Genomic DNA, 144,179 nt, shown 5'->3' on the forward strand with positions numbered 1-144,179 from the left:
AGTTGTTTGAAGAGATTTGTGTTTAGATTGTTATTGTGTCAAAGAATGTTATTGTATCAATAAAATATGCCTTGTTTTAGAAAGAATACTGCCTGTGTCAATCATTTATCAGAAGGTTGTATATGCGACCTCCAAGTATTTTCTTAGCTACCTTGGAGAGCCATACATAATGAAAACAAATTGGTTATAACAAGTAAAAAGATTATCCATTTTGGGAGGTATGCAAATTATCTTGTTAAGGTCACGAGGCATAGATTCTTATTCTATACAGGGATCCATTAAAGTCAATAGGTCAACTGGATTAATTTGCACTATTAGAGCTATGGACTGTCTCTGACCTGACACATTCTCCAAAGTAGATAACTGTCCAACAGGGTCTGTCTTTCTCTGATTCTTTTTATTTTTCATTTCTGTCTTTAACTCCTAAATCAAATACCAAGTTAAGTGAAAATATTAGAAAAAAATACCTCCAGTGTTTCCTTTTCATATATTTACTATTGTAAGAACATGGCTTTCTAGTCTCTCGTAGTCAGGCCTCCTCCTTCTTAATTCCTAAGGCCGTATGGATAGCAATAAGAATACATAACATTGACTTATTAGATTCTGATTCAGGGTATGGCTTGTTATTACAGACATCTCAGGATGGTTTACTAGATATTTTTCTTGGGATCCATTTTCTCACACATCATAGGTTAAAATATTTAATTATTCCCATAAAACAGAAAAGTCAAAATAGTATAAAACCATATCATAATTTTTGTGAAAAGTAGCAAACATACAATAATGGAACAGATCAGGGTGCTCTTAACAACAATTGCAATTCAAATATACTTTTAATGCTGGAAGCACTCCATTCAGTCACATATGAAGATCACTGGATTCACTCAGTCCTTAAGTTCTATACAAAGTTGTTAGAGTATTACTGCTTAAAGATCAATAGATACCCATCCATTTTCTAAAACACTATTCGTATTACCTATTCTTACCATATATTTGCTTTAAATACATTGTGATGTGTTGGTCAGCCTTTCTAAATGTTTCCTTAAATTTTATAAAAACCATATACAATTTACTAACCATCTTTTCAACTCAGAATCAGAAACAAGTGATCAATCATTTGTTTACCTTTGAAATGAAGACTGTTCAGCATTTTCATGAGTACAAAGAATACTCGTTTTTTAAATCCACTGTCTCCCCCTACAAAATGTACAAATTAGTGACCTGAAATTTGATTCCTCCTATTTTTCCTTCATAATCACCGACTCATATACATTTAACTACCTTTTCTAAGTTGACGATTTCCCATATTTTGCTGGCCAGCATCTATTTGGTCTCATGCCTTTCAACATGTTTGACATCTTTCTTTATCGGTTCACAATCAACATTTGAATGCCAACTGCATTTCTCCAGCTCTGTCAAAAATTCCATTTTCCTACCTATTATCAAGTGCAAAATAGTGGTGTCACAATAAATATTCCTTTCTGTTACTCTAGACCAGGACTGGGCAAAATACAGCCCGGGAACCAGATCTGGCCTGCCAAGCCACTAGATCCGGCCCGGGGACCACCCTGCCGGAATCCTCAGGCACACACAGCTGCCGCGTTTAACACAGAGGCTGCATTGCTCTGCTCTGCAGGGAGGGGGAGGCTTCGTGCGATATCCCTGCCCCCAGCCCAATCCCTAGCTCCTATTGGACAGAAACAACCAGCCAATACAAACTGACTTCAGCCAATCTCTCAGCTCTTATTGGCAGCTGGAGTTGAGAGCCACGTGGATGGAGCAGCCTGTATTTTCAAGCAGGCTAGGGCTACCAGCCAGGAGACACTTAGGTAAACTCCCAGCCAACGCCTGCCTCTGGCACCCCAACTCCCTCCCCCAGATCACCATCCAAACTCTCTGCATCTCCTTCCCCAGGTGCCAACTCCCTCCCAGACCCTGTACCCCCTCCCACTCTCTTCCCACAGGCAAGAATCCTCTCCTGTACCTACACTCCGTCCCTGACCCAGGTCACTACCCCCTCCTTCACCCAAACACCCTCTGAGATCTTATGCTGTCTCCTGTACCCCAGTCCCTTACCCCGTGCGCCCTTCTGCACCCAGCCTCCAACCTAGATCCTCTATAGAAAAGTGAGGCCCTGGACCACTTACCAAAATCTTGGAGTGGCCCCCCACCAAAAATTATTGCCCACCTCTGCTCTAGACAATTGCCATATCCTGTTAATTCTTCCTTTACCAAACCTCTAAAACCTATTCCTTCCTCTTCACTCCGTCTGCTAAGGTATCCTTTCATGCTTTGGTTACCTCTCACTTTTCATCCTGAAAGGTACATGTTTATGAATTCTTGTTCCTCACAACATTTCTTTAATGCATTTCCAAACTATTGCTGCAACTAAGGGTGTGTCTAGACTACAGAGTTTTGTCGACAGAAGTGGACTTTTGTCGACAAAACTATACCTGCGTCTACACTACCGCTGAGTTCTGTCGACATAACGTCGCCAGAACTCAGCAGTTTTGTCGATGCTGGTAAACCTCATTTTACGAGGCATAACGCCTTCTGTTGACAGAGTTCTGTTGACAGAAGGTGTTATTGCATGTAGGGTTGTGTGAGGGGGGGTGCACTCACCACCGTAACCCCCTGCCGTCTGTCCTCCGGAATTGGCTCCCTTGGCAGGTAGGGTGCCTTCTCTGGGGTGGTGTCTCCCCTCTTTACTCCCGGCTGCGGCGTCCTCTTCGCCACACTGCCCTCCGGCAGTGCCCAAGTCTGTCTCTGAGCCCCCCTTCCGGGGGTCGATGTTCCTTCATCGGGCCTTCTTTCAAGCCCTGCAGTCTGGGGATTTGCTGGCCAGAGCTCCCCTAGCCCTGCCCGGCCTCCCCCAGCCCTGCCCTAGCTCCAGGGAGCCTCCTCCTCCCTCAGCAGCCAGGTTCTCACTGCTTCCCTTCACAGCAGCAGCCCATCCTCTATTATAGCGCCCAGCTGGGCCCTAATGGGCTAGTACAGCCTCAGCTGGGCTAAACTCCCCGGCCCTGGTTCAGGCCGGGGTCTGCCCTTAAAGGGCCAGTGCAGGGCGAGCACCCTGTCACAGGTTGTGTCTAGACTACAGGGTTTTGTCGACAAAGCAGCTTGCTTTGTCAACAGAACTGAATGTAGTCTAGACGCTCTTTGTCAACAGAAGCTTTGTCGACAGTATCTGTCGACAAAACTTCTGTCAACAAAACCCTGTAGTCTAGACGTACCCTAAAACGGTCCTACCTTCCACTTTGATCATGCCAATCCCTTTTTCAGATCCTTTCAAGGGGCTCCCTACTGCTTTCAGCATCATATTTAAATTTCTCATCTTCAAGGTTTAGTACAGCTCTGTTCTTGCCTGCATGTTTGGTCTCTTATCTCCCTAGTCCGATTCCCATTACTTCTGCTCATTCCAACCCACCTTCCTGAATGTCCTCTTTTGTATCTTTCTTCCATCTTATCTTCCCCCTTCCCAGCCAGATTATAACTCCCTCTCTCCCTCTTTTCTTCACCCAATGCCTTTCCTCTTTTCATTTTAATTTCTCTTTAAAACCCAATTTAGGTGTTCATGGTGCTTTTCCATGATAACCTAACAAATGCCCACCATTATATCCTATATGGTATTATCTGTATCTAATCTAAGATAGAGACCCTGCTAAATTTACTACTGTCAGTTGCAAATACACTGAAATCTATGGGACTAATCACAGCAGAAAGCATTTTCTCATTAGTGATTAAGTGTATCGCGTAGTCCTTATGCCTTGATCTTGCACTGGACTCCATCTTACAGTGTCTCACACATCCACAGCTCATTGCAAGATTGGACACTGAGGCTGTAAGATCCTGGGGGCTGAAACTATGTTGGCTATATGGCACTGAGAGTACTATGACCAGTCAATAAAAAATAAATCAAGATCACAGACATGCTACTACCTTTATTTTTTAACTAAAAATGGTACAATTATTTCACTTAAGTTTCTTCCATTTTGAAAGATTCTGCCAGTTTGAGAGATATTGAAATGGAGAGTACTGCTGGAACCCAAAATACCTTTTCAAACCAGAAACACTGTGTGATGATTGTGCATCATTCTCACAATCTCTCTGCCTTCCTTCCACTGGCTCTTGGAATGGCAAACGGTAGGGAATAGAGAATAATTAAGAGGATGAATAGTGCATATTTTGCTATGAATATTCAGTATAATGTTTGTAATAGTGTCTAAGTTGTGATTTTTACAACGCAACTGTAATTTTGCAGTAACTTGCATTCTTATTCTGACATTCTTAAATTTAAAAACAATTATTATTTAAAAAAATTACTTTCTATAAAAACTGTCAGTAGAAACTGAGACAGTTTAATAATAAATTTCCATTGTTGTCAGACATTCTTTCTGGTTTATGCACAAAGACTCAAATAGATATTACTCATACAAACTGATTAGTAAAATATACACTTGTTTTTAACTAAACAAATGCATTTGGTTATTTTGCCAAACTTACTTATAGGAGGAAAAAAATCACTGAGACCACAATCAACTTTTCATGGGTTAAATATTCATAAAAGTCCTCTTCCTATTCCTTACTATTGACTCACACTTTACTGTATCCCCAAGGGACTGCAAATTTTAAAAACAAGGAATGAGTAATCAGGAAAAAGATGTTTCCCCTCTTTGAAGTATTCACTAAAGCATTCCTCTTTTTAAGGATCCAGTAAGTAATGCTTGCCTAGCTTGTGATCTAGCTTGTACTATAACATCTTCTATAGCAATTTTATCGACAATGTTCACATAACCCAAATATGGTGTAATAGTCCTGCAAGCATGCACACACATTTAAAATGTAGACAACCTCCTGTAAGCCTCTCTGAGTGTGACTAGAGAGTGGTAATTCTAATTCTCATTGGTTTGAGAATAGTTGACATAGAAGGCTAGAGAGATCTTTCAGATTATCAAGACGTACCATAAAGTTCGTCAATAACCACAAAAGGGACATTTTTAAATTTATTTAAGACATCTTTGAAATTAATTCTTTCAAAAAATTATGAAAAGAAAGTTGTACGACTCACTTGAGAAGTGACTCACTTGTTTGACTGCCATTTTGAATTTTTTGCTGTGGAAAGGAGAAAAAAAGGAATACAAATGTGTCCCGCAAACTAGATTCATTCATTTAGCAACATGTAAAGGAGCCTTCTGCACAGTGAGCATTCTAAAGGGCTGACTGCTACTGTAAACCACCAATCTCAGTTTACTTTAGCACAAAATAATTTGTCTTCTGACATAGGAGTTCTACAATAACATCAAGGCAAAACCATTGGGTATGATTATCAAGTAATAAATTTATTGGGTATTATGGAATTTCTACTATGCCAATGGAGCATAATTAGTAAGTCATGGACAGTTTATGATATTTCTTAACTCTTTCTATCTGTTATAACTTAAATATCAGATCTCAAAAAATTATAATATTGCTGGAAAATTGGTAAGCATAAAGCAAATCTCCACTTACTCCCTTGTACAAAACTATTAGCTTTTCTGCAAACAATCTAGCTTTGTTCATATGAATTTTAAATTGATCATATCATCCAATAAACCACATGAACCATAAATGGCTTTAAACTCCAAAATACTTTAAGAGTTTTTATTGACCCGTATGTCAATACTAAACTGGTTAGCTGGGAAGTTCATAATCACCAAATGTAATATTCACAATTCAGGATACTGGTAGGTTGAATAGTCAGTCAAGATATATATAAATATTTCCTACTGTCATGGTAAAAGAGAATACAGAATTGAAAAAAATCAATTGTAAGTACTGAAAGTATTGGTAAATTTTTGTTACATACAACATTCTTTAGTTTTACTGTATTTGGTATTTATTCTATTTGAATTCTTCATTGTAAAATGAAAATTCAGAAGACAATACAATGCCAAACCCAAAATAACCATATTTACTAGTAACAAAGTAGTTACTATATTTAATCATTGCCTTCCACTTTCTATTCAAATCTGTCTCTATTAACAAATCTCGCACACATGTGTATTACAGAAGCATTCAGAAGGTTGAGATCATACAACCAAAACTGATGAATACCAATAAAGTGTAGGCAACCAGAAAACAGGGCTAAAACATAGCCACACCTGACAGCATCCAGTAACATCTCTCAAGAGACTGTGAAAAGGACCATGCTATTTACTGGTCAATGGTGTCTTGTAGGGAGATGAAAACTTCAAATCTGAAACCAGGAAACATAGTAAAACCAGCAAGGCGTCCAGTGGCACCAAAGAGATTAATGACATAATTGTTAGTCTTTCGGGTGCCACTGGACTCCCTGTTGGTTTTGGAGAAACAGACTAACACAGCTATCTCTGAAAAGTGTTTGATGACAATAGTGTTTCTATGAAGTCAAGATGCAATGGATTCTATCAAGCACTGCAGAATATATGTGCTTTTTTCTCTATTGTCACAAAAGGTGTTATTGAGATTATTACTTTTTAGATGGAGGATATGTCCTTTCAGTTGGGTAGACCTGGGGTTGTGAAATTGTGGAAAAATCATTTGTTATGATAATAGCACCCACTGTAAAAAGAGTCTTTTGCTTCCTTGAACATTTTAATGACAATTCTTCTCCAAAATACAGCCCAATTCCTAGATGGTTTCCTTGCAGACAAAAATTCAGATTCCATCCCATCCTATTGAAAACAGGCTCCATGAGTGTCCAGAACATTTCAGTAGCATGAGGCCTAAACAGATCTAGGGAAAGACTCCTTGTCCAGGCATTCTGGAGTATGTCCCAGCAGAATCCCCATTTGCATTTTCTCTTATGCTTTTTTCCTGGATAATCTTGCCCAAAGGCAAACCTGACCCATCCTAGTCTGATATCAACTTTCTGTTCTAATAAAACAGTATAAAGCTAACATTAAGCATGGATTTATGACACCTTCGTCCAGTAGGCTCTCCTCATCCTCTGCATGGGCTCCAAACCCTAATGGGTTTCTACAACATTTGACATTGGAGGCAAAGCAGAGCTGGAACACAAGGTACCTCTTTTGAGAAATATCTCTAACAATACAACTCTGATGCCAAAGTTGCAAATAAAAGGGGTGTCAGGTGGGAAGAGCCAGTTCGTAAGCAGTCCTTCCTTCAAAAAAGGAGCAAAGTGGAAGAGAAAAATCTGTTCCCTAGTTCACTCTCCATAAAGACATTACTTCATGAAGTTGGCTACCTGTCTGTATGTACAGGAGGAGGATCTCAAAGCCAGTCATGGGCAGTTCCATAGATGGGTGGCCACTGCAACTGTGGGAAGGCTGGAAGAAGCCCTGAAGAAACCTTCCCCTTTCCTGGTAGTGGCTTGTGGAGAGGGACTTGGAGGAGCAGCCGGGGAGAAGAAAAGGAGAGCGGGGGCACTGAAGGACACCACGGCCTCCTCATTGCTCCCTAACGGGTGGCCATGGGGGAGGGCGGCTATCAGCAGGAAGAACCTACCACCTCCATTTCCTTGAGAGGAGTCCTGCGGTGGATGGGGCTCGGAGGAAGCCATGGCCACCCCCTCGGGTTCCTCGGTGGCCACTTTCCCTCACGGAGGTGGCAGGCCCCCTCCCAGCTACCCCTAACCCCCAAGTGCCGCCCGGTCAGCCCCACAGCCAGCCCCCTCAGGCTGCGCCGGGCTCCCCTCAGGTCCGACACCCCCATTTTTGGCGGTGGAAAGAGTTGGAAGCGCACCCGCCAGGGGCGGCACGTCGGAGGGGGCCCGGAGACGCGTGTCGAGGGCAGCCCCCCCCCCCCTCTCAAGCTGGCGGGGAGCGGCACGAGGAGGCGGCGGGGGGGGGGGGAGCTCGCTCGCTCGCCCAAGCCACTGAGCGCGGCGCCCTGCTCCAGCGCGGCTGGCTGGTTACGCCAGCCAGCCCCGCCGCCCGCCCGCTGCCTCCCTCTCTCTCTCCTCGCCTCTGATTCTGCGCACAGCCGGCCCGGCGCCTGTCATTCCGCACCGCACAGTTTACTCCACGGCGAGCGGGGGAGACCGAGGCAGCCAGGTCCCGCCGCCCAGCATGGCTTCGGGGGACCTTTACGAGGTAGGGGGGCCGCCGGGGCGAGCGGCACGCCGCAGCCGGGCGAGGGCCGGGGGCCAGGGGAGGCAGCCGCGGGGGGCTTGTTTGGGAGACGCTTAGCGGAGCCTGCTTAGTTCCTGGAGAGGGGAGGAAATCGCCGAGGCGAGGGCTAGGGTGGGGGGAGCCGGGCTGGGGAGGAGAGGGGGCGCCGGGGGGAGCGCCCCCCTGCCTCCCCCCTTCGGTCTCTGCCTCCCCCTACTTTCCGTGGGGCCGGCGCTCAGCAGGCCTTGCAGGAGGGAGAAGGAGGAAGGAGTGAGCGCGAGCCGGAGTTAGCGGTAGGATGGGAGGCGTGAGGCGCCCGGAGAGTGGAGAAAGTCCAGGTAAAGTCATCGGCGGGGCTGGACGTGCTGAATCTGCAGATTTGGGGCGGGAGGGGAGGGGAGAGCAGGGGGGGGGGGGAGGCAATGCGCCGCGGCGCTGCTGGGGAGGAGGGCGCAGGGATGGAGGCGGCTCCGCGCCTGGCCGTGCAAAGTGCAGGAGCAGGCGCCCGCTTGCTTCACCTTGCGCCTGGGGGTGGAGGTGGGAGGGGAGGGGAGATCAGAGGCTTCGCCGGGAGGGGATCGGGGCAGTGTCTGTGTGGGGGGGGGGAGGAGGTGGCTGTCAAAGTTTGGCAGGTCCCTGGGGGCTGCGGGGACCTCTGTGGCCAAGGGAGGAAGGGGAAAAGCTGGCGCTCGTTGCATCCTGCCCGGTTCCGTGCTTTCCCCCCCAGCCCCCATGTGTGCCATCCACAAGTCTGGCTGCTCCTTGCTGCGCCAAAAAAGGCACAAATTCCGATCTCCGACTGCACAACCACATCTGGCAGTCGTCTCGGCTCGCTGGATCCAGCCACGTTTTGGCCCTGGGCGCACCCCTTTTTAAACGTCTAAAGCAAGAACAAGGCTAATCCTCCTGCTGGTCCACAAGAGAATTTGGAGCCAAGAACTGCAAATACCTGGTCCAGCAAATGCATTCACCTGGATTTTGACAGAATTTGGGGTTTGAACCAAATTTTACCATCATTGAAATTAAAAAAAAAAATCATATCTATTCCTATGACTGAGACTGGGCCAGGATTCATCAAAGACCACCATCTTTTCTCAGTGGGATTGGAATAAGTTGACTTCTTGTTTACACTGTACAATTTGAGACTTGCAACCAAAAATTGTCATGTTCCAGTTCCATCCAAGTGCCAAGGTTTTAGCAGCACTCATGTACAATGATGCACCTGGGTCTGGTGCCACAGGAGTAGTGAGGCATGGTCTATTTTGATCATAGAATTTGGGCACTTGCATCTAAAACTCACAGGGTCTGTGATCAACTTTTCTCACAGGATCTGTGATCCGCTAGACTTTGTTTCCTTGACATAAATAGAACTTAGCCTCTCATACCTGAGATTTAATGCTCAGAGACATGTACTGATCTAAATTAATAGTCAACTTGTTTTCCTCCATTTCTTAATAGACTTTGTAGTGTAGGGTTTGTAATTAGTTATTATGGTATTGCCTCAACTTTATCTGTGCTCTGTCTTTTGTCATCTATAAAAGATCTATCAAGGATGACTTTGGCCCATAACTCTCAGTCAATTAAAGGTTTCGTTCAGCTCTTCTTTTATTGCCTATTTGTAACTTCTGGGGATCACGGAGAAGTTTTAAATAGCTTTGCATCCCAGAGACATTTCATTACAGGTCTAGATTGGTTCTGAAAGGAAACAAGCACGTACCTTAAATGACACGTACTGGCTGTGTCATTACAGCTCCTATTTATTAATAAAAATCTATATTCTGAATGAGTAGGTGGCCTATAGGAATGGGGAAAGGGTTCTATATTTAATATCATGTATTGTGTAGAAATTCTGCAATTAACAATGCGACATGAAAATGATATGTGAAATCCAGAGTTGTAATCTAAGAAGCACACTGAATCATGGTCATTTTAAAGGCACTAGTCTAGTCTGTTGATTGTACCATGAATTGCACCTAGGCAGTGTAGTATATGATATAGTTTGCAGCCTGTGGATCATTCTTTATTGTTCCTTTTGGACTGTTTTTGCTTATCAGTATGCTTATCTATAATAGAGAAGAGATGTGTCCATTAGATCAGGTAAGTGAAAGAATGGATCTCCGCCTCTACTTTGTTGATATGTCTAGAACATGACCTTCTAGAATGGTACATAGTATTAGATTATGGTGTTTGTGTCAAGCTGCTGGGAAAAGCAGGTACAGTGCTAAGTTAGCAATTCAATCCATGTGGTGTAAAAACCTTTTCACTGTGAAGCTACTTCTGACTGGGGCCAGAGAGAACTCCTGGAAAACTGAATAGTTTATATTCTGACATGCTACAAGTAGGCAGCTGGTAGGCTTTGGTTAAATGACTGCTAAACCTCCAAACACAAGCGCACACAACCCCCCTCCCACATCTAACAATCTCTTGGGGTTTCCTGGAGTCGTTAGGAAGAAACTTCTAACAGTTGGGTAGATAGTGATGTCAATTACCAGTTCGGTAGCATAGGAGAAGATGTTATCACTGTGAACATGTGGTGTATTTGGAGTCAATACCTCATTTTTGATGGTATGTGGCAGTGTTTTGTTGCATTTTTGGCCAAGTAAAATTTTTTTATGGCACAAGGCATGTTAAATAGCTTAGAATTGTCACTTTTAACAGGTTGCTCTTCTGAGTGATTTAGGGCTTAAAGCACTCCACATAACATTTTTATCGTAGATACACCTTATCAATCTATTAGGTATGTACAGGACTGCCTGAATAATAGCTCAGTCCTTCAAAGAATTTTATGGCAGTTTTGTGAATCAAGCAAGTGCAGTTATCTCTATAATAGTAAGCAATTGTTATGGATAAAAATTATTTTAGTACAGCTGATTAAAGTTAGAGTAGTCATAACTAAAAAGAGTATATTGCATTATTACCCTCTAACCCACATCCTTCCATGTCTACATCATGTAACATATGAGAAACATAATTCAGTGCAAAACCTTACATTTTGAAAACACGATATGTGATGTTTTATATATATTTAAAATAAAACAGTTCATCCATTTTGTATTATTAAATTATTTTAAAGATAGATTTTTTTCAACACAATGTTGACTTCAAGATAAATAAGTGAATCTGTGGAAGTTAAAGGAAATTTAAGATTACAGCCAAAACATCTACAGTAAATTACGTTGTCCTGCTGTCCTTTTCATTGTCAAATGATTTCTATGGGTTGGATTCTCTAGTCCAGTACCCTCAGAACCTGACCAGTGTAGAACCAGAGAATTTGCCGAACCACAGAAGGTCAATATTATCTAGCATCATTACCAATATTTCCACTGTTTTCTTGGCTTTTAGAAGACATTTAGGGGTAAATTAAAGCTAAATAACAGCACAGAATATCGAGAGCCAGGACTGGTGGCTGTAAACAAACTTTATGGGACTGCCGGAAACTTGGCTACACACATGCTAAGTGGACGTCTGGCTAACTAAAATCGTGCTGAACCACAAATGTTGCGGGATCAGAGAGCACCAGCTAGAGAGGTTTGACATGTAGTCACCTGTGTTTGAAATATGTTGTAATTATGTAGGATTACAAATTGGTTTTCATTTACTCTACAAAATGAGGATCATGCCTAGAGATTTCTATGCTTAATGATAATAGGGTTCTAGGTGTGTGTATCTTAGAACCAAGACGTGTTCATTTAAGGATATCTTGCATGAGATATTATTAGAAAGTAGGTGCTAATTTTGAGGACAACAAAAGCAAATATTCCTTTTTGTGTAGAAATTGAACTTTTCATTTAAGAAATTTTAGATTAAATTGAACTTTGGAGAGGCACTCAGATATGATGATGATGAGCATAGTATAAAGCAGAGAATAGAATAGAATAGAATAGAATAGAATAGAATAGAATAGAATAGAATAGAATATTAAGCACAGCTACGCATTTGCAGGTTGAACAAAAGGCCAGTTTTGGTTTGCTTGTTTTGACATGCTTATGACTCTGAGCTTCTCCAGATGGGTAAGAAGATTCTTTATGTCTATATTTTCTCAGGAGATGTAATTTTTTTAATATTTAAGAAATATGTAGCACAATGTTTAGAAAAATAAAATTTAAATAAAAGTTTAGCAACCGAATACCAACTATAGTGCTTTCTAGCTTAGACAATTTATTGAAAGTATTGATGCAATGTCCTTATTAATCTCAGTAACAAAGAGATTAGGTAAAATAATAAGAATAAATTTCAACATTTCTCACTGGTGGTCATTAATTTTGCTGTTATTTCCTTGGTATATCCTTTTGTATTCTCCATCTTGAGTTCAGTTCCAACACTTAAGACCCTTTCTTAACAAAATTAGATCATCTAAGAAGGCTATTGCACTGGTATTAATTATGAGGTTTACTTCAAACCACTGCATACAAATTTTTTTCTGGTAAAGAAAATGCAACTTAGTCCAATAAAACATGAGTGCTGGCTTATGACGACGAATATCTGATATCATTTATCAATAACACGCAGACGCTTTTGAAGCTCAATAGGACGTATTTGTTTTGAAGTGCATTTTTTATTTTGAGCTGATATTTTCTATATTATTCTTATTGTTTATAATAAACCCATATAATCAGAGCTTTTGGAACAATGAGATTCAAACTAAAACATTTTCTCAGTTTTTTTAAAACTACTGGAAAGCCTATTTATGGTAGCTTATTAAACAATTTAAAGATCTAATGAACTAGCAGCTAAGGTTCTTGAAAGGAATGTAGCAGGTAGAGATCTCTGGACCACAGTAATTTAATCGTTATTTAAAACTATTAGCCACTAATGGACATTTTTCAATGAAGTGTTGCTTTACTTGAAAGGTGACTTTTTAAAAAACGGAACTGTCTTAATCAAGAGAAACAGTGCCTGCATGTATTCATGTTTACCTACATCAGTAACAAAAATAAGATTTAATTACATTTTATTCCTGTTAATACAGCTTTGTGAGAGTGAGCTGTAGTCTATTCCTACTCACATCATCAACAGGATTGCTAATTAAGCTCCAAGTTGCAGTGTCAAATTCTTCTGTCAATTATACTTGTGCTCACTGCATAGCTATTGGCGAGGGCAGAATCTGAAAACAGTGGTGCTACACAGTTGTAAAAGAGGGCATAATTTGGCCCACAGAATTCTTGTAACCTGCATGGATGTGTAAATCATAAAGAATGCAACATGAATTTCACATTTCTGTTTAAGTTTACAGAACAAAGGTTTAGAAATTGTCTTTTGGCTCATAAACTGAGCTAAGGGGATTACCAGTCTTGAAGGCATCATAAAGATGGAAGCATACAGTGGGTAAGGAATGGTGTCCCTAGCCTCTGTTTGTCAGAGGGTGGAGATGGATGGCAGGAGGGAGATCACTTGATCATTACCTGTTCGATTCCCTCCCTCTGGGACACCTGGCATTGGCCACTGTCGGCAGACAGGGTACTGGGCTGGATAGACCTTTGGTCTGACCCAGTATGGCCATTCTTAAGTTCTTATGTTAATGCTCTTTTCATGGAGCCACTTTTCCATATAGTGCCACACTATAAACTGCTCTTATCTTATGGAAAATTTTTGGGGATTCGATTTTAAAACAATTTCATTCCCTCATCATTCATTACAGAGGTAACTTTCTTGAAGACCGAATATTTGTTTAAGAAGTAAATATGCTTCTTTCCAAACCAAAGTCACCCTCTTTATTGACATAATAATTGGCAGTTGTAGGAGTAGGCATGACATCACAATTGATGACTTCAAGTGGAACATAAGGAGCACATGATTTTCTGCCCTCATTCCAACAACATTTTCATTATTTATAAAAATATAATATATTTAGGCTGATTCTCAGCAGATGTAAACTGGTATACTTCTCTTGACTCTAATATTGATTGCAATAGGAATAAGCCTATTTATACTAGCTGATGATTTGGCCTCATTAATTTCAAGCAAAACTATTTCTAAAGAGAATGCATTATCAAGTCTCTATGTAAAATCAGTTATGTGACCATAAACTTCTGTTTCATTGTGTCACTGAAGGATTATCACATCCATTAGTATTTGGAAAACTTAACTTTTACTTAATTTAAGATAATTTGTACAAACATTACTGTAGTTCAGTTGGCAAAAGTCTCACTGGTGGGGTGAAGCTATCTGGGTACAAATCCACACTAAATTTGATCTTGTACCTAATGGTGAAAGTGTTATGTAGTTTAGAGTGCGAAATGTGCTGGATGAGAAATTAAATTTATTATGTATCAACCTTTCAATAAGAAATTAAATTGAGGTTCCTCTATTCATGGCTTGTATTTCTGAATATTAAGGAAAAAGTTTCAAAATACTCTTAGAAAAGGATAGGGGATAATTCTGGCAATGCTCCCTCTGTTAAGGCATACCTGCAGCTGTGTCACGATAGCATTGTAATGTACATGCATCCTAGATTAACAAAGGTTTTTTTCCACCAGTGTAATTAATCCATCTCTTCAAGAGGAGGTAGCTATGGACCTAACCACATCTATGCTAGGCACTAGGCCAACCTATCTATAGTACAGTACTCAGGCTACAATTTTGTTCACAACCCTGACTGATGTAGTTGGTTCGATCTAATTTTTAAGTGTAGACCAGGCCTTAGTACAAGACTCTGATGTCAAAGCTATATGAAACGTTACTATGCACACAGTGGCTATCACGTTTACCTATGTTGTCACTGTTACCAGTATTCAAATTCCTCATTGCATTGGAAATTGCTTTTGGATATTTTAAGTATGTAAGCTATTGTAAACCAAATGATTTTCTATCATGTGTTTTATGATCATCTTGATGAAGTTCTTTCATTCACAGCATGATATAGTTCCTCTAAATGTAGGTTAGCTCAGGAATGTGTATGTGATAAACTGGTTCCTGATTGGATAAACGATTGAAAATGAACTTTCTATGATATAGTTAAACCACCATTAAATATACAAGATTAAGTATATTTCTCAAAAGAAATTAAAGTGAGCGTCTTTCCCTTCTTTGTCTAGAGCCATATAGAATCACATCATAACTTTTCTGATAGCATTTGGTAAACTACAAAAATGTAAAAATATAAAATGTATTTCCGTTAGATTTGTATTTTATTCAAAATTATCATGTAATAATGTAATTCTTTGTACTTTGGAAGTTAAAATATATTTAGAACACACCTAATACAAATAATTGTGACATTCAAACGTGAGCTGATATTGAGGAAAATTTGCTATTTTTTTCATCAAAGGCGTAATTGTAATGGCTAACTATTCAGTGAATAATGTTTCTTTGTCCATTCATTTGACTTTTAGCAGTGTTGCACTTTCTTGGCTTTTGTGTATTTTCATCAGCATAGATTATTTGTTGTTACCTCATTTATATATCTTGGCAAAAAATTTCATAATATATTTTATGACATAAACATCTTGGTGTTGTCAACAAACTGGATTAAAGAGTTAACTATTCTTTTTATATAAGTGAGTGGAATTATGTAGAGTTTGTATCAAACCATTTAAACATATGTAATATTTACAGGGGTAGAAATTATCATGAGTTTATGAGCCTCAACATGTTATACATAAAGGATAATAAGATTATTCTTCTGTTCCTAGTGAAAGAAAACTGGTCTTTTGCTTTGTTTAAACAGTGCTACAGGAGCTTTGTTTATTCCAAAGTCCTTATCCTGGAGATTGCTGGTGTTATACAGCAATGGAGGAAGTATGGTGTGTCTATTTTCTTTTCTCACACACCAATTGTAATATTGTCATAGATAGATACATGTAGAATTCAGTCTTCTGTAGTTATCAGTTATAATTTAAAAAGTGATCTGCATATTGCTGCATATTTATGGTTTCTCATATCTTTCTTGATATTGTTTAGGTTGAAACAGATGGACATTGTAAGATCCAGTGATTCTTGCTTTAATTTATCAACGTAGGGGAAATAGATCACATACTAGAGTGCATCCTGATATTACCTATTACCTAGCATGATAGACAATCATGGCAATGGAAACAGTGCTGAAAAAATACCTGCCAAAATATCTTTTTCTTTGCAAACTGCTGTTGCGTCACTTGGGATAGGATTTTTGCTGTACCTCTTGGAGGTGCAGCACAAAACTTGCAGCTCAGATGGAGTGGGGACTAAACTGGCTTTAAGCCACCTTTGTATGCAACTGATGCTGGGTTGTTCCAGAGGCTGGCACAACTTAGGTAGCCCATCCCCAAGTGCCTACGGTTGGCAGTATCACCCAGAATCTCCACATGCTGTGGTGCGTGCAAACATGTTACGCTTAATAAATAGGCCCTCGTTATTATTTTGAAATAACTTCCCTTATTTCAAAATAATCCACACTGCCAAGCCCGTTATTTCGAAATAAGGGGCTGGTTATTTCAAAATAAATACTCCTGCTTTCCACAAGGAATAACACTTATTTCAAAATAGTTATTTGGGGCTTTTTTATTTTGAAATAATTTCCTAGTATAGACATGCCCCAGTAGTGATAAACTTGACTAACCACCTCAATTCTGGCTGAAAATCCTTGCAAAAGAAATGATAAATTAAAAGGCATTTTAGTGGTATGTGTAGAATGAATTAACCTGTAAAATCAGTGTTGTTGTAAAAATATAGTAATGAAAAAAGGTGTTTCTAATAGCCTAAAATAGCATTCTCCTGTTTTATAATTTTGCTTTTAACAGAGAAATCATTTCAAGATCTGTGCTGGGAGAATTTATTCCAGGGTTTGAGGTGCATCTTCAGAAATACCCACACACTATAGAATTTTATGTTTTCTTCCTCAATGTGAAAATGCCTCATTTGAATACACTACCACTTGCACACAACCATTAACTTTTGTTTTAGTAACATTTCAACAAAACCTTATTAAATGGCTAAATCCTTTTTCCTTATTACCCTTCATCCAAATACTGATTATTAGTATATTTTAATGTAAACAGCTATCTCTTGTTCAGCAAAACTGGTCCACTTTCAATGAGGCCAGAATTCATTTTTTACAGTATCACATTCTCATTCATTGTGATGTTATGAGCTATGCTCGGACATCAAGGAGACTAACAGGCTAAAAGAGAGCTTCTGTTCACATAGCTTACTAGTCACCCAGGATAGGAGAAGAAGGACAAAAAAAGAACTTTACTGTATGATAAAGTTTGATGAAAGATTACCTTTTTTTTTCCATGTGGTTGGGATATGTCAATGGATTTTCCCCTAAAATGTGTGCTTAGAATTTCCTCAAACTACTAACAGAATGTCTTAGATTATTAAAGCCTCATTAATTTATAGGCTGTATTAACAAGAATGAAAATCATTACATTTAACAAAATAATATACTGAATGAATTCCTCCTTCAGAAACCTCATTGTGATAGGATCGGAGGCGTTTCAGAGTCAGAAGTGTGGCAAGAAAGGTAGAGCATATCCTGACTACTATTGTTGAGAAATTCCTGCTGAGTGTAGTTCATGGAGGAACAAAGTACACAAATGGAGTTTTTGCTAGAATCAAGAATGACTTCTGGAACATTTGGAGAGGGAGTTGAGGCAGGTGAGCTCAGAAAATTCTCTCATGATGAGCATGAATAGAGAGAAAACATTGAAAGTCAACAGGAGCATGAATGGAGGAGACTTTGGTGTTCATGAATCATCAGAAGATTTTATGTGATGAGAAGTGACTTATTTGAGGGTTTCCGATATAACAACTTCTCAGTTGCCAAAAATTGCAGGTATTATTATGGCAGCTCTATATGAATGTGAGGATGGATACTTTAGAAGAACTCCAGTAATCAAGCATATATTTCATTATGCACCATAAGATAGAAAAGGAATATATCACAAATAATGTAATCAGAATGACAGGAATTACACAGGAATTATAAAACAAAGATGCTTCCATGTACTGATGTCCCCACACAAATACAAGAAGAATGTAAAATTAATTAGAAGTAATACTTAATTACGGAGAGGATGACAAAGAGGACATAACTGAAACTTTGTGGTTGATTAAAGTAACTGAAAACTGGAGCATAACAATCTCAGTTGAGACATCATCATTTACTCCCATTTTGGAATGTTACGTGCACTCTGTGTAGAAAAGGAAAAGGCAGGAATATAGGAAGCACAATATTTACCAAGTCAGATACACTTACGTGGTAAAAATGGTAGAGTAATACTTAGAGATGCAGGAAGAAAGAGCCAAAAGAAAATTCAGTGGGCATTTGCTGCAGATCCTCAGGACTGGAGAAGTTCAAGAATGAACAAATTTTGGCACAAATTTCCATGAACTTAGTACTTCAGAATACTTTTCACTGGAAACAAGTTAATTACCCAGATAGCTACTGCGTAGCCAGTATGACTAAATATGCATCAACATTCTAGACAGCACTGTGTTCCCAGAAGTCAAAAAGTAGAGATTTTAACCCTATAAACCTAGATCCACCTGGTGAGTACAAAAGAACAGGAACTTTTTGAGACCAGAAGGATAACAGCAGCATGTGAAGTGAGGTGCATGCTTATTGCACACAGCATTGACCATAACAGCTGTGTTCCCTCTACATCCAGTCAAAGCACTGCTACAGTTCAATCAGCACTCCCCACCAGTTCTAAGTGCACAATCACAGTGGGCAAAACTACCTATCTTGGGAGACCATCTTGGTTACAACAGTGCTGCATCCCTTTGAGATGGAGGGCCACTCCTGTGGCCCTGTCATTAGCCTAAGGTTGTCGATTGCTGATTTACGTTATTTTTACTTACATTAGGAGTATTCTCTCCTGTTTTACACTCAGAGAATATACTGTCTTCCCATCCAAATGACAAAGGAATGGTTCTGGCACACTTTTTTGAATACTGTTGGGCACTTCAAATCAGGGCATGGTTGTAGAATTCATGGGTCTCCCACGCAGAAGGAGTCGCAGGGTTAAAACAATACCAGCATAGCAGCAGAGGCCTGTGTAACTTGCTTAAGAACAGGTGCTTTCCACCAAGTTTCTCCTCTTATCAGGTTTTCAGAATTTACTCCAGACCTTGTTGAACCCATTAGTGGTCTGTTAGTTATTTGGGGGCACCAAGGGAATAAATAATGCTTTCAGATTTAATACCAGGGTTACTGCTTTGTGACCTGACAGCAGCAGGAGGGGCAGTAGAAAAATCTACCCTCCCATGTTTCCAGTAAAGAATGTTCTGATGTCACTGCAAGAAGACTCAGTCTCCTCCCTGCCTATTATTCTCCTGCCTCATCCTCTCCAGCAAAAAATTACTCTGGGTGCCTTTCCCATGCACTGGCATGCACTTTCATCAGATGACAGATTAAAGTAGGAGTACTGAGGTGGATTTGCCATCTCTCCCTACTGACCAAGGCTCTATACAAACAACATGATGCACCACATTTGTCAAGTGGATCAGGACAATAGAAGCTGCAAGTTAAAAAGGCAACGTTTTTTCTTTCACGTGTAACAGACATGAATTATTGTTCTTACCCACCTTTTGCTTGAACATCAGTAGGACACACTTAGGTCAGTAAATATCACAGTTCACCATGTGGATTGAGTCAGTCCTGGTTCACAGTCTTGTATGAACTATGGATTTTGCTGCCCCTTCAAGAAATTGTTAGCAGAACCCGAGGAAGACAGTCTCTCCTGGATGAGTAACTTGTCTGCCTTTTCCCAGCTTTGTCACAAGCAAAATTCTTTTTCCCCATCAATATTCTCTGACCCTGAAACAACAAACTGGCTGTCTGACACCAAGGATAAGTATTTACAGTGCCTGTCAATGCTAGTACAGCTCTCACTGTTAGATATGGTATCAAATATTGCAGTATATATGTAGTTACCAGTTGCTGACAAGCCAGTGAGTGCTGTGTTTTAAATTCTTCCACACCTGTGCCACTGTTGTAGCTCTGATGTATCTATTCTATCAAATGTCAGTGACACCCTGCCATTTTTAGTACTCAACAACTTTTTTTTGCTTGTGAACTGGACTTCTTTTTGTACATTTTAACTGTGCAAATTTTCTCCAGAGGCTGTCAACAACTTATGTGTAGTACACAGAGAAGAGGGGCATTGCATAATGAACAATAAACATGCTTATGCTACCCAACTGCTTTTTTAATTAACTATACATCCCCTGTCCTTCAACGTTAGAGTGTTCATACACCAATTTCTTCAGTCCATTTCAGGATTTGTGAATAAATCACAGTCTAGAAGTTAAGTAGAAAATTTTCTGTTGCTGCTTCCATTCTCATGCTACAACCATAATTCCTTCAGTAGCAGGTATCACTTTTGTCTTAACATTATTACAGTTTCTGGTGACATTTCAGATTCCCAAGTTAAACTGATTTCTTGTGTAGCTCATTCATTATCGGACTGCATCTCTCTAGGCAAACAACCACCATCCTCCCCCCAAGTGTGGCTCCTGCTGTCCCCGGCAGATGGCCATTCCAAAATCTTACAACATCTCTGCTATTCATGGGCTGAAATAGGATAGGAGTTGATCTGAGGTAATCTTAACCAGCATGTGCACCAGCATATCACACCTGAAAGTTTAAGACCTAAGGTTGTTTAAGACCTACAGCCAGAACTGTAAGGATTTGTTGAATATATATTTGAACACATGGACCCTTAAATATAGTGGCATTTGATTAAGGAGATGTCCACCAGATTTGTAATTCTTGTAATATTTCCAGGATTAAGTGCTTATTTGATTAATAAGCCTCACATCTAACAGAAGAACTAATAGTAAGGCCTAACTTTTAATTTCCTCTCCAATGGATTCTTCTGTACTGGAATAGTAATGTAGCTTTGCTTTGCGTGGCCAAATACAATCTAATTTACTAAAACAGACATGGGTGGCTTCCAGAATTTCTATATTACTTTTACTTCCTTGGTGACAGCTGTTCAACTAGAACGGTGGCTTCTCACTGTTGTGTCTGAAAGATCACACTCTGTGAATTAATGGTGCTAAAACTGGGGATAACTGAAGCTGCAGCTCATTTAAGGAAGAACATTAGTTTTAAAGAGCATAATACATTCTATATATAATAGAACCTCAGAGTTATAAATTGACTGGTCAACAACACAACTCATTTGGAACCAGAAGTACACAACCAGGCAAGAGTGGGGACCGAAAAAAACAAGTGGACTCCAGCCCCAGTCTCGGTCCCACGGGCTGCAACCCTATTGCCTCTCTCCCACTGTCCCTCTTGCCATTAGACTCCCAGGCTCTCTGAGCATCTGTGGTCATGCCGGACGAGGTATTTTGCTAGACCAGGAGAGTGCTGTTTGTTGGAGGTACAACATGTACTTTGTAACACTTGAAAACTGAGAAATATGCATATGAAATATAGTAGGGTTTTATAAAATAATATGCTAACAGGCAGCTTGAAGGGCCAGGCATCCTAATGGTTAGAGCTCGTGGCTCTCATTTCCCCTGCTTGGTTGAGGAGCCTCAGTCTTTAAGGAAGAGAGGGGAGGGGCATATGTGGATCCAGACTTTCTCTATCCAGCATGTCCCAGCCCAGGGCCCTGTGTATGTCTGCCCCTGAATAGAGGTGCAGAGCAGGTCATTCCTATCAGAGATTCAAATTCACTGCCCTGGAATACTTCCTACCAGACTGTTCAGTTGGAGGTATGATCCCTGTAGTGTAATTTACTGAGTGGTCTACTTCCTGTAGGGTCCCTTCTTGGTCTTGGGTGGCATTTCACCATAGTCTCAGCCTCTTCAAGCAGGAGAGCTGCATGTTGTTGGGGGCGAACTCCACAGTGTCTGTGGAGTTCACTTATTTAACTCAGGTGCTGAAGGCTCCTAAGTTTCCTTCACAGTCTCCCTTGTCTGGGGAGACAGGGCTTACTCCCTGTTGGCTGCTTAGGCTGGCAGGCTAGCACTCCTTCCCCTCAAGTGTGGGGGGGAAGTGGCTAGCTCCTGCCTCTTCACCAGTGAGCCCCAAACTGAGTCTGTCTCTTCCTTGCTCCTCACCTCCAGGTTGGTATAGGCTGCACATATAGTGGGGTGGGGCTAGCTGGGCCAAAAGGCTCTCTAACCTCTGTTGTGCTGACAGTTGTCCTGCTTCATCACACACATCTACTAATATCGAAAGGTGAAAAGCATGGTAAATATAGCACATAAAAGGCTTATACCTAAATATTGTAAAATTTCCATTAGAAAAATCTTCAACTGAACATTGTTGACCTTACGTTCCAAAGTGCTGGTGGGATTTGGTTTTGCATAGTTATGAACTTAGCACAGTTTAAATGATGCATCAAAAGCTAATAATGGTGTAATGTCAATGCTTTTTGACTTCTACTAAGACATCATCCACAGCCTTCGGCACAGATGATTAGGGAAAGATCTGATATAAAAGATTCTAGTTTTCTTAGGGGAATATTTCATTTACATATATTAAAAACAAACTGCTAGTGCTATAGTCTGATCTTTTCTTTTTTCTCTTTACGAGTCCCTGGTAAAGGGGTTTTCAGACAGAGAGCAAAAACAACATAGGACCACCCCAGGTCCCGACCAAGAGAAAACTTCCCAATCTGTACACGCCCCAAAAGGCAGTGGGGACTGTTAGCTGATCTATTCAAGAAAGAGAGTGGCTACTTGCAATAAAATGTACGTGTAAATAAAAGACTGTAGCAGGGAATGGAGAATTATGCTGGGGGAGTGAACAAGGGAAAAAGTGTTTGGTAACAGACTCCCCTTTTCCTTCTATCTCACAGTCCCTTGTGCTGCTGATTTTCTCTTCATCTAAGTGTACCCTCCTCAAGGAAGTAGTAACCCTCCAATACAGCACAAAGATTGGAGATAGGTGGATCAGAACCAACTTCCTAACTGCAGGGACAGGCAGTTGATTGCTTCATATTCTTGATCACCAGAGCAGACATAAGGGGGGGGGGGGTACTCCTTCCAAGTTAACAAAATCCCTTCCTCCTGCTTTTGGCCAGAAATCTTAAACCCAGTGACTTTTCATTTAGTGAGTTCTAAAATAGCTTGGTCAGCTCAGGACACTTCCCTGTCTGTTTGAATGTCAGAAGGCAACTTATACTCCCATTGTGGGTCACACTGAAAATTTGATACTCCATACCCACCTGCAACATCATCTCTTTGAGTGCAGTTGCCATATTTTGCAGTTAGCTATGGGAGAGTCACACACTTTTTCCAGGAGACAGGGATAAAGTGGACTACTGTATGAAGATTAAGTCATTGGCAATCTGGATATGTCTTTGGGCTTGTCTATACTTACTGGAATAACAACACTCCACTGCTGCTCAATCTTGTGGGGTTCAATTTAGTGGGTCTAGAAAAGACCCACTAACTCAAATGCTGAGGGCATCCCCATCAACTGCAGTACTTCTTGCAGTAGCGAGGAGTATGGGAAGTTGGTGGAGGATTTCTCCCATTGACCTCTCGCTGTGGGGCTGCCCCAGAAAATCAGTGTCATAGATGGAATTGCATATCTTACAGTCGATTTTTTCCACTAGTGTACACCTGGTTCTTGTTGCTGTAGACCCAGGGAAACCTGTAACAGTCAAGCCGGGAAGCTCTTGTGCCAGCAATTGTTAGTCCGTCTACATTAGATCTATGACCAACAAATGTTGTTCCTTTTTTACATTATTGAAAGTACCAAAGTTGTATTCCTTTATTTTATGCGGTATCCTATGTCATTCTGTCTTTGGAATGTCAATTGGACTAAACAGGTGTTTTGTTTGCAGATCAATGACAGGACATAGTCTTTGGTTTTAGAGTGTATTTGACAATAAATATTGATGTTTTAACCAATTAGACAAAAATATATATACTACTAGAAGTTTTACCCAGTGTTGCTAGAATCCTTAATTAAAATAAGTTTTGTTTTTCTTCATTTAAATTATTGTTCTGGGGTAGGACTGGGGATGTGGGGTTCAGTATGCAGACTGCCCTGGGGAAAGAGGACTACCTCAGCCTTTTCTCACCACTGCAGCTGCAGAGGGCACAGGGAAGGGTGTGTGTCCCCCAGCTGGGGGACAGAGACTCACAGACACACATAAACACAGCTGACCCTTTCTCCATCCCAACCTTCCCTGCTTGCCCAATGGAAAAATAACTGTCCTGGTCCTTATCCCTGGTCCCTTGCTGCCCCCCATGTGAGCATGCTGCCTCCTAACTCACTCCTACCAGACCCCTCCCTTTCCATTTTATGAGAAACGATCAAATTGCAGGCACATCCCATTATCCTGGCATGACCAAACCCTGATCTTGCTTTAAGGTATGATAAGAGGAAGCTGCATAGCAAATATGGTGGTCCTAGGTCTTAAACAAACAGATTCATGGACAAACAGACGCATTTTTCTAAAATATATAGTAAGACAAAAAGACATTCTCTCACAATGGTGACTCAGAAAAAATGGCTGAAATTGGAATGTTTTGGTATTGACTCATGTTTTAAGTATAGCTAACATTAAAATTACATACCCTCTGTGATGTTTACAGAACACTTGTTTTAGTCAGTACAGGTATATGCGCTGTGGACATTCCCCTCAATCCTTAATTTTAGACTTGGCTTGAAGACATCAAGTCTGTAAGTAGTCATTCAAACAATTAATGTGCAACAACCTAGGGCATGCTTTTAAGGACATTAAAATAGTATCAGTAAAGCTGGCTACATTATTTGCAGCTTCCAGAAACTATAAAATTCCTAGAAAATATTAGGAAACTTTTTAAAGTACAGGTTGGACCTCCCTGGTTCAGCACTCTCGGAATCTGGCCATTCCCATATCAGGGATTTTGACAGACCAGAGGAAGTCATTTCAGGCCCCCCTGACACCAGCCCCCTCTAGCACTGGCCCAGTTGCTGGTCTCTCAGCAGGCTCCCCTCGGTCATCCTACTAGGCAGCTCTACTACCATGCACTGTCCTGCCAGCCTGCAGAGCTCCCATGCCCTCACTCTCCACCAGAATTCTCTGGTCCTGAAACATCCTTCTGGACCATGGATGTTGCCAGATCAGAGAATACTGGTTAAGAGAGTTTCAACCTGGATTATAAAACTGTTTCTCAGATAGCTAAATGTCCATTTCAAGTCCCTTCTTGGCACTTAGTTTGACAGCTACTCCTCTGAGGGGTTGCTTTAAGTAGTGAACAAAAGTATTTTATCAGTCACAGAATCATAGAGCTGGAAAAGACCTCAGAAGGTCATCAAGTCCAGCCCCCTGCTCTAGGCAGGACCAATCCCAACTAAATCAATCCAGCCAGGGCTTTGTCAAGCCGAGACTTAAACACCTCTAGGGATGGAGACTCCACTACTTCCCTAGGTAACCCATTCCAGTGCTTTACCACTCTCCTAGTGAAATAGTTTTTCCTAATATCCAACCTGGACCTCTCCCACCGCAACTTGAGACCATTGCTCCTTGTTCTATCATCTGTCACCACTGAGAACAGCCTTTCTCCATCCTCTTTGGAAGCTCCCTTCAGGAAGTTGAAGGCTGCTATCAAATCCCCCCCTCACTCTTCGCTTCTTCAGACTAAACTGACCCAACTCTCTCAGCCGCTTCTTACAGGTCATATGCTCCAGCCCCATAATCATTTTGGTTACCCTCCGCTGGACCCTCTCCAATGCGTCCACATCTTTTTTGTAGTGTGGGGCCCAGAACTGGACACAATACTCCAGATGTGGCCTCATCAGAGCCGAATAAAGGGGAATAATGACATCTCTGGATCTGCTGGCAATGCTCCTCTTAATGCAACCCAATATGCCATTAGCCTTCTTGGCTACAAGGGCACACTGTTGACTCATATCCAGCTTCTCATCCACTGTAACCGCCAGGTCCTTTTCTGCAGAACTACTACTTAGCTGGTTGGTCCCTAGCTTGTAACAATGCTTGGGATTCTTCCATCTCAAAAGCAGGACTCTGCACTTGTCCTTGTTGAACCTTATCAGATTTCTTGTGGCCCAATCTTCTAATCTGTCTGGATCACTCTGGACCCTATCTCTGCCCTCAACCGTATCTATCTTTCCCCCTAGCTTAGTGTCATCTGCAAACTTGCTGAGGGTGCAATCCATCCCCTCATCCAAGTCATTAATAAAGATATTGAAAAAAAACAGCCCTAAAACCAAACCTTGGGGCACTCCACTAGAAACCGACCACCATCTTGACATTGAGCCGTTGATCACTACCTGCTGGGCCCGGCCTTCTTGCCAGCTTTCTATCCATCTTACCGTCCATTTATCCAATCCATATTCCCTTAAACTTGCTGGCAAGAATATTGTAGGAGTCATATTAAGCTGGCCAGAATGAGTGAACAAATTTACCAACAAGGTAAGGCTAACTGAGTTGTTTTGCCCAGTGGTGTTCGCTGATCTCTGAAATGCAGAGACCTGGCTTGTTTCAGTGAAAACTCACTAATGGTGAATTTCAGTGGAAAAAATTCTAAATTTTGATTTCTTAGTTTATAATCTACCCTAGGAGTTAAACACTATTTCCAAAAGTGCCTTTCTGTGTTTGCAGGTGGTACAGTCTCACCAAGCCATCTTTTAAAAGTGGCTATGATAAACCTCTCTGATGCAGGGAGAAAAAATCTTCCTTTGTTTAGCCTAAAACTCAGGCTACGTCTAGACTACTGGTTTCTTTTGGAAGAAGCTTTTTTCGGAAGAGATCTTCCAAAAAAACTTCTACCGAAAGAGAGCATCCTCACTGCAAAAGTGCATCAAAAAAGCTCCCTTTTTTGAAAGAGAGCGTCCAGACTGAATGGATGCTCTCCCCCATGTAGAGAAAGGACTATGCAGCACTTTAAAGACTAACAAGATGGTTTATTAGCTTTCGATAAACCATCTTGTTAGTCTTCAAAGTACTGCATGCATAGTCCTTTCTTTTGTTTCAGCAAGATCAGACTAACACAACCACATCTCTATTACTCTCCCATGTAAGCGGTGATTGCTATGGACAGAATGGCCACTGGGGCACCTGTGCTTTTTTCCTCTTTCCTCTTCTTCTGAAAGAACTCCCTCTACCCTATCCACTCACGTCTTTTTGTGGAAGAGCTCTTTCGCAAAAAGGCTTCTTTCTTGAAGAATTAGGTTTACCAATGCCGGAAAAACTTCTCTGTCCTTTTCATTGTCTTGCAGAAGAACGCAATTGCAATGTGGACGTTCCTCAAGTTTTGTCGGAAAAATGGCAGTTTTTCTGACAAAATTCTGTAGTGTAGACATAGCCTTAGAGGGAACTTGTTTGTGCCTTGTGAAATGTTAGGGGTCAGTCCTAACTATTTTAAGGTATATTGGGGGAGGATAATGATTTTGAAAGTGCTGTAAAGGTGTAAACATAACTCAGATCAAGCTCTGTCAAAGAGTTCTGCACATGTATGGAAATCTGATAAAAACAGGCATATAAAATGCAAAACACATTTATTGCCTTCCCTGCATTTTGATCATTATATTATCTGTATCCTTTTAAAACTAGGGCATGTTGAAATAGTCTTTACAAGTGCCTGTATTCTGAACTGATGTGTTCAGTTGCTGTTCCTGAATATACCACGTTTTACAAGAATTTTAACACATAGAAGACTATTGATTTTTAAAAAGGCAAATTATTAAACCATTACAGAATGTGATACTCAGATACATGGCTTGTTTTTTTAATGACTCAGACATCTATAATGCAGTCCATGTAAATACATTCAAAGAAACATTTAACACTTGGATTTTTACACACAAATGAGGAAGGTATGGATGGTCATCCCCCTTTAGAGAGAAGGGTTAGATTTCTGCAGATGTAAAGTGGTGTATGTGTGTAGAATGTGGGCAAGTCTACAGGTATATTCAATGATCCACTATAGCAGGGATTCTCAACCTTTTTCCTTTCTGAGCCCCTTCCCCCAAACGTGCTATAAAATCTCCATGGTCCAGGTATGCCACAACAACTGTTTTTCTGCATATGAAAGCCAGAGCTGGCATTAGGAAGAGCAAAGAGAGCAATTGTCTGGTGCCCCACACCAGAGGTAACACCGAGAAGTTATGTTGCTCAGGCTTCAGCCCTCAGCCTAGATGGTGTAACTCAGGGCACTGGGCTCCAGTCATGTGTGGTAGGGCTGCAGATTTTTGCCCTGGGTCTTAGGAAGTTTAATAGCAGCGATCTTTGGTGGACCCCTTGCAGTTTGGAGAACCACTGCAATATGAGATATGGGATAGCTATTCCTTTTACTAATAGGACTGAATACATGGCTCTAGATGCAATTTAGAGCCAACTGGGTTTTCACAGCTGCAACACAATGGTGGTAGAAAAATTAGTAATAAACATCATCCTTTCAGGATGGATGAAAATCAGTGATTTCAAGCTAAATTCAACGGGTTTTTTTATTTTTTTTAAATTTAAATACAAGCACGTGGGTTTTTAAAGATAAACGTTTAAAATTAAATCCAAACTTATGACAACATATGTTAGGGCTTAAACTCACTTACAATCTTTTACTCACTTACATTACATTAAATAATACTAAGTGGTACATTTTCTGCCAAGTTTTAAAGAACATCAAACCACCACATTATGGGAAGTCACTGACTAAGCTTCTGGAGCCAGAGTTTGTTGAAGTGCTAACCCAGCTTTCAACAGTAATAGCCTCTTCTGTAGGTGCAAAGAGAATATTTTTCTTCATTTCTGTTTATTCAGTTGGTGTAGTTCGATGACTAGTTCATTCAAAGTTAAGAAACCAGTAGTAGCTGAAATAGCAAGGAAAACTTGCTGACTTTTTCCAAAATCTAAAAGGACATAGGGTATGTCTACGCTAGCTCGTTAGTTAGCTAGGTAGGTAAATGAGGGCAACCGGGGTTGCAAATGAAGCCCGGGATTTAAATATCCCAGGCACCACCATTTTTAAATCCCCCTTAGTCCAAATTCCGTGCCCGCAGCTACACACGGCACGGAGTAGATAGTTCGAATTAGGATCTCTAATTCGAACTACTATTACTCCTCGTGGAACGAGGTGTACTGGTAGTTTGAATTAGAGATCCTAATTCAAACTACCTACTCCGTGCCTCGTGTAGCCACGGGCACGGAGTTCGGACTAAGGGGGATTTAAAAATGGTGGCGCCTGGGAACATGCAAATGAAGCCCGGGATATTTAAATCCCGGGCTTCATTTGCAACCCCGGTTGCCCTCATTTGCCTACCTACCTCAAACTAACAAGCTAGTGTAGACATATTCTTAGTGACCAGAAATAATGTTGCAAATGTTGTGCTGCTCCAATTGGCCATGGCAGGGTGGGGAGTTGGAGCAGCTTCCCTGACCATTCCCCCTTTAATTGGTTAACCCGTTACATATGTTTAAGCAGTTAATCAGGATTTTACATCCCTAACACTAACTGCAGCTAATACTTCCTTTACTTAATACACCAGTTAGTTTTAAATGAAAAACATGTTTTGATATACTTCCTGATAAGAAAAAAGTTTACTTATCCAGCATTTTTAAGATAGTGTCAGTTAACTAATAAAAAAATAATTTTAAAATGTTCTGTATGCATTATTTATTGAATTTGCATTTCCATCCAAATAGAGTTTGACTGAATTCACAAGTAAAAAGCTAATAATTTAGTAGGTAAGAGATTTAGCCTCACAATTTTCTAACATAATAAAAAATGTGAAAATTTAGAGTATGAATAAATGTAAATTAAGCTATATAATTGCTTAAATAAATGTGTACTATATAGGATGCACTGACAATTAATAGACAGAAGTAACTAAATTGAATGAAAAGGTTACATTTAGTTGTAAGTCAATATGTTTTAATAGCCACCCAGCCAGAGAATCAACCTTCAGAAAAAAAACTAAAAAGTACAAATGCAAACCAGGATTAAAATCAGTTATTTAAATCAGAGTGTCCTGATTGTTGACTTAAATAATTAAAAGCAGTGATTTAAATTGTTTCAATTTAAATCAGTCCACTCTGATTCCTTATACTCAAAAGTTTCTTTTGTCTGTAATTGGAATTCATCTCTTTCCAAAAAGAATGTAACAACTGAAAATATGAGAGAGACGTAAGTAACTTGAACTAATATTTTTTAAATGTTGCAGCTAGTACATTTGTTGGAAACCAAAGTTTCTTCTTAAAATGGAGTAAAATACCTAAATGCATGTTTTTTTAAAAAAAATGAGTGTTGGCCCCTCAAACCTGGAAGATAGTGGTTTGGACATTAGCTGATATGTATTCATTACAGAAGATTAAAATATTTTAGACTACACCATCATATATCAGATTAAAAAGCATTAACAGATATATGGAGACAATCTACTTAACTTACTTTAAATTCACTTACATAGAATCGCTATGGATAGAAATTCCATGCTCCAATAATAAGAAATTAGCAGTAGGGATATATTACCGACCACCTGACCAGGACAGCGATACTGACATAGAAATGCTGAGGGAGATTAGAGAGGCTACCAAAATAGAGAACTCTATAATAATGGGGGATTTTAATTACCCCCATATTGACTGGATACATGTCACCTCAGGAAGAGAAGCGGAGATAAAATTTCTCAATGGCTTAAATGACTGCTTCTTGGAGCAGCTAGTGCAGGAACCCACAAGGGGAGAGGCAATTCTCGATTTAGTCCTGAGTGGAGTGCAGGATCAGGTCCAGGATATGACCGTTACAGGACCGCTTGGGAATAGTGACCATAATATAATAACATTCAACATTCCTGTGGTGGGAAGAACACCTCAGCAGTCCAGCACCCTGGCATTTAATTTCAAAAAGGGGAATTACACAAAAATGAGGAGGTTTGTTAAACAGAAATTAAAAGGCACAGTGACTAGAGCCAAATCCCTGAAAGCTGCATGGAAACTTTTTAAAGACACCATAATAGAGGCCCAACTTAAATGTATACCCCAAATTAAAAAACATAGCAAGAGACCTAAAAAAGAGTCACCGTGGCTTAACCACCATGTAAAAGAAGCAGTGAGGGACAAAAAGGTATCTTTTAAGAAGTGGAAGTCCAATCCTAGTGAGATAAATAGAAAGGAACATAAACACTGTCAAATCAAGTGTAAACATGTAATAAGAAAAGCAAAAAACGATTTTGAGGAACAGCTAGCCAAAAACTCAAAAAGAAATAACAAAATGTTTTTTAAGTACATTAGAAGCAGGAAGCCTGCTAAAAAGCCAGTGGGTCCCCTAGATGATCGAGCTATAAAAGGAGCAATCAAGGACGATAAAGCCATTGCGGAGAAACTAAATGATTTCTTTGCTTCAGTCTTCACGGCTGAGGATGTTGGGGAGATTCCTGAATCTGCACCGTCCTTTGTGGGTGATGAATCTGAGGAACTGTCCCGGATTGAAGTGTCATTAGAGGAGGTTTTGGAACAAATAGAAAAACTTAATGTTAACAAATCTCCGGGACCGGATGGCATTCATCCAAGGGTTCTAAAAGAACTTAAATGGGAAATTGCTGAGCTATTATCTGTGGTTTGTAACCTATCCTTTAAATCTGCTTCCGTACCTAATGACTGGAAGGTAGCCAACGTGACACCAATATTTAAAAAGGGCTCTAGAGGCAATCATGGCAATTACAGACCGGTAAGTCTAACTTCAGTACCGGGCAAATTAGTCGAAACAATAGTAAAGAATAAAATTGTGAATCATGTAGAAGAACATAATTTGTTGGACAAAAGTCAACATGGTTTCTGTAAAGGGAGATCCTGTCTTACTAATCTATTGGAGTTCTTTGAAGGGGTTAACAAACATGCGGACAAGGGGGATCCAGTAGATATAGTATACTTGGATTTTCAGAAAGCCTTTGACAAGGTCCCTCACCAAAGGCTCTTGTGTAAATTACATGGCCATGGGATAAGAGGGAAGGTCCTTTCTTGGATTGAGAACTGGCTAAAAGACTGGAAACAAAGGGTAGGAATAAATGGTAAATTTTCAGATTGGAGAGGGGTAACTAGTGGTGTACCCCAAGGGTCAGTCCTGGGACCAATCCTTTTCAACTTATTCATAAATGATCTGGAGAAAGGGGTAAGCAGTGACGTAGTAAAGTTTGCAGATGATACCAAACTGTTTAGGATAGTCAAGACAGAAGCAGACTGTGAGGGACTCCAAGAAGATCTCACCAAACTGAGTGATTGGGCAACAAAATGGCAAATGAAATTTAATGTGGATAAGTGTGTAAAGTAATGTACATCGGGAAAAATAACCCCAACTATACATACAGTATGATGGGGGCTAATTTGGCTATGACAAATCAGGAAAGAGATCTTGGAGTTATCGTGGACAGTTCTCTGAAAACTTCCACACAGTGTGCAGCGGCGGTCAAAAAGGCAAATAGGATGCTAGGAATTATTAGGAAAGGGATAGAAAATAAGACCCAGAACATCTTACTGCCCCTGTATAAAACTATGGTACGCCCTACTGTGTACAGATGTGGTCTCCTCACCTCAAAAAAGATATTTTGGCCTTGGAAAGGGTTCAGAAAAGGGCAACTAAAATGATTAGGGGTTTGGAACGGGTCCCATATGAGGAGAGGCTAAAGAGACTGGGACTTTTCAGTTTAGAAAAGAGGAGACTGAGGGGGGATATGATAGAGGTCTATAAAATCATGAGTGGTGTGGAAAGGGCTGATAAAGAAAAGTTATTTATTAGTTCCCATAATAGAAGAACTAGAGGACACCAAATGAAATTAATGGGTAGCAGGTTTAAAACTAATAAAAGGAAGTTCTTCTTCACACAGCGTGTTGTCAACCTGTGGAACTCCTTGCCAGAGGAGGCGGTGAAGGCTAGGACTATAATAGAGTTTAAAGAGAAGCTGGATAAATTCATGGAGGTTAGGTCCATAAAAGGCTATTAACCAGGGGATAAAATGGTGTCCTTGGCCTCTGTTTGTCAGAGGCTGGAGAGGGATGGCAGGAGACAAATCGCTTGATCATTGTCTTCGGTCAACCCTCTCTGGGGTACCTGGTGCTGGCCACTGTCGGTAGACAGGATACTGGGCTAGATGGACCTTTGGTCTGACCCAGTACGGCCGTTCTTATGTTCTTATGTACTTTAAATTCCTTGGATCATTATTAGAGGGGAATTCTCATGAAATGTGGGGGTTCTAAAGGCATCCCATAGGGATCTGTTCTTGGCTTCATAACAATGTATTTCAAAATATCTATTAAAAATATAATATCTTTGTCAAGGAGGAGAACAAAAGGATTTTTTATTTATATGCTTATGAAAGGTCTTTGAAGAACAATCAAGTGAAAAAGTTTCTGAAAGTTTTCTTCAATATAAGCATAAAGTAATAGCTTGTAAAGTTCAACACAAAGAGTGATAACTCAGATTGCTGAAGGAATAAGATGCTATGGCTGAAACAGCTAATGTAAACTGTTGGATGTACAGGAAAAATCGAGTAGGAAAATGGTGCTCTCTTTATATGTGGCATTCATGTGACCATCACTAGATGAGAGAGATCCCTCAGAGTTCGAGGATGATTATCTTCTGTAAAATAATAGCCCATCATCACTGATGGGTCCACAAGTAGTTAATGAAGTTGATCTGGGATCCATAGATCTTATCACAATTGGGGCAGTCATTTCCCAATGGGAGGGGCAGATATCGATTGTTGAGTTGGGCTGAGCCCTTTCCCTTTTCTTCTTGTTCCCTTTGACTCTCGAAAAACTCAGATCCTTGCCACAAGATTCTTTTTAATTTTAGTCAGTTGAGGGCTTAGATTTCCCATTAATTTATGTCAGTATTGCACTTTTTCATGTTGGCTGCAAGAGTGTCTTCGTAGGGCTTTTTTTTTTTTTTTTTGACTGCTCCTTGTCAGTGTTCCATGGCCTGCTTAGGGAGTTGATTTTCTGACATATGAAGAACATGACCAGCCCAACAGAGTTGGTGGTGGATATTAGCTTCAATGCTGGAGGTTTTAGCTTGGAACATAAAATTGTTGTTGGGATGTTAGTCATCCCACTTGATTTGGAAGATCTTGCAGAGGCACCATTGATGGTATTTGTGAAGAATCTTGAGGTGACTATTGTACATGACAGAGGTTTCAGCACCATAGAAGAGAACAAGGAGAGCCTAGTACATGATAAACTTGATTTAATTCTTAATGTCACAATCTCAAAGATACATTTTCTTACATGTCCAAATGCTTCATTGGTGGTAAATTTCTTCATCAGTGTCAGTTTTCTGCAACAGATGACTTCCAAGGCAAAAGATGTGCTCATAATTCTTTAGCATCTCATTATTGATTTGAATTCCAGGAGAAGGATTCAGGTGTTCTAGAGCCTGTTTGTGGACTTTAGTTTTCTTGTTGTTAAGTGTGAGGCTAAGTTGGTTGAAGGCTTCAGAGAATGTGTTGACTGTTTTTAGAGATCTTCTTTCCAGTGGGTACACAGGGCATAGTCACCTGCAAATTGAAGCTTAATGACTGATTTAGTAAAAGTATTTTTCTTGGATCAAATGTAAATGAGGTTGAAGAGTTTGCCATCAATTCTGTATTGGATGTGAAGTCGGGAGAAGAGCTTGTCATTGATAAGTAGGATGGCAGCAAGTAATATGCAGAAAAGGACTGGCATGACAAAATTTTGCTTAACCCCCATCTTAACTAGAAAGGGTCCAGGTCAGATCCATTGCTGTCAGCAAGGGCTGGATTAACCATTAGACTAATAATGCTATAGTCTTCAGATAATGATTCTCAAAGTGTGATCTGTGGACCACTAGTGATCTGCAACAGTCTTGGAGGTGGGCCACAGACTCAGGGCTTGTCCTCCCCTGCAGCAGGGAGCCCCACCTTCACAAAGCTGGAATGCCAGCGCTGGCTTCCCACTGTAGGGGACGGGATCTCCAAGCCTTGCAGGCCAGATCTGGCTCATGGGGGAAGGAAGCGGCTCTGCACTCTACCACTCCCCCACATTGAGGGAATAGCAGCACAGGAAACCACTCGTCTGGAGGCTTTTCCTGTTGCTCCCATTGACCAAAATCACAGCCAATGGGAGCATTGGGGGGGCAATGCCTGGGAGCCTTGTGGGGACACAGAGCCAGGTAAGCATTCCCCATCCCCTCATGTCCAGACCCTCAATCCCCACTCCACTCACACACCCTCCCATCGGGAGCCTGCAACCTCACCCTGTTCCTTCACCTTCCCTTCTGCCCACACCTCACACTCCATCTGCACACCACCTTGTGCCCAGACCTCTGCACTACCACTCTGCTCACACATCTTTCCTGCTTAGACCCCCATACACACCCTCAGCCTACTGCACCCAGCAGAGTCGACAGCCATTGTGGGTTCCAGGGCAAGGTGGAGGCCATCTCCGCACTCCTGGATGGGATGGGGACAAGAGCTTAAGGGGTGGGGGTGAGGGCAGTCAGCCCTTACTGCAGCCCTGACCCCAGTGCTGGCTCCACAGCCCTCACAGCCACACGGAGTAGCGCTCCTGCACACCTGCGGCAGTTGAGGAGCTCTGGGCCCCTTTAAATGGCCAAACCCCAGGGCAATTGCCCCCTGTGACCTCCCCCGGTTGGCAGGCCTGCCTGCACCCTACCTCTCAACACACCCCTTACCACCACCCCCTCCTGCAACCATTTTGTCATCATGGGTGGTTTGAGAGCCACTGCCTTAGGCCTTCCTATTGTTTAGGCCCTACTGGTAAGGCAGTAGGCAAAAGGCCAGGCCAGCTCATTTTTTCACGTAGCCCTGCTGGATCCTGGAGTGCTCCTGCCAGCAGGAAAGGCAAAGCATCCTCCTGTTGCTAAGAAGGAGCTCAGCCTGCTGTCGGCAGCAGCCTGTTATTTCCGTTCCCTCCATTCTGAGTCTCTCCCTGCACTGCTCCAGGAACACACTGCCAGATATCTGGCCAACAGTGGTGACCAGACCCTAAAATTACTGTTACTACAGGAACCAATACCAGCTGTGGATGTAGTTCGAGCAGGCATTGTCTGCGCCCACCACCACCAAATACTCCCATCTCTGATTTCCCTGGAGCTCAGTTTAGCTGTCAGAGGGACGCAACGCTCCATTGCTATGCCTGTGTCCCTCAAGGCTGGCAGACGGCTCTGAGATGATGCCTCCTTGGTCCTAGTGTTGTCACCATCATTTTCTGTATGTGCTGGGTCCATTGCTGGACAATTAGTAAGTACCTGTGGAGGACAGGACAAGAGAGTAATGGTAAGAAGAGGTAGTACCAGAGGAATTGGGTTGGAAGCTTGCACATAACGTGCGTACATTCCATCGAGCTCCAGCCAGAACTATTGCCTCTGCCCCTGTCCCATGTGTAAGGAACGAATTCCCACACATTAGGAAAAGCAAAACACCCCATTCTGACTACCAGTACTTTAACTCTTACAGAACTTCCATCAAGGGGCTTCAAATTTATGATGCACTGTGTTCAATACTATATTGAACTGTATTAAACATCAGAGAAACCAGGGTTGTTTTGTGGTGGGTTTTTTTTTGTCCTTGTACCAGGATGCACAAATAACCAAGTTCTTTCCTTAGGCTCAACCTAGTTCCACACCTCTTTTTACATTTAAGGAGTTACAAAGCACTGGAAGAAGCTCAACACACAATGTGGTAGGTTTCTCCCTCTCCAGGATCTCCCTCAAGGATTTTAAATTCACTTCTTAGTAGGCTATGATAGAAAGACTAGCTGAATAGGCCTAAGACAGGGTTCTGGTCTCTACCAGTTCAAGCCATATAAAAGTTCCTCACATTTGATTTCTTTAGAGTTTCATTGTAAAAACTCAAAGCTAAATAACTCTGAAGTTAATCCTTGTTTTTCTGCCCCAACTCAAACTACCTTATACCAAGTGGAAGATGCTGGGTAAGCATGGAATGAGTGTGATTCAAGAAGGAATGAGAACAAAAGCCAATTCCTGTTGACAATTACACCTTTGGGGCCTTATTAACTTTAGTCCAGGGTCCATGAGAGCAAATTTTTGCATGAGAATAGATTTTGGTCCCTTCTGATTTTTCAGACCTAGATAATCAGAATCTCATTCACTTTCCTCCTCAAATTTGAGTATTTTAAGGGGGAAAAATAAGCAAGGTCAGCTCGATCCCTCATTCTACGGCAGCCTAGAAAACAAACACCAGACCTGATGGGTATCACTACAGCAGCTTGCACTGTTCTTCTGAAAGATCCTTAAAGGTTCTTTTAAGATTCTAATTTTCAGTGAAGTCTTTTTGTTCATGGAGGCAGAGAACACAACAGGGAATAGTTCTCTTTTGTCAATCCTAGTCATTCAAAAGCTGAAAGGCTTTAGATTAAGTTTAACGTTTCTACACTGATTTTGAAGAGCTAACACAGTACAAAAATGCTAAATGTTATAACCTGGGCAACCATCTAAAGGTCTGTGTCATTTCTAGCTGTTACTTTTTTTTTAACATAAAGCTTAAAACAAACAAATACAAACTGTAGCTGATGCACTGCACACAGAACTCATGCTTAAACCTTATATCATGTCAGAGCTGATGATCACGTAATCTAGACTAGATAGTCCTGCCCTGAGTGTAAGGGACCAGATTAGACAACCTCCCAAGGTCACTTTCAGTCTTGTGATTCTATTCTATGTTTCTAATTGTGGAAGAACTTGGTGACTGAATGGCCTGATGTGGTGAATCACTAGAGATTAGCTATACAAATTGGACATCATCCCACAAATAATATTTGGGTTCACCGTGAAAACAATCATTCATTGTTCTCAGCCAGTACAACACTGGAAATCAGCTTTCAGACCAACACAACGTAAAATACAGTGTCAGCAAATGTAATTTTCCCACTACTATTTCCTCTACTTCAGTGGATTTTACCCTGAGTGGTTTATTCAATATATAATAAAAAACAGACAGCAATCAGCGTGAGATGGGGATGTGGTATAGAATCAATAATTTGGGGGAAACACCTGCAACAGGGCTTTCACTTTGCACTGTGGTCCAGGTAGAGAACTGAGGGTAAAAGCACAAGATTGAAAGGTGAGCAGGATGGGGAGGGAACGTTTCAGTGTTCATTCATCCTCGTAGATGAGCACTCTACTACCTAGAAGGAAGGAGACCTAGAGAAAGACAGCAAAGCATCCATCATTCATGACTTTGCCTTCTCTAAAGTTAGGGAAAGAAAATTGTTTGTAAAATTGAGTGCAGTGAGAGTAGAATGAATTTGTTAATATTACATAGGTAATATATAAATATGTATTTATGAATGTTTGATGACTTCATAAATATTTTTGCAATTTGTAATTCATATTTAGGCCTTTCTCCAGCCCATTAGCCTTAAGCCCCTCATAACCTTAAGCCAGCCCTGTTGACACCCTCTATAGATGTGTTGTCATGGAGGAGTGGAGTATGGCAACAAATTTTGGTGTGCATCCAGATTTAAGGAGAATTTTTCCACCAGTGCCTCTCAATTGATCTGCTCCATTAGATTGTGATCCTTATGTGGTGGAGCAGCCTAAGCAATCCTATGATCCTGAGAATGATGCTGTCTGGAGTTCACGCTTCTGGCTGGGTCGCCCAAGGCAGTAAGGTCAGAGATAACATTTCAGATAAACAGCGATCCATTACTGGAACACTGGGTCCAATTCTCATGAGTACACTTTTTAAAGTATATTGAAAAATTTGACTGTATTCAAAAAAGATCTATAAGAAGGATTTGATATTTGGAAAATTTGCCTTACAATGAGAGACTTACGTTAAACGTACTTATTTTATCAAAAAGAAGACTAAAGGTCACTTGATGCTCATCTGCAAGAATCAAGAAGGCAAAGGCATAACGAGATCACGTGGCTGGAAGTTCAGTTTAGACAAATTCAGACTAGAAATAAAATCCATATTTTAGAAGTGTAAGTAATTAGTCATTAAAACAATACACCAAGGATAGTGGTGGAATGTCCATCATTTGAAATGTTCCAATAAACGTGAGATGTTTTTCTGAATGATATGCACCAGCTAAACTAGAAGTTCTGGACTTAATGCAAGAATTACTGGGTGAAATTAATTCTTGAATTATGTAGGACATGTGACTAGATGGCCATAATAGTCTCTTCTGGCCTTAACCTCTAGGAGTCAGTGAATCTATAAATATTGATGTGCATTTTATGGACCTCCATGCCAGATAAGCAATTGAGACGGTCAACTACACTTGAAGAGCACAAATGCGCGGTGTGTCATACTTCAGCATGTCCAAAATCATAAGTTTTTGTGGTGGCTCTATCATGCCATGTCACATGCAAATTAATGTGCAAATCCAGGGTACTGTATGGATAATTTTGGGTCCTTTTCCTTACAAAAATATTACTAGGTCACTGCATCGCTAAATGGTTTGCTGTTGACGGTCAATTACTGGGTAAAAAACAATTTGCTGAAGAAAGCAAATTTTACATTATTTTAGTTGAAATGTTCTGGATGGTTATTACCATACATAAACTCCTACAGCTTTTGTATTTTAATTCTCAGACTTTAATATGCCAAGAATGTGTTTGAATATCTTTGTTATACAAATACATGTGTAGCCACACCAATGCTCAAAACAGCTTATTAGAGAGAAATAGTACCAAGGTGCATAAAGTGCCTCTCACCATTTTTATAGGATCAGCTAGTAAACAAGGCAGTGCCCCTGCATTTTAAGCATTGTGGATGAAATTCTGCAATTTATTAAAGAAGAATGTCCACCAACTAAGTTATGACTGCAGAATGAGTCAAACTTAATTTTGTTTTGTGGATAACATATCTGAAGAAGTGGTTTTGATTCACAAAAGCTTATGCCCAAATAAATCTATTAGTCTTTAAGGTGCCACAGGACTGGTCATTATTTTTACAAATACAGACTAACGTTACTCCTCCAAAACATATTGGGTGCGTCTAGACTGGCAAAAACTTGCCAGCTGTCTATACTGGCCGCTTGAATTTGTGCAAGAGCACTAACTTTGTAATGTACAAAATCAGTGCTTCTTGCGCAAACACTTTCATGCTCCCGCTCGGGGAAAAAGCCCTCTTGCACAAGAATACAAGCAGTCCCCGGGTTACGTACAAGATAGGGACTGTAGGTTTGTTCTTAAGTTGAATCTGTATGTAAGTCGGAACTGGCGTCAGCCGCTGCTGAAACAGATCAGTTTCAACAGCGGCTGAATCTGGATGCCAGTTCTGACTTACATACAGATTCAACTTAAGAAACCCAGGCGTCCAAGTCAGCTGCTGCTGAAACTGATCAGCGGCTGATTCCAGGAAGCCCGGGGCAAAGCAACTCTGCCTCGGGCTTCCTGTAGTCAGCCCCTGGTCAGTTTCAGCAGCAGCTGACTTGGGGACGCCTGGGGCAGAGCAGCTGGGGTGCTGCTGGGTTGCTCCAGTAGCGCCGCTCCTCGGCACTACTGGAGCAACCCAGCAGCACCCCAGCTGCTCTGCCCCAGGCGTCCTGATTCAGCCACTGCTGAAACTGACCAGCAGCGGCTGAATCTGGACGCCTGGGGCAGAGCAGCTGGGGTGCTGCCGGGTTGGTACAGTAGCGCCGAGGAGCAGCGCTGCGGGACCAACCCGGCAGCGCCCCAGCTGCTCTACCCCAGGCGTAGGCAAGAAAAGCCTGGTCTGCTGGGGGGGGAGAGGAGGCACTAGCTGCACCCCCCCCCCCCCAGCAGACCAGGGAGACGCGGGTGGCGGGACCGCCCGCGTCCTCCACGGCTTTGCTCCGTCTCCCTGGTCTGCTGACCAGGGAGACGGGGAGCAAAGCCGCGGAGCACGCCCGCAGCGGTACAGCCCAGGCGCGCCCGGGCTGTCCCGCCCGCGGCTTTGCTCCCGGTCTCCCTGGTCTGCAGGGAGACGGGGAGCAAAGCCATGGAGCACGCCTGCAGCGGGACAGCCCAGGCACGCCCAGGCTGTCCCGCTGCGGGCGTGCTCCACGGCTTTGCTCCCGGTCTCCCTGGTCTGCTGGGGGGGGCTTCCCCCCCAGCAGACCAGGGAGACGTGGAGCAGCTTTTCTCGCCCCGGAGGACGGGGGCAGCAGTACTGCAGTGCATCTGGGCGTCCCGCCGCTCCAGTCCTCCGGGGCGAGAAAAGCCCCATTCGTAACTGCGGATCCGACATAAGTACTTGTACAAGAGGGCCAGTGTAGACAGGGAAGAACTGTTTTGTGAAAAAAATTCCTAATGGCGATTGGGGATTTCTTGGGCAAAATCACGTCTAGACTGGCCATGGATGCTTTTGCGCAAAAGCACTTTTTGTGCAAAAGCATCCGTGCTAATCTTGACACGCTTTTGCAGAAATACTTTTAACAGAAAAACTTTTCCGTTAAAAGTATTTTCACAAAATCATGCCAGTCTAGACGCAGCCATTGTGTAACAAACCTCAGTATTCTACAGTGTCATAAATAATGAACTAATTTCAAATAAATAAAACTGTTTTTGCCTCTACTATTTACACATATTTAATGGCTTCAGTTTACAAACATTCACAGCTTAGTAGAAATAAACATAGGCTTCATATACAAATCTAGATGTTTGTAAGAAAATCTGTAGGATTAAAAACAAGAGAAAGCATAAACTTATATTGTTCTCTTCTCCTGCAACATATTGAGATTATTAGATTATGTTACTCACTGACACTGAGATTTAAAAGCTTCAGAGGGATAGCTGAGTTAGTCTGTAAGGGTATGCCTACACTAGCCTCCTAGTTCAAACTAGGGAAGCTAATGAGGGTGACCGAAATTGAAAATGAAGCACGGGATTTAAATATCCCGTGCTTCATTAGCATGTTCCCGGGTGGTTGCCATTTTGGAAACTGACTAGCCCAGAATAACTGTCCGCATCTACATGTGGCAGAGAAGCGCGATTCCGAGATAAACCCCTTAGTTCGGATTAACAGTAAAACCTCATGGAATTAACAGTTAAACCACATGGAACTAAGGGGTTTATTTCGGAATTGCGCTTCTCTGCCGTGTGTAGACGCGGGCTAGTCAGTTTCCAAAATGGCGACCGCCCAGGAACATGCTAATGAAGCACGGGATATTTAAATCCCGCACTTCGTTTGCAATTTTGGTCACCCTTGTTAGCCTACCTAGTTCGAACTAGGGGGCTAGTGTAGATGTACCCTAACTGGAAAAACTTAAAAAACAATGAATAATCTAGCAAACCCTGCTCCTTCAGATGACTGGAGTATTAAAAAGTCCAGATCCAAGAATAAATAAGGATGGGGGGGAGAAAGAAGGAGAAAAAGGAGGAAAAAAAGACAGTGAATAGATTGTTCATGTTATAAGAGGTTAATAAGAACAATTAGCACCTTCGCCCCCCACCCCAACATGGCTGGGCTGCTTGCCCAGCTACTGCTGGCTCTCTGGGTGGCACAGGCTCCAGCTCCTGCTGTGGGGCTCCATTTCTGTGCAGCCAGGAACAGCTGTGGGGCTGGGACTCTGACCCCGGCCCCATGCAGCACCAGCCCTGGTTCTGCGCTGCCCGGGAAAAACGTGGGGCTCTGACCCCGGCTCCACAGATCCCCAGCCTTGGCCCCGCGCAGCCAGAGAAAGCCACCGGGCTCCGATCCTGGCCCCACGCAGTCCCAGGCCTGGCCCCGCACAGCCAGGAAAAGCTCCAGGGCTCCAACCTCAGCCCCGCACTCCTGGGGGCTGCTAGAGGACTCCTGCTTCATCCCCAGTACTGTGCTGCCCCCAGCCGGGCTGCCGACTCTGATGTCCAACCCGACTGACCCGCCTGTCCTTAGGCTCCCAGACTCTCTGCTTCAGGAGCATTCGAGTTCCTGCCAGACCACAGATGTTGCCAGACCAGAGAGTCCAGGATTTTGGAGGTGCAACCTGTACCTGGTTGTACTGGAAAGGGACATTCTTAGATTCTAAAATCCAAAGCTTGTGGTTGGAACCACAAGAGACAGGAAAATATTTTCAAGTTTTTATCCTTGTCAGTCATTGGTCCCCAATCACCTATCATCACATGCAGCAGAAAACCATAGTAAATGGGTGAAAGTTATTCAGATTGTCCTGTTGAAGAAAAACTGAAATGATACTCCTCTAGCAAAATTTAAGTGGCTTATTGATTAACTTGTACCCGACTTTCCACTGTGCTTCACTTATGCAGTCTCTGATTTCAGTGCAAAGTGGATGTAAAACACTGCTAAAACAGAATGTACATCAGAAAACAGTATCCAGTTGAATAATGTAAGTCATTCGGATTGTCATGTTAAATTAAAAATGAAACAATGCCATATGGCTAACAGTGTAGGTTGTTACATATCTAAGGATGCTTTAATCAAATCATCAAAAAATGTAAGAAGTTTATTGATGATTTTATATGCCCCATATTCCTTAGCATTCTCATCTTCAGAGCATTCTTTCTAAAGAGTTAAATTGCCGTTTTTCCTGTGGCTATCAGCTAACTATTTATGTATCTTTGAAAAACTAATAACTTTTGTTTCAAAGAATTGCAAACTTCCTTTTAAAAGTAGCTCATAGCTCCCAACTACTATTCTTTTAAAATCTGTGCTAGTCTTTCTCCATTGGTTGTATTAGCAGAATCAACAAGACAGAAATCATTAAGATAATGTAGCACACTGAATTGCATGCCTTGTATTTGCCCCTACATTGCATATTGTATATTTTGAATATTTTATATGATATTTGACAGTCCAGAGGGAGATCTTTGTCAGAGTAATAGAAAATGTGACATCTTTTGTGCTCACCAGTACTACTGCAATCCAAAAGGCTGTTTCCTATTTAATTTTGTCATCAGTGTGTCCTGACCATTGAACCATGATGGATCATTGCAGCACACAATATATTACATCATGAAGTGCTCATTGATCTAAGTTATATCTCTATTATTATTAATAGCTATTAATATTATTCATAGAATGCCAGAGGTGTATATAATGCTTTACAAGTACTAAAAATAAAGTGTCAGAGTTCAATAATTTGGAAACATAAGTTTTGTGATGAAGTTCTCTATTAAAAGACAGTTGTTCAGATGGTCAGCTTCATTTTCTTATGATATCCTTCAAATATAAAATAGATCATTTTCTTGTGAAATCAAATGTAAAATAGATTCTTGATGCCTCATCAAATAGCACAAAAATAATATTCTTAGACATGTGCACATACTCTTAAAATCCTTAGTAAATCCATGTAAAATATGTTGCCTTATTCTTATCTGAAAGGTTAGCTAATATTTCTATAAATATTCTAACTTGATTGAGGTTTAAGTTCTTCATAGTAGTCTGCACCTGACAATCATAATATGGGAAATGCTTTCCCCAATATTTACTTTGCTTATTGTAGTAGGTCTGCAGTAATATGTGTATGATATCCCTCCACCTTCTACATTATTGCTTATATCTGCATTATTTTTCCTATATGTGCCTTTGTAATCCATGTACTCTTTGGAGGAGAGGACAAGCTGATATAGGAGTATAAATTCCATACATAATTGCATAGTCTTGGATGGTACATTTTTGCTTTTAGCAAAAAAAATTGCATTCATTATATGAACCTGCTGTTCCCTCTTCATATTCTTGGATCCTCCTGGTCCTTTCATAATCTACTCACATAATTTAGCATAATTTGTTCACATACAAGCTAAATACAGGTATCAGATGGCATAAATGTTAAATACAGAAAAACACCATTCATTTGTTATCTTTCTTTTCTTCTATTTTACATGTTCCCTAGGCTTCTAAAGCAGTACCTTCATATTTTAACTTCATCATAAACTTTCAATTTGCAAACAGTTTAGCTAGACATCTAACAACACGTTCCCAACCTCTGGTAATAACACCTCACTGTCAGTAATTTTAATCTCTAGATCTCAAATCACTTTTCAAAGAAAGCAAATATTTTACAGATGAGGAATCTGAGGCAGACAGGTGACATGACTTGTCCAAGGTCACCAGCAAAGTTGGGAGTAGAACGTTCGTGTTCCAAGCTCCACTCCAATGGTCTGTCCACTGGACAAAACTGTTTGTAGACTAAACATCCAAACAAACACTAAAAATACAAACTACTCCTCCTGTATCTTTTAATGAGGAGACTAGCACCAATAGCTAGCTACTTTACAGTGTAGCTCATTTAATATAACAAATTGCCAATTTAGTAATTAAGAAAGCACCCTATATAAGACCCTGTAACAAGCCAGTCCATGTTAGAGAGAATAGATAACTCTCACAATGTGACCTGAAGGTCAAGAAATCCTGGCTTAAGGATCAAGGAAGGAAGGAAGGAAGGAGTTTCCAGAATTGCTCATGGAAAATCCCCTGCCAACAGCTTCCTAAACCTGACATCTGTTAGCTCACTCATAGTAAGTAATCACAACTACCATAGACAACTTGGCCAAACTTTATATTAAAGTCCCCTATACAGAGTTAGTAAATGATTAGTAGATGTTATAAACATGTTAAGAACATTAGTAATCTGTTATAAAAGATTATAAGCACAGCAACAGAAAGAAGTATATTTGTAAGCACCCTAATTAGCTGCTAGACTCTTTAATCATGTCTAACAATTTATTTTAAAAACTCTTCATAAATCATTTATAAATGAAATCTTAACACAAAGTGTGACCAAAAACTTTGGAAGTCAAAAACAACATCTGAAATTCCACCCAGAAACTAACATTTCTTGGAGCACCAATATTTAGTGTTCTCTTCATGAACTTTCACTTAATGACAAACCAGCAGCAAACTTTATAAACTTAAGTTGGCGAATAGTATAGTGCCATGCAGAGCACACTGCAGTAGCCTAATCCCAATTTGACGAAGGCAAGGAGAACAGCCCCACATCACAAAATCTAAATCAATCCTCATCCGGCTAAGGAATGCAAAAAAGCTTCCTCAGTTAAGGGGACTGACATAAATCACCATTTCTTCTAGTTGCTTTCCCCAGCAGCACAATCATATCCCAGTCATCCCTGGATGGAACCGGAACTTCACCTGAGCTCCATGTTCACTCTGATACTGGACAAGCCTCTGTTCACCAAAAGTGTCAGGAGACACAGAGATTGGTGTCATCAGCATAAAGACAGTATGAACCTGCCTAGAAGCCTCATATGCATCTTAAACAGGATGGACAACACATGACGCTGCATTAGAGTGCTCTCAGGATAGATGAGCAGATACCCCCAGTCAGACCTCTCAAAAAAGAAAAAATAGATCCACTCCACAGCAACACCAACTATACTGGGGAAGTCCTACAGACATGTCACTGAAACCTCCTGATCAAGAATAGTGAAGGAGGCTGACAGCCTGATCTACAGGAACTAGCAAGCAGCAGCTCATGGTACTTATGTAGAACACAGAGGCTAACACCAGATTGAGTGGGGTCAAAGAAAGCAGAAGATTTTGGATATTGCCAAAATGGCCTCCTATGAGGTTGTTTGCCTGTCCCTGGAGAGAACAGAAGGGAATATGTGATTGTCTCGCTATGCTGTGTAACAGTCTCACTCTGTCCTCCTTGTGGTGTTAGTACTTCACTTTCTACTGACATAAGAGTTCTGTGACTATATTATAACTTCTTCAGTCAACACTCTAGCTATGGTTAATGGGTGGTGATGGGAAGAACTGACTTCACTGCCTGGTTTGGGTCATACAATATAGCAGAGTTCAGACTGTAAATTCAGAATGGAGTTCTCTGCCTTAATCAAAGTGTTACTTTCTGTATGATGATATAAGCGCTGTCGTTTGCCATGCAGCGTGGTGCAGTGTCAGTCATTTCACACACATCCAAATTGTACAAGGACAGTAACATTAAGGCTTCTCTGTAGTAAGTACTCGTTCATTCATGTTGTGAGGAAATCTTCTCACACACACATTGCCTCTGATAACCCCAGAACATGCACTTACATCAAATCAGTTGAATATGCTCCTGTTTCATTACTTCATGGCCTCTGCAGACTGCCTAGTCTCTGAATGTAGTCTGCTAGTCTTCAGGTTCTTGAAAACACATCAACCTGATATCTGCAGACAACTTCCGTGACTGTCTTGAGTATTATCACTAAAGTAGTAGTGATAGAAATGTAGCCGTGTTAGTCTGGTATAGCTGAAACAAAATACAGGACTATGAAGCACTTTAAAGACTAACAAGATGGTTTATTAGATGATGAGCTTTCGTGGGCCAGACCCACTTCCTCAGATCAAATAGTGGAAGAAAACAGTCACAGCCATATATACCAAAGGATACAATTAAAAAAAATGAACACATATGAAAAGGACAAATCACATTTCAGAACAGAAGGGAGATGCAGCTGAACAAAGACTCCAGCTATCTTACCCATTACAAAGATAGCTTCCCCAATTATCACCTCTAATACTATTAACTCACAGACATCTACCCTTCCCCACCTCTAATATCATTAACTCACAGGCATTCACCTTCCTTCCCCCCCGCCCCCCCGCATCTCCCTTCTGTTCTGAAATGTGATTTGTCCGTTTCATATGTGTTCATTGTTTTTAATTGTATCCTTTGGTATATATGGCTGTGACTATTTTCTTCCACTGTTTGATCTGAGGAAGTGGGTCTGGCCCACGAAAGCTCATCATCTAATAAACCATCTTGTTAGTCTTTAAAGTGCTACATAGTCCTGTATTTTGTTTAAAGTAGTAGTGTGTTCCTTCCAGGTGTCCACAGTGTATTGATTTTACATTGAGGTGGCTTCTGATCTTAATTACACCAGTGTACTCTACTGAGTGACTCCACAGAAGCCAATGTGATAACTGAAGTCTCAATTTTGCCCAGCAACCCTTCTCACCTGAATCTGTTTCTGAGAGACTGAGTCTAGACTGGCATGATTTTGCGCAAATATTTTAATGGAAAAGTTTTTCTATTAAAAGTATTTGCGCAAGAGAGCGTCCATACTAGCATGTGCCTTTGCGCAAAAGATTTGCTTTTGAGCAAAAGCATCTGTGCCCAGAGAAGACACTCTTGCGCAAGAAAGCTCCGATGGCCATTTTAGGCATCGGGCTTTCTTGCGCAAGAAATTAAGTTGTCTGTCTACACTGGCCCTCTTGTGCAAGAATATTTGCGCAAGAGGGCTTATCCCTGAGCAGGAGCGTCGGAGTATTTGCGCAAGAACCACTGATTTTGTACAGTACAAAGTCAGTGTTCTTGCGCAAATACTTGCGGCCAGTCTAGACAGGCGGCAAGATTTTGCGCAAAGTCTTGCCAGTCTAGACTCAGCCAGAGGTAATAGTGTATCGTTCTTCCTCCTTGGTAGTTATTCCTATGCTGATCAATATCATCTTGTTACCTTGTACTTCTCTTCATCTATCTGTTGTACCCACCTGTCATCTCATCTTACACCTAGAGCACAAACTCCCCACAGACAAGAAACTGCCCTGAAGAATAGCTACTCGTATGTCTCAGGGCAAGAAGCTGGAAGAAAAGTCTCTGAAAAGATTAAAATCCTATTTACTTTTCTGGAGTTAAGGGTGCTTAGTACCTCTGAACATTAGATCCATGGGCCTATCCATTATGAGCACACACTTCTGAGAGGTTGGGCCCTACCCTCTTGTGCATGTGTAAAAAAAGCTATAAACATAATTTACCTGTCATAAAAGTGAGGAGGCTTATTTTATTGATGATACTGAAAGAGGGGCACTACAGAATAGAAATTCAAATAATTATTCCTATGGCTTTGAAAGTGCATCTTCATTATTATCTTTATTCAGTAATCATCACTTTTGGCTGATCTGTGGAACAGAGACAATAGGCTTCAACTGAAGTGACTAGAAGTATTTCCACTGGGTTCAGTGGGCATTAATCAGATCCACAGGGAAAAGGAAAAGACAAGAAGAAATTTACAAGAACAAGAGACCTAAATAACCTGCAACTGAATGTGGAAATAGAAACACATAAAAGACAACAGACGGAGCTAATTAACACTAATGGCTTCAGGTACAGCATTTACGTAAACTAGTAATTGCTTCCTGCATTTCTGGACATTGTAAAATAACCCCCTAGCATTTAGTTTGATGCTAGTGAACACCATTCTTAATGGCACTCAAGTTAAAAATATAACTGCTTCTAATATGTTCCTGTATTTGTTTAAAAACATGAGTAATGTTAACATCTTTCCAGCATATTTCATGGGTAGAGCTGTGCTACAGTCACAGAAATATCAGCCCTCTTAGGGTCTTCACATCCTGTCTGTGTCTTTCTAATCTCTTCTTACTCTATGATCATTGCCATGAGTAGGGGCAGATGACCATTTTGCGGGGCCCCGGGCAGCATAATTCTGCGGGGCCCCCCCTTTGCCACGGCGCATGCGCAGTGACACCATGCGCATGTGCAGCAGCGCCACGGCGCATGCGTGGGGCTTTCTGAAGCGCGGGGCCCGGGGTGGACGCCCCGTTCACCCTGCCCTATATCCGCCCCTGGTCATGAGTAGTATTTCTTAAATTGGGCCAAATCCTGCTTTTTTGGAGGCAGCAATTGCCAAAGTTGGCACCCTTAGCAGAAAAGAAATACAGCCAAATCCTATAAAAGCAGTTTGTGTAATCAGTCAAGTCCAGTGGTATTTTTAGGTTATACCGAGTTTGAAATTACCTCTTTAAATTTCAGATTCTTCTTTTGGTACAGATTTTCTATTCAGGAAAATTGGCCTTAACAGATAAAACTAAGATTCTCAAACAAAATACAGTGGGCCAGAGCCTCAGTTTGTTGATCTCAATATAGCTTCATTGATTTCAATAGGACTTTACCAGGGGTGGACCATAAGCTAGAGGCGGTTCACTAGGGTTTGTCCCTGGCAGACCGATGCCATTTTATGTACCTGCATGTCAGCAGACACAGCTGCTTGAAACTCCTATTGGCCATGGATCACCATTCCCATCCAACCGAAGTGATGTCCCAGTCCATGCTGCTTTCCACCATTCTGATTGTGTGGAAATGGCAATCCACAACCAGCAGGGGACATACAAATAAAAGAATTGGCAGCCTGCCAGGGCTAACCCTGGTGAACTGCATCCGGCCAACAGGTTACTTATTGCCTCTTGCTGGTTTATGTCAATTTACACCACCTGAAGGTCTGTCTTTAAATGTTTTCTCAGTCAGGAGGAGAGCAGTGAAGAGAACAGTGTAGTGTGTCGAACTGTGCAGTAGAGTGGTAGAATTTATAGATATCTAATTTTTTGCAGACGTTTTCACTTTATTGATTAAACAAATTTTCTCAATTAAAGAAAAAAATGTTTACTTTTTCAGTGAAATACTCCAGTAATAACAGTTTGTGTTCTTACTGTCAAGGTATTTCAGCAAAAAACCAGTGATGGTTTTGCACAAGACCTTCGGTTGTGAAGTTAAACAAGCAAACAACAACACTCAAGTTACATGCATTTAAAACCAAGAGAAATAAAAAATAATCCAGATCTTCCACCTGTGTAAATTAGCAGCGACTCCATTGAAACTAATGGAGTTATGGCATTAGAAAGCCAATGTAAGTGTGTTCAGAATAAGATCTTTACTTCTTAATGTTTATCAGAGTTTTAATTAATTCTTGCATCCCTATGCACATACAGTCATGTCACATGTTCCACTCTATCAGTGCACGTGACCAAGCTCAGATGGCTGGATTATCAACTAGTCTAATACTCCATAGCTTTATTGAACTTGAGGAGAGCTAAGCCAGTTTATACCACTTGAGAATATTGCCCATAAATGCTAAAAGCCAAACTTGCATCTCCTGTGGTGGGTAAGTGCTGTAGCACTTTACAAAATAAAGTCTCATTCCACATTGAACATTTTGATACCTCATTCTCTTTGTATTCATTAATATTAATCACAAAACTAGATAAACTTTAAGTGTGGCTATATTTATATTATCCACTTCTTAAATCTTTTGCATTAAAACAATATGCAGTCTTTATTTTTTCTTTTAGGAAGTAGTCATGTTAATCTGTATCTTTAAAAACAATGAGTAGTCCTTTGGCACCTTGGAGACTAACAAATATAATATCCATGAAAGCTCATGATATAGAGCCTCTCTCCGAGTTACGGACCAAACACTTGGCCGTAACTCGAGCTGTTCGTAACTCGGACCCCACTGAGTTACACGTGACTGCGCTGTTCATAAACGCGGGTCGCATTCGTAACTCGGGGACCGCCTTTACAACCGCTCTATGGGAGCTTTGATCGTAAGTGCGAACGGTCATAACTCGACTGTTCACAACTCGGGGGGCGGCTGTAATATATTTGTTAGTTTCTAAGGCCACGTTTGTTAGTCTCTAAGGCCACGTTTACACTAGGAAACTATTTCAAATTTAGTAAATTTGACTTAACTCCTGATTTAACAAATTTGAACTAGTGTGTCCATGCTACGGTGAAGCCTCGAAATTAGTCTGAAGCAGGCTGCATTAACATGGATACGATAACTCGGCCTTAGAGCCCCAGGAAGCACTGGAGAGTAATTAGTTCGAATTACTCTGGGGAGTAATTATTTCAAAATAGCAGCACTATAGCATCCACATACTGTTATTTCGAAATAATTATTTTGGAATTAGCATTACTCCTGATGAAAAGTAAGAGTACAGATTTCAAGTTTTATGACCTGTTATTTTGAAGTAACAGGCTTGTTAGTGTGGATGCTCCACTTATAAATTTGACCTGGGAGGGCAGTATTTCAAAATAATTCCCTAGGGCTAAGGTGCCACAGGACTGCTTGTTATTTTTTTTCTTTGTTAGCATTCTGTCAGGTTGGATCATAGGGGTCCCCTTAGGGTTGTCACCCAGTGAGCTGGTCACTCAACTGAGCCTGCCTACCTGCCCTGCAAGGCACCCCAGCACCTTGTCCTGCAGGGCCAGAAGACATGGTCTCCACCAGCCAAGGCACAGTTGGGATAACAGCCCCACAGCAGAGCAACACAGACGCTGAACTAGCTCAGTTCTGGAAGGGCTCAGCTATGAGGCCATTGACAGCACCTAGGAACACAGTCCCAAAACCCTCCAAAATGTGTCTTACTCTGTATAAAAGTTTTACCCAGAAAAAAACTTTAAAAGCTTCTCACTTTTTTTATCAACAAAAGTGAGATATGCACAGATATCACTTCCCACCTCCCCCACCGCAACAGTTATTTACACTGGGCTTGATAGCGTTTGATTAAGTATAATAAGTAGGATTTAAGTGATTGCAACTGAAAACAGATAGACAAAGTAACTACCTAAACCAAAATAAACCAAACATGCCAGCTAATCTTAACTCTAAGAAATGTATTACATGCAACTTCTCCTAAAACAGGGGTGAGGAACCTTTTTTGGGTCAGGTGCTGCTGACGCAAAGAAAAATCTGTTGGAGGCTGTACACAGGTGAGAAGAAAAAAAAACCCTCTCACTGACCCTGATGGAGAAGCAGAAAAACATTCCCCACTTTTCCCTCACACACCAGTCTAAGGGGCCTAGGCTAGTAGATTTCTCAGGCTAGTAGATTTTGTCTGCTCCAGCCCAGTGGGGGGAGGAGGAGCGGAACGCTAATGCAGGCTTTCTATCGCTGTAGAGAGCCCTGAGCCTCAAGGCCGGATCTGGCCCCCAGGTTTTATGTATCCTACCCCTGCCCTAACAGTTCTAATCATCTCTTTCACAAGCTAGGCAGCCTCCTAACTTGGACCCAATTCTTCCCCCATTCAGTCTTAGATGTTTCCAGCAGACATCTTGGGTGGTAAGTGGGGGTCTCCTAGAATCTAGCCACGCCTAGCATTGTTCAGTTTCTCTCTTTTATATGCCTTTTGCCCAAGGCAGGAATTCTTTGTGCTCAGTTCAATTTTTTCTCACCTCGAGCAGAAAAATACCAGATTCAAAATAGGTTCTAGCATTGGGTGGCCTGGCCACATGTCTTGACATGACTAACCACTATCCAGGCTTACAAGAAAAACAAAACTATTCAGAGATTGTTACGCCATGAGCGCTGGGCCATTAAGTTTCTGGAGTATCAGCAATGACTCTCATTAGCATATTTAGAATTAGAAACAGACCCACACTTCATACTTCTAACATCACATACAAAAATGATACATGTATAAAAATAGAATATACACATTTACCAGATTGTAACTTTAAAAATCATATGTTACATGAAACATTTTGCTGAAAGTGTTTTTGAGTTATTTATATTTATAAGCCAGCTTTCATAAAGCATGGCAAGCATGTACACTGAAAACACATCTATTGTTTTGATACTTAAAGAATGCACTACACCATTACAAACCACATTTAGCTGCATACTAAAAACTACTAGTTGTTGTTTAGTAGTGAAATAAAAATAAGTATTTGTCATCAAATGTCTTAGTCATCAAATCTAACAGCTTAATTTTGAAATAGGTTATACTCGTAGGATTGTAGCCAACTTCTAATTTTTAACTCAACAAAAGCTGAAACATTGAGAAGCTGTGTTTTGTGCTTTTTTTTCCTGTATAAGGGAACAGTTTCTCTCTTCCTTAGAAAATAGTGATTTGGCAGAGTAATTGCATCATTATTCTTAAAATCTTTAAAATAAGTTAAAAACCCATCTTCCTTCTCTTTCCACATGTTGAGCTCTGTGCTTTGTTGTTTTGTCAGAGAGTTTTGAGCTATCTAGACAGACATTTACACTTTTTATTATGAAAGAAGGGAATTATTTTGATGAGACCTTACTGCATTCAATATTATTTTAGACAAATCTAGATTACTTCACAGAACTAGTTAGCAGCTACTTTAACAATTTTAATCAACTACTATTTGATTAACTTAAAGAACGTTGTCATGAATCCTAGTCCTTTTGATGTAACAGTACAAGGGTGTGGTCTACATTTCATTTTTTGTATGTATAAGGAATGTTGTCTATGTAAATTAAATCTATCCAAAACCAAAGAATTTTCCTAATGACATAGGCTCTTAATACACCAAAATGAAAGTCTCGGTTTTATTTAAAAATAATATCTGTAAGAGTTACCAACTGCTCTGTTAAGCAACCTATCAACCAAAAACCTCGATCAGAGAGAGAGAGAGAGTGTGTGTTTGCATGTCTGCCAGAAAAATGAACATATCCGGTCATCCCTTTACTCTCCTTTTTTGTCTCTGTTCTTGAGAGTAGTCACAATATCAAAGTATATATTCAATTATATTCCCTTCTTCCACACTATATACATTATATAGATTCCTGTATACAAGAGACGGCCGCAATTCATGGAATTGCGACTCATGGTTCCATGTATTTGTGGGGGGGTCTCCTGACCTGGCCTAGGGGGCCAAGGGGTATTCACTGCAGCTGCCAGGAGCTGCAGTGTCCCCTGTGTCTCCTGGCAGCTGTGGTTAGTTCCCCACAGCTGCCTGGAACTGTGGTAAGTTCCCCGCAGCTGCCTGAAACTATGGTGAGTTCCCTGCAGCTGCCTGAAACTGTGGTGAGTTCCCCGCAGCTGCCTGAAACTATGGTGAGTTCCCCACAGCTGCCTGGAACTGTGGTGAGTTCCTCGCAGCTGCCTGGCCCTCACAGTGATTTGCTCCCAGTATTTGCAAATTTCGCCATTTGCGGTGAATGTGGGAAAACATCCACCATGAATGGCAAAGATTTCCTATATTTCATTACCCTGACTGCTCACAAGAAGTGTCAGCAAACAAAGCACTTTCACCTTGGGTGGTGTTATAGTATATATACCCACAAGTACAATCTTCATAGATCTCTTTTTCCTGCCTGCAGCCTTGGAAGTGTTCTGTTAATAATTTAAATATTAATTCTTACAATGCAATGGTAGGTGGAACTTCAAAATCCAACATATTGCATTAAGAATCTGCCTTTCATTGGATTATACATTGGAACCGTCTATGCAGGCTTTTAGATGAAAGCCTAGCTAGCAAGACACCCGCAAAAGCTGTGCATTGATGACAAAATGAAAATCCACAGAAGATAGGAAGGGGGAGGGGAAAGGCTTTTATCTGCATTTGAAATTAAATGGATCTTGCCCAATGGGAAAGGCACCCTAGCACTATGGACTTCCCTGAAGGATGCTAATGCAGTCAAGTGACTTAGAAAATCCTCTTGAGATTAAACCCTATTCCTCTCCTAACATAAACACATTACTTAGACAAACTGAAATAGGAAGAAGGGAAAGACAGTTAGATCAGAGCAGGAGAAAGTTGTAGTAATCATGGTGAGAGAAGACATGAAAATAAAAATAGGTATTAGTAGAAGAGACAGCAAGGAAAAATATTAAAGAGGAAGAAAGAAGCATGGGACCTTGTAAGAAACTGAAAATAGTTCGAAAGGAGAGAAAAAGAGAAGATTACAGGAATATAGGAATGAGCATATAGGAATGAAGATAGGAAACATAATGGCTGTTGTCAGAAACTAGTAGTGAAGAGAGATAGAGGAGAACAATTGGAAGGCAAGATGAAAAGTTCAATTTAAAGAGATTGAATTTCAGATAGTGGTAGGACTTCTAAGAAAAGATGCAGAAGGTGGCTTGAGATGTAAGCATGGATGGAAGAGCCATAGTTCTGGTCTGTTTATTTTTTTCAAACACAGAGGCTGTGGGTGGTAGTCTCCTTTGGTGTAAACTAGTATAAAGATGAGCTGGCCAGCGCTTCCCATGTTTCAGCCTTAGAAAACCAGACAATTCCTGACACAAAGAAAGGGAGAAAACTGTTCTACCTAGTTTGACACAGCATCAGGTTTATGCTTCATTTTCTTTAATGTCGTTGGACACTGCACTCATGTAAGAAAGAGAATAGAGTGTACTTCAGTAGGGAAAATATGAGGCCCTGATAATACAGATGTATGTGTGTACTGTAACAGTACATACCTCTAATGTTTATACTCCTTATCAGAACCACAGGTCCAGGTATATAAGAGTGTAGACTGCCTCTGAAAAAACGCCTCCTGGCTCCTCTGTGTCAACCTCCAGTCCTGATGCAGTTATTAAAATAGCAGACCTCTCCTGTAAGGATGTTAGATAGTGTAGTTGAATAGTTGTGTAACCACATGAAATGTTAACAGTTACACAATTATTCAGTAGTCCCCAGGCGTGGGGTGGGGTGGGCAGCCAGTGTGTTCCTGACCCCACTCCTGGGAAGTCCTCTGCCTCCCCACGCTGCTGTATCTCATATAGAGGCCGCAGCACAGGGTGGCAGCAGTCCCTGTCCATGTGGGTCTGAGCTTCCCACAGATAGAGGCTGGTCCAAGGCAGCAGCCCCTGTCCGCGGGGGGTCCAAGCTCCCCACAGACCAGCCTCCATCTACGGAGAGCTCTTGCTGCAGTAGGAGGCAGCGGGGGGGCGGGAGGCGGGCAGCAAGCAGGTCTGCTTGAAAGCAAGCTTCCCGTTCATATTGGCTCCAGACTGCCCCCCTTCCTCTCCGCACTGCTGCATCTCTAGCAGAAGCAGCAGCACGGGGGTGGAGGAGCAGGAGGATCCAGTGCTCGTGGGGTGCCTGCTTAAAGCCAGCTCCTTACAGGCACTGGTGCCACTCCCCGCCCCTTGCTACAGAGGCAGCAAGGTAGGGGGAATGCATATATTTGACAAGATTAATCATAAGCCAAGGTTTATTGGTTAATCATAGAGTCAACTACATGTTGACATCCCTACTCTCCTGTGCTCACATCGACTCTCCTCTCAGGCAAATTTCATTGTTTCACTTTTATATTTTGAGAATTCTTTGTAGCTTTTGTGGCAGGCAAAGAACAGATAAACCAGTGAACATTTAATGGGCATTTTTAACAGTTTACTCGCTTCAGGAGAGATTCCGGAGGATAAGAAACCTAAGATTATCATAGAATCATAGAATACTAGAACTGGAAGGGACCTCAAGAGATCATCAAGTCCTGCCCCTGCCTTCACAGCAGGACCAAGCACCATCTAAGATCATCCCTGATAGATGTCTGTCCAAACTGTTCTTAAATATCTCCAGTGATGGAGATTCCACAACCTCCCTAGGCAATTTATTCCAGTGTTTAACCACCCAGACAGGAAGTTTTTCCTAATGTCCAACCTACACCTCCCTTGCTGCAATTTAAGCCCATTGCTTCTTGTCCTATCCTCAGAGGCCAAGAACATTTTTCTCCCTCCTCCTTGTAACTTCCTTTTAGTTACATGAAAACTGCTATCAGGTCCCCTCTCAGTCTTCTCTTTTCTAAACTAAACAAGCCAAATTCTTTCCATCTTCTTTCATAGGTCATGTTTTCTAGGCCTTTAATCATTTTTGTTGCTCTTCTCTGGACCTTCGCCAATTTTTCCACCCCTTTCTGAACAAAAGTGGACTGTCTTGCTTTGACTACACTATAGGTTTTGCCGGAGAGGCAATGCAAATGAAGTGCTGATAAGCATTTTGTCTCACTTCATTTGGATAACCTATTCCGAGCTGTTTTTGTGCAAGGGGTTTTTGCGCAAAAACAGCTCGGAATAGATTATGCAAATGAAGTGTGACAAAATGCTAATCCACGCTTCGTTTGCATTACCTCTTCTGGCAAAAGCCATAGTGTAGACAAAGCCTCTGTGACTGAGTGAAAAAGCAGGAAGTTAGTCCAATAATGAATTTTTAAAAGACAAATTGACATAGGTAGTCTGTCTGTTTCCTTACTTTAGCACTTCCTTCACAAGCCCTCTCCATCTCTTATAACATACTGGGATGCAATGTGGGACAAAAACTCAAAATGACGGACACACACAAAGTAATATACATATTATAACTCACTGGGTATGGCTAGACTACAAGATTGTGTCAGTAAAAGGTACACAAAATGCGCTCCGCATTTTGCGGTGAGGAGTCCTGTGGCACTTTATAGACTAACTGAAGTGTAGGAGCATAAGCTTTCATGGGCAAAGACTCACTTCGTGAGATGCATGTCAGATGAAGTGGGTCTTTGCCCATGAAAGCTTATGCTCCTACACTTCAGTTAGTGTCTATAAGGTGCCACAGGACTCCTCGCTGCTTTTGCAGATTCAGACTAACACGGCTACACCTCTGATGCTCCATATTTTGCGTATCTTTTTCTGATTCTGTGTTGGAAGAGGCTTTTCTGACATTTGGCCCGTCTAGACTGGGCCAAATGTCGGGAAAAACCCCTCTTTCGAAAGCCCCCGTCTTCCTCATAGGATGAGAAATACAAGGACTTCCGACAGAGCGTGTTTGCTCTTCCACAAAATAAAAGCGGAAGCACAAACTCGTTCCTTGGACGCAGTGGAGTTTTTTCAGGATATCTCCAGTATCCCAAAAAAACCCCACAGTCTAGCGGTACCCAAGTAATGAAAGGCAGTTCTCCCAGTCCATGCCAGGAGGTCAGTCTATTCCTCCACATTGCATATTGTTGCACATTGACAGAGGCTGTTTTGGTGTCACAGATTACTGTTTACAGCATGTATGCACGTACATATATATGTGGTCAAAAATGAGGTGATTTATTCAGCCCAGTCTGGAAATTGAGATTTAGATATGTAATCTTCCAACAATATCCTGTTGGAAAGGTGAGTCCCACTTAAAAGTAGAAAGGTAGCATTAGAAATGCATTTCCACAGACGTCATGCTTTCATTCCATTTCTTCTCTCCATTTCATTCTCCATTTAGTAGCCTTTTGGTTCTCCCAGAATTAGCTTGTATGCTTATAGTATAGTCAAAGGAAGTAATGAAACATGTAACATTCTGACACTCTCAACTATGAACTTCTAATATGCTATGCTTATAAAAGCTAGGACTGTATTGTAATTGGGCAATGTCATTTTATTAGATTAAATATCGAGTTTCCCCACACCAAATATAATACATTCAAGGGGACCAAATACAAGACTGCCAAGACTGCTTCTTGCAGATATTATTCATTGTTCATTAAAGAGTGAGCTGATGGGAAATATGGAAAATAAGTGGAAGAAACAAATCTTTCCTGAACAAGCTATTTGAACAGAAATTGTGTATTCTAGGAAAAGAACTAAAATATCATTTCCATTAATCACAAGTTGTCAAATCTATTTCTTTAGAAAAAAATCCTGTGAATTTCTGGAAGCTTATAGCAAAAGCAAGATTATTATGGAGCATTTTTCAGCTGACATAGAAATTAAAACCAGTCATTTTGAAAATAAATATGCCCAATCCTGCTGTTGATGTTCACTGCATGTTGAAGGGAAAGGTGGAAGTTGTACCATGTGATGATGCATGTTGCATCTGATGAAGTGGATTCCAGCCCACAAAAGCAAATTTGTTAGTCTTTAAGTGCCACAGGATTCTTCATTAGTTTTGCTGAAATACACACAACTACCTCGCTGAAACATGTGATGATGAGGAGCAAATATGAAATTCATATCTAAACTGAAGCACTGCTGTGCTTCTGTTGAATACATTTAAAGGGCACAGCAGCACTCCAAAAATGGTTAGCATAAATGCAGGACAGGAAAAAGGGGGCCACGTTGAAAGGCCCAGTAATTGGGCTTGATGCTGTAGCTATGTTGAACAGTGCACAAAGGGACAGCACTGAGAGGTAGGCAAGTTTCTAATCACGTGCATCATTTTGGTATTTTTGTTCTCTCTTGTGGCACATATATTTTTGTGATACTCTTGTCTGTCTGGGTACATCTACATTAGCCCCCTAGATCGATCTAGGGAGGCTAATGAGGGTGACCGGAATTGCAAATCAAGCCCAGGATTTAAATATCTCGCGCTTGATTTGCATGTTCCCGGAGGTCGCCATTTTAGAAATTGACTAGCCCGAAGTAACTGCCCACGTCTACATGCAGCAGTGAAACGGGATGCCAGAATAAAATCCCTAAATTGAATTAGGTGGTAAACATCATTCCATGAGGAATACCCCAATTCGATTTAGGGCTTTATTCCGGAATCCCGTTTCACTGCCACATGTAGACGCAGGCAGTTACTTCGGGCTAGTCAATTTCTAATATGGCGACCGCCCGAGAACATGCAAATCAAGCGCAGGATATTTGAATCCCGGGCTTGATTTTCAATTCCGGTCGCCTTCATTAACCTCCCTAAATCGATCTAGGGGGCTAGTGTAGATGTACTCTCTGTGTCTCTGCTCCTATATTGTAAGCAATTATGGGTTTTGTGGATCAGTTCCCATATTCTCCATGCTGGTGTGCTATTTCTTAGGAATAGAATCCTCCTGTTTTCCTTTCTTATCTATGTAGACATTTACAGTGCTCCATCACTAACGTATTTGAATGCTTACCACATGTTAAAAAGTAGTAACTAAATGACCTCTTTCCTTCTGAGATATAGAATTACACTTGAGTGGTTAGAAAATTTGTGAGTTTATTATGGGAAAGCTAGGGTGAAAAGATATTTGTATATAATTGTGAAAATTTTGAGATCCTGTGTCATCTGTCTTCTATGAGAGTGAGTTCCACAGTTACATTCAAATCCTGTTAATCTGTCTTTTATAATCAATAATCTTCCCCACTGGTTAATGGTTCCATTTTTCTGGTGAAACATAGCTGCTGTGTTGGTCATGATAGCAAAGAAAGAGGTGATTTCCCAGAGCAGTAGAAGTTACCTCAATAAATACTTTGTATATCGAGACAGAAATCTTCCCATTGTGTACAAAGTCCAGTTGAAGGTTACCTGTATGATGTGATGTAACCACAGCAACCTGTTATTTACCAAGAGGACTTCTTAATTTTGTAGAGTTTGAAGCTTTTTCAGAACACCTGGCTTCTTTCCTTGATATAGTGTGTTGCAATAATCAAAGTCATGAACATGTAGATGACCATGGACTGCATTCCATAATGTAATATTACATTTTCTACACCACAAGAGAAATGGGTAGGATTTTTGGGGTGGTGGGTTTTGTTGGGTTTTGGGAGAGGGGTTTGCAGCTAGTGTCATGTGGATATCAGGCAACATTAAATTCAACAGGATCACAAGGCTGCAAAGCAGTTTAATAATATGAGGGCAGATATCCTTAAGATTAGACTTTATAGAAGAGGCTAGTTCTTCTAAGTCCTTTTTCTCTCCCCAAAAATCACCTCCACCTTGCCTAGGTCCAGCTGCTCTTCATCATTGTACTTGAGAAAGCTGGGAGTAGGGATGTTAAATTTAAATTAATTAACTACAGGCAGTCCCCGACTTACGTTGGATCCGCAGTTACGTCGGATCCGAACTTACGAACGGGGCTTTTCTCGCCCCGGAGCTCACGGGCGGTGGATCGCCACCCATGTCCTCCGGGGCGAGAAAAGCTTCTCCCGGTCTCCCTGGTCTGCTGGGGGGGTCCAGCAAAACCGCTGGACTCCCTCCCCCCCCCCCCAGCAGACCAGGGACACCCGAGCAAAGCCGCCCAGGCGGGGGGAGTCCCGCTGCCTGGGCGGCTTTGCTCGTTTGCCCTGGAGCAAAGCTGCCCAGGCAGCGGGACTCCCCCCGCCTTGGCGGCTTTGCTCCTGTCCCCCTGGTCTGTTGGGGGGGGTCCAGCAAAGCCGCTGTACCCCCCCAGCAGACCAGGGACACCCGAGCAAAGCCGCCCAGGCGGGGGGAGTCCCGCTGCCTGGGCAGCTTTGCTTGTTTGCCCCGGAGCAAAGCCGCCCAGGCAGCGGGACTCCCCCCGAGCTTTGCTCCTGTCCCCCTGCTCTGCCCCAGGCTTCCTGGAATCAGCCGCTGATCAGTTTCAGCAGCACCTGACTTGGGGACGCCTGGGTTTCTTAAGTTGAATCTGTATGTAAGTCAGAACTGGCATCCAGATTCAGCCGCAGTTGAAACTGATCAGTTTCAGCAGCGGCTGACGCCAGTTCCGACTTACATACAGATTCAACTTAAGAACAAACCTACAGTCCCTATCTTGTACGTAACCCGGGGACTGCCTGTAATTGAATAGTCGATGGGATTTCCATGAAATATTCAATTAGTCTATAAGGGTACCTCCCCCTTTGAACTGTAGCAAGAGACCTGCTGGGCTCTTGCTACAATTCAAAAGCAGAAGCCCTGCAGGGAGCGTGGGTCCAGCAGGAGACTGACCCCATGCTCGCTGTGGCGCCTGAGCCTTTGAAATGTACAAGAGCCCCAGTGGACCTCTCGTGTATTTCAAAAGCAGAATCGCAGCAGAAGCGGCAGGAGCTGCTTCAGTCCTCACTTGCACCGTTTGCTGCTGTGCCTCTACCTCCCCTGTCCCCTGTGGAGACGGTGCTGGGGCAAACTGGTTTTTAAGCCAGCTCTCCCCAGCACTGGCTCCTGCTCTCCCCCTAGAGGCAGCAAGGGGCGGGGAAGCGACTAGATACATCACTAGTTAACTATTTGATAAGCTTATGCTTATCGATAGTCTACTAGTCACTTACATCCCTAGCTGGGACAAAAAACATGACTATGTAGCACTTTAAAGACTAATAAGATGGTTTATTAGGTGATGAGCTTTCGTGGGCCAGATCCACTTTCTCAGATCAAACTGTGGAAGAAAATAGGCATGACCATATACCATATATTCTTCCACATTTTCTTCCACAATTTGGTCATGCCTATTTTCTTCCACAATTTGATCTGAGGAAGTGGGTCTGGCCCACGAAAGCTCATCACCTAATAAACCATCCTGTTAGTCTTTAAAGTGCTACATAGTCCTGTTTTTTGTTTCAGCTAGACTAGACTAACACGACTACATCTCTATTACTATCCCTAGCTGGGAGATGATACTATTATATTCAGTGTAAAGATGTTGCTTCACCTATTTCCAGTGGCTTTCTGTAGATATTTAGTAAGACGGAAGATTGGAATGAGCTGGGATGAAGTCCACAGGAGGGTACAGTGGAGATGGAAGAACAGTTTCCCATCTCAACTCTTTTACCCTCAAGCTATCATGAGGTGCCTCCTACAATTCTACTACCTTTTGGAGGCGGGACTGTACTGTGTGGTGATCTATACTACTAGATGACTTTTGAGAGGTCCAACAGGATGACTATAGATCTACTGTCCCACTCCATGGCCAGGCTGAAGTCATCTGCCTCTACCATTCACTGGCCAGAAGCCAGTGAGGTAGGGATACTGGCAACTGACAGGTGGCATAGCAGACCATGTTTTTGCTAGTACTCTGACATCATGTGGAGGGAGGAAAAAGAATCTAGTGTGACTTTTAAAAAACAATTTAAACTGATCTAGACCTCAAATAATAAACTATGTTAATCCTAACGATATGCTTATTGCTTGATGTAGAATCATAGAACTGGAAGAGACCTCAGAAAGTCATCAAGTCCAGCCCCCTGCTCTAGGCAGGACCAATTCCAACTAAATCAACCCGGCCAGGGCTTTGTCAAGCCGAGACTTAAACACCTCTAGGGATGGAGACTCCACTACTTCCGTAGGTAACCCATTCCAGTGCTTCACCACCCTCCTAGTGAAATAGTTTTTCCTAATATCCAACCTGGACCTCTCCCACCACAACTGGAGACCATTGCTCCTTGTTCTGCCATCTGTCACTACTGAGAACAGCCTCTCTCCATCCTCTTTGGAAGCTCCCTTCAGGAAGTTGAAGGCTGCTATCAAACCCCCCTCACTCTTCGCTTCTGCAGACTAAACAGACCCAACTCCCTCAGCCTCTCCTCATAAGTCATATGCTCCAGCCCCCTAATCATTTTGGTTGCCCTCCGCTGGACCCTCTTCAATGCGTCCACATCCTTTTTGTAGTGGGGGGCCCAGAACTGGACACAATACTCCAGATGCGGCCTCACCAAAGCCAAATAAAGGGGAAGGATGACATCTCTGGATCTGCTGGCAATGCTCCTCTTAATGCAACCTAATATGCCATTAGCCTTCTTGGCTACAAGGGCACACTGTTGACTCATATCTAGCTTTTCATCCACCGTAACTGCCAGGTCCTTTTCTGCAGAACTACTACTTAACCGGTTGGTCCCCCGCTTGTAACTATGCTTGGGATTCTTCCATCCCAAGTGCAGTACTCTGCTGAACCTCATCAGATTTCTTGTGGCCCAATCCTCCAATTTGTCTAAGTCATTCTGTACCCTATCTCTGCCCTTAAACGTATCTGCCTCCCCCCCCCCAACTTAGTGTCATCCGCAAACTTGCTGAGGGTGCAATCCATCCCGTCATCCAAATAATTAATAAAGATATTGAACAAAACTGGTCCTAGAACCAAACCTTGGGGCACTCCGCTAGAAACCGACCGCCATCCTGACATCGAGCCGTTGATCACTACCTGCTGGGCCCAGCCTTCTAGCCATCTTTCTATCCATCTTACCGTCCATTTATCCAATCCACAATCCCTTAACTTTCTGGCAAGAATATTGTGGGAGACCATATCAAAAGCCTTGCTAAAGTCAAGGTATATAACATCCACTGACTTCCCCGGCTGTGTCCAGACTCAGGGGTTTTCGAAAAAACTTCCCCTGCGTCCAGACTCAAGCCGCGTTCTTTTGAAATTAAATCGAAAGAACGCGGCTTTTCTTTCGATGGCGGTAAACCTCATTTCACGAGGAAGAACGCCTTCTTTCGAAAGTTCCTCTTTCGAAAGAAGGCGTTCTTCAATGTAAATAGGGCTTCTTCGAAAGAGAGCATCCAGACTCACTGGATGCTTTCTTTCGAAAAAGCAAGCCGCTTTTTCGAAAGTTCAACGTGCAGTCTAGACGCTCTATTCCGAAAGATTTTTTTTCGAAAGTATCTTTCGAAAGAGCCTCTTTCGAAAGAGGCTTGCAGTCTAGACATAGCCCCCATGTCCACCGAGCCAGTTACCTCATCATAGAAGCTAATCAGATTGGTCAGGCATGACTTGCCCTTTTTGAATCCATGCTGACTATTCCTATCACTTTCCTCTCATCCAAGTGCCTCAATATGGATTCCTTAAGGATCCCTTCCATGATTTTTCCAGGAACCGATGTAATGCAGAGTGAAGATTATTTGTGTATCCTAACACTGCATTTCCATAACAAAATGTTTACATTCCCACCCCACTTCCAACTTCAAGTTTAACCTTACATCTGAATTGCAAAGGTTTATACTTCTTAGTTTGGGGAAACCTACAATAAACATGTAATATATTTTAACAAAGTATTAATATGTACTTTTGACCTTTACTACATTTCAACATAATTTTGATTTGGGAATGGATATAAGCATGTGGGACTGGTTTCATATAGAATCATAGAACACTAGAATTGGAAGGGATCTCAAGAGGTCAAGTCCAGTCCCCTGCGCTCACGGCAGGCCAAATGTAATCTGCAAAAGATTTTCCAGATTACCATATGTAATCTGGAAACACATTGGACACTTGCTTTGTACATTTTAAGAAACAGAACTTAGCCACTGATGCTGTGGTTGTGATCTTTTTAACAACTCTAATGAATTATTTTCTATTTTCCAAATGGATCTCTTTTCTTCAGTATTCTATTGATGCTACACTAAATAAATGTGTATTTAATTTTGCTTTAGATCTATAAAATTCAGACTCAGATTTCTTAGATAGTCCTGCACTTAATCTGTATTCTCTTTCCCATAGTTACCTATTATTATTAAAATGTGTAAATACAGTAAACTTCCGATAATCCGGCACCTTTAGGACCCAGCGGGTGCCAGATTATCAGATATGCCGGACTATCAGAAGGGGGGGCTATGAGGGGTCTGGAGTGGGGTGGGAGGGGATGCCACCCCAGACCCCTCATAGCCACCCCAGACCCCTCATAGCCCCCCCTTACGATAGTCCAGCTCTGCCCCAGGCATCCCTGATTCAGCCGCTGCTGGTCAGTTTCAGCAGCAGCTGAATCGGGGACGCCTGGGACAGAGCAGCTGGGGTACTGCCCGGTTGGTCCCGTAGCGCTGCCCCTCAGGGCTGCGGGACCAACCCGGCAGCACCCCAGCTGCTCTTGGGGACGCCTGGGGCAGAGCAGCTGGAGTGCTGCCGGGTTGGTCCTGCAGCGCCAAAGGACGGCACTGCGGGACCAACCCGGCAGGACCCCAGGTGCTCTGCCCCAGGGGTCCCCGATTAAGCCGCTGCTGAAACAGATCAGCGGATTATCGGAAGTTTACTGTATTTACTGTATCAGAGCTGCTCTGCCCGGGGCTTCCTGGAATCAGCCGCTGACCTGTTTCATCAACAGCTGACTTGGGAACCCCTGGGGCAGAGCAGCTGGGATCCTGCCGGGTTGGTCCCTCGTGGAACGAGGTGTACAGCTAGTTCGGATAGGAAGCCTAATCCGAACTAGCTAGTCCGTGCCGCGTGTAGCCGCGCGGCACGGGGTCCGACCTAGCCGGCTTTATGCAAATGAAGCCTGGGAAATTCAAATCCCGGGCTTCATTTGCAACTCCGTATGACTACATTACCCCCCCTAGTTCGAACTAGGGGGGTAGTGTAGACATACCCTAATATATTAAACTGGAGCATCGTTGAAGGACGCAAGTAGAAGTAGCAGGTAGATAATAATATTTTATTATTCCTTAACAGCCATCAGTGTGCTCAGTGTGACATAAACATAAATGAAGACACAGTTCCTGCCCAGATGTAATGTAATTGTGCAAACAATCAGTATATGCATTGCAAAATTAATTCAGTTGGACATTTTTGTATTGTAAAAAATAGTTAAGGAGCTAATAGTAGATATGTCCACAAAGAATAGGAGATAACTATTGAGCAGGTATTTACTTTTTGGTGGGGGAAAGTGAAAATAAGTTAACAAAAGTAGCACAGTGCATGTGAACACACTGACTTTTAATTGCAGAGGAACAATACAGCTTGTTGCATTAATTACCCAATTCGTTTTTTATCCATACCAGTGCTGTTAACTTTCACTTTATACATCTGGAGGCTTGAATTAAGTTTGGTGTCAGATGCAAATCAATTAGTTCAGTTTAGTATCAGTCATCAGAAGCCAGATTTTAAAAAAAATCAATGCCCTAAGTTCACATGCACTTGGGCATGTGCTCAATTTTCAGTGCAAACACTGCTGCCAGAGAGAAATCTGAGTTTGGAAGAGTTTGGCAATTCTGACTGTAAACACAGTGTTGAAAATGTATCCCTCAGTATATAGGATGACCACATAATTTAGCACAATTTTTTTGCAAGACAGTTTCATAGATGAAGTATCAGGGGTTCCTATAGTTCAGGTAATAATAGAACTGACACTATTTGAGTATACAAACACAGAATAGAGTGTCCAATGTGCAAAGAGTGCAGGAAATTGTATTTTCCCTTTTTTTCAATGGGAGACAGCAGAGGAATATGACAATATGGTCTCATTTTGGAAATGCAGTTTCAATAGTAACATATAGTCTTTACTGATCTTAAGCCTCATATTTTCCCAGAGTCTCAGAGGGGCAGCCATGTTAGACTGTAACATTAGGCTGTATATATATTTGTTACTCTCTAAGGTGGCACAGGACTACTCATTATATTTTTCCAGAGTTATCCATACTCAGAAAACACAGTTGTATATTTCTGCAGTTAAGATTCCTTCCCAAGGAAAAACAGGTGAGTGTCTGCAAACTGGATTGCTGTTAACATACCAAATGAACCAGTTATGTCCCTCTGTATATACAGCCAGGTCTGCTTGTGAGCATTCTTTGACATATGGGAACATTTAATTGTAATACATAAATGAAATACCAATATGCAGGAACCAGGTAGGAACCACATCAGTAGTCTGCCAGGACCTATTGAGGATCTGATGGGACTACAAGTATGGGGAGATATGGGGAAAGGTTTCTAAAAAATGAGAATATATTTGATCAGTTTATAACATTTTTTGGTTAGCCTGCTTAGACAGTACATAGTGTTCAGGGCCAGAATGCAATACCACCTTATATTCACATTAGGAACCTGATTCTGGTACACAGCCTGTGGCAATACAAAGGGGCCTTTTGGTGTAACTGAGAATCAGGCCCTTAAATGTTTTTGACTGGATTGTTTCTCTTTCTAACAGCTAATGGTATCTCCTCTTTTTCTATTAGGTGGAGAGGATTGTTGACAAAAGGAAGAACAAAAAGGGCAAATGGGAATATCTTATCAGATGGAAAGGCTATGGAAGCAATGAGGACACCTGGGAACCTGAGCATCACCTGTTGCATTGTGAGGAATTTATTGATGAGTTCAATGGACTACATGTCACTAGAGAAAAGCGAACAAAACATGGGAAACAGACCAGTGCGCCAAAATTTTTACGAGAAAGCCGAGGGTCCTCTGTTGAGAAAATACCACACAGACCTTCTGAATCTGGGAAGGCCAAAGGGTCAACACATAAAAGAAAGCGAATTAACCCTTCTCTTCAAAAACAGAAAAGAGGGTACACAGCAAAGCCGGCACCCACTGGCGACAGAGCCGCTAAAACTGTGACTTACCGAACTACTCCCAGTGGTTTACAGATCATGCCCTTGAAAAAGCCGCACAACGGCCTACAGAATGGAGATGCAGGTCATGAGAAAGATTCTAGACATTTTGGGAATGGCTCCCAACAGCAAAACTTGGATTTAAATGGCCACGAAGGAGAACATGATTTGCCCAGCATGTTGGAAGTTAATAATGATGTGCCTGTTGTGAATGGAATCGGTATGTGATTTAAACAGCAACAGTTCTTTCTGTTGGGTTTTCATTGTGGCAATTGATAATAGTGCCCCATTCATTGAACAGTGCCCCATTCATTATTATCAGGCCGCATGAATAATAATCACATGAAAAAGGTCCAGACTCTTTCCACACAATTTGTATAATTTTCCATCGATCCACTTCTTCACCTCCCTCCCTTTTCCCACTGAGTCACGAGAGGCAATGTGGACTTTGTCACACACCTTTCTGGTGTGTTTTATTTACAGGTGTTTGTGGGGGAGGGATGCCGAGGAATGGTGTAGGGACGACAGTTGAGGTATGTACAACCCTAACATTTTGGTTATACCTCTTACCAACTCACTGATCACTTTTCAGTTCCACAAGTACTGGCCCACCAAAGGCAGAATCTTGGAAACTATCTTAGTATTAAATTTGTTGCCTAAATTTTGTGATAAATATGCCTGGATTATTTTAAGGAACTTATTACTGCCACAAGTAATAGTAATCTTTGTGAGGTAATTATTCAAAATTGTCATTCCAAATTAGCCCAGAAATCAATGTCTCCTACTGTGACTTGATTCATAGGAAGGTGCAAGACAAAGACTTCACTGAAAGGTACTAGAAGCTCTGTAGTAGACAATTTATAATACCCTACCTCCAGGGGACATTTATTCCTTATTCCAGTAGTTAATGGTTGGCTTATGCCCTGGAGAATGGAATTCATATCCCTTATAAAAAAAATCATCCTGTTCAAAATAATTGTGGAGTTTCTCCTTGCATACAGAACTGTCAAATCCTTTAAAACTTGTACTAAGCAACTCACTGATATATTTTCTGTGGGTTAATTATGTATTGTGTATTCCTTTTTAGTAGTTTCTCCCTTTCAATTTCACGGAACATCCCCTTCTGCCTATATTTTGTGAAAAGATAAATAGGAACAACCAATTTACCAGGCATCACCTCAAAGCCAAGGAGTGCCAGTCTTTGCAGTCTCTCCCCATATGGAAGTCTTTCCATGCTTCTAATTAATGTCATTGCCTTTCTCTGGTCTCTTCTGTTTCTGCTGTATATTTCTGGAGACAGTGTGAACAGAACTGAACACACTATTCTAGGTGAGAGTGTACTGCTGACAAATACAATAGCATTATACTGTTCTCAGTATTTTCTATCCCTTTCCTTATACTGCCTAACATTGTTTGCTTTTTTCACTGCTGCTGCACACCAAGCAGCAGTTTTCACTGAGGTGTTCACAGTGACCCTGCCGTCTTTTTTCTGAGTGGTTATAGTTAATTTAGAATCCAGCAATGTGTCATGAGTAGCTCAAATTCCTTCCATTGTGCATTTCATCTGCTAGCATTTTGACAATTCACATATGTTTGTTAGGATTCTCTCTAGCTCCGTACAATCTCCTCTAGTCTTCACTAACCAAATCTTGTTCTCTGCAGATGTTTCTGTCACTTCACTTTCTTTTCAGATCATTTAGACATATATTAAAAAAAAAACCACTAGTCCTACTACAGGTCCTTAGGGAAGCCCACTGTTAGTCATTTGCCATCATGGAATAAATGGTTTCTTTTCCACTCTTCATTTTTATTAGCCAATTTTTTGTCCATGATAGTACAGTTTCCTTAATAACTTCTTGTGAATGACTTTCAGCGCTTTTTGTAATTCTACATAACTTATATCATATCATCCAGTTTTCCGCTATATTGTGGGCACACATTCAAAGAACTCTAGTATGTTAGGGTATGTCTTCACTGCCACCTTAGTTCGAACTAGGGTGGCTAATGTAGGCATTCGAACTTGCAAACAAAGCCCAGGATTTAAATATCCCAGGCTTCATTTGCATGTTCCCAGGAGCCGCCATTTTTAAATGCCCCGTAGTTCGAACTACCTGCCGACGGCTACACACGGCACGGGCTAGGTAGTTCGAATTAAAGCTCCTAGTTTGAACTACCATTATTCCTCCTTGCCGCGTGTAGCCGTGGGCAGGTAATTCGAACTATGGGGCATTTAAAAATGGCGGTGCCCGGGAACATGCAAATGAAGCCCGGGATTTAAAATCCCGGGCTTCATTTGCAAGTTCAAATGCCTACATTAGCCACCTTAGTTTGAACTAGAGTGGCCATGTAGACATACCCTTAGAGAAGTGTAATATTCCTTTACAGGGGAAGACTGGGTTATCCTTATGGCCATCAAGGTGTTATTAATTTCTTAATTATCATTTGGGTATTTCAGTGACATGAAAGTATGTAGTATATTCCTTTGCTAATCCCATAGTTATCCCAGCAGTTGCCACGTTGTACATCCATTGCTGGTACTTGGGGATTTTATAAGAAATTCATACCTGCACTTGGTGCTCCTCACTTGTGATGCTTCAAATTCACAAACACACCCATTTATCTTGAACCCTTTCAAGTGTGCACGTTAGCCAGTGGAAGCTTGAAGCTGGAAATAAGGTACCTGTGTTCCAACCTTAGCATCCAAATGTCCTATCCAGTCCAGAGAGAGCACACGGAAGCATGTGCTTAACTTTACGCATACAAGAAATCCCTGTGACTTCAGTGAGGCAACCATGCTTAAAGCTAGCAGCCTGGGCTTTTATGCATTGCAGTGTTTGGTTCAAGGAGTCTGTTTGCAAACTGAGCTTCACCTGTGTTGTGTGTAAAACATTCAAGTTATTTTTCTTTTCTGTACTTACAGGTTTTAATGAGTCGAGGTTTTTTATGCCTATTACTCTTTATTCATTTTCCAGAACACAGTGTATTGATTCAGAAAGCACATAGCTTATGTTTATGCTTTGCACATAGCTTCCATTTATGCTTTAAGATCAGTTTGTTAAAAGGGGGAAATAAAATAAGGCCTACCCTAGAGAACTATAGGGGCAAATGACCCTTTCATTTATCCTCACAAGGAAAAAAACACATGTACCATTTCTTGTTTGAATAATACTCTTGATAGGACTTCCTCATCCCCCGCCCACCCCGACATACTTCCTTGCCCTGAGCTCCCAGCTGTGCTGACACTTATAGATGGCTTATGGCATAACAGACCATTTTTATAATGAATGATTTTTACATTGTATCTCCCCAACTCCCTCACTTCTACTTGTGCTTTTCACTCATCATGCTCCCTTCACTCTATGATGGTCTTCCTGCAGCCAGCAGCAAACTGCAGCTGGATTTTGATCTCTTCATCTTGATCTTAGAGCTTCTGGAGTAGATAGATCTATGTCTATCTGCACTCTTGAATTCAAGACTCCATCCACTGTCATGTTGCAGTGACCAACGTACACAATGGAGAAAAGAGAAAGGGGACAACATAGTTAACCAAAACAGGGGAATGAATAGAAACAGAGAAAAAGAGGAGTGGACAGGACAGATTAAACATTATGCTTTTAAAGTGTTTGCTATAGGCTTGTGAAGAGTTACGTTCCCTTCCAGGAAGAAATTGGAGAGTGACAAACTGCAAGTAAATCAAAGAAATCTGCATTGCTATTCCTTTCCAGCCAAGACAAATCTGTTTTCCACTCAGTTTGCACACTTACGGGAAGGCTTATTAGCATTAATTCAGATGCCAGTTGTGATCTTGGCGTATGTCCACTTAGTACTGGACTGACATCACCAACTCCTTTTACATAAGACAGCTGTTAAGTCTTCAGTCACCCCAGTCTTGGCTATAGTCCAACCCAGAACCTAGCAGTGAAAGGCCTTGATCCCACCATCCTGAACCAAAAGTACCTTTCAAACTTTAGCAATAATGAAGCAGTAATTGAATTAACCAGATCATTATAATTGGGCCATAAAATGCGTAACTCTAAAATGAATTAATCTGTATTTTGTCTATAAAATACCACACACACTGATGGTGCTGTAGAAATTAAAATATTGTGACAAAGTTCCTCATTTCATACAGTGGGTTCTGGGTAGGGGTATTATCTCTCCCTGTCTGGGAAAAAAAAATGGCAATCCCAGTCTGACTGCTCACCCCGTGGCTCACTGCAACTCTCAGACTAACCCCTTTACTTCAAGGGCAAGCCATAGTCTGATTTAGCCACTCTCATCATTGGCATAGCAAAGGGGAAAGGAAGGGAGAGAATCTAAGACCTTGTCTAAACAGGCACATTTGTCACCAATACAGTGAGTGTGTTCACTCTACAATGTGACTTTTGTCAGGAAAAATGCCCAGTTTTGGTGACAGAAAACTTCTACCCCTGTGAGAGTCTTTTGTCTTTTCCCCTCCCTTTATTGTCGACAAAGGGCCAGTGTGGACTCTACTGTTTGTTTTGTCAAGAGAACTGGCTTCCACTATTATCCCATAATGCCTGCCCTGATGGCTATGCTCAGTGTTTTGATTTTCTGCTGTCCTGCAGGCATGCGCCCCTCCCCTTTCAAAGCTCTGGGAAAGTATCAGACAGCTGAGTTCCTTTTGGAGAACAAAAAACAAAATCATTGGAATGCTTCTGTTCTGCCCTGCACTAGGAACACAGTGCCAGGCAGACTGCTGCTACAGGAGGAGGGCTGGAGAGACTGCTGTGCTGCTTTGACATTCCTTAGCACTGAGAGCTCACAGAGCTACCAGGGAACCCCAAGAAGCACAGGTATCAGCTCTGCAGTGTTGTGGGAAGGCAGTGTGGGGTGCTTACCCCCATTGCTAGCACTCTGTCAACAGAGCAAAGCAATGTGGCCATAAAATGGCAACAAAAGGAGGAAGAAAAACTGGTTAGACTGTTTTTCACTTTTGGTGACTTTTGCATGTCAACATTTTTGTCACCAAACCTTCCCAGTGTAGCCATCGCCTCAGCCTCTAGTGGCCTCTGTGGATGTGGAGGCAACAGGCTAGATTTCTTATATCATTCTCTCCTTGTCTAGCAGAGGTTTATCTCCCTCTGATTTCTAGGGCCCATAGGGGCAGCTCCCCTGGCAGAGCTTACCCTGTGCCTCACCTCTGTACCTGCAGCTTTACCACCTGGTACCTGACATAGTGTCTGCAATTCCTGCTCTTCTCCTCCCACTACTCCTAGCATATCACTATACTGATTAAAGGGGAAGCTTTTAACCAATTACAGCTGGTCCTTGATTAGCCCAATCAAACCTGTCTCAGCTGTTCTACATTGATTCCAGGTGTCTTAACCTGCGGTAGAGCTTGTTTGGTTACCAAGGAAACAGGAATTTAGTTAACCTAGGTCTAATATACCTGCTTTCTGTTACTTTCTTGTAGCCATCTGGCCTGATTCTATCACAATATGTTTAGGGACTGCATGTCAGTGACTCCTAAAGTGGACTACACTAATGCATGCCCTGCTTTGTACACACACTTAGATGGACTATCACCTACACATCTCACTGATAGCAAACCATAGTGTAGTTGGAGTTGCGTGCGTGCACTCACGCACATGCATGCACATTTTGGGAGGTTTGAACCACTGTACAACTATGTCAGACTCAGCAGAGCAGCTGCAATAGCCACAAAGGCAACTTTTGCCTCTGCAGCTCATGGATCTGCTTTCTTCCAGGATCTCCAGGATTGAGAGATCTCGCTATTTGCCTACAGTGGGCACATTCCCTACTAAGGAGATAATTGCCTGGGGAAATGCCGCCTCTGCCATAGACTTCTCTGTCAAAGGGGAAAATCCTGACCTTGAAAATCCAGATCAAGTAGTGCTTACCATCTATTAGCTTTTAAGGGAATCAGCAGCTGCTGATAAAAGATTCAAGTACCTCACACTGTACATTAATATCTTTAAAATTTTAATGTTCAATCCCACCTTTTTTAATACATTGACCATTATTTTAAAAAAAAAATCTCCATTTTGTATTCCTCTACTTATTCTTAATTTTCCTCATTCACAAGAGATTTCTGTATTTTATTAGCTCTGTTACCTAGAATAGTAGAAGAGTACCCTGTAACAAATGACTACAGGAGTACTTACTTCTGCCTGCATTAGGATAAAAGCTTTTTTCCTGGTGAACATTGGAGGACAACATAAATCAAAATGCCCTGTGCAGCCGTGGTTCTGTCCATTAGAGGGCTGCACTTTCCAGATACACTTGCTAGTACATTTCAGCACATAGCTTTGTAATTCCTGTGAAATAGCCACATCCTCTAGCTCTTTCCTGTCAGTAAGTGTAAGGATATGATGTAGGTTAATGTATGCTACTCTCCTGTTTCCTTTGCATCTGGCCAGAAACTAGAAGCAGCTATTGGCTTGATATTGCTGAGGAGATGAGTGTGGTTAGCCTTGAATGTCTGGATCTTTTGCAATTGTGAATAGCAATAACAGGCCAGGCCATGAGGAAAACAAATACTAAGTAAACTCTGGAATATCTATTGAAACTTTGTTGCTTGCAGCAGTATTCTGATGGCACTCTCATCTTCTGTTATCTCATTGCTATCTGCTTCTTTTGTGATACTGCAATTCAGAGTGATTGTTTCAAATTCCTTGACAGCAACAAACTTTTCCCTTGAAATAATCTTCCTGTGCTGCTCTAGTTCGGCATGTTTATCTGCTGAAAACATCCTACTTGTTATCTGCCACTAACCACTGTCTTTCCATTATGAAAACCTTCATAGTATCATGGTATTCTTAATTTTAATATTTATTTATCAACCCATTCTCCTCCTTCCTTTTTCCCCTCTTATTCACTTTTATAGGAAACAGTAACATTAAATTACGGAGGCCAAATTTAGGTTGCTAGGAAAGAGACTGAAATCCAGGACCTCTATGGTGGCATTCTCAGAAATGCTTCCAGTTCTACACGCAGGGCCAGGTAGGCAGGCAGAGCTTCAGAGTCTCAATGTGTGGATGAGACGTAGGAAAGAGGGGTTTAGATTTATTAAGAACTGAGGACACATTTGGAAGAGGAGGAGCCTATACAGGAAGGATGGGCTCCACCTAAACCAGGGTGGAACCAGACTGCTGGCACTAAACATTAAAAAGGCCATAGAGCAGTTTTTAAACTAAGAGATGGGGGGAAACCGATTCCTGCGGAGATGCACATAAATCGGATGGAGACTTCTCTTAGAGGAGAATCCGCTGATAGAGATTCTCAAAGCTGTAGTCAGAAAGAGAGGAGGGGAGAGGACAAACCATGGGCCAGAGCAGACAAACAACCGCATATAAATTAATCCAATGCATCAGGGAAGGGCAGACAAATAAACAGTGGCAAATTTTTAGAGTGCTTCTACACAAATGCTAGGAGTCTGATTAATGAGATTGGTGAACTAGAGTACCTTGTATTAAAGGAGGAGATTGACGTAATAGGCATCACTGAAACCTGGTGGAATGAGGAAAATCTGTGGGACACAATCATACCGGGATATAAAATATATCGGAGGAATAGAGCAGGCCGGGTGGGTGGCGGAGTGGCACTGTATGTGAAAGATAACGTAGAATCAATTGAAATAAAAATATAAATGAATCAACATGTTCAATAGAATCGCTATGGATAGTAATTCCATGCTCCAATAATAAGAAATTAGCAGTAGGGATATATTATCGACCACCTGACCAGGACAGCGATACTGACATTGAAATGCTGAAGGAGATTAGAGAGGCTACCAAGATAAAGAACTCTATAATAATGGGGGATTTTAATTATCCCCACACTGACTGGATACATGTCACCTCAGGAAGAGAAGCAGAGATAAAATTTCTCAATGGCTTAAATGACTGATTCTTGGAGCAGCTGGTACAGGAACCCACAAGAGGAGAGGCAATTCTCGATTTAGTCCTGAGTGGAGCACAGGATCAGGTCCAGGATATAACCGTTACAGGACTGTTTGGGAATAGCGACCATAATATAACAACATTTAATATTCCTGTGGTGGGAAGAACACCTCAGCAGTCCAGCACCCTGGCATTTAATTTCAAAAAGGGGAATTACACAAAAATGAGGAGGTTAGTTAAACAGAAATTAAAAGGCACAGTGACTAGAGCCAAATCCCTGCAAACTGCATGGAAACTTTTTAAAGACACCATAATAGAGGCCCAACTTAAATGTATATCCCAAATTAAAAAACATAGCAAGAGACCTAAAAGAGAGTCACCGTGGCTTAACCACCATATAAAAGAAGCAGTGAGGGATGAAAAGGCATCTTTTAAGAAGTGAAAGTCCAATCCTAGTGCAATAAATAGGAAGGAACATAAACACTGTCAAATCAAGTGTAAAAATGTAATAAGAAAAGCCAAAAAAGATTTTGAGGAACAGCTAGCCAAAAACTCAAAAAGAAATAAAATGTTTTTAAGTACATTAGAAGCAGGAAGCCTGCTAAAAAAAAAAACTTGTGGGTCCCCTAGATGATTGAGAGATAAAAGGAGCAATCAAGGACGATAAAGCCATTGCGGAGAAACTAAATGATTTCTTTGCTTCAGTCTTCACGGCTGAGGATGTTGGGGAGATTCCTGAATCTGCACCGTCCTTTGTGGGTGATGAATCTGAGGAACTGTCCCGGATTGTAGTGTCAATAGAGGAGGTTTTGGAACAAATAGATAAACTTAATGTCAACAAATCTCTGGGACCGGATGACATTCATCCAAGAGTTCTAAAAGAACTCAAATGGAAAATTGCTGAACTATTATCTGTGGTTTTAACCTATCCTTTAATCAGCTTCCGTACCTAATGACTGGAAGGTAGCTAACATGACACCAATATTTAAAAAGGGCTCTAGAGGCAATCCTGGCAATTACAGACCAGTAAGTCTAACTTCAGTACCGGGCAAATTAGCTGAAACAATAGTAAAGAATAAAATTGTGAGGCACGTAGAAGAACATAATTTGTTGGACAAAAGTCAACATGGTTTCTGTAAAGGGAAATCATGTCTTACTAATCTATTAGTTCAAACTAGTGTGGCTAATGTAGTCATTCGAACTTGCAAATGAAGCCTGGGATTTAAATATCCCGGGCTTTATTTGCATGTTCCCGGACGCCGCCATTTTTAAATCCCCAGTAATTCAAACTACCTGCCCGCGGCTACACGTGGCACGTGCTAGGTAGTTCAAATTAAAGTTCCTAATTCAAACTACCGTTACTCCTCATTGCAGGAGGTGCCTGGGAACATGCAAATAAAGTCCGGGATATTTAAATCCCAGCCTTCATTTGCAAGTTCGAATGACTACATTAGCCACCCTAGTTTAAATTAGGGTGGCTAGTGTAGACATACCCTTAGAGTTCTTTGAAGGGGTTAACAAACATGCAGACAAGGGGGATCCAGTAGATATAGTATACTTAGATTTTCAGAAAGCCTTTGACAAGGTCCCGCACCAAAGGCTCTTGTTGTAAATTACATTGCCATGGGATAAGAGGGAAGGTCCTTTCATGGATTAAGAACTGGTTAATAGACTGGAAACAAAGGGTAGGAATAAATGGTAAATTTTCAGATTGGAGAGGGGTAACTAGTGGTACCAAGGGTCAGTCCTGGGACCAATTCTGTTCAACTTATTCATAAATGATCTGGAGAAAGGGGTAAGCAGTGAGGTGGTAAAGTTTGCGGATGATACCAAACTGTTTAGGATAGTCAAGACAGAAGCAGACTGTGAGGGACTCCAAAAAAATCTCACCAAACTGAGTGACTGGGCAACAAAATGGCAAATGAAATTTAATGTGGATAAGTGTATAGTAATGCACATTGGGAAAAATAAGCCCATCTATACGTACAGTATGATGTGGGCTAATTTGGCTATGACAAATCAGGAAAGAGGTCTTGGAGTTATCGTGGATAGTTCCCTGAAAACTTCCACGCAGTGTGCAGCGGCGGTCAAAAAGGCAAAGAGGATGCTAGGAATTATTAAGAAAGGGATAGAAAATAAGACACAGAATATCTTACTGCCCCTGTATAAAACTGTGGTACACCCATATCTTGAATACTGTGTACAGATGTGGTCTCCTCACCTCAAAAAAGATATTTTGGCCTTGGAAAGGATTCAGAAAAGGGCAACTAAAATGATTAGGGGTTTGGAACGGGTCCCATATGAAGAGACTGGGACTTTTCAGTTTAGAGAAGAGGAGACTGAGAGGGGATATGATAGAGGTATATAAAATCATGAGTGATGTGGAGAGGGCTGATAAAGAAAAGTTATTTATTAGTTCCCATAATAGAAGAACTAGAGGACACCAAATGAAGTTAATGGGTAGCAGGTTTAAAACTAATAAAAGAAAGTACTTCTTCACACCGCGTGTAGTCAACCTGTGGAACTCCTTGCCAAAGGAGTCTGTGAAGGCTAGGACTATAACAGAGTTTAAAGAGAAGCTAGATAATTTCATGGAGGTTAGGTCCATAAAAGGCTATTAGCCAGGGGATAGAAATGGTGTCCCTGGCCTCTGTTTGTCAGAGGCTGGAGAAGGATGGCAGGAGACAAATCGCTTGATCATTGTCTTTGGTCCACCCTTTCTGGGGCACCTGGTGTTGGCCACTATCAGCAGACTGGCTACTGGGCTAGATGGACCTTTTGTCTGACACAGTACAGCCATTCTTATGTTCTTATGTAAATCAGTGTTGTAATCAAGTTGATCCCAGGATATTAGAGATACAAGGTAGATGAGGAAATATCTTTTATTGGCCCAACTTCTGAAGTGTGAGAGAAGCTTTTTGCTTACAGAGCTCTTTTCCAGGCCTGGGAAAGATACCCAGTGTCATAGCTAAATACAAGAGGGAACAGATTGTTTAGCATAAGTAGTTAACACATTTTAAGGGACCATTGCAGGTGAAGTGGCCTATTAACACCCCTCCCGTCAATGGGGTGTCAAAGGAGAAGAGAGCAGGGGAAGTAACTGGGGAGAGAAGGGGTTATGTTCAGGCAATCATTACACTCTCACACAGGAAAAATGGTAAGACAAAAACATATCACCTGTGGGTGAACAGTTTTTACAAAGCAATCACAACCTGCACACCACCACTTTGAAACAACGAGCTCTTTAAAGTGCTACATAGTCCTGTTTTTTGTTTCAGCTACACCAGCCTAACACAGCTACATTTCTATCACTTCCCAAAGAATGTGAGCTTAAGTTCGTAACTGTGCTAGATGCTTAAAAAAAAATCATGTACTGAGTAGAGACACTGCTCTTTTAAGCCATAAATCCAACCTGTAACCCAATAACAATCCACACATCCCGGCTGCCTTCTTCACCCTTTCCTTCACCCATTTTTTAATGGAGGCCACTTCACCTTGAGTGGCCCCTTGAAATATGTTAAATGATTATGTTAAACCTGGGGGAGGGGGTGTCCACAGGCTAGATTCAGCCCACTGGCTAGATTCAGCCCACCGAGCTGGCTGATCCAGCCCATGGCACACTGCCGCTCCCCCAGCCCCAATCAAGACCTGGGGACAGGGGAGCACTTGAAGTCTTCCGCTCCTGCCAGGTGCTGGTGGCACCAGAGGGAATCACTAGCTGTTCAAAACAGCTGGCAGTTCCCTGTAGGCACCGCTAGCCCTTCGTAGGGTGAGATCAGGGGGCTAGAGACTTTGCATGCTCCCATACTCCCGGGTTAATCAAACCCTAGGGATAGGGGAGCGTGTGAAGTCTTTGTCCCCCACCCCCACCCTGCAGGGGGTGCATGGCACTTAGAGAGAGCTGGCAGTTCACTCTAGGCACTGTGCACTCCTTGCAGGGTGGGGTTGGGTGGGCAAAGACTTCACGCACTCCCCCACCCCAAGGCCCTGATTTGCATGGGGGCGGAGGGGACTGCATGAAGTCTCCTTCCAACGTCAGGGGTGTGGGGCGCCTAGAGGGAGGTGCCAGCTGTTCAAAATAGCTGGCAGCTCTCTCTAGCCACCGGGGGTGGGGGGGAGAAGGAGGCAAAGACTTCACATGCTTCCCTGCCCCCAGGCTAATGAGGATCTATAGGCAGGGGAGCACGGGAAGTCTCCTGACCCCACTCCTTTTGCCCAAGGTGCTGCCCCTTTTGGGGTGGCCCAGGACCACTTCAGAAATTTGTTAAGTTGCCCCACTTCAAAAATTATTGCCCACCCCATGCTAAACTATCTGTTCCACCTTATTTAGCTGTGACACTCTGAATATGTTTCCCAGACCTGAAAAAGCTCCACTTAAGCTCGAACTCTTGTCTCTTTCTTACAGTAGAAGTTGGTCCAATAAGAGTTATTACCTCTCCTTGTCTCACTTTCTCAGGTCAGCCTGGGTAGAAGAGAGTTGATTTTAGGTATCCCACAGGTGCTTAATTGATTAAATGGATCTAAAACTATTACCGAAAACAAACCTGAGAGTTTAATGCAGCAGAAGTGTCTCTGGGATATTTTCTTTTGTTTTTCTGGAATATTATTGCAAGAAGTGAGTAACAAAACATTGTTAAAGTGTGAGTCGCACCACGTCTTAACTCTCATGCTAGCTAGAGAGGCAATGTGCTGTAGTGCATGGGGTCTCGTAAAAGGTTTCTTATTCCTGGCTCAGCAATTGAACTGCTCTATAACCTTAAACATGTCACTTCTATTTCTTTTCCCACCCTTGTGGGTCTCTTTTTAGACATTGTCTATTAGGAGTTTTGTACAGAATCTAGCATTAGGGTGCCCTCAAGGTATCTAGAGGTTTCAGCTGACAATATAATTTTTCCTCTTGATGACTTTTTCGGACTCCTTCTCCCAATCTTTACATAGCTTTTTCTGCATACCTTCACAAGCTTTATTGCAGATTATTTATAACCCAGTATTTAATTTAAAGACCTAGTTAAATTAAGGACACTTTGTCTCTTGCTCTGTCACAAATAAACTGAGAGCACCAAAAGGCTGAATGAAATTTATCATCTCTGTGTTTAGGCTGGGAAGCCAAGTCCAGAGGTAGCTAAAGCTTCCTCTGTTTCTTTTCGCATCTCCAATTTATTGCACATACATTATTCATTGTTTGGGGGATGGCTAGCTTTACTCTATGTGACAGTCATTTTTCATCTTGACATATTAAGGTGTTAACTGTTACCCAACCATGCACTAACCAGGTGATAATAGGCCCCATTTTGTCCTAGGCTGGGATATTCAATAGGAAGATATTTTATTATAGCTGTGAGGTTCATATTCACTGCCTTGGCCCATCCCAGCATAGATAACTGAATTATGTTTGGTTCCAACAGCTAGAGACAAGTGTCAGCATTCCATGTTGGAATACTAACATTGAGAGATAGGCAACACTGGTCAGCATTTTGATACAGACTTTCATCCCATAGATAATCCATGGTTAGTTATTGGTATTTGTATCAGCTTTAGGCTTCATGCAGAAGCAGCCAGACTGGTGTAGTTGCATTGGTGTAAATCTGAATGAAATCTAAAACAATTATAGGCCCAATGTGTGTCAGCTGACAGAATTTTAACCAAAAGTCTACATGCAATCAACAGTGTCATTTTATGAAAGCATAAATTAGAAAACCTAGGTGTCATTGTTGATTGCATGTAGACCTTGTATTGGTTAAAAGCCTGTCAGTTGACACACACTTTGTGTCTAATGACTCCTGCAAGGTTAACAGCTTCTTTTGTCATATCTTTAACTTCCCCACTTGGTGTACTATTTGAACAAAATGAGATACAACAAATAATGATGATGAACTGATTGACGAGAGGCTTTTTGTTATGCTGGATTTCCCTTAAGAATTAATTCCCCACCCTTCCCTTACCATCTGTACTTAGAACAGCTGTTGCTTATTCCTCAATAGCATGCAGATTACCAATGCATTTAGCCTGAGGCTGCTTACATCTCATGTCCATTCTTGCATCTAATTTCCTAAGTTCTTTAGACTGTATTGCAAACTCTCCTTCCTCTATAGGCTTGCAGATGGACCAAACAATGTAGTGAGCACAGAGCAGAATAAATAGTGCATAAAAGTGGTATTGGAATCTTTGGTTTAAAAAAAAAAAAAAAAAAAAAGTATTCACAACCCCAATTATTATTTCACATGAACATTTATACAATAAATATTATTTATAAGAATGTTTGTTAAAAAGTGAAAATGATTATTTCCTGTCTAAGTACATGTTTACTTGAAGATTCCTACCAGACATTCATAGATTTAAAGGCCAGAAGGAACAATTATGATCGTCATGTCAGACTTCTTTCCTAACACAGGCCAAGTATTCAATTAGCAATCTTGAAATCACTTTGCTTTCTAGTCTGTTTTTTTTTTTTTTTAACAAAGTTTCATCCTTCACTTAGGAAATAGTACTGTTAGTGAACAGGAGAAATGAAGGAGATTGGTGGCAAACAATGAAATGCTTTCACAATATATTTGCAGAACAATTATGAATGCTGAACAAATCTAAAAAGTTGGTCAGACTCCACTGCTCCGGACACTTCTACCCTGCTTAACATTAATACTCCTACTGACTTCCAGGGAACTCCTCCTCAGTTTAAAGTTAAGCACATGTGTGTTTGGAAGTTAAAGACCTCGGTTTGCAAATAATTCACTAACAGGAAAAAAAAAACTACCAGGCAAGTCATTCCACTCTAGTAATGAGTCAGTATAAACAAGGAAGAAGCCAAAAATGTACAAGTTGCAATTTGTAGAATTTCAAACATTAAATGATAATATGTTGTTAGTTTGGAATTTTCACATTTGAATTCTTATTTAAAACCCCCCTAAAAGGCTTCATAAGTTCTTTCTAAACTAAGGAAAGAATTTAAATTTGTTAACATCTCAATTAATCATTATTTAATAAAACATGTCTGCTACAGTTCTACATGAGAGTGTCTATAATTTAAAGTTTTACTGAATCCCTGAAAAAGTAGATATGTATATATTAAATAAGGTAAAAAAAAATCAGCTGAATACTATTAGACATTTAATATATTTTAGTACTAAATATAAAAATTGCAGGATATAAGCATAGTTTGCATTACGTGAACATGTGCAGGGTCCTATGTTTGTCGATGCCTAATCATGCATTTGAGTTAGCTACTCAAACATCAAGTATATCGAAATATTAAGACTAAAGGAGAAAGGTGGATGGCTCCTATTAAAGAGTCATTCACTAAAAATTCATCATTACAAGCATCTAACAATGCATTTTAATTGGACAAATACGACCTAAGCTACAACATTTAAATCCATGCCCTAACTTCCGTCCCTCCTCCTGCTTTAAAAAAAACCTCAATTTTTTTTAAGACCTGAACCAAGAGGTTGGGTTGCTTCACTTCAGAGGTAAGAACAAATGATTAAATACAGTACTGGTTTGGATGCAGACTGCTCTCCTCTTTTTCCCTCCTGTATCTTTGGAATAGTTTTTGCCTCTTTCTTTTTTATTTCAATGGCCAATATTTCAAGTGAATTGAACAACTTAAGCTTCAGTTTTTCAATTGTCTTTAAGGACATAAGAATGGTCTGACCCAACATGACCAATGATCTATCCAGCCCAGTAACCTGTTTTCCTTTAACACAGGCCAGTGCCATGGGCATCAGAGAAAGTGAACAGAACAGAGCAGTTGATCAAGTCATCTACCTCTTGTTATCCAATCCCAGCTTCTAGCAGTGAACGGGTTAGGGGCACCAACAGCATGAGGTTGCATCTGACCATTTTGACTAAGCCATAACCAATAGGATTGATCTATCTTCCATGAACTTATGTAATTATTTTATTTACCCATAATTTTTAATGGCAAAAACATTTAAAATGCCTGTAATTGCAGCAGAAGGAGAAACTTTCAGAAAGTATGTTTTTATGATATTTTTATGACTCCATGACAACCTTGGGCCTACTTGTGTATTGTTACTAATGATAACATATTTCCTGAATATTCCATAGGAAATATAAACATGAGCACAGCAAGAGTCACAATTTACTGCATTCAGAAAACTGAATATTTCTCAGTATGTTGTTTGGCTGTGGTGGTTTTTGTTTTTAAAGAGGAAGCATATATTTCTTATAACTGAAGCATATATTTCTTATAACTGATTTGGTGTTTTCCTGTCAGTATGCGTTCTGTTAAGTCCAGCATTAATACCTTTTATGCATAGTCTAAAGTTAAGTGCACAGGTGATTAAGAAGATAGTATTTACCTACTGTTACTACATAGTGGCACATGATATGCCACAGTTATGTCCTAGTTCCGTCTCTTTTGGTAGAGGAGACTTTATTAATGTAGTTACAATAAGACATTAGCATATTTCATTATATATTACTTATTAAGGATTAGCTTAATATTCAAAGAACCTGGCTAAAGATTAGGGCGTGCTGGCTGGAAAACCCTCATCCTCTGAGTATGCTAAAAAATCAACCAAATTTCTAAATGGTTATCTTTTTGGCACTTCCATTGTGTATGTACTTCAAGTGAAAGCTTTATGACAAGGACAGTCCATAATTACTATGCCACAATTCCATAAGAGGAGAAGTCACATTTTCCCCAATAATCTGAAATACATTATATCCTACTTTGAGCATAAGTTCAGGTACCACAGTTGGCTAACAATAGGTAAAATACTATCTTTAATGGCAACCACTGGAATTGTAAGGAAGAGGAGTGTGGTTGTCGAGTCAGCTTAGCTATAAGTTCAGGTACCACAGTTGGCTAACAATAGGTAAAATACTATCTTTAATGGCAACCACTGGAATTGTAAGGAAGAGGAGTGTGGTTGTCGAGTCAGCTTAGCTATAAAAGTTTGCTATGAACTGTTCTCAGAGTCACTGTAGAGATGTACAATCAAGGAACCTATCACTACATTAAAGTTGCCAGCTGCACCTGATAATGGTTTTATAGCTCTGTATATGAGGAACAAGATGTAACTTAGGAAGAAATGATTTAGACTAAGTTATTCATACCCAGCTTTGCCAAAGAAGGCAATAAGAATTTTCCCATAAACTTGAGGGTCACCCCCAAATTCACATAAAAGAGCAGGTGACTGCTGCTTTCATTTTCACTACAGGCACACCTGTTGACATTACCAGTCCCAAAATGTAATGACTGATCTAGATCTAAGTGGCGTTCTCCTCAGATCGTGATAGAGCATTTCATATTGGGTTGCATAGGCTCTACTGCTGTAGTAAAAATGAGCCATCAGGGGACACACTAGATTTTGTGGACCACATTTGGTTGCTGGACATACTTTTGACCACTCTTAAAATAAAATGATCTAGACAAAATGGAATTCAAGTTAAAAAGACTCTGTGCTATTTTATTTGGAGATACAGATATGATCACATGTCCATTTTGATTGTTTGCATTTGAAAGGTTCTTCTATGGCCAACGGAGGCTTGAACATGCACAGCACTGTGAAAAGGAAACTGGATGGGGAGAAAGATTATGTCTTTGATAAGAGACTAAGGTACAGCGTGCGTCAAAATGAAAGTAACTGTCGGTTCAGGGACATTGTGGTCCGGAAGGAAGATGGTTTCACGCACATTCTGCTTTCCAGCCAGACATCAGATAACAATGCACTGACTCCAGAGGTAAGCATGAAGCCATCAAAGCAAAAGACAACAGACCATTTTAATCACTAGGAATGTGGTTAACTCCAAAATTAAGGCTACTCTTAATCTGAATTTTTGAGGGATAGGGTTCCCTACTGAATACCTTTTTAAAGTTTATAGAAATCAAATATTCTACTTTTCCATGCTTGGAATTTTATCCAGATAGCTCTAACTAATCATATGCAATGGAAATTATTTTTTTTAAATAATCACACACACTTCCTCAAATAAAAAATGAAGGAAAGAAAAGATGAGATCACTAATCCCTGCCTGCAGTTAAAGTAGTAGTTGTTCAAATGTTAAAATTACCAGCCCTAGTGGAAATCTGGCATCTCACACAATATGTTTGGTAGTACTGCAAGGGTTTATAAACATATGCAGCTCAAATCACAAGTCTTGGGATCCGAATTCAAAATATTAAGTCATCTTAATCCTCTACATCTTATATTTAATTGTTCATTTGACATTTGTATGTATTACATTCTTTGCAAACCAAGGCCTCAACCCTGCACCCAAACACACAGGGACATAAAGTGGCTCTCTGTAAACAATGCTGTTGATTTCCATTGAGCCAGTAATTTTACAGCTAGGATTTAGGATTATTTTCTATTGTTTACCAAGATTTCTATTATTTAATTAAGAAACATCATTTTGAAATTAATTCCCAATTAGACACAGATAAAACCCTTACCAAGCTCAATAGGCTTTACATTTTACCCTTTTCCCCACAAATGGTTATGCTCCAATGTGGAATGTTCTCTGTCTTTTATACTGGGAAAACTTGAAACACAACGAATAGTCTAGCAGCACCTTAAAGACTAACAAAACGTGTAGATGGTATCATGAGCTTTCGTGGGCACAGCCCACTTCTTCAGATGACCTAAACAGCTGTTCTGATCTCCGGTAACAGTTTCATGCCAGAGTTGGTCAGCTTTTGTAGACTCAAGTCAGAGTAAAGGTCAGCTCTGACATGAAGCTGTTACCAGAGATCAGAACAGCTGTTTAGGTCATCTGAAGAAGTGGGTTGTGCCCACGAAAGCTCATGATACCATCAACACGTTTTGTTAGTCTTTAAGGTGCTGCTAGACTATTCGTTGTTTTTCTAGTTACAGACTAACTTGGCTATCCCGCCGAAACTTTTATACTATGGACATTAACACAAGTTAACACTATTGGTACCATATATTAATGTAATAAAAATTACATTGAATTCATGATTCCAATAGAATCCATCACAGCAATATGAGGCAAACACTTTATGTTTAAGTATGAGCCTGCTGTCCTATTGCTAAATGATTGCTGATTGAGGCAAACTAGAGATTTGCCATGTTAACTCTGAACAGACAGCTTTGCGTTGATGGGATCTCATCCCCATATCACCAAAAAGAGTTCACGTTCATTGAGCCATGTGGCTGGAGCCCAAAGATTTCTAGATAAGCCAAATCTGACTTACTCCTTTGCATTTTTCCACTAACCTAGCAGCTCACCTCTACTAAAGAACCATGCAAACAAATATATTGTGCACTTTCTCTCAGATCTGCAGCACTCATATTCCCAGTGCCAAGATGATATCATTACTGAAACTAGTGCACAAACAAGGAAATAAATAGCCTCTATCTTTCTAAAACTACAGGGCTTGGATGGTCAAGGCTTAGTAATGGGCATGGTGCTTTTCACTCTAGCTTGCCTATTTAAAACCCACCATTTCAGTAGAGACCAAAGGCCATGCAGGATGGAGCAAATCTCTGATCCCTAGCATGGGGTTTCTTTTAGGCAGGCATGAGACAAATTGGCACAGTAATGTGAAGAAATCTGCAATATTCAATGGGTGAACATGAACAAGGGCAGAGTTTTGGGGGCAAGGGGAGTAGCATCCGTGTACTCTGGGATGTGACTTGCTTTTCATCTTATTCCCTGCCTGGACTATCAGGGAGTGAAGGGAAAGTACTTGCATTCCGTGCATGCCTCTCACACCTAGCTGGTGAACTCTCACCCGCCAGGTGTGAGTGGCATGCACAGCATGCCAGTACTTTCCCCTCTCTCCCTGATAGTCCGGGGAACAGGATGAAAAGCAAGCTGCGTCCTGGAGCACACAGCTGCTCCCCTCCCTCAACCCTCCTGAAACCTGCCCTTAACACAGAACTTCAGGCCACAAGGCTGACTGTTTGACACCTTTTACCAGCACTAACCACACACCCACAGAAAAATTATGTTTTGTTAAAAGTTATGTTCATTTCAGACTATTAAAAACATAGGAAATGTTTGCTTAAATCTGCTCAGAGAAGGTCTAGCTGACATGAACAATGGATGTGACATGGATGATATGACAACACTGGAGCTCCTGTGGAGGAAGTATACAAGGCAGCAAGGCCTGTGCAGGACCAAACATCATCTAGATCAGTGTTTCTAAAAGTGTGCCACAAAATCACTTTGAGAAACACGTTAACTGGTTTGTTTATTTACTGGGCTGGGCCACCACTTTCCGTGGCTCGTGGCTCCCCTTGGCTGCAAAGGATTAAATGGAGCCAGTGGAACACACGAGGCTCTGTGGCCGCAGCGCCAGTAAATAAACAAACTGGGGAGGCCAGTTAATGTGTTTCTCAAAGTGATTTCGTGGCACACTTTCAGAAACATTAGTTTAGATCATCCCTGACAGATGTCTATCCAACCTACTCTTAAATTATGTCTAAATGTCTAAAATGTCTAAATGTTTAAAAACTTAAAGATTACATTATAGTGTTTTCTGAAAGCGTTAAAGCAGAACCAAGTAAATATTTGCCTGACAAAATATGTTAACTTAAACTATGGCATGCAATATGTTATTACTACTAGGCTTTTTGATATCAAGAGTAAAGGGAGTTAAGCAAAGTCATAATGGACCATCATAATTCAATGCTAGGAACTACATCACAAGTGTAGTTTATATCGTTGACTTTAGCATCAAACATGCCTATATTCCTTTCTTTTAGTATTTCAGTTACTGAAACTGGCTCAGTGCCATTGTGTTTTTTAAAAAAAGATTCAGATTACTGGCAGAATTATTTCCTTTATCTTCCAAAAGATGATGTTAATTTTTGAAAAATTAACATCAAGAAACAGTGTTTTTTTTCTTTTGCTTTGGTACTTACTTCATTTTTAAAGAGCGTTATGCAGATTTTCAACAAATTCCACCACTGGGTTATTTAACTTCACAGGTCACTTGCTCATTTTCAAGATGTGACTCCAACTCATTTGAAAATCTATTGCCTAAATATATAGAAAATGTGTTACTATTTTTCTAAACTCAACAGCTTTGGGTAATCCAAAGCCTGTTTCAAAACCAGGAATATGTTTTTAAATCCATGGTTTTTATTCTTCCTAGTTAGAATAGCAACACTTTGAGGGATTAATAATTTACTGAGTTAAAAAGCAAAAGAATAGATGAGAAAATATATTCTATACTGCTAGTGGCTTTGGTAAAGACTGTCCAATATACTCCAAATGCATTTTGAATTAGAAACTGAAAGTGTAGGTACACATACGACATGTCAACATTCATTCTTTTATCTATGAAAAAAAATCAGTCCGTGTAGTTATATGAATATATGACATTATTCGTTTACTTGCACTCTTCTTCTCATGAAATGTGTAAGGTACAAGTTGACAGCTATCTATATTATTCTCCTTCTAGTAGACAGTTTGATTCTTAGGGCAGAATTTGATTGAAGCCTGCCGTATCATTCCAGTAGGATGTTTTTATCCCCGTATGATTTATCAAATATCTTTGTTCTGGAAAGGACTCAATGTGGTTACTGGGTGCTGAAGTAATAATAAGTAATAAAAATAAATATATAATTAATGAGGCCATCAAAAGTAATCACTGCAGAATAGTTATAAAAATTAAAAGGATTTAGAATGTTGTGCTCATTATAACATTTTTAGAAAATGTTTCTCTCAAAAAAAAATCAGTAAATGGACTGTTACATTTTCAAATAAATAAATGAGATTTAATTCTATAAATCAATAGAAGTGCCAGGTTTAAAAGAAGTCATTCGTTAGTGAGTTCATGGGTAAATTCCCCTATTAGTGAGTCTTCTTGAATATAAGCAAAGTTTAGAGAGAAGTCTTTAAAAACCAATTTGCAAGAAAGCAGGAAGGAGGGGGAACAATCCAACCAAGCTCTTAGCTAGGAGTCTAATATTTTGGGGCAACTTAAGTACATTTTAAACCTATAGTTTTTAAAAAGGAAATTTTGCCAGACAAACCTCAATGCTAATTTTGTAGGCCTATTAAAAAAAGCCATGTGGAGAAAGCAGTTTTAATAGACTTGGATTTTAGCAAAGCAATAAATGCAAGACTGAGCCATACTTGGGCCAAATTGTCATTTGGCTGATTTACACCAGCTGAGGATCTGGTCTTGCAAATCTTTAAATCATTAATTCAAAGAGGGCGAGGGTGGGAATAACCTCTTCTCAAATTAAAAGTGGTTGAAGGGCCATAAAAAAAAGTTAATGATAAACAGCAGTGTTCTGAATTGGGGGAAGAGATCTACTGAGCCACTGCAGGAATCAGTGCTGGATCAAGGACTGGATGAGAAAATAACCTACATTTTAATGAATTTCACAAAATATTATATTAAGTGGTGGGAAGATGAAAATACCGGAGAGGTCAATGCCAGAGAAATAATACATGGGACCTTACAGAGAGGGTCTGGAAACAGATAGAAAGTAATAGATTATATTATACTGAGTTCAGTGGAGAGTTCTGCCTAAAAAAAAGATGGCCGAGACTGGACCAAAATCATATTCATTTTGGAGTATTGCTATCAAATACTAAGTTGTGTAGCCTGCAAAACAGACTTTGTGTTTGTCCTATATACTTATCAATAACTGTGCTACATCTATTTGTGTATGTTTAAACATATGTAGGAAAACAATTTAGGACACAGACATACTATGAAAAGTGAGGAAAACTATGATGCCAACAGAGACTTAGAAAAGACTGGTAACGAAATGCAAGTTAAAACAAGTTGTGCATCATGGAATAGTAGAAATGCCAATAGAATTCTAGGCTGCAGAGGCATATCACAGAACTGGGGAATTCTGGTAATCCTCATGTACTCTGTTCAGCTTCTGAGCACATCTTTACTAAAGTATTGGCAAATTTAGAGAGGAGCAACTAAAATTATCAGGAGACTAGAAGGATTGACCTATAAATAAGATTTCTGGAGGGTTCCTCCTAATTTGGATGTTTATATTAATATAAATTATGTCCCCACTTGTAGGAGTGAAAATAAGTTTTTTATATTTTTAATTTTTTTCCCTGAAAGTCATAAACGTGGCCTCCTCTGATTCAGCTTGATCCCAGTGATCAGTTCCCACGAGCTTACTGTTAAACATGTCCTTCGGCTTCCTCTACAAACAGTCTTCAGCTCTGAAAAATTAAAGAGAAAGTTGGGAATGGGGGCAGAGGAGTGTTTTATGCATTTAATAAAACTTTTTTTTTTCAAATTGCTTCTGTGTGCTTTTAGAAACGGAGGTTTTGCATTATATATCAAAACATAAATATTTGTTTTAAAGACCACAAAGAGATGGAAGGCAGACCAGTTAAGAGTCTCTGTGTACAAAGATTTAAAAAGGGTAAAAAATAGGGTGACACCCTGGAGAGATCTGCTGGAGATCACCAAATAAGGAAGAGAAGGAGGATAAGGCTTTTCTAGAACAAATAAGAGAAATTTCAAAAAAACCACAGGACCTGGTAGTAATGGGGAGTAGAGGGACTTAAACTATCAAGACATCTGTTCAAAAAGTAATTTGGCAAAATTCTTGGAATGTATAAGGCACGACTTTTTGTTCCCAAAAATGGAGGAAATGCCCTAAGATGGCAGTCTCCCTGGTTATGTCTACACTTGCACCCTAGTTCGAACTAGGGATGCAAATGCAGGCATTCGAAATAGTCAATGAAGCGGGGATTTATGGCACTCGGAGTAACACGCTGGCGAGATCATGCTAATGAAGTGCGGGATATTTAAATCCCCGCTTCATTGACTATTTCGAATGCCTGCATTTGCATCCCTAGTTCGAACTAGGGTGCAAGTATAAACATAGTCAGAATCAAGTCTAAGGGTAACGGGGTAGAATTGGAAGCGAATCTAAAGGTTGAAGGCATTTGGGGCGAAGGTCAGCATGAAGTAATGCTTTCACAGTTTTAATGGAAGGAATGAATGAGAGCAGCAGAATAAGGATAATGAACTTCAAACTTGTCGAACTGATGGGTAAGGTCTCATGGGAAGGAAATCTAAGGAAAAAAGGAGTTCAGGAGAGCCATCAGTTTCTCAAGTAAACAATATTAAAAGCACAACTGCAAACTATGCTGAGATGAAGGAAAGACAGGTAAGAGGCCAATTTGGTTCTCTCAGGAGCTCTTTAATGACCTTAAAAATGAAAAAAATCCTAAAAAAAGTAAAAATGCTGGCAAAATGCTTAGGAAGAATATAAAAGGATAACATGCTCATATATAGGACTGCACTACAGTCTACACTACAGGACAAAGTTGAATTAAGTAGCTTAACTCGACTTTTGGCGCTGTCCATACTGCAGGAAGTTGAAGGAAGAATACTCTTCCTTCGACTTCCCTTATGCCTAGTGAAAGCAGGGTTACCGACTGGCATTGACTGGAGTGCCCCTCTCACTTTGAATTAGCTGTCTTCCCTAGACAGCCAATTTGAACCCTGGAAGATTGACAGCAGCAGCTTCACTCTTCCTCTGCAGTGGAGACATACTCATAGGGAACAAAATAAGAGATTAACACATAAAATAAGGTTCACATAGCATAAAACACACATTAGGAGAAAGAGAAGCTTAGGAAAATATAGATTCTCTGCTTATCCGAGATAAAGAGCTAATAACTGATGACATTGAAAAAGTAAAGGTGTTTAATGCCTATTTTGCATCAGTCTTCACCAGAAAGGTTACATGGTAACCACATACTCAACGCATGGGAAGAATACAAGCCAAAATATGGAAAGATTAGGTTAAAATACGTCAGTAAGTCAGATATGCTCAGTTCAACATAGCCAGATGAAATTTATTTTAGGGTACTTAAGGAACTAGCTGAAGCAATCTCAGAACTATTAGCAATTATCTTTGAACTCCTGGAGCACAGGTGAGGTCCCATAAGCCCAGAGAATGGCAAATATAGTATCTTTACAAGAGGAACCTAAGACCCTGGAGACTTATAGAACAGCCAGTCTAATTTCAACACCTGGAAAGATAGTGGAATAAATTATTAATCAATTGGCAAGCACCTTGAGAATAAAAGACTTATAAAAACAGCCAGCATGGATTTGTCAGGAAATCATGCTAAACCAACCTAATTTCTTTCTTTGACAGAGTTAGTAGCTTAGTAGACAAGGAGAAGCAACAAATGTGTTATACCTGGATTTTAATAAGGCTTTTCACACAGTCTCACATGACATTCTCATAATAAAACTGGGGAAAAGAGGTCTAAATGAAGTTACTATAAGGCAGCTGTACAAATGGCTAAAACACTTTACTCAGAAAGTAGTTGTAGTTCACTGTTAAATTCTCAAGAGCATCTAGTGGGGTCATCCAGAGGTCATTACTCTGGTACTATTCAATACTTTCATTAATTATTTGACTAATGGAGTGAAAAAAGTGTACTTATGAAATTTACAATGACACCTATCTGGGAGGGGCTGCAAGGAGTTTGAAGGACAGGATTAGAATTCAAAATTATTTTGACAAACTAGAATATTGATCTGAATTCAACAAGAGCAAAGTACTTCACTTAGGAAAAAAAGATCTATAAAACTATAAAATGGGAAATAATTGGATAGGCAGTAGTACAGTTGGAAAGGATCTGGGGGTTATATTGGATCACAGGTTGAATGGGTCAACAAAGTAATGCAGCTGCACAAAAGGCTAATATTCTGCAATGTAGAAACAGGTGAGTCATATGTAAGGCATGGGATGTAACTATCCTGTTCTGCTCAGCACTAGAGTCTTTAGCAGAAGTGGTGTCCCCCATTCTGGAGGACAAGATGCAGATGCAGACCAAGATGTAGACAAACTGGGGAGAGTCCAAAGTAGAGCAACAAAAATGCTGAAAGATCTAGAACACCCGACTTAAGAGGAGAGGTTTAAAAAAAAAAAAACCATGCGTATATGTAGATTTGACAAAAGATGACTGAGGAGGGACCTGATAACAGTCTGCAGACGTTAAGGGCTGCTGTGAAGCCAACTGTGAACACTTGTTCGCTGAAGGTCAGATAGGAAGTAACAGGCTTACTCTACAGCAACGGTGATTTAGGGGAAAAATTAACTATAAGGGTAGTTAAGCTTTCCAGGGAGATTTCAGAACCTCCAGTGGTGGGGATTCTGCAAACAGTTTGTACAAGCCTGTCAGGGCCAGACTAGGTGTACTTGGTCCTGCCACAGTACAAGGGCTGGACTTGATTTCTCAAAGTCCCTTCAACAAGCCCTTCATTTCTGTGATTCTATCCATTTAAGTCTAAATCTAGAAATATTTCTTATGGGGGAGGGGAAATGAAGCAATCCAGATATACATGTCTGGGCTAAGAGCAAAGCAAATATTTGAAGGATAACATCAAGAAAGAGAAAAATTGTAAACATATGGGGATAGAAACATTACATTTGAATATCAGGGAGAACTAACTGACAAGAGAGTTATATCCTATTATCATATCTGAAGTAAAACTCCTCATTATGATTATCAGGAAATTTTGCTTCTAATTTGGCCACAAAAGATGTCAAGTAATTTATAGAATCTGCAAAGGAAACATTGGAAATCTCAATGTCGGGGACACATAAAACATTAGAAAATAGACTAAAGAGAACAGTCCTATAATAGCAAGGAGTTAGACCTGTCAATCCAATAGGGGTTGAACTTGCACAGTTGTATATCTTCTGAAATAAATGTTCATCTTTGACCAGGTCTAAAATCACATGCACAAACATTGAGTACATTGTTCTCCCTTCACAACTACAATAAAATTTTCATATGCTATTCTCCCCAGCTGCATTTTTGCATGTGTGTATTAGTACTCTGAAAAGGACTGAGGCTGTGCCTCCATGATGTAAGCATGAATTGCACTCACAAAATTGGTTCTACCATTTCTGTACATGAATTTTAGCTACACAGCTAAGAATTTCTACCTGACTTGCACCCACACTCAAGACTGTAAGCATCTGAATATGCACCTACAAAAGGGAGGTTTCACCTTCTGAAAACCTACCCTGCCATTTCTCACATCCAACTTTTATACACACTAGAATTCAGATCTTTGTATTTGCACATGCAAATCAGATAATGCCACACGACATGATTTGCACAAATGCAATTTGTTCCCATAAATCATTGAATGTGAGTGCACAAAGAGCCCAGAAAAAGACTTATGCACAAAATTGCACTTGCATTTAGTGAGGTTTTTTTTAAAAAAAAAAAAGATATGGAATACAGGCAGTCCCCGGGTTACGTACAAGATAGGGACTGTAGGTTTGTTCTTAAGTTGAATCTGTATGTAAGTCGGAACTGGCGTCCAGATTCAGCCGCTGCTGAAACTGACCGCCAGTTCTGACTTAGATACAGATTCAACTTAAGAACCCCAAGCGTCCCCAATTCAGCTGCTGCTGAAACTGACCTGCAGCAGCTGAATCAGGACGCCTGGGATAGAGCAGCTGGGGTGCTGCCTGGTTGGTCCAGTAATGCCCAGAGCAGCGCTGCGGGACCAACCGGCAGCGCCCCAGCTGCTCTGCCCCAGGGTCCACAACAAAAGCCTTGTCTGCTGGGGGGGGCACACTAGCTGCGCCTGCCCGCCCCCCCCAGCAGACCAGGGACACGGGGAGCAAAGCCGCAGCGGCAGCGGGACCCCGCCACCGCTGCAGGCTTTGCTCCCGGTGTCCCTGGTCTGCTGGGGACCGTCTCCAGCAGACCAGAGATACCGGGAGCAAAGCTGCAGCCGCGGCACGGTCCCGCGCCTCTGAGGCTTTGCCAAAGCAAAGCCTCAGAAGTGCGGGAACCCGCCGCTGCTGCGGCTTTGCTCCCGGTGCCCCTGGTCTGCTAGAGACGGTCCCCAGCAGACCAGGGGCAACGGGAGCAGCTTTTCTCACCCCGGAGGTCGAGGTGGTGGGACCGCTGCCTGCGAGCTCCGGGGCGAGAAAGCCCCGTTCGTAAGTGCGGATCCGACATAAGTCGGGGACTGCCTGTAGTACATATCTTTACAACACTTCAGAGATGTAAAGCACTTTGCAAATATTAAGTAGCAAAAAGTAGTAGTTGCCACCTCAACATTTTATTTCTCTACATGTGTTACTCATCAGATCAATTTTACTGTCTTCAAACATTTACCTGTACATCCAAATCTTTCAGTATGCATGAGAGCAGAATTCAGCCCATCATGCTTAGGGTCTTCAATTGGAAAGGAACTTAAATATGTACAAAAGTTTAAGCATGTAAGTAGCTGTGCTGAATGAAATCACAGTCCCACTGAAATCAATAGCAAAATTTTCATTGATTTAAATAGGCAGGATTTCACACACAGAAGTCAATACAAGTAATAATCAACAGGGCTATTCACATGCTTAAAGTTACATATGTGCTTACACATCTGGCTCAATCAGGGCCATAGTGTAGACTACCTGCAGAAATTCATTAAATACTATTCCCCTTTTAGAAATGATTAGGAAAGATGTTTTTGCAAGAATAATAGCCTCTAATTTCAACACAGGTATGTCAAGGTCAAAGATTTGTGACTACTGTTTATGAATAATTTGATCTCATAGTAAATCAAGCAGTACATTAGTCATCTTTCTAGTGGCTTTTATTACAATAGCATTGGTAGACTTTAAAAGTGTCACTGACCATAGTGCTATAAACAATGAATTATCCATAAATCTGCATTTCAAGTTTTATTGTTCCACCTGATTGAGTCAGACTGCACTAGCTGAACTGATGGAAGAACTAAAGGCCAGGGTTTATATATTTCACTCAAACACAGAGCTTACCATGCTACTGCTGTGGTAACCTCTTTAACACTACAATGATGTACATCATGTTTTTAAAAAACAAAGGTCATAAAAGCAAAATAAAAGCTATTTGAAATCTACTAAATATCAAAAGAATGACACAATTTATGTAAGCAGAATCTCCCGTCAGTTAAGCAAACACCTTCTTGTCAAAAATGGATCTGAATTACTGCATGTCTGTAAAACACTTCAAAGATATAAGGACTTTGTAAACACTAACTCTTGTAATACAAAGTACTTAAGTTCCAATGTCCAAAATATACATCTCTAACAACAAATATGGTTTTGTAAAGCAAGAGAGAAATTATCTTGCAAAGGCATGCATGTCGAATTGTTTACTTTTCTTTATCCACAGATCATGAAGGAAGTTCGGAGAGCATTGTGCAATGCATCAGCTGATGACAGTAAACTCTTACTTCTCAGCGCAGTGGGAAGTGTATTCTGTAGTGGCCTAGATTACTCATATTTAATTGGCAGGTTATCCAATGACAGAAGAAAAGAGAGCACTAGGATTGCAGAAGCTATAAGGTGACCCAAGCTTACATATGATCTCTAAATTATGAAATACAGTGTATGATTTCAAAGATATGTCAGGTCCAAGAGTGTTGTATATTTAAGTGTTGATTGTATGCTAATTAGTCTTTCACATACACAACAAGAAAAAGGAATGGGTTTCCTGTAGCAATTCCTTATGAGACAAAACTCTTGTTTCTTGTAATACCTCAGTATATCTAATATTTTTAAAAATATTCTTCCTCCAGAATGTAACTTTGTTTTTTTTAAATTAGCTGTGGCTTCATGTTTTAACATTGTTCCTCGAAGCCAGACGTTTTACTTGTTTCGGTTTTCATCATTTTAATGAGTTTCATTACAAATAGGGATCTATGATTTAGTCATGTTATATTAATATAGCAAGCTTCTAATGTAGTTCAGATCTTTATTAGAAAAGTTCCTGATATTTTTCTTACTTTAAAATCACAATTTATATGTAAATGAAGTTCTGTTTCCATAACTAAAATATGGTCTTGCTTAACATATCAGATTATTTTAATAGAAATCCAGGCTTTATGAAGTGCTCTCTATAAATCAGTCTACATTATAAACCATCAAATGTTCCTATTATCCACAATGATATAAATATGTGGCCAGATCTTTTTAGCTGGTGTATATCAGTGTTACTCCATTCAAGTCCATAGAACTACATCTTATCACACCAGCTGAGGACCTAGCTTAGACTTTTTATTTCCCACAAATATGCATTCCTCTTTTGAGAGCTTTTCAATTTTCAGTTGTTATGAGGCAGTCCAACTAAAGGGAATGGTTTGCTATAGATCTGGACTTCAGCTATATTAGGAAAACTTGTTTAGGTTCAGTAGTTTCATGATCTGAATTAACAGAATTATCTAACAGAAGCGAAGTCATTTAAATTACCTCAGTTTGTTGGTTGTCAATGTTTTGGCTACTGCTAGGACTATTGAAAGTTTCAGGGCAACTATTCTTATAATCGTTAGGCTCCCAGCAGTCACTTCTTTTGGGCCATGTCTACACTAACGTGGAAGGTCAAATTAAGATATGCAACTCCATTTATGTAATTAACATAACTGGAGTCTATATGCCTTGTTTCGAGTTTCCCCATTGTCCCCACAGCGGGAAGCCGATAGGAACAAATGTTCCCATCAGCTTCTCTTACTCCTCACAGAAACAGGAGTACCAGATTCTGACAGGGCTGCCCTCCGAGTTTGATTTAGTGAGTCTTAACTAGATTCACTAAATTGAACTCTGGAAGATCAATCACAGCAGCGTTGATCTTCCGTTTACTAAAGACATGGCTTTGGACAGAGATCTGCATCTCACTCCATCCTGGCTCAAAAGCTACACAGTGCCCTGCCCACACTGATCTCCCCAGCAAGCCAGACTGCCAAAAAGGCCAGAGTTGGTGCTTTGGTTTCTCCCATCTACCATCTGTGTATTGCCATTAGCTATAAGTTATCGCACAGCTCATTCTAAGTAGGAACATGTATTCATAAGATAAAAGCTTTACAGGGAACATGTTAACAATAAAAGAACCTACATGCAGGCTAAAAAGCTTAACAGAGTTCCTCCCAACTCCAACCTTGAGCTCTCATCAGTCCTTCAAAACCTACAACTTGGTTTTCCCTGTGGTAAAGTTCATAACTGTCTCAGATGCAAAAGCAGAATCTCAACTGCAGTACAGTTGTTTCTTTATATAGGTTGTGCCTGTGATCTGCAGTCTCTTGGAGCAGAAAAACATTAGACAATTACTCATTCCTAAAGTCATAGCTTCAAAAGTCTAGATTTTGGCATAACTGGAAGTGTGGAGTTTGCATTAACCTCTCCCTCTCATTTCCTGGGGAATACCTCACACTTCATGTCCCAAAGTCCATTCTTGTCTTGCACTTTTTTAGTGAAGTTCTTTGAACTCCCAGGCCTCACATCATATCTGTCTCCTGGAGAGGTTACAAACAATCCCAGCTCACTAGATTTTGTAAAATTTGGATTGAAATAAAATGGACTGCAAAGAGACTTCACCTTAATTCAGTAAGGTCTCCCAAGAACTCACAGGAAATTGCCATATCTGTCACAACTATCGCAGTAGAATTTGGCTACTTCTATCAGGGTACGTCTACACTACAACGTTAATTCGAACTAACTTAGTTCGAATTAGTTAATTCGAACTAAGCTAATTCGAACTAACGGATCCAAACTAAAAAACTAGTTCGAATTAGCGTTTTGCTAATTCGAACTAGCATGTCCACATTAAGTGGACCCTGAACCGGGGTTAAGGATGGCCGGAAGCAGTGCCGGCAGGGCATCAGAGGAGGACTTAGAGCGTGGAGCTGCTGTCTCAGGCTAGCCGAGGGCTGTGCTTAAAGGGTCCCGACCCCCACCCTGAACAGACAGTTCTCAGGGGTGCCCCGCTTGCAAAGCAGTCCTGTCTTGGAGTGCCCGGACTACCCACACTGGGCACATCACAGCACTCGGCTGCCATCTGGGGAGAGGGGGCAATTGGGGGGCTGCAGGAGAGCTTCCACCCCCAGAAGCCCACAGAGCCAGCCCAGTCCTCCCCATCGGGGGCTCGTGCCCCATTCCTCCCTCACTTCCTTCCACTTACTCTTCCCTAGCCCCTCTTCTTGATGTACAAAATAAAGATAACGTGTCTTCCAAAATGGAATCTGTCTTTATTGAACAAAACTGGGGGTGACTGGGAAAAGGAGATGGGAGAGGGGAAGAGAGAGGCTGGGAGAGGGGAGGGCAACTAAAATGATCAGAGGTTGGGAACAGGTCCAATATGAAGAGAGGCTAAACAGACTGGGACTTTTCAGCTTAGAAAAGAGGAGATGGAGAGAGGACAGGATAGAGATCTTTAAAAGCAGGAGTTGGGTGGAGAGGGTGCATACAGAAAAGTTCTTCATTAGTTCCCATAAAGAAGGACTAGAGGACACCAAAGGAAAGGAATGGGTAGCAGGCTTCAAACTAGTAACAGAAAGTTGTTCTTCACAAAGCAAAGAGTTAACCTGTGGAACTCTTTGCTGCAGGAGGCTGTGAAGGCTAGAACTAGAACAGAGTTTAAAGAGAAGTGAGATCAAGTCATGGAGGCTGGGTCCATGGAGTGGTATTAGCCAGGGGGTAGGAGTAGTGTCCCTGCCCAAGGTTTGTGGAAGGCTGGAGAGGGATGGCACGAGATAAATGGCTTGGTCACTGTCTTCGGTCCATCCCCTCCAGGGTCCCTAGGGTTGGCCGCTGTCTGCAGACAGGCTACTGGACTAGATGGACCTTTGGTCTGACCGAGGACGGCCATTGTAAGCTCAGGGCTCAGGGTCGGGAGTCTCAGTGGACCCCCTTGATTCTCTTGCACACCTGCTCCTGGGTGGCCAGGCTGGCAGCTCTCCTGCCCTAGCCGGCCACTTTCCTGTGCCTAGTGCGGAGATCGTGGACGAGGTCCACAATGTCCGCATTAGCCAAGGCGGGTGACCACCTGTTGCGGTCCCAGGCAAGCTCCCGGGAGCCGCCAGCCTGGTCCCGGGAAGAGGGGGAGGGCTGGGGGGCATCGGGTGGGTGGCTAGAAGCGTGTCAGGTGCAGGGTGTGCACCGTAGCCAGCCCATGCCCCTTTAAGGGGTCCGGGGCCGGGAGGGGGGCAGACGAGTTTCCCTGGTGTTGGCCAGAGTGGCCACCAGGGAAACCTGGGGAGGGCTAGCCTCCCACTAGTTCAAATTAAGGGGCTACACACCCCTTAATTCGAACTAGCTAGTTCGAACTAGGCTTAATCCTCGAGGAATGAGGATTACCTAGTTCAAACTAAGCACTCCGTTAGTTCGAATTAAATTCGAACTAACGGAGCGCTAGTGTAGCGCCTATGAAAGTTAGTTCGAACTAACGTCCATTAGTTCGAACTAACTTTGTAGTGTAGACATACCCTCAGATATTTCAAAACTCCAAATAGAGAAAAATGAACTTCTTGTAAATTTAGTTATATAATAATGTGACTTACATTTTCCAAAGTGTCTTGTGACTCTGAAAACTCCTGAAAGGAGCCAGTGTTCCCTCTAAACTGCAGGGCAGCACAGATTCACAAGTGATTAATCAGCCCCACTCAGTCAGATGCTCAGGGCTCCTTACAAGGAGCTGAAAAACTGGGCGGGGCTAATTAATAACCTGTGAAGCTGTGCTGCCGCACAGTTTAGAGGGAACACTGCTGATTGATCCTGTATGAGGGATTTTGACAGACCAGGGTAGGTAATTTCTGGCTCCTCTGCTGCGAGTCCCACCCCCTACCCTGCCCTCCCACCTGAATTCCTGGCTCCTCCTCCCCACACAGCCCAACTGAGCTGCATACTGGCTGCTGCTGTCCCCCTACTACAGCCCAGCTTACTCACATGTTGCTCGCAACCTCTCCCCGCCCCAACAGCACATTGGGATTCTGATCGTGGACACAGATGTTGCTGGATCAAAGAGTTCCAGTTTGCCGAGGTGCAACCTGAACTGGAAGGGACCTCGAGAGGTCATCAGTTCCAGTCCCCTGCCCTCACGGCAGGGCCACGCACCATCTAGATCATCCCTGATAGATGTCTATCCAACTTGCTCTTAAATATCTCCAGCGATGTAGATTCCACAACCTCCTTACAAAATTTATTCCAGTGTTTAACCACCCTGACAAGAAGTTTTTCCAAATGTCCAACCTAAACCTCCCTTGCTTCAGTTTAAGCCCGTTGCTTCTAGTCCTATCAGAGGCCAAAGAAAACAATTTTTTCCCTCCTTCTTGTAACACCCTTTCAGATACTTAAAAACTGCTATCATGTCTCCTCTCAGTCTTCTCTTTTCTAAACTAAACAAGCCTGATTCTTTCAATCTTCCCTCATAGGTCATATTTTCTAGACCTTTAATCAAAGGGTATAGAAATATGGCCCTGTATAAATTACTCAATGAAATCTGATGGGTGCCTCATATAGGGCCCGACCACAAACAGTGGCGTCAATAGGATTGTTATTTCAAATGGGTGTGGCTTAAGTCCCTTTTGCCATCCGTTCTTATACTGAAATCAGTAGTAGTCTCACAATAACATTATTCCTATCAACAAGAACGTCAGATTCTGGCGAAGTGCGATTAGATTTTATGAACCTGGAAATACAATATTCTTAAACTTTTAACTGTCAGTGCTTTCCTGTTGTTCAATCACTCCCTGAGCAGGAAGCAGCAGCTAACTGACTGACAAAATAACACTGTAGTCTGAGAGAAAAATTGCTTTGTCAGGGGTTAGAGTGCACCAATGTGTAGTGATTCACCTGTGTCCATTCTTTGTACAGCTGAGAGTGGAATGTGTGGAGTATTCCAGAAGAATACTCACAGTTTATTTCTTCTGTCTGTGCTAGAGCTCCCCTGTGTTAATCACAGCCTAAAACAATGGGATTGCAGTATATTTGTTTCAGAGGTCCTGATCCTGCAGTGAGAACACAGCACCTGTGGCATGCTCATTGCAAGATTCAGAAGTGCACACAAAGGCCCTATTTGATTTTTCCTTGAAGTCATAAAAAGCCTTCCAAAGATAACATTTCCCCCTTTCACTGTAATACGTCCCATTGTGCAACCGTGTTTATGGCTTTCAGTGCAAGTCTAGGAACGTCCTGAATCGAAACCAAGATTCTCTCCCCCGGTAACTAAGCATACAATCTTAGAGGACAGAAATGTGAGAGACCATGAGAAGCTTCAGGAATTAAGTCATCTGTACTCACATAGCTGCCCTTTGAAGACAGAACAGAAAGATGGGATAAGTAGGTGGTCACATGCTTCATAGATTCTATAGTCTGAGCACACTGCATACACCTTAGGCTTCGTGTACCTCCATTCCCCCCCAAACTCTGTGTGCCACCCTCTATTTCAGAGTTAGCACAACTTCTCATGCCAGGGGTTCTGGACATCCTCCATGTCCCCAACCCACCAGACCTTTGTCTCCCATTCTGCTTCCTTTTGCAGACTCTCCCATTCACCACATGCCAGCAGGTTGTGGGTTCCCTACCCTATATCTGCCTCCCACTATGCCAATGTCCCCCTCTGGCAGGTGCTTTGTGTGGCCTTTTATTCCCCCTTGCTAGGAATGTCCCCAGTCTCCCCTCTATCACAATCCAGAGACTGTTTGCACCCCGCATTCCCAGGTTTCTGTGAAGCCCCCAGTTCCCCTCCTTCTCCAGGATGTGTGTGTGTGTCCCACCCCATCTGACTTCCCCTCTCTCTCCTCCTCCCTCCCGCGCACTCTGGGTTCCTGCTTCGTTCATCACCATCGATCCCCACCGCCTCACTACCTTGCAGGTTCCCGCAGTGTGTCCTCATCAAGTCCCTGTTGCTTTTCACCACCCCTTCAAACAATTCATCCCCTCACTGCTGGATCCCTACTTTCCACTCACCCCAGTATCCTCCAGATCCCTGCTCCCCCACACCAATCCATGCCTCTCTCACCACCGCTGCCCATTCATCTGCTCTGCACTGCTTCTCACCTCCCCAATCCTGCTCCTGCCCCATCCAGGTTGGCATTTCCCACTCGTGCTCTGCTCTCCTGGGCCCTCACTTTCTCCTTGTAAGCCTGCCTTGTTTTTGCCAGGTTGCCAACTCTCTCTCCACACGTTAAGTTTAGCTGCTGTCTCTGATCTGTGGAGGCAGTCACACAGGGCACCGAGCAGTCTGGGATTCTTGACTTTTCTCTGCATAAGGTTCTCCCAGTTTCTCCTCTGTTACCAAAAAATCCCCAATAAGTATGTGCCCATTGGTGCCCAGAATATTCTCTGAAACTGATCATTGTTGTCACATTACCAGCAGAGAAATGCCATTGAATTGATCCTACGGCCTTGCTTTGCTCAGCCAAACATGAACTAGAAATCGCTTTAATCCCCCCTTTCTCCGGTAATACATCTTTGCCTTTTGTGCCCATTGATACAGTACTCCTTGCTCTACGTGCCTTGCCTGATAACACAGGAATAGGTTTTCTTCTCCCTTGTGTGAGGTGGAGCTCCTCAACTCTCTCTTCACTCCTTATTTTCTCATACTCAAAATCAGACCTCTTAATATTGATTGTACTGTAACTCTGTGAAAAAACACATCACCATCACTCCCTTTCATACACTGTAAAGTTTAATGTTGGGTCATCTCAAAATCTCTTTGTGTTGTTGTTGTTGAAAATAAACCCATTTTTCTTACAAGGACACCCCTAACTTTAAGACTGTATGTTGTCACATTGACCTCAGTAAGGCTTATCATGTGGTTCAAGTTAAAGTTATACCAGTGCTTTGCTGAATCAGGACCTTAATCTTTCCATGAGCATAAGAATGGCCATATTGGGTCAAACCAGAGGCCCATCTAGCACAGTATCCTGTCTGCCAGCAGTGGCCAGTGCCAGGTGCCCCAGAGGGAACGAACAGAACAGGGAATCATCAAGCGATCCCTGTCACCTAGTCCCAGCTTCTGACAAACAGAGGCAAGGAACACCATGCCTACCAGGGATGTAAGTCAGTAGTCAACTACCTGATAAGCACAGGCTTATCAGGTAGTTGAGTCACTACTCAACTAGTAAATTCCCCCTCCCTTGCTGCTTCTGATACAGAGGCAGCAAGAGGGAGGGAGCAGGAGCCTCTTCCCTCCTCCCCATCACTTCAAATCTGTTGTCAGAGTCTGACATAGAGATTTTTGTTCTACCTTAATCTAAATTACTTCTAACAAATACCTCTGAGATACCACATAACCTCATTTCAATGTGATTTTTATTTCAGTCTGTGGCTCTCCTTTGTGACTCATTCAGCTTGTGTGTGTTCTTTAGATCACCTTGTTTTACCTCCTATTCCATGGCTCAATGTGATACCTCATCATTAATCTTAGATGTTAAAGAATCCAAGGCTCTACATAAGTATACAACAGCACACCTGTTCTCCTCTTTCATTTTGCAATATATTTAAAGTTGGCTAAGCAAGACCATCTGAACCCATGCTGGCCTTCCTTTAACAGAGTAAGAGCCACTAACGATATAACCCATCCTTTCTTTACTGGTTCAGAAATACCACCAGCCCTAACCATATTGCAGAAAGTTACCATGGTCCAAGGCATTCCAGTTCACACAAGTCAAACACAATTTAAGATAAATCATTTGATATCCCATGGTATTCTGACAAAGTAATTACAGATAAATCCACTGAACTGTTCATCTGGGGAAAGGCCCAATTGGAGAACAGAGGGCATAAAAACTGGGCAAAGCATTTGACATTTAAACCTGTTTTCAGATAAGCAGTTTAAACTCAACAACTAATTGTTTCCCTATTCAATTATTTTTATTTTAGGGATTTTGTTAAAGCTTTTATTCAATTTAAGAAGCCAATTGTAGTTGCTATCAATGGCCCAGCTCTTGGATTGGGAGCTTCTATCTTACCACTGTGTGATATCGTTTGGGCAAGCGAGAAAGCTTGGTTTCAGACTCCATATGCAACGATTCGACTCACTCCAGCGGGCTGCTCATCATATACATTCCCCCAAATCCTGGGTGTTGCTCTGGTAAGGACATTTTCTCTAGAATTGTTCCGCTGCCTTAGTTAATTCCATACTGTTTTATGCTTGTCATGGTCACTACGATAACAAAAATCCTGGGAAAAGTTCCCCCTAATCCCTATTCTGTTCCCATCACAAAGTGACTACCATTCACAAAGTGACTAGAATTTGAACCATTCTACAGTGTCTGGTGAAGAGAAACCCAGCAGACATCAGAAGTGGTGTAAATCTGAAGTAACTCCATTAGTCACTTTTTTACACGGGTAAATTAAGATCAAAATATGGCTTCCATTTGGCTTGTACTTGATGTCATGGATAAGTGCCACTTTGCCTATATACAGACCGTTGCTCTTGTAAAATTACTGACAGCAATATGCTGATGTGCATAGCTAATGTATTTTTTTTAATTTGCCCATCCAATGCTTAGATGTCCATGCCAAAAGTACTTTGTAAGTACTTGTCGCCAAGAGAAGGAAGAAAATAACCCAAGGGGGTATTACTTCCCTGTTTTCTGATATGATCTTAATTGACCATAGCATCTGATTGTATGGTACAGGAACGTAGGAAACCACCACCATCCTAAGGGAGACTTTGTTTTTGCAGGCAAATGAAATGTTGTTCTGTGGGAGAAAGCTAACAGCACAGGAAGCCTGCAGCAGAGGACTTGTGTCACAAGTGTTTTGGCCAACAACATTCAGCCAAGAAGTGATGCTGCGAGTAAAGGAAATGGCATCTTGCAGCGCAGTGGTAAGAAATCTTGTCAGCTTTTTGTCCGCTAGCCTATTCCAGAATGAAATGGAAACCTGTACAGTTACAGGCCAAAGGAACGTATAATGTGGACTCACTGGAAACAGAGAAAGTGTGCTACAAGGGCCAGTCATGTCCTAGAGAACTAGATTCTCAACTCCTACCGTGAAAAACCTCTGAAGAAGGGCAAAGGGGGTAAATGTAAGCAAGTCTGTGCAAGGATTGTTCGTGGGTTTCTTACCTGATTGTTTCATTGGGGAAGCAGGTTGTTTCACTTCCCCCTTCCCAATAGGGAGTGGATTGTACAGCTCATTGATGAACTTGGAGGAGCCACATAAAGGCAGGGGATCATCAGGAAGCCTGCATCTCTGTGCTGGCTCTCTGTTCCTCAGGTTTCTTCTCTGCTCCAATGGAGCTGCACGGCAATAGTCTTTACAAGGGACCACCCTCAATGAAGGGGAGCGGGTGGGTGGAGGAATGTGTGCCCCTGGGTCCTACTTTCATTCATCACCAGGTGCTAACTCCCTTTCTCTCTCCCCTCGTCCTCATGCAGTTTCTAACCCGACCGAGCATTCTCAGAGGTCCATGTAGGAGAGGTGAGATCCATATAAGGATCCTAAAGCAAAATTTGGTTCAAGGGGTTATTACTTCCCTGTTTTCTGATTGCATCTTAGTAGCGCAGTTAAAACCCCTGCATAGCCCTCACTACCTAATCATAGAATCATAGGACTGGAAGGGAACTCGAGAGGTCATCGAGTCCAGCCCCCTGCCCTCAAGGCAGGACCAAGCTCTGTCTACACCATCCCTGACAGATGTCTATCTAACCTGTTCTTAAATATCTCCAGAGAGGGAGATTCCACCACCTCCCTTGGCAATTTATTCCAATATTTGACCACCCTGACAGTTAGGAATTTTTTCCTAATGTCCAATCTAAACCTCCCTTGCTGCACTTTAAGCCCATTACTCCTTGTCCTGTCCTCAGAAACCAAGAGGAACAAATTTTCTCCTTCCTCCTTGTGACACCCTTTTAGATATTTGAAAACCGCTATCATGTCCCCCCTTAATCTTCTTTTTTCCAAACTAAACAAGCCCAGTTCATGAAGCCTGGCTTCGTAGGTCATGTTCTCTAGACCTTTAATCATTCTTGTTACTCTTCTCTGTACCCTTTCCAATTTCTCCACATCTTTCTTGAAATGTGGCGCCCAGAACTGGACACAGTACTCCAGCTGAGGCCTAACTAGTGCAGAGTAGAGCGGCAGAATGACTTCACGAGTTTTGCTTACAACACACCTGTTGATACAACCTAGAATCATATTTGCTTTTTTTGCAACAGCATCACACTGTTGACTCATATTCAACTTGTGGTCCACTATGACCCCTAGATCCCTTTCCGCCATGCTCCTTCCTAGACAGTCGCTTCCCATCTTGTATGTATGGAACTGATTGTTCCTTCCTAAGTGGAGCACTTTGCATTTCTCTTTATTAAACTTCATCCTGTTTACCTCTGACCATTTCTCTAACTTGCTAAGGTCATTTTGAATTATGTCCCTAATTCAAGGCCCTTTTCGTTGAGGCTTGTATATTCCTGCACAAGCGCCATCTAAGTTGTTACATCTACGCTGTTAAAAAAAGTGTAGGGTAAAAGGTAACAATGAAAACCATAGCTTCCCTGCAACAGTACTAACAAAATGAAAGCAACAGAAGCTACTTGTACTTAATTCCTTAGTTCTACTGCATGTCCCTGACATCCCTTGACTTTACTTAAAAGAGCTATTGTTCAAAGACACAGTAGATGCACAAAAGATTTTTAATTAAATCAAGTGTAGATTGCATCTCAGAGGAGACACTAAGAACTAAGCCCACCATGAAAGGGTCTTTGGAAATGTAGCATAAGCTTATCCGATCAGGCTGATATGCCCTATATAACATGAGCTGGGAAGCCCTCTGAATCTGATCCTGCATTCTCCATTCTCCCACATACTGACCAGAGGTACAATAGCATTGTGAGGGGGTTCACTCACCACCGTAGCGGGGGGTCTGCCGTCTGCTTCCGGGATCAGCTCCTTCTGCTGGCAGAGCACCTTCCCTCTGGCAGGGCTTCCCCCTCTTTCCTCCAGGCCGCGTCGTCCTCTTCGCCACACTGCCCTCTGGCAGTGCCCAAGTCCATCTCTGAGCCCCCCCTTCCGGGGGTTGTTGTTTCTCCACCGGGCTGTTATGCAGGCCCTGCAGCCTGGGGGTTTGTTTGGCTAGAGCTCCCCTAGCCCTGCCTTGCCCCCCCTAGCCCTGCTCTAGCTCCAGGGAGCCTCCTGCCTCCCCAGCAGCCAGGCCCTCACTGACCTTCCTCCTGGGAGTCGCCGCCCAGGTTCTTATATAGCCCCCAGCTGGGCCCTCATCCCCTAATACAGCCCCAGCTGGGGCTAAACTCCCCAGCCCTGCGTCAGGCTGGGGTTTGCCCTTAAAGGGCCAGTGCAGGGCGAACGCCCTGTCACAAGCATCTTCTACTAAGGTCTGCAGCATTGAAGGAAGGTGTTAAAATGTGACCAAATATGAGGGCTACCTATCAAAAGGGTTAAAAGCAATTGAGGGTCAAAAGTAGGCCGAATACAAGGGTCTCATTCTAGTTCATTGTGGACAGTTGTTCATAAAAATACAAAACAGAAGCCAACACCATGCAAAAAAAAAAAATCCAACTATCCTGCTGCTTATAATTGACCCCTTTACAGTCCATTTAGAAGAAACACAGTTCTGGACTAGCAACAAGTTAGAGTTGAAAATGGATAGAGTACCTGTGTCTAAGACTTCGTTGTTTGGTAGCACTATGTTCCTTTTTGTTTCCCTTTTCTATAAAAACTATCTTGTATGAACCCCACGCCTTAGAGCACAGTGAAGCATGGCAAATGTCCCAGTTTTGTTTAGCTGAGTATGTTCCCTCCAGGTTTTGTATGTTAAAAAAAAAAAAAAAAAAAAGAGGAAGAGGAGGAAACAAACCTCATGTGGCTTAAAACATTTTCTAACTTAATGTGGCTTCTATCAAGAGACACACCTGAAAATCACTATTTACTTTTAAAAGTCCTGGTGCTAGTGCATAAATATAAATGCCTGTGCTGGGTATCAGCTTCCACTGACTGCAGGTGAAGGGTAGCTGCACACAACTTCTAGAAAGACCAGGTCCAACTTCTCCACACCAAGGAGACAATTATTTAAGGGGCAATGCCCTATTAATACCGCAGTTCATAGTAATTTGATAATATTTTCAATTTTAGGTATTAGAAGAGTCTAAATGCCTAGTGCGGAGCTTCCTGAAATCTGGACTTGAAGATGTAAATGAAAAAGAATGTCAGATGTTAAAACAGCTGTGGAGTTCTTCCAAAGGACTGGATTCATTATTCAGCTACTTGCAAGACAAAATTTATGAAGTCTGAAGTCACAGTTTAACTTCAAGAGAAAACATTCCAAGTATAAACAGAGTTCAAACATTACCTGTGTTTGAAAAGCAGAGGGAAGGCATCCTTGAGATGAATTTGTGACAGTGTATCCTAATACATATGGTTGTGTCAATTTCCTTGTGAGTTAAATTGAGAAGTTACACAGCTGCATCTAGCTGGTTTGATTTCATGTAAAGATGGAGGCAGGCTTGGTCAGCGCACATAAATTCTACTGAGTGCTGCATCTTTCCCGTGCTCGTCCAGTTAGAAATGTACATTCCATGTGGTGAAAAGCACTATTGTGGCCCAGTAGGCACACCATCTCTAATGGTTTATTTTGTCTGTATGTTTGCTTTTTTTTTTTTTTTTTTTTTAACTTATTCTTGCTTTACAACAAATGTCTGTGCTGACACTGAGGACTCTGTCTCAAAATCAGGTCACAGTAGCACTCTGCAAATCCAGCTTATTTTACTTCAGAGATAATTAAAATATTTTTTTAAGTTCTTACAAAGTAATGAAAACTGATAATTTATATGCATGTGTAAACTTTGTTTTGAAAGAAACGACTAGAATTGTTTTTCTTTCATTGAATTTATTTAACTTATTTATTTTGTGTTTGTATGTAACTGTTTGTTGATCACAGATATTTTCATACTTTCCTTGACTAGATTAAGAGGGTCACATGAGAGTGTAAGGGCCCATTGCGTTTTTAGCAGTGAGCTGTGTAGACAATAAAGAACACATAGAAATCACCAAATGAGTGGGCAAAGTAAAAATGACAGCCATGTATATGTTTCTTTATGTATGAAATTGTACAAAAATGTATTGAAGTTGAGTCATAGTTTGTTAGACTTGTTAAGGGAAAAAAAAACAGTGGATGATGCAATTGCGAGTCCCACAAAAGTCTCTCTTCACTTCCTGCCTTCTTGAGGAGCACTGAAGGGCTTACCAACAAAATGCTTTACATTTACTATTTTCCTATTAGCTGGACATTAATAACAGGGTGTGTGGTGCCCTTATGTGGCATCATTGTTCTTCAGGTTTAAACATCTCCTTTTGGTCTGAAGTCTAGAAATGAACCCTTGAGAGCCTTAGTCCAACTGCCTGATTGCTCAGTTGTGGGATAATTACTACTCTGGAGGCATCTGGGTCTGAGGTAGGAGTTTTATAAAAAGGTGCAAGGTTTTGAACTGGGTGGAGATAGTTTTTGTTTTGCTTTTCCAATAGTCCTCTAGTTATGGGGGGCAAAAAATCTGTGGCTGTCCATAGGAGGCATCCATGATAAATGACAAAAAAAAAATCTAATATGCTGTTTTAAATATGACCAATACTTTTCAGCAACACTGATTTTTTAAACACTGGATCTGTCGAGTTTCTGTGTTGCTAGTACCCAGTTAGGTAGGAAAGAACTTGAACACATTCAGTGAATTAAACTGCTATGTTAGCTGCCCAAATAAAACTCTCATAGGAGATAATTTGCACCTTTGTTTCTTTAATGATTTGTGCACTTGCTCTCCATCCTTGAGCTCATCAACCAGATTACAGGTTAAAAGAACTGAAGAGATTTTTGAAGGGTTGTAAGGGGGGGGGAGGAAAGAATATGGTATTAAAGTCTTGGTCAGATTGCAAACTAATAATTCAGTAAGCAGTAGGTTTCCACAAACTCCATCCATCTTTTGCATAGTGAAGTGTAAAGTACCTTCCATTTACATTCTATACATGTTCCTAGGGCCAAATCATGCCATTGTGTTTTTTTAAAGCAGAGTGCTGTGTTAAAGTCAGAAATCCCCCGGAAGTTCTGCTTTTTAAAAAATGGCAGAATCTGACCTGTGTTTAAAATTTGTTTCAATGTCTTCAAAATGCAATACTGAACATGATTACAGAGTGTTCCTTATTTACGGTGGACTAAAAGAAAGGGTAGTTATTTCAGTGAACAGATGAAATGGTTGATACAGCACGTGTTACGTGTTAAGAGTTGCTTATTGCTTAGACCCTTTAGCAAAACTTAAATGTATGTTCAAGTTAAGCACATGCTTGAAGGCTTTGCTGGATCAGGGCCATAAAAACCAATCATGTAAGCATGCACACAAGTCACTTAGTTCAATAGTCCCACTGACTTCAATAGGATTAGTCACATGCATAAGTATATGTACAAATCAGGCTTGCAGTATGGGACATCAGGAAAAAAATCAGGAATAAGTATCATGAAGCCCCCACTTGCATTTTTCTTATACTGGTCCAGAGAGGTACAACTCCAGGTCATATAAAATATTAGGAAGTTTTATTTCCATACTGTGATTGTTATACATTGATATATCTAGGAAAATTGCTCTTGGCAGTATGAAAAAGCATTTTAACACAAAAGGTTTTTGAAAAAAATCATAATTGAATCAACTTTTAAAATGCACCATTTCTGCTGCATTTTCAATTATTTACATTAATAGCTTGACAAAGGAATTGTTGAAATGTGTTTTTTCATAAAAGGCACTAATCATATTTCATGTTTAATTATTCATGTCTAAAGAGTTTCAATAGAATTTTTTTTTTTCAGAAAAAGACTAATAATTTCAAACGCTTCCTTTGAGAATTCAATCTCCATTGATTTTCTCTTCTGTTTATCTTTACTTGCTGTTCACATATATAGATGTACTGTATATATTAGTCTGGGTACCTTTACTAATATTCACAGTATTTAAAAAATATAAATGCAATTTGTTGTTAAGTATGTTATTTTATTCTTGTGTAAATTGTTTTGTACAATCTTTTAAAATCTGCAGTTTTGCATTTGTAGATATTCAAGGTAAGCAATTTATTTTGTGTTGTCTTGCATGTATATTTTTGCTGTAGATATGTGTTGTTTAGTTTACTACTTCAGTATATTTCTGTTTAAATGAATAAGCTTACAAACTTTAATACAGTATATATTTTCAGAATATAAACTTTTATATTTCTGTGGTAGGTTAGGGTATGCGTTTTAGGCAATCTTTTTCACTACTATTAACTGTTCTTTTAATCTATAGCATATGGTTTTGTGCCAATAGTTTTTCACTAGAATAAAACTCTCTTTTAATGTTAGGGATATATATATATATAGAGAGAGAGAGAGAGAGAGACACAGGTTTGCTGATGCGGGGGCGGGGGGAGGAGAGAAGAGCAGGTCATTTGTTTTTTGCCAGCCTTGAATTAACTGAGTTTAAAGTGTAACTTGTAAATTTACTGCATTTGTGAATAAGCCTTACCATTAGGTACAACAAATCTTAAAATTTCGCAATTGCATGTGTGCTATTAAGGATTTCCCCAAATAATCTCTGTAAACCGGTTGGCAAAATCAGAGGATAGGACCTTAAGTTTTCTTGTGAAAAGGGTAATACGGGTGGTTGTTTTTTAAGCAACATAGTTAGAGTTGTCGTCACTTTGGGCTTTGTTTTATATAAACTGTGCATATTGTTCTCCCAACCATAGTAGTTAATCTCAGGCTCTTTGTGGCTGGGTCTATAAAAGTCAAATCTGGCTAAAGCCAACACTCTTTAGGAGACACTAAAGAAGTTTACATAAGAGACTTATAGACAATCTTAATCATAGTACATTTAAGTATTCTGTATCCTGGATGCGTTATCCGTGTCTACCCAGTTAACCATATGTTTTAAGCCATATTAAATCTCTTTACCACTATTTTAAATACTACATGGAAAGTCATTCACTAACTTACCTACAGATTGACAGGACTGTGATTTGTAGTGAATAAAAATATTATGCCTTCCATAAAAACAAAGGACCAAAGAATTACATTATTTTAACAGAACACTAGTTACTTAGCAAGTGAGCTAGTCTGACATTTATAATGAAGATCAAATGATCAATTCCTGCTACAAACACTTCATTTTCACGGCAAAGGGGAAAATGTATCCACTAGACTACTGGAAAATTAGCAATGTTCTGCTAAGTTGGCTTGTCTATTGGTAAGGCTTATTACCAAACCTCTGAGATGAAGCAAAGAACCAAAAATTCAACAAAATCTATGTTATTTTTTTTTATTTCAAACTAGTAACTTGCACAAGAAATTAAATGTAGAATTTTACAAATTAGGCCCTTAAGTTATTTTGTCAGGATGTCATGGAACAGACTAAAACCGTTTCTAATATTTGTAATGAGTACATATTAAATAATGGTATAGGCACCCCTTTATCACAGTATTGTAAATATTTTCTGAAACTGGTACAGTACGGAGGGAATTGTATCTTGATATATCAAATATTGACTGTCTACATCAAATTGTACACAATATATTTGTTGATGGTCCTGTAACTAGTGTATGGACACATTTCTGGGTGCCTTAGAAGTTGTATTTTTCATGTGTGTTAATATGCAGTATTTATACATCGTGAGAAGCTGCTTTGAATAAAAACATTGAAACTTCAGTGATTTTCAATTTTACAGGAATCCAAATGAATTTGGTAAATACTTGCCATACAAAAGGGGGGGTATTATAAAATGATATAGTAAAAACGTTGAATAGATTCCTACATTTTAAAAGAATTTAGGAATTCAGAGATTTTTATTAGGGGAGGATATTACATTGAAATCTGATCATCCAAAAATTCCAAAGACCACAGCAACAAGAAGTGCTGTTAGTAATGCAGTGAGTCTGACTTCATTCCACCCAACCTTCTGTTCACAGCCAAGAAAATTAACAAAGAATAGTTTTCTACAAAATAATTTTCTAAGACTACACCTACTCCACTTTCGCTGCACCCTTGCTTTGACATATGCCACAATATGGCTCATGCTGCTCTAAAGCCATGGACTGCCAGCAATCATGCAGTTCTAAGTGGCTGTACAGGCAGTCCCCGGGTTACGTACAAGATAGGGACTGTAGGTTTGTTCTTAAGTTGAATCTGTATGTAAGTCGGAACTGGCGTCCAGATTCAGCCGCTGCTGAAACTGATCAGTTTCAACAGTGGCTGAATCTGGACGCCAGTTCTGACTTACATACAGATTCAACTTAAGAACCCCAGGCATCCCCAAGTCAGCTGCTGCTGAAACTGATCAGCGGCTGATTCCAGGAAGCCCGGGGCAGGGGCTTCCTGTAGTCAGCCACTGGTCATTTTCAGCAGCTGCTGACTAGGGGACACCTGGGGCAGAGCAGCTGGGGTGCTGCTGGGTTGGTCCAGTGGCACCCAGAGCGGCGCTACGGGACCAACCGGCAGCGCCCCAGCTGCTGTACCACAGGCGTCCGGAGCAAAGCCGCGGAGCACGGGGGCAGCGGGACAGCCCAGACGCGCCGTGGCTATCCTGCTGCCCTCGGGCTCCGTGGCTTTGCTCTGCTTTGCTCCCCGTCCCCCAGGTCTGCAGACCAGGGGGAGGGGGAGCAGAGTAGAGCAGAGCGGCGGAACGCGCGGCCAGCTGACAGCCCAGACGCCTCTGGGCTGTCAGCTGGCCGCGTGCTCCGCTCTGCTTCCCCCCCCCCCCCATGGTTTGCAGACCAGGGGGAGGGGAAGCAGAGCGGAGCAGAGCAGAGCGGCAGAACGCGCGGCCAGCTGACAGCCCAGACGCATCTGGGCTGTCAGCTGGCCGCGTGCTCCGCTCTGCTCCCCCCCCCCTGCAGATCAGGGGGAGGGGGAGCAGAGCGGAGCACAGCAGAGCGGCGGAACGCGCAGCCAGCTGACAGCCCAGACGCGTCTGGGCTGTCAGCTGGCCTCGTGCTCCGCTCTGCTCCCCCTCCCCCTGGCCTGCAGACCAGGGGGAGGGGGAGCAGAGCGGAGCGGAGCAGAGCGGCAGAACGCGCAGACGTCTGGGCTGTCAGCTGGCTGCGCGTTCCGCCGCTCTGCTCTGCTCCGCTCTGCTCCCCCTCCCCCTGGTCTGCAGGGGGGGGGGGAACAGAGCGGAGCGCGCGGCCAGCTGACAGCCCAGACGCGTCTGGGCTGTCAGCTGGCCGCGCGTTCCGCCGCCGCTTTGCTTCCTCTCCCTGGTCTGCTCGAGACCAGGGAGAGGAAGTGCCCCGTTCGTAACTGCGGATCCGACGTAAGTCGGATCCGCGTAACTTGGGGACTGCCTGTACTAAGGGATAGCTGGCTTTGGCGTGGTGACCTTGTATGCAGGACTGCACTGTGTAAGTAGCTCAGAGCCCTGTGTTGCGGCTCGTATGGAACTGCACCATTCCAGTGGAATTTCAGAAGGGGGCCAATCTTTCTGTGGGTGCTTCTATGCAGAGGGTTACAGAGAGGAGCAGTCACTTTGTTCCCCATAAACAGACTAGCAATCTGAAAAACCTCTTGTGACAGGGCCTGGCTTACCTGTTGGGGCACTGCCTGGAGGTAAGGTCACTGGCTCCCAGCTCTCCCTTGTCTCCAGCATCCCTTGCCAGAGATCGATCCCATTTTATGGTGATCCACCTTTCAGAAGGTAGTGACTTGGCCCTCCAGTGGGGTTGACAATTGAGTTTACTCTCTTCCAGGGTGGCAAAACAGAGACCAAAATCCCCACAAAAGAAAAGGTCTTCGGCCTCCTTACGGGGCTCTGTGTGCAGCAGACCCTTGACACTGGGCTTACAAAGTCTGTATCTTCTCTCTGCCCGACTAGAAGAGCAGAAGGGATTTGTTCAGCCTCCAGGCTTTCTCTCTCCATCAGTCTCCAACTGGCCTAGAGTGCTTCAGAGTTGCCTCCCTGGGCCACATCCTACCACTTGCTTCTCCACAAGGCCTAAAAGCCTGACACTTGAAAGTCAAACCGCACAAACAATTGAATCTTCAGCCCAGCAGGGCTCAGCCAGTCACCTCCTTTCCAGGCTAGCTCATCTTCACACTAGCCCAAGTGTCCAGGTTTCACGCCCATACTCAAGGCCTCACATTCTCCCTCTGTGCACAGCTTCAGGCAGGCTGCAGGCCCTGGTCACCTCTCTTCTCCAAACAGGCTTCCAGCTTAGGACTCTGCTGCCCAGGATTCTCTCAGCCCAAAAAAGAAAACTCCCAACTGCCTCACACAGGGATCTCCCCTCTAGCCCATCCACAAGCACAGCTGCAGTTTGCAGGCCACACCCATACTCAGGCACTTCCAAGATGAATCTCTCTTCCTCTGCCATTTCAGCTCCCTCTTCACTTCAGCTGTCTGGCTCTCTTCTAAACTCCTCTATTAGCTGCAGCAGGCTCTCCAAGTGTAACTGGATGAAGTCACCTAAGCACACAATCACTTTTTAACCCCTTCTGGCCCAGTGTAGGGTTTACGTCTCCTGTATGAGACATACAAAGAAGGGAGTTTTTGCATAAGAACCATGAGCAATCTGGAGCCATTCCTGAAATTTCTGTGGCCACACAAAGTCTCCTTCACTCTAGATGCACTTGGAGACATGCAGTACACACATCTAGCTTCCACCATGTGCAACATTAACTTATCTCACAGATTGACAACGTGGCTTGAAAGAAAGGAAACAAACAGGATGCTTCCAAACTGGAAAACCTTCACTCCCTCCCTCCTAAAATTCCAATTGTATAGATTGAGATTTTCCTTAGGAGAAGGAGGGGACAGATTCTAGCCTTCATGGTTCTGGAGAAGAGTCTGAAAATGTGACCCAAAAACAACCTAAAAGCCAATAAAAAGAACCCAAATATTTAATTTTTGAAAGCCTCGTGATTTTTAAGCCAATTTCAATATTTTTGAAGGCTTGGGGTTGGCAATGCTGGGTTTTATATTTTATAAGTTATTTTGTATAAATGCATGGAAGCATGTATACTAGCATTAGAGAAACACACATTATTTAATCAGAGGCAGCAATAACAGCATGAAGAAAAGACTGAACATGCTGAAAGTCACTGTAATGGAAAGCTACGTAGGATACAGTTCCAAAGGTATTCAAACACTTTTTTACATTAATGCTCATTTCCATTCTAACATAGAAGCTAAATTTAAACAAAAGAACTAGAAAACAGTTATATGTTACAACAACAGAAATGTGCTTAGCTTCACAGCTACAACTACTGTTGGGAAGTAGAGGAGTCAGCTCTTTCTAGCTAAGGGAGTGGGAGGCAGGATTCTTAGGTTCTATTCCTGGTGTTGAGTGGACTTGCTACATGACTTTCTGCCAGCCACTTAAATCTTTATACCTTAATCTAACCAGCTTTAAGAAATGAATAGTATTTAGCTCCTTCACAGAAGTGTTATGAGAGCTAATCAATGTTTAACACTCAGAGGCCTAATTGATGTTTGTAATGCTCTGTGGTTGCATTTATATAGAACTTTTCCTCTGAGGCCATGTATAGTATCAGCCTCGGAGGACTTGAACACACATATAATTTAATCTTGTTTAACCAGCACCATAGGTCAACAATTATTGATTTATATTAAATAGTAAAATACTGTACTCTTGTTGTGGGTTAACATACTGCAATTTCTCTTGAAAGATAATAATTTCCACGTGATCTGCAAGCTATTTCCTAAACATGGTGTTTATGGAGTGTTAACAGTATCAACATAAAGTAGTCAGTTGTAGACAAGCATGGCCCTTCATTAACATTTTTTTTAAAATCTATAGATTATTAAAGGTAAAAAAATACAGTCTACACAGCACTACTTACATTCCTTGTTTCCTTTCAGCATTTCTCCCCTGGGGAACAATGGAAATGAACAAAATCAGTTTGACTTCTGTTTTCACTCAGGGGATGCCTATACTTCAGCAGTGCTGCAGTAGTATAGATACTTGTATATCGGTGGAAGTGGATTTCTCGTAGATGCAGCTGTTCCACCTCTCTGAGAGGCAGTACCTAGATTGATGGAAGAAGTCTTCTATCAACCTAGCTTCATCTATAGTTGGAGCTAGGTCCACCTCACAGATACGTTACACAAGACATACATTTTTTACAGCCCTGAGCAGCATAGCTAGATCAACCTAAGGTGTAGATCGGGGTGAGCAATAATTTTTAAATGGGGTCCACTTCACACATTTTTGAAGTGGCCCTGGGCTAGGGTTGCCAGATGGTCTCCCAAAAAATACTGAACACTCCGGCTAAAAATTTTTGTCGAGCAAAAAAAAAAGGCATATAAAAAAAAAAACCCTGCACCACCCGGCTTTTGCACACGATCAGGACCACAGATCCCAGCGCCAATCGGGGTCCTGCCTCCCAGTCGCTCCCCTGCCCCTGCCAGGCTTCCATCCAGCGCCCAGCTGGAAATTCAGAAAATACCGGGCAGAGAGCACAAATAGCGGGCTGTCCAGTAGAAAAACGGACACCTGGCAACCCTACCCTGGGTCACCCCAGAAGGGGTAGAGCCTGGAGCGGAAGGGGCAGGGCCAGGACACTTCCAGTGCTCCCCCGCCCACAGACCGTGATTGGCCTGGGGGTGAGGGAAGCATGTGAAGTCTTTGCCCCCCACACCCCAGCTCCTTGAGCTAACTGACAGTTGTTTTCAAGACTTTGCGTGTGAGGAGACTTCGCACGCTCCGCCTGCTCCCAGGCCAATCAAAACCTGGGGAGCACGTGAAGTCTTTGCCCCTAAGCCCCACTCTGCAAGGAGCATGCAGCACCTAGAGTGAACTGCCAGCTGTTCCAAACACCTGGTGGTTCACTTTAGGCACCGCACAGCCCTAGCATGGGGAGGAGACTTCAGGAGCTCTCCCCTCCCCAGGTCTCGATTGGCCGGCTGGATCAATCTGCTTGGCTGGCTGGATCTGTCCCACGGAGGCTCTCTTGTCCACCTTTGGTGTAGGCCATGCCTCAGTTTGACATCTCAGATATCAGTGCTGCAATTTGTACATTGTGAGCAGATTATTACTCATTTTTAAATAGTTATGAAATACTCAGCTATTATGCTGATAGAGATATCCCATACAATTTTCAAAAGTGCCTAAATATCGTGACGGAGATGTGGGCAGTCTGAGGGTGGCTAGACTGTGGGGGCAGGAGGTGTCTGGATACCAAAGATATCCCAAAAAAACTCTGTTGCGTCCAGGGAACACATTTGCTCCTCTGCTTTTTTCTGCAGAAGAGCAAACGCGCTCTTTCGGAAGCCCCTGTATTCCTCATTCTACAAGAAGGGGTCTTTCAAAAGAGTTTTTTTCCAAAATTTGGCCCAGTCTAGATGGGGAAAATTTCAGAAAAGCCTCTTCCGACAGAAGTATTGGAAAAAGATACTCAAAATGCGGCGCACGTTTTGCATATCTTTTCCCAAAAGATCCTCGCAGTCTAGACGTACCCTGACTTAGTGGGCAAAGCCCAGAACCAGGCCAAATCAGGTTGGATACCAGAAGATCAAAATCTGAGATGTGCCAGATAGCAATCCAATATTCAGATGTTAGGAAGCTGGCAGAGTCAGACTACCAGCAAATTACAGACAGGAAGTAGAAGAAAGTAACACAAGGGGAGGCTGTCTTAAGCAAGGGAAACCCAGTTACAAGGACAGCTTCCTGTTACTGTGCTCAGTATAAATAGAAGCAGAGCGGAGCTACCATTCAGATCTGAGAACTAGAGAGCCCTGTCAGAGGACTACTTCTAGTTCCAGCTACGGGAGCATGTTGGTGCTTACTAACTTCTCAGAGCCTTATAGATCAAGGTTTGAGACATAGGGTATGTCTAGATTACATCCCTTTTCTCGAAAAAGGGGTGTAAATTAGACACTTTGAAATGGCAAATGAAGCCGGGATTTAAATTTCCCTTGCTTCATTTGCATAATGCGGCCACAATTTTTTTTGAAACAGGGCTTTTAGAAAGAAAAACAACTGTTTAGACGGGGATCGATCAGAAATAAAACCCCTTTTTGAAAGATCCTGTACTCCTGAAAAAATGAGGAGTACACGATCTTTTTCAATCGATCCCGGTCTAAACAGTCATTTTTCTTTCAAAAAGCCCCATTTCGAAAAAAACGCAGCTGCCATTAAGCAAATGAAGCATGGGAAATTTAAATCCCAGCTTCATTTGCAATTTTGAAGTGTCTAATTCACATCCCTTTTTCAAGAAAGGGGATGTAATCTAGACACAGCCCTACTGTCCCTGATATCTTTCAGGGAGAAGTGGGACTTTTTGAAGGATGCCTAACGTAAGGTGTATATTTTCCACCTGTACTCTCCTCAGGATCATGGTTCTTATGGTCTGGTACTGTTGAAGGAGGTGGCTGGCTTCTGTGAGAGAAAGGGTTTTCCATGGATGATTTTAGCAGTGATATGTGAAACAGCAATTAAATCTTCAGATGTGACTGGGTCTAAAAAGGGTCAGGGAACCACAAGCTGTGAGCAGTTCTGTCTGTGTGGAGATGCTCTGTGGAGAGCAAGACCTTTTGTCCCACCAAGTAGGTGCAGCCTTATTGTCAGTGCAGGTCTGCATGCCATTTATAGTCTGGCCTCATGGGCATCAGGCAATATAGGCAAGGAAAGGCATTACCGGGGAGCTACATCCAGGTTATTTTCAATGAGACCAAGGCTCCTTAGCACCTATCCAAGTCACTTTTGACTTAAGTGGTTTCAGAAAATTACCCTAATTATTTTTTTAAAATTTTACCTCAGGTATGTTCTCAAAAGAAAGCATAATGGGATAAAATGAATGTATTAGCTGTCTAAAGATGAAATGTGCTCTGAAAGAAAGAAAGAAAGAAAGAAAGAAAGAAAGAAAGAAAGAAAGAAAGAAAGAAAGAAAGAAAGAAAGAAAGAAAGAAAGAAAGAAAGAAAGAAAGAAAGAAAGAAAGAAAGAAAGAAAGAAAGAAAGAAAGAAAGAGCTGTAGAAACTTTCTCTTTGAACTGGGTGAACTGACAGAGATGAGTTTGCCCGGTTTATCTCCAGTGTCTTCACTAAACATGCAACTGAAAAGAATAAATCACTTGAAGATGATGCCGTGGTTTTGGTGTAGCAAGTTGCAAGGAAGAAGAGCTCACCAAACCTAATGCCTGTGAAGATCCTCCCTTTTGAGAAAAGTAGACATATGAACACACTTTGAGACATTGGAAAGAAAAGAAGCACGCAATGAATTAATATTTTCAAACAAAAAGTTTAAAAAACAACCCGAAGCACCACCTTGTGATGACAAATCATTTTGGGTTTTGCCCTTTGACAGGGACAATACTACATGTGGAACCCAGAAGGGTTTTGAAGAAAATGAGGAAACAGCTTGTGGGAAAGCATTTTTGCACACAAATTGAGTGATCATCTACATGACCTGAAACTCCATAATATGGAAGAGTGTGAGGTTAGGACAATGGGGAGGAGAGCACCAGGGTGAAATTTTGGTCCCACTGAAAAGTTGCTGGCAAAATTCCCATCGACTTCAGCAGAGCCAGGATTTCCACCCCACTGTCTTGCTACAGTTGAAAAGACTCAAGGTCAACTAAGCTTAAGAAAGTGTGATATAGTTCTGCCTATAACTCTCAAGTCTGCTTTAGCCTGTTTAAAAGTCAAAAAGCACTGTGATGATAGCCTGGAGTGGGTTTCAAGATACCAATAAAGCTGGTAGATTAACCAACACTAGCATTCATACCATTTGCACTGTGCTTGGAACATTTTGCTCTAATTCATACCGTTCTTTCTTTTGGTTTTACAAATTTGCTCATTACTGATTTATCATAAAAATAGAATACTTCAGAGCTGTGTTAGATTCCAATTATTATGTCCGTCTGGCCTGACGTGGTAATTTTCACCTGGAGCAGTCGGAGTATTTTGTGAGTAAGAATGGAATTTCTAATTTAAATAAAAAGAAAGAAGCCATTTGTCATTTAGGAGGGAATAAATTAATTACCAGACAAGGAGTGTGAGGCAAAGACACAAGGATATAGAATAAAAGAGGAAATAATTTTTGTAAAGAAAAGTCTGTATTGACAAGGGTAACCACTGGTGATGGGTGTGCTAGAATAGCTATACAAATGCATTCAGCAGCCCTCTTTTTTCCTATGAACATTTTTTAATCTACATTTTATCATAAACTAGGTTCAACTGTTCAAACTGGACACTGATCTTAAACTGGACACCACTGTTGTGTACGAAGTCATGTGCAGAATATTATTTTACTGGTTTCTGTGAAGCTCCCAGCACAAAAATAATAAACAACAATTATGCTGATTATGTACAACCTGGGGGTGGGGAGAACTATAATTCTACCTGCAGGGAACTTCCATGGAATAACATCAAGTTCCTGGAAAGCGACACTCCCTTTCCTGAAGGACAGGAAGCATGTTAATGCTCCAGGATTAGACGCAGTACATACACTACCTCCAATGGCTCCTTATTCAGCAAGTTCAACAATGGAGTGCCAAGATTCCAATGGAAAGCTTACTTATTGACCCACTCTCTAGCTCTAGAGACAACGGAGATCCAGTCTCACAATTTGCCTCTACCTTTCTATCAAGACCATGTTTCTGCACTGATGATAAATCACCATAAAAGCTCCTAGGTCTTGCTCCATGTTATCCTGTCATCTTCTCTGAACTCCACTACATCTCCCTCTAGCTCAGGAAACAAATTATTGCAGAGGCCAGCAATGAAGAGAATGACTTAAAAATGACAATACAATTTTTCCAAGTACACTCAGTTTTTATTCACTTCTTACTCCAGTAAAATTGTCATTGGTTCCAGTGGGACTTTTGCACGGTAAAGACAGACAAATTTAGCCCCCTGATTCTCAACAGTTTAAGTCAGCCTTCTAATATTGATTAAATCATTTATTGCTGTGATCAGGCCCGCCAATGGAAGGGCAAAGAGGGTGAATACTCCAGGGCCCAGTGGTTCAAAAGGGTCTGCGGCTTTTGGCCACCACTGCTGCTACTGTGGCAGCAGCTGCAGGAGCGGCCCTAGACGAGCTTCCAGCAACTGGCACCCTAGGCGAAACGCGCAATTGGCACGCAATCGGCGCCCCCGCCTCCAAAACCCTCAACAGTCATTTATCTTGGTGCCCTAGGCAACCGCCTAGTTCACCTGTGTTGACAGGCCACCACTGAGCAGCTGTGGCTGGATCCCTGGGCCCTTTAAATTACCACTTGAGCCTTATTTGGCATGCTCGAGAGCCCTGTGCAGTGCTGCAGGGCTGGTGGGAGGAGGCTAGCACCAGCCCTGCCACTTCTGCCTGAGTCCTGCCCCTTCCTGGAGTATGGAGCCAGGCCTTCCCCTCCCTCTTGGCCTAAGGACCTGGCAATTCTGTCAGCCCCCCAGCTGTGATTGTTGTGGTGCAGCATGGCTCAGCCCCCACAATAGTATGTTCTGAAATTCTCATATCTGAGCTTCAAAAAATGACCACCAGGGGCTCAGTTGTGGTTTTGTCACAAATGCTGAGTAAGAGGCAGTATGTAGCTGCACTGCCGTTAGAACCAGACATCTGGTCTCTGGTTGCTCCCTTGTTCAATGAGAGAAACAATCTGTCCTGACCCTATATCTTGAGCAGCTGAGCTGGCCAGTATCTTGTGAGGGAGGGAGCTAACACTTCACTTTTCATCATAACACTAACTCCTCATCCATTTGCACAAGAAGGGAAACCAGCATGGTAGAGCCTATCACCCTCTCTCCTCCGCCACACACACACACGCTACTACCCACAATATGTCCCTTTACTTCCATGCACAAGCACATAACCAGAGCATAATCTGCCCCTTGCATAGGCATCTGCCACATTTTGCAATCAGTAGCTGTGTTTGCAAAGCTCAGAATCCATAGGCCAAATTTTCAGAAAGCTGGAATCCCAGGAGTTTAAGCAAAAGAGCACAGTGATATAGTACATCTGCATTTGAACATGCAATGAATAATTGCTCACACAGATAGGCCTTTAGGCACTGACCTTCTATCCGCATTCACAAACACCTTAATCTGTATGCAATTACCATGACTGAACCAGTAAAGCAAAATTAGGTGCTAAACTACACACAATTTTTCCTCACAAACTGGAAAAACTATCTTTCTGGAAATTTGATCCTGCCTGTGACACTTGGCTATCTGTAAGAACAAATTCTGTTTTATCCTTCATAGGTTCTTATCCTGCTCTCATTACCGCTGTATCTGAGCTCCCTCCCACAGTGCCTTAAAGTGACATGACTAACATCTGACCACATGATTAATTCTCTCTCTTATTCACCCCTTGTCCCCCAGGAAATGATTGCGCAAGAGGAGAAATTTTTGAACTGGTTTGAGGAGGGCTTGTTTTTAAATGCACACTGCCTGGTGTACATGTTTGAGAAGGCACGCTGAAAAAGTGCACCTTGCATGAGGTGAAGAAGGTGGGGAGATGTGTGGTGGTCTTTACTTTTCATAGTCTTGCATTGGCTCCTGCAAAAGTTCTATCTCTTGCACAGACAAATCCTGTCCTTACGTTTAAAAGCTCCATTTGTCAGAGAAGTGGTCGACCATTTTTTTATTTCAGAGCTGTAGGCAATCTATTACGTATCCCAGGCCCACGCCCCTTGAAGATAAGGACAGAGACCTTGAAATGGACTTCCATGTTGCATAAGGAGGGGAAGACAGGTTTGATATGCTCACAGTAGCCTATGTTGCTGATGAGACTCACTGCAATGCTTTTACCACTTGGAACTTCCTGAGGGCTGATTAATTAGCAAAAGTAATAGCTCCTTTAAAGTAGGAGGGATCTTTTACAGTCACATAAGTGAGATTATAGCTTCACATACTGAGGCTCGTTTTTTATATTGCCCCAAAGGTCTTCAACTGTGAACCAAATTTTGAGTTCAGAATTCTCTTCAGGGTGACTTCAGCGTCACCTGACTCATCTGTGGGATGAATCAAAGCCCACTGAGGTCTTTCTTCTGACATCGCTGGGTTTTAGATAAAACCCATGATGTAGACCATGGTGTCCTCTTTCAACATGGTAGGTAGTGAACAGAATGCAGTCTGATGGTTAGAAAGCCCACATGATGCTAACAACACTGAGCTTATGGAAACGAGATACTCTATATTTAAGGAGCTTGGATTTAGCTTCAGAGGCAGAGGCACTGAGACTAGTGTCTAGATTTAAAACAGGGAATTTGGCGTTGCACCACGCAGCTTTGTAGTGCCTAACTTACAGGCCACCCATCAGCTAGTGGAATTCACAACCCTGAGTTAGGCGTCTACTCTCCTTCAACAATATATGGGGGGATAGGCTAAGCCCCATCCTCAAAGGGAGGATTCACAACCATGAATCTTCTCCTGGAATTAGGCACCTGAAGACAAACTAAGGAGCAGCAATTGGAATCCAGGCATCCTTCCCAAGTGAGGGCGCCAACAATCAGGCTACAGAGCCATTCTCGTTCTCTCTCTGGCCCACTGAATATAGAGTGGCAAAGCTTCTGCAGGAGAGACAGAAACACACACACCCCTCACTTCCCTGGAATGCCCTATAGTGAATGGTTAGAGCACACTCCTGGGAAGTAGAAAACCCTGGTTCAAGTTTCTGCCCACTTTAGGCAGCGTTGGGATTTGAAGCTAGATTTCCCACATCCTAAGCAATGTTCTTAGCCACTAGAGTACAAGCTCAAAGGGGACCATACCCTCACCCTTTGTGTGTGCTCTAAACATCCATACCACGGTAGGCCCTTCAGCCATGATAAATGGGGGAACCCACCAGAGCTTAAACATCAGTTTAGGAACCATGCTGGTTGGTGGCGTCTGGACTGAGGCAACTGTGTTCATGCCAAGTGGAAGAAATATAAGCATGTAGGGACTTTAGAAACATCTAACATTAAGCAGCAGCCAAGTGGTGGTTTTGTGAATGCCAGTGTGCCTAAATGTTGGACTTGGACGTTAGACATCTACATTCACAACTTTAGCCCCAGTTAGAATGGAATTCAGTGTTCAAAATGTCCCATCCTCTTTTTGTGAGCAAAGAAAGGCTGTGCTCTCTTTAAACCTTTCTCAGCTTCTTGGTCAAATTTCCCATTATGATTTTTACTCTCTTTTTGCTATACAGGCACCAAGTGGGACTAAGTCTTTTGTTTTGATCAGTGTGACCTGCTGGTAATTTAGCTGGAGGCTAAAATACACAGATAGGAAAGAAAACATCCTTTGCCACTAAGGAATGAACTTGGAATGAGGGTATGGAGCTAACGTTACCTTGATGTTAGATAAACTGTAGCCTCTCGCGTAAGAGTTTCAATCATGAAACAAATTATTTGAGCACTACAAACCGGCAATCTTGACTTGTTAAAATTAAGTTAATTACGATCCTCTAAAACTAAGTTATTCACAGTCAACCAGACGTGTACTTTTGATGTGTCTCTAAATAAGGGATATTTTCAGCTACACCAAAAGATCAGCAATTTGATACGGCTGTGTCTTTCTAGCCTTCTGGTGAGTGATTACATATGCTGCCTACCAAGCTCTAGGGTATTCACTTTCCACAAGAGGTTCATTAAATGGATAAAGGCATTCACATAAACCTCTTCCCATGCCTAATTATTCAAGATCTGTATTATCTCAGCCTCCCATTTGTTTATTTTGTATGCTGCTACAGCAAGCTGCTTGTCAGGGAATCAGACTCTGGCAAACAATCCTGTCCAAGTCCAATGTTTGGTCATTAGGCTCATAACGAGCAACTAAAAAATCTTGCCCCCTGAGCCACCAGAGGATTTTCAAGGCTAGGGGTCAAATGAATATTGGTCTCTTGAGAGGCAGCAACATTTACTTGTCAGAGAGCAGGAGTTGGAATCAGCACACCTTGGGTCTAATCCCAGCTTTATTGCCATAAGCAAAGCCATCATATTGCCTATGGTCTAGCCCTCTAAGGATTCACCTAAAGTAATGGCCCTATATCTTCCCCTTAGTCTCCAGCAGAGGGACTGTTCCCTGGAATAGCTATTGAGAAGTGTGAGCAACCAGATGTAAATCAGAGCAGCCTTCAGGATGCTCTAACTTATTCCAGAAGCTAGGCAGGTCCTAAGCTTGAGAAGTACAAAGGTAGCTTAAAGCACCAGTCCTAACACTGTCTGACAAATACTCTGGTCAAACCAGAAAAGAATGTATTTATTTAGATATGAAATGACATACATAAATAAATTAACTAAATAAAAGGCATTTCTTCTGGGTCTAATCCAATGGAAAGGCTCACACCGACTTCAGTAAGCTTTGGATTAAGCCCTTTGGCTCTAAGTACCTTGGCAATTAACATAAAATAATACCCAGAGGCCTTTTCTTTATATGGCATTAACTAGTCAGAACACAGGAAAAACAAGGGGAAATAACCCCTCCCTCCCTAAATATTGCCCATGAAGTAACAGCTCCCTCTCTAAAAGCTTCCATAAAAAACTTTCCAGACATGGCAGGCCATACTGAAGCTGATTTAAGGTTAAAACTTTCCCAAACTGGTTTAAGTAGAAGTAAACCCTCCAACACTCCATTAGAGTCTAAAATATTTATGAAATACACCCCACCAATGTGTGATGGCTCTGTACCAACAAAATGAGTCCGCATTTTGCAAGAGGAGACTCAAGCAACAGGAATGCATTTAACCCACCCTCTAGAGAACAGTTTTTGGAGAGTCAGTTGATAAACACGCCATAGCAAAGAAATAATTTAGCGGGGTTTTTTTTTTTCATTGTGTAGACATGCTCTGAGTTCTCCCATGACTCGCAGCTGCTCTCCAAACTTAAAAGAGGAGAAATGCTCAAAAAAAAAGGGGGAATGTTAAACAGAATGACAGAAACATACATGCAGACATACAAGAGAGTCCTGCCCTGCAGTCCTTACTCAGGCCAAGTGCACTGATTTCACTGCAAGGTCAAGCACAGAGTGGTTTCACCTCAGTGGTTTCATTAGGCATTACAGCAAGGCACACAGAGCATACACCCAGAAGGGTGTCCATGTTAATGATGAACGTATCGTTCCAATGGTCTGCGTTACTCCCCGTACAAAACAGGGAGGTTTTATGGGGGGGGGCTTTACTTCATAGGTTTCCTGTCTTGTGTTTTATCCAAGAATGGAGTTGGAAAAGGAACATTTAAAAGGAATCCCTTTTAAAACAGCTGCACTGCAAGGTGTTTATTGTACAGCGCTGTTTCTTGGCAATTTTTCTATTATGAGAGGAAAATCTAGATGGGTTACTTCTCCACTCCTTCACCCTTGTATAGCCATTTACATCACTGCAAAGTGGATGTAAAATATTATCAAGCCACTAGGGCAGCGTTTTATGTCTCTTTGCACTCATTCTTCACTAGTTTAAATGATGGTACCAGAGGCAAGGCAATGGGAAATGACAACTCAGTTATTGTTCATACTCCCTGGCTGCGTCTAGACTGGCAAGTTTTTCCACAAAAGCAGCTGCTTTTGTGGAAAAACGTGCCAGCTGTCTACACTGGCCGCTTGAATTTCTGCAAGAACACTGACGATCTCGTGAGATTGTCAGTGTTCTTGCGGAAATGCTATGCTGCTCCCGTTCGGGCAAAAGCCCTCTTGCGCAAATGCTTTTGCGCAAGCGAGGCCAGTGTAGACAACGCGGTATTGTTTTGCGCAAAAAAGCCCCGATGGTGAAAATGGCGATCAGGGCTTTCTTGCGCAAAACCGCGTCTAGATTGGCACGGGCGCTTTTCCGCAAAAAGTGCTTTTGCGGAAAAGCGTCCGTGCCAATCTAGATGCTCTTTTCCGCAAATGCTTTTAACGGAAAAACGTTTCCATTAAAAGCATTTGCGGAAAATCATGCCAGTCTTGACGTAGCCCCTGTGTTGTTTACAGGTAATTGTAGAATGGTTGGGGAAAAAAAGACTGGCCATAATGGGCCAGTCCAATGGCTCTTCTATCTCAGGGGTTGGCAGTCCTTAGCTTTCAGCCCACCAGAATAACCCACTGGAAGGCAGCGAGACAGTTTGCTGATGTTGCGTGTCTGCAGGCACAGCCCTCTACTGTTCCCAATGGTTGCAGTTTGCCATGTCCAGACAACAGGAGCTGCAGGAAGCGGGGCTACAGGGACATGATGATCACTGCTTCCCGCAGTTCCCATTGGCTGGGAATGGCAAACTGCAGCACTCAGAGCTGCAGAGGGTCGTGCTTGCAGACACTCAACATCAGCAAACTGTGTCATGGCCCATCAATGGATTACCCTTATGGGCCAAGAGCCAAAGGTCGCAGATTCTTGATCTAGCCCCTGCCCTGTGTCTGACAGTGGTCAGTACCAGAGCTTCAGGGAAAAATACAGAACAGAAAAGTGACATGGATTCATCACTGTCCTTCCCTCCTAGTCAACAGTTTGAAATCACTTCAGCTGCGTCTACACCGGCATGATTTTGCGCAAATGATGTGCTTTTGCGCAAAAGCATCCGTGCCAGTGTAGATGCTCTCTTGCTCAAGAAAGCTCTGATGGCCATTTTAGCCATCGGGCTTTCTCGCACAAGAAATTAACGTTGCTTGTCTACACTGGCCTCTTGCACTAGAGGGCTTATCCCTGAGCGGGAGCGTTAGAGTATTTACACAAGAAGCACTGATTTTGTACATTACAACGTCAGTGTTCTTGCACAAATACTCATGGCCAGTGTAGACAGGCGGCAAGATTTTGCGCAAAATCTTGCCAATGTAGACACAGCCTTCAAATATAGGGTTCCATCCTATCTTGGCTAAGAGTTATGGATGAATTCTTCCATGAATTCATCTAATTTTTATTTTAACTCAGTTATACTTTTGGCCAACACAACATCTAATAGCAATGAGTTCCACAAGATAACTTTGTAGTATGAAAACATATTCCCTTATCTGTATTAAACCCGCTGTGTATTAATTTCATCAGGTGACTCCCCATTTTTGTTGAGTAGGAAAGAGTAAATAACACTTCTCTAGTTACTTTTTCCACACCCTTCATGATGTATAGATATCTATCATAGTACCCCTTTGTCATCTCTTTTTTAAACTAAACAGCCCTAATCTTGTTAGACTCCCCTCATATGGAAGCTATTCCCTATCTTTGATCTTCTGTGTTACCCTTCTCTGAACTCTACTGATAGAAGTAAAGAGACTACAGAGAGCAGACTCAAGATCTGCAATCTTTACAACAACTTCCGTTTCAAGCAGAGATTTTCCATATAAACTTAACTACTCAACTAGAAGCAGATTCCTCTTGTGCAAGTGGAAAATGGTTTTCAACTTAAATTTACAATTTACACACAGAAATTGTGACATCTTTTTTGCAAATAGAGGGCTCTTTCTCATGATTTTAAGTTCTAACTTTTCCTCTAATATACTTGTAGCTGCTGCCATCAGGCAGATTTGAACTGAGGACCTCTGAAGTTTAGTGTAGGAGCCTCTATCATTTGAGCTGAAAGCCAGATGGTGCTGAGCCCATGATGTAAAGGTCTCTTGTTCTTAGCTGTTGCTGTGGTGGTCTAAGTGCCACTGCATGGGCTACGTCTACACAGCTTCCCCCTTCCACAAAAGCCTATGCAAATGAAGCACAGATTAGCATATTGCCATGCTTCAGTTGCATAATTAATTAGAAGCCATTTTTGCACAAGACGTTTTTGCACAAAAAGGCACCATCTACACAGAGCCTTTTTGCACAAAACCCCCCTCTTGCGCAAGAACCGTTCTTCCTGAAAAAATGAGGGAGAATGGCTCTTGCACAAAAACCTCTTGCGCAAAACGGTTCCTAATTAATTATGCAAATGAACCGTGGCAATAAATTAATCCATACTTCATTTGCATAGGCTTTTACGGAAGAGGGAAGCTGTGTAGATGTAGCCTAAGTGTGTGGGTTACATAATCAGCCCTGATGCCAGTCTCTTAGATAGTGACACAGTTTCCATTGGGAGGGTTATGTGACAATGTTAACCAAGCGTAGCTAATGGCCAGATTTTGTCCTGCAGAATCTTTACTAGCAGTAAGGAAAAATGAGAAGGAAAGAACCTGGCCTGATTCTCTCTCATCCCAGGACGAGTGTGCAGGCTGGCCCTTAGAAAAGCCGTCTCTGTCTTCATTGAACTGAGCTCTTTGAGGTGGAAATTACTAGAGACAAAAACAAGGAACCTCAACAAGCCTTTTTTGCAGAGTCCATTTTCAGAGAGGAGCTATATTTTAAAATACAGTATTGCTTAACACTTGCAACCAAACGTACCTAGGAACTTGACCTCTGTGGCCCCCCCTAACACTTTGTATGTCTTGTCTATTTAGACCCATGGTGTCCAACCAGTTCTGAAGCAGTAGCCACTATAGTGGCTATAGCAAACTAGCCACACTCAACTGGCCAAATAGCCACATGTGGATAGCAGATAGCATATTGGACACCACAGATTTAGACTAAGTTCATAGGAGCAGGGACTGTGTGTCGCTACATGTACGTACAGTACCTAGCATAATTGGTCATCAAGTTTGGGTGGCGCCACTAGCCACTATCATAATAAAAAATAATACATACAATAACTAACCATCACATATCAAAGATTCTTTGGGTTCATCAACAACCTAAAAGAGATTGGGGATGCGGAGAGAGAAAGAACAAGACAACATCAAACTATCCAAAATAACTTGCACATTACTGTCTCACCACAACGTGTCCCTTATGAAACACTTACTAAGATCAGACAGATGGAGTGAAGTTCGGATCAGCAACATCCATAGAGGTTACAGCGACATACTATACTTGCAACATATTGAACACATCAGAAGAGGCAGAGATCAAACAAAAATGCTAGAGACTTGTGGCTGACACTCATGTTAATTTAGCAATACAGTTATGGCAAAGGATCTGTTCTGATGGCTTTATATCTTGGCTTTTTTAACTCCCCTAGGGCTGAAGTTTGGCACACAGGTTTGCTGCCCAGATGGAAATGTTAATTACTATATAAAATTTGATTTGAAAGAGTTCAGCACTTTTTATGCAGGAGCATCAGAAGAGAATATTGGAGATTATTTCAGATATATGATACTATCTACATGTTTTGTTAGTCTTTAAGGTGCTGCTAGACTATTTATTGTTTTTTAAGTGTTTCCAGTTACAGACTAACTTGACTACCCCTTTGAAGCTTTTGCAAAGTAAGTGACTTAGTTAAAAAAGTTACAATACCACCATATCTTCTTGAGAACTGGAATGCACAGCATTAGGGTGGCTGCTTTCCTGGAAACCAATCTCAATTTGGTAATGGTAAATGGCAATGACTGTTGCTTAAATGCTAAAGCATTATCAAAAAAAAATTACGGTAATGAGGATGCATTTGGCCAGTGCCAGCATTGAGTAGGGGTTAAATCCAATTCTAGTAAAAAAATAATTGAGCTTGATTCTATCCTCAGTAACATCAATAATTAATACTAATCTAAATGAGGGGGAAATGGACTCCAGTTTCCATTGTGCACATGCATGTCATGGCAGGATTGGCACATATATCCTTTTATGAAGAGAAAGTCACCCTACAACTAAATTGTTCCCATTGTGAGTTAGACAAGTAGAGGAGGATTAGAGGATTTAAATATCTGAGCTATATGAGATGGAAATTGTTAAGGGACAATAAACATGGAAACCCACCAAATGTTTTTTATAGAATCAATAGAAAAACACCTGTCAGGAATGGTCTAGTTCTCACTTTCAGGTGACACATAAACAAGAAGTGGGCAACATTATCTCCTGCAGATGTAAACTAACTTGTCTGTCTGAGCAATTGATGCACAAGAAGAAGTAGGGCTTAGAAGACTTGTAACTGCTAAACTTTTACATTGTTTTATTTTTGAATGCAGTTTTTGTACATCATTCTACATTTGAAGTTTCATGAGAGAGATTATACAACAGGGGAACTGAACAAACTATTTCTTTTGTTTTTTACAGTGCAAATATTTGCAATCAAAATAAAGTAAGCTCTGTAGGTTTTGTATTCTGTGTTGTAATAGAAATCAATATATTTGAAAATGTAGAAAAAAGAAAAATATTTAAATAAATGGTAGTCTATTATTGTTTATCAGTGTGATTAATTTTGTAATCGCATGAAACATCGATTTTTTTAATTGAACAATTAATTGTGATTAGTTTTTTCACTTGACAGGACTAATATATAACTATCTCAGATAAAGTTTAAATATATAGCTGTATCAGTTATAGATGCATATACATGGATAGACAAGAGGCTTTCAGCAAAAGAGATTGCATCATGAGGACATGTGATACTGGTGTAACCCCTACTACTACATTGTGTTCAGTCTGATGTTCACAATTCAAGAAGGATATTGATAAAGTGTAGTCCTATGGACCTTAGAAACTAACAAAAGTATATAACATCATGAGCTTTCGTAGGTAAAACCCACTTCCTCAGATGATATGCTGGGGTAGAAATAACAGAAACCAGGTATTTTATAACATAAACAAATCGGTACCCGTCAATTGTAGTACTGGTACTAATGAGGCTAATTAAGTGGGCTTAAAGTGTCCCATACTTAAGTTTTGATGTAAAAAAAGCAGTTATTAAAGGTAAGGGAGACTAGCTTTATAAAACAACATCTAGTTAATATTTTAGTTCTAGCCCAGGAGGGAAACAGTGTCAAATTTGCAGATGAATATGAATTCTGCACTCTCTTCTGTAATTGGCTGGTGAAATTCCTTTGTAGAAAGATGGCTGCTTTTAAATCCACAATTAAGTGCCCGGGAAGGTTCCCCTACAGGTTTATGTGTGTTACCATATCTGATGTCTGATTTGTGTCCATTTTTCCTTTGTTGTAGAGACTGTCTAGTTTGTCCTATATACATGGCAGAGGGGCATTGCTGGCACTTGATGGCATAGATCACATTAGAGACTACTTGTTTTTAAAGTTACAGACTAAGACGGCTACCCCTCTGAGAATTGGAGAGGGTTCAGAGACGAGCCATGAGAATGATTAAAGGAGGATTAGAAAACATGCCCTATACTGACAGAACAGAATGGCTATGTCTACACAGCAGAGCTATTTCAGAATAACTGACATTATTCCGAAATAACAAAGAGAACGTCTACACAGCAAGCCATTAATTCAAAGTAATGGTGAGCTGTAGGGCTTCTTACTCCAACTCCTATAACCCTCATTACACAAGGAGCAAGGGAAGGCAAAGGAAGAGTGTTCTTCCTTCAACTTCCTGCTGTGTAGACAGCGCCAAAAGCCGAATTAAGCTGTTTTTACTTCAGTTACGCAAATGACGTAGCTGAAGTTGCATAGCTTAATTTGACTTTTGCCCTGCTGAGTCAGTCTATTCGAGACCAATCAACATGGATTTGTCAAAAACAAATCATTTCAAACTAAACTAATATCCTTCTTTGACAGGGTAATAAGGCTTTTGGATGGAAGGAAGCAATACATAAAATAGATCTTGACTTTAATAATATGTCTCACATGGCCTTCTCATAAACAAACTAGAAAAATATAGCCTAAACAAACTTGTTATAAAATGGGTGTATGCCTGATTGGAAAAGTGGACTTAGAATAATTTGTTCTTAAGTAATGTGTTCATAGAAAGAAGGTTAAAAGGAACCTGGAAATTCTCCATTTTTGCAATAGAGAGATGCAAGTCAGGTTTATTTGTTTCTCCAAAGATCTTGCTTCAGACAGGGAGATGAGGACCTGAGATATCTAATACAAAAGTCAAGTAAGAAAAAAACTTTTTAAAAGGAAACAGACTTTCCACATCATTAAGAATTAGCAAAGAGAGAAACCAAATTTCTTTCGCCATATGGTTCAGCTTTAAAAATACTACAGTGCTCTGGTAATAATTTCTAAAACAACTGCTTGGATACTAAAATGTTTGACATTGTGAATATATATCATTGAAAGTTTGCCATTAACGGGTTTACTAGAAGTGCCGTTAATAATAAATAATACTTAGCTATTACTAAATATATATGTGTTTGTGTATGAGATATACAGTAGCTGCATTTAGTGTGAATTACATATGTATAAGAGCAAATGAAATGCACTCATTAATATTAACAATTAATATTTCATAAACAGGACTTTGTGATTAATGTGAACATTTTCCAATTTCCTGGTCTCCTCCTAGAATCTGTTTTACAGGATATTGCCTGTGCTTACGAAACAAGAATTGGTTTATTAATATTAAATTGGAGCTGAGCCAAGACTGAAATATGCACTTTTACCCACTGGGTAATAGATAACTATCTGCTTTCCATTAGAATTACATGGTAGGATTCATTAGCAGTGCACAAATAATCTCTGATCTGAAACTTTCCAGCGGCATGTGTGACAACTTTTCATTTTTAAGTCATTTTTTTCCTTTTGAGTGAATTTTGAAACCAATGTGTTGCCAGAATGGTTCCTCATTTTGTGAAACAACATGACCAAGTGTAAAATGTTGATTTCTGGCTCAGATCACATTGCACAGTAGCTGATCCTGCTAGGTGTAGAGAGCCCTCAACACCGTCCTTGAAATTACCAGCCCTTGAATGGCAGACTTCATTGACTTCTCTGAGCTGGGAATAGCTCTTCTCAGTGCAGCTTCTCTGATTTATGCCAGCTGATGAGCTGCCTCAGTACAAGTTAAGATTTCTCAGTATCTTCTGGGATCAGTTCCAAGTCCCTGATCCTGCCCTGCTGAAATCAATGAGAGCTTCATCGCTGATCTCTCAGACCCCAAAAGAAGGATTATAGACTCTAATCAAGTGGTAAATGCAGGGCCAGATTAACTCTTTGGGGACCTGGGCTATTAGATTTTGGGGGCTTGCTTAGGTCCTGGGATGGGGCCATAAACGAATGCAGGATGGGGTTGTGGGTAGAAACAAGCTGGGTGCAGGTGGGTTGAGGGTTCTGAATGGGGTTCTGGGCTGTGGAGTGGGGTTAAGGATGAAGTGTTTGAGTTGCAGAAGGGGGCAACAGGCTGGGGCCAAGATGTTTGGAACATGAGAAGGCTCAGGATGTTGAGATGAGGGTGGGGGGGGGGGTCTGAGCAGGAGTTAAGGTGCTCTCAGTTAAGCAAGCTCAGGGTTGGGGTGTGGGGTCCAGGAGGGAGTTAGGGACTGAGGGTGTGGAAGATGACCCTAATCCTAACCCTAGCAGGGGGCTGGGGTGTGGGGTGCTTACCTGGGCAGCTCCTGTTTGGTGGTGGTGGTGGGGGGGAAACAAGTCATTGCTGGCTGTGCTGTCCAGCACTCAGTTGCAGTCACCACCTTTCACAGCTCCCATTGGCCATGATTCCTGGCCAATGGGAGCTGTGAGAAAGGAGCCTGCAGGCTATAGAAGCACAATGACCAAGTTTCTCTCGGTATACAGGGTGATGCAGCTCCAGCCGAGAGGCGGGAGTGCAGTGCGCAGAGCCATTTCCTCCACATATACCCCCCAGTCCAGGCTGGGCCAGATAATGCACAGGGGCCTCCATGGCAGTAGCCCAGGCCCCGAGCTAAGATGATCCTGCAGAAAGATACTCCCAGACATTGGGAGTCTAGAAATGTATATGTAACAATAAGGAAAACAACATATTTTAGGCGGCAGTTATCATATTCCAAGATAACATGATGTAACAGATTACATCTGCTGTGCTGTGGCTGGATCATTTGACTTTTTTCATATAAATATGATTTTTTTCAAAGGAGCAAGCTTCTGATAATGTGCCAAAAGTTCTCAGCTGTTCCACCACTGCAAACCATTCTGGATTCCACAAATCCTTGAGGCTTTGAAATCATGCATTGTCTACCCCCAGGTCACCAGATAGCGTCATTTTGGGATGGATCTGAATTTGGATAGACTTTCTGGCTCATGATCTCTAATTGCATTTTCCTCAGTGTCAGTCCCAGGATAACATCCTTCTATTTTTTCCCATATATTTTACACACTGAATCTGTTTATAGCATTAAACCTGAACTTCTATCTAGCCATATGTTCTAAGAATGACTGAAAGTTTCTTTTCTGGTTAACAGCATCATTCATTCACCAGTTCATTTTTGTAATGCTGTTTTGAAGTCAATAAATATTTTATAAATTAATCAGCATGTTGCACAATTGTTTGGGTGAGGCTGCATCCTGTATCCTTTGCAGTCACTGATAGAACTCCCATTGACTCAAACTTCTAATGTCAGGGCTAAAAACAAATCTCTTTACACAATTTCTCTTACTGTGATTTTGACACACAGGTTTTTATTTCCTACTAATTCCTTAGTAAAGTGTTTCTCAAAGTGTCCATGAAACCATTTTGAGAAACATGTTAACTGGCTGTGCCAGTTTGTTTACTTACTGGCAGTGTTCCCTTTAACATTTTCTATCCTTGGTTGGGCTGAAAATTGCACCACCAATATTGAGGTACTGTGTGTATGTGGATGTGCATCACCAATATAAACAAAACACACACATAATTTTAAGCAGTCCATATGTGTGGAAGAAAATATATTAAAACAAAGGATAATTAATACTGAGCACTGCATACAATATTTAATGTGAAATTAAATAAAAAAGAAAATTAACACTACCCTTGGAGTACATGTATCAATCTTCCCAACAGCTTAATCTAGTACGTGCTATATCTGACTCATAAGAGCCAGAACTCTACCAAATAGCAAAGATCTGGCCTTAATGCAATACAGTATACCATGTATTAATTAGTAACCTGGATTTTTAAAAAAAACATTAAGTTCAGAGTGTTAAGATATCTGCAACACTCCAAAAACATTGTTAAAAGAAACTTTTTCTTCTTTATCTTAAGCCATTAGCACCTCATGCAAACTTTGTTTGAAATGCAAATGTCCTGACACACACATTACCCTTGTAGCCTGCTTCCCTCCTCAACCCAGTCAGAGAGGACTACAACTATTCAGACACCCCAAACAAATTGTCCCCAACCTCCACCTCACTGCACAGATGCCAACACTCACCCACCCTCTTTCCCCAACCTACCCCATGCATTCAGCCCCTTATCTCCCCATTCCCAGGAGGCTTAAGAATGCTGAGTTTCTGCCTCTCTCTCCTCCTACACAGGGACGCTCTAAATTCCCTTCCCCTCTGACTCCTCATCAGCCAATTAATTCATTACTCACTCAGTCCCCATCTCCCCAGCCACAAATTGTCTCCTTATCTCCTTTTTTATCTGCTCTCAGATCTCCTCAATTCAAGCAGGCAGCTGCTTGCTCAGTGAGATGCCCCTCCTTCCCTCCACAAATCAGCTGAGCTCCCTATCCGCACGGAACCTTTGAACTTCTGAGCAGAGCTCAGAAAACTGCTGTGCAAGGGCGGAGGCGCACAGCTTCCAGGTAACCTTGCTTACCGGCACCTCGGCCACAGAGCCTTGCAGCTCCCATTGGCTCCGGTTCACCATTTGCGGCCAAGGGAAGCCACAGGAAGTGGCGGCCTGACCCACGCCACTTCCCACGGCTCTCCTTAGCTGCAAATGGGAAACCAGAGCCAATGGGCGCCGCAAAGCTCCGTGGCCATGGCACCAGTATGTAAACAAACCAGCACGGCCAATTAGCATGTTTCTCAAAGTAGTTTCGCAGACCACTTTGAGAAACGCTACCTTAGAAAGAAGCAGCCTCAAATCATCTTTCTTGCCTATTGCTGTGCCCCTTTTAAATCCATTTACTGGCTAACCCAGCTTTACCCTACAAGCTTCACAGTGGTTTCCCAATTCCTTTGGTGCTATGAGAATCTACAGTAAGGGCATGCCTACACCACAGAGAAGATTGGCCCTCTGGTGATCGATCTTCTAGTGTTTGATTTAGCGGGTCTAGTGTAGACCCCCTCCCCCCAAATCGAATGCTGAAGGCAGCCCCCTCTGGTGTCCTGTACTCTTCAATCTGTGAGGAGTAAGGGAAGCTGGCAAAACACTGTGGTGGCTCAGCTTAAGGTAAGCTGAACCCAGCTACACATTTTGCGTAGTTTGATGGTGCATTAAGCCAACCTGCCTTGTCTAGTGTAAACCAGGCCCAAGTGAGGATCTACCATATGCCTCTTCCTACTCATCCTTTAGCATGTTTTCCCTTCACTCGTACTCTCATCCACCCATTTTGTCAGCATTTCATTCAGACTTCTGCATGCCTTCTGCTTCCTCTTGTGCTTCAGATCTGTGAAAATTATAATGAATCAGCCAATTTATGGCAAGGGGCAGAATGAGGAGAATGTTACAGTTTGACACACCCCTCTGTGGCCTGTTCAAAGAATGTCCTCTCAAGATCTCAGCCCTTTAGCTGTCCCCTCTCCCTGGTCATGAAGTTATTTCTCTTCTGATTTGAAACTTAAATTGCAGCCCTCTTGTAACAGGCATCCCAGCAGGTGTGACTATGATGAGTTATGCCTGGTGTTTTAAAAAGGGAACCAAGATTATCTTTTACCTTTAAAAGCCTCTGGATTTGTACCGCTCTTGGGCTTAATTCCTGGCTTTACTGCTGACTCACTCTGTGACGCATGAGCAAAACACTTAAATTTTCCATCCCTCAGTTTACCCATCAAAGCAGTAAAATCAGTGATGTTATAACACTTATTTCCAGGGGGTCTTGCAATACTGATTGAATTAATTAATAGACCCCCCTCTTCTGTGTTCTCTAGGAATGGGCCACGTGTTTCTAAAGTGCTTTGAAAATCTTGGATTAAAGTTGCAGTAACAATTATTAAATATTATTCATTACTATTGGTTCTGAAAGTGATGTGTGCATGGTAAAGGGGATGTAGATCTGCTTGTTTCAATTTTTCAGTAAGCTAGTAAATGAAGAAAGGTGTTTACAGAGATGCACTTCTTTTTATTGCCTGTCAGAATGTCCCATACTCTTCTCTACACTTGACTCTGAAGATATTGGAGGTGCGTCTTTGATTACATTTACTGTTGCAATATGTAGCTTCTGGCAAAAAACCAGCCATGAACACATGGTATAATATATAAGGGAAACAGTGGATGGAATTTGGTGACTAAGAAAATAGTAGTGAGCAAAACCAAGATCCAGAATGAGGGTGTTTCTGCTGCCGCCCTTCTTTCTTGGCTGCTACTCTTGCTCAGCAATATCCAGGATATACTACCTGGGAAAATGGGCTCCTGATCAAAGGAAAAAGAAGACACCTAATTTGTATCACAAGGGAAAATTCTTTCTTGCTAGGAAGCTATAGTCATGTGATACAAATATGTCATTTCTTCAGCCAGGCCAACCCCACATTCCTTGCATCACCAGAACACCATTGGAATCAGTTTTGCTAGCAGCTTAGAAAACCTGCCATTCTAACAACTAAAGATTAGACCAGGGTGGGAAACCATTTTGGGTTGGAGTCACAGAAAAATAAGTTGAGGGCCACACACAAGTGAGATTTTGTGTGTTCCAGTCCCGCGGTGGAGTGGCGGGGGCCGGATCCAGGCAAGCCAGGGTCTGCATCCAGCCCCCAGACCTGAGGTTCCCCGCTCCTGGATTAGATATTGACTTGCTGAAGAGAATTAGCTGGACTTATAGGACCATATACTTGTGCTAGTGAAAGTGGGTGCAGCTTCTTTGACTTCTTAGAGTTATGCCCTTCAGCAGCAGATAGGTATCTGGCCCATTGTTAACTCCCAAATACGATCTCAGTCCAATGTTGCTCTTTTTACAGCACTATGACTGATGCCCATTAGAGTATTTAAGAATCAAATATTTTATAAAGCATTCTGAATATTTAACATTTGCAAAGCCACATTACTCAATATTTTTCTAATGCTTTCTTAATTCCCATATTGGTATCAACAGCATGTTGGCTGATAAAACACAGCTGAAAAGGCTCCTTAAAAGGTGTTGCTGGCACACTTATAAGGACACAAAACACTGCAGGGAGAATTCCGATGAAGACACAGATGCTTTTAAAAAATTCCTTTATGAGGTAATACAGTTATTTTGAACTTGGGAGGATTCCTTTATTGCAATCAAATGTGTTCCCGTTAATGCACAGGTCTGCTTCCTACAGGTAGCTGAAAATATGGGTGAAAGAAATATGCGCTGGTGCAGAAAGCTAATGAATTAGCCTTTCAGTAGTAAATAGCTGGCTTTAAATTTGGTACTTGACAGAAGTGGAAAGGAGTTTGTATAACTTCCTGTATCTCACAGCCCATAACATTTTCCCAAATGAATTCCTAGGGAAGATCATTGAGAAAAAACATCCAACGCTGATTTTAAAATGTCCAATGATAAAAAAAAAATCCACAGTGACCCCCTGGGGAATTGTTCCTATGGTTTGATGCTGCATTTCCAGTCTGAATTTCTTTTGGTTCAAAATCCAGTCCCTGGGGTGTGTTAGACCTTTCTCTGTTAGCATGGGAGGTGGGTGACCCAATGACTTGGTGAGACAAGCCCCCCCAGACCCGCCCATCAGAGCCCATGCTCTCTCCCTCCCCCCCCCCGTTCTTCCCCCCCCCCACACACACACTGTGGCCTCCTCCCCAGCACCAGAGCTGCAGAGAGCTGGCCAGCAGGCATGGTATAGGGTTGGGCATGGGTGGGGTCAGGTGAGGCAGTTTACCCCCTTATAGTCTGTAATCAATCTTAATCTTCTCATGGGGCTCTCTAAATCATAGAAATCTTAGAAATGTAGGATTGAAAGGGACCCCATTGGTCATCTAGTCCAGACCCTTTCCCTAAGGAAGGACTAAGTATTATCTTGAATATCTCTGACAGGTACTAGTCTAACTTGTTCTTAAAAACCTCCACTGATGCTCATCATCTGAAAAAGTGGGCTTTACCCATGAAAGCTCATGATATGATCTACTTTTGTTAGTCTCTTAGGGTACATCTACACTGCAACACTATTTTGAAATAACTAGCACTATTCCAAAATAACACAGCAGACAGTTATTTCGAAATAGTGTCAAAATACTGTCAAGCTGGAGGACTTCTTACTCTAACTCCTGTAACCCTCATTGTAGAGGAATAAGGAAAGTCAGTGAAAGAGTGCTCTATTTCAAAATAAATGCTGTATAGAGGCTTCCTATTTCAAAATAATCTATAGCCCTGCAGTGTAGACACACCCTTTAGTTGCTACAGGGCTACTAATTTTTAAAGATACAGACTAACACAGCTGCCTCTCTGAGACTTCTCCACTGATGGTGCTTCCACATCCTTCATAGGTAATTTGTATGAAAAGGGGATCCCGCTGGGGGATGATCCAGCAGGTAGGGACAAAGAAGAGGCACAGAGCAATGGAGTAAACAGATGGGGTTGTTTGCAGAGGGACTATCAGGAGACATGGGGTTTGCATATGTCCCTACTGAGTATTAAAAAGGTTCACGCAACTGTGAATTGGATTCAGAGTAGATCAGAAGCTTTGCATAATTTCAGAAAGCTAAACAGATTTTGCTGAAAATTTAAACACAATCATTTTTCCATGCTTGAAAAAATTTCAGCCAAATAGAAAAATATCCTTTGCGTATCAGAAGAGGGGGTTATATTGCTAGCTAGTCTCAGCATAACAATAACTGCATTGTTTACTACCAGAAGAATTTATACTTTAGGACATATTGTACCCTGAAAAGTTTCTTCTAAAAAAACCCACCTAATTCATCCAGATTGCAGTATGAAACATCATGGTTTTGCTTTCCTCTCCCCTCCCCCCACCTCCTAATCAGGCTATTTTCCATGGTGCTTTGAAAAACTAGAGTGGTTATGACATGAGCCACCGTCAAAGTAGCTCTTGAGCAGTAGACACTTGAGAATGCCAGCAGCATGAATTAAACCCTTTGATTATCTCTAAACCTATTTGCAACACTCAAGGTGCTGCTTTGTCTATAGAACAGTGTCTTTTCTGTCACTGTGCATATTCCAGACTGGTAAGATTGGGTAGTGTTTTCATGGCAGCTAGTGTAACAGTCAATGTGAAAGTTCACAATGCTGGCTAGTAAAACAAGAGGCAAACATTTGTAACAGGCTGCATGCTAGAAAACCTTTGAACTTCAAGTCTACTGCACAGCAGCTGACATAATAACTATGAACAATCCCAGAAGATACTTTCAGTTGCAAGACCACATTTTCCCCAGGCTTCAAACCATCCTCTGATTTCTGACACGTATAAAAAGGTGTGCACAAATGTTTGCACCTGCAGAGTTACATGTCTGTGTCAGTGAACCGGCTGATTTGAGTGCTCAGTTTCCTAGTTCATTTGCAACAAGAGGAATGCCCATGAAGAAACTGAGTCAATAAGTAATTTTGCAAGCACTAAAAATTGTACACCTTGCACATTTTTGCCAGTGTACAGATGAAAGCCACAGCTCAAAGTCTGCCCCAGATATGGGGAATGTGAACAATCAACTATAAGATGG

The 144,179-nt window shown here is 41.7% G+C and overlaps 1 protein-coding gene across 1 annotated transcript; it reads left to right on the forward strand.

The window, feature by feature from the left end:
* Positions 1 to 7,819: 7,819 nt before the first annotated feature.
* CDYL2 (chromodomain Y like 2) lies at positions 7,820 to 114,945 on the forward strand. The gene is made up of 7 exons (XM_075940014.2): positions 7,820 to 8,072; positions 67,871 to 68,465; positions 85,619 to 85,836; positions 97,258 to 97,430; positions 105,738 to 105,948; positions 106,546 to 106,689; positions 109,953 to 114,945. The coding sequence occupies exons 1-7, from the start codon at positions 8,049 to 8,051 to the stop codon at positions 110,109 to 110,111; spliced, it is 1,524 nt and encodes a 507-aa protein (XP_075796129.1). The 5' UTR covers positions 7,820 to 8,048; the 3' UTR covers positions 110,112 to 114,945.
* The last annotated feature ends 29,234 nt before the right edge of the window (positions 114,946 to 144,179 follow it).

The sequence above is a fragment of the Pelodiscus sinensis genome, chromosome 12 (genome assembly GCF_052426305.1).
Source record: "Pelodiscus sinensis isolate ZL-2025 chromosome 12, ASM5242630v1, whole genome shotgun sequence".
Classification (NCBI taxonomy): domain Eukaryota; kingdom Metazoa; phylum Chordata; order Testudines; family Trionychidae; genus Pelodiscus; species Pelodiscus sinensis.

What these genes read in the sequence shown, in the direction of transcription:
- CDYL2 (XM_075940014.2), top strand. Translation starts at nt 8,049, where the DNA reads ATGGCTTCGGGGGACCTTTACGAG. An exon ending in CTTCGGGGGACCTTTACGAG is followed by an intron (nt 8,073 to 67,870) that starts GTAGGGGGGCCG and finishes TTTTTCTATTAG; the next exon opens with GTGGAGAGGATTGTTGACAA. An exon ending in AGGATTGCAGAAGCTATAAG is followed by an intron (nt 97,431 to 105,737) that starts GTGACCCAAGCT and finishes TTTTTATTTTAG; the next exon opens with GGATTTTGTTAAAGCTTTTA.